Source organism: Amia ocellicauda, chromosome 9 (assembly GCF_036373705.1).
Source record: "Amia ocellicauda isolate fAmiCal2 chromosome 9, fAmiCal2.hap1, whole genome shotgun sequence".
NCBI lineage: Eukaryota > Metazoa > Chordata > Actinopteri > Amiiformes > Amiidae > Amia > Amia ocellicauda.
This window is the reverse complement of record NC_089858.1, coordinates 13,461,469-13,582,621: the sequence shown is the minus strand read 5'-3', so window position 1 is coordinate 13,582,621 and position 121,153 is coordinate 13,461,469. Positions and strand designations below refer to the sequence as shown.

At 45.8% G+C, this 121,153-nt stretch overlaps 5 protein-coding genes across 11 annotated transcripts; all 5 read left to right on the top strand.

Annotated features, from left to right (window-relative positions):
* Positions 1 to 2,138: 2,138 nt before the first annotated feature.
* On the top strand, positions 2,139 to 9,933 carry LOC136758679 (glutamine synthetase). 2 transcript variants are annotated; one of them, XM_066713251.1, is made up of 7 exons: positions 2,139 to 2,252; positions 3,316 to 3,494; positions 5,952 to 6,113; positions 6,626 to 6,772; positions 7,073 to 7,200; positions 7,473 to 7,672; positions 8,009 to 9,933. In XM_066713251.1, exons 1-7 carry the CDS (start codon positions 2,161 to 2,163, stop codon positions 8,334 to 8,336), a joined length of 1,236 nt encoding a protein of 411 aa, XP_066569348.1. In that variant the 5' UTR covers positions 2,139 to 2,160; the 3' UTR covers positions 8,337 to 9,933. The 2 variants fall into 2 exon arrangements, with proteins under 2 accessions (XP_066569348.1, XP_066569349.1); XM_066713252.1 differs by having other exon boundaries at positions 2,183 to 2,255.
* An 8,332-nt stretch (positions 9,934 to 18,265) lies between these two features.
* On the top strand, positions 18,266 to 34,950 carry LOC136758678 (glutamine synthetase). Of its 2 annotated transcripts, none has more exons than XM_066713248.1 (7): positions 18,266 to 18,365; positions 28,618 to 28,793; positions 29,735 to 29,896; positions 30,138 to 30,284; positions 31,531 to 31,658; positions 31,823 to 32,022; positions 34,504 to 34,950. In XM_066713248.1, the coding sequence occupies exons 1-7, from the start codon at positions 18,271 to 18,273 to the stop codon at positions 34,838 to 34,840; spliced, it is 1,245 nt and encodes a 414-aa protein (XP_066569345.1). In that variant the 5' UTR covers positions 18,266 to 18,270; the 3' UTR covers positions 34,841 to 34,950. The 2 variants fall into 2 exon arrangements, with proteins under 2 accessions (XP_066569345.1, XP_066569346.1); XM_066713249.1 differs by having other exon boundaries at positions 18,280 to 18,368.
* Positions 34,951 to 38,875: 3,925 nt separating this feature from the next.
* arrdc1b (arrestin domain containing 1b) lies at positions 38,876 to 66,401 on the top strand. The gene is made up of 8 exons (XM_066713246.1): positions 38,876 to 39,190; positions 55,765 to 55,875; positions 59,614 to 59,664; positions 61,470 to 61,624; positions 61,809 to 61,991; positions 62,131 to 62,307; positions 62,508 to 63,006; positions 63,203 to 66,401. The coding sequence occupies exons 1-8, from the start codon at positions 39,073 to 39,075 to the stop codon at positions 63,277 to 63,279; spliced, it is 1,371 nt and encodes a 456-aa protein (XP_066569343.1). The 5' UTR covers positions 38,876 to 39,072; the 3' UTR covers positions 63,280 to 66,401.
* Positions 66,402 to 66,805: 404 nt separating this feature from the next.
* LOC136758677 (tubulin beta chain-like) lies at positions 66,806 to 67,380 on the top strand. Its single transcript, XM_066713247.1, has one exon. The coding sequence runs from the start codon at positions 66,954 to 66,956 to the stop codon at positions 67,215 to 67,217; it is 264 nt and encodes an 87-aa protein (XP_066569344.1). The 5' UTR covers positions 66,806 to 66,953; the 3' UTR covers positions 67,218 to 67,380.
* A 5,028-nt stretch (positions 67,381 to 72,408) lies between these two features.
* On the top strand, positions 72,409 to 115,046 carry LOC136758674 (histone-lysine N-methyltransferase EHMT1). Of its 5 annotated transcripts, none has more exons than XM_066713241.1 (28): positions 72,409 to 72,473; positions 95,516 to 95,599; positions 97,423 to 97,507; positions 98,080 to 98,714; positions 99,157 to 99,310; positions 99,434 to 99,570; positions 99,811 to 100,020; positions 100,417 to 100,500; positions 101,045 to 101,162; positions 101,391 to 101,498; positions 102,034 to 102,179; positions 102,546 to 102,689; positions 102,819 to 103,048; positions 103,225 to 103,422; positions 103,511 to 103,593; positions 103,753 to 103,859; positions 104,080 to 104,202; positions 104,816 to 104,917; positions 105,691 to 105,795; positions 108,555 to 108,709; positions 108,860 to 109,027; positions 109,314 to 109,458; positions 110,052 to 110,129; positions 110,653 to 110,768; positions 111,164 to 111,250; positions 111,581 to 111,659; positions 112,096 to 112,271; positions 112,721 to 115,046. In XM_066713241.1, the coding sequence occupies exons 3-28, from the start codon at positions 97,465 to 97,467 to the stop codon at positions 112,905 to 112,907; spliced, it is 3,918 nt and encodes a 1,305-aa protein (XP_066569338.1). In that variant the 5' UTR covers positions 72,409 to 72,473; positions 95,516 to 95,599; positions 97,423 to 97,464; the 3' UTR covers positions 112,908 to 115,046. The 5 variants fall into 5 exon arrangements, with proteins under 5 accessions (XP_066569338.1, XP_066569342.1, XP_066569340.1 ...); XM_066713243.1 differs by lacking the exon at positions 72,409 to 72,473 and adding an exon at positions 76,492 to 76,547; XM_066713242.1 differs by lacking the exon at positions 72,409 to 72,473 and adding an exon at positions 85,904 to 86,002.
* The last annotated feature ends 6,107 nt before the right edge of the window (positions 115,047 to 121,153 follow it).

Below are 121,153 nucleotides of genomic sequence, written 5' to 3'. Positions count from 1 at the left end.
ATTCTTCGCTGTGTATGTGTGAATTTATTGTATGTTTTAAATTTTTTACATGTCAGTATCTCCCAGGGCAAGGTTTTGGTACTGGCACCATTGCAGCCCGTGGTTGTCCTTTCATTCTTCTGTCTCCAAATAAACTTCAGCTTGAACTTCCGGTGATTTTCTTTCTTTTTCTTTTCTCTTTTTTAATTCTTAAGCACGTATTATTTCTTTCAACTTTTATAATAAAATTACCTTCTGTGTTGCATGTGTAGAGAGAAGGCCCAGTGGAGGGCAATACAGCCTGCAAGTCCTGGAGAGAGAGAGCTAGGGAGTTTGGGGGGGTGAAGAGGAGAAGGTTTGTTATTCAAAACAAGCCACCCGTGTCTCCCCAGACTTGCTTTTCTCAGTTGGGCAGTTTACCATCACCAGCTGGGGGATGAGTGAGGGGGGGCTTTGAGAGCACAGATCCTCTTTACTGGCACCTCTGTTGTGATTGTGCTGGTGTATCAGGGCAATAAGGGGATGGGAGGGGGTACCATTTTGAAACAGTCCACATTTACTCTACATCACTAGGCCTATGCCAGGCCTGGACAGGCTGCTTTGGGGTTCCAGAGTCCGGCAGGCCTGGCTGTACTCTTCGCCTACAGCCTTGACCACCCCAAAGCAGGGCGGCTGGTGCTCTGAGCTTTGATGAGCAGCTGTTTGGATGAGACTGCAGGAAGTGGCTGAGTGATTATGCATGAGATAAGTATGCGTTCTCAAAAGCCACCCTCACCTCCACCACCCTTTCTACAGAAAACTAAAGATCTCTAAGATAAATTGTTTGTGAACATTGTCGCCACTCCTTCTGCTCTGCCCTCTCATTCTTTTGTTTGTTTGTTTTAAATATGTGGAAGAAGGAAGTTGCAGAAGTGAGTTTTGTCCCATGAGGTGAATTGGATCGGTGTGATGAATCCTGCTGTATAACTGCAGGGTAAACAATACCTGATAATTTTGATGGTATTATTGTTAGGCTGGTTTTGGCGTAGCATTTGTTTTGCCTGCGCTACTCATTGCTCCAGTACACTACTGATTGCCCAGGACTCACCTCACAGCCACAATCACCAACAGACCGAGGGAGAGGGAGAGACCCAGAGAGAGAGAGATTGGGAGTCAGAGAGGAAGTGCAGGTCTCAGGGCAGAAGGTACCACTTCATTTTGTCTCACACATACAGGAAGCTTCAACATGATGGTAAACACACTGTGAGAGTGTGAAGTGTGTGAAGCTGTTTGACATTTTTGTCTAATGCTTTGGCAATACTAATTTTGGTAATGCCAATAAAGCTTTTAAAATTTTACTGAGAAATAGAGAGTCAGAGAGTGAGACCGAAAGAGAGACTGAGAGAGACAGAGACAGAGAGAAAGCTACAATTCCCCATCAGTAGTATCTTTTTAATGTATGTAAATCAAATATTTATTAAATCATGAAATACTTATATTAGTAATGGTACTAATATTATTATTAATAATAATACACATTCTTCTATCTTTGCACACATACGCTGTTCTTTTCCACACTTTAGTCCTTGTGATTTGTTTCTTTTCTCTAGTCTGGTCTCTGTGTTTTCATTTGTTAAAGGTCAAGGTTACAGGTAGACCTGTTTGAAAATTAGTTGCAGGGAGTGACTGTAAATATATATTTGTTTTTTTTTGGGGCTCCAGGTGATGACGTCATGGATTGACAGGGCTGTGGTGTTGTTCCTGGAAGTCTGATCACCCCCAAGGACACAACTGGTAAATCTGGTTCTCTTTCTCTCTCTCTCACACACACACAGTAATGGGGCACTGATTTTGTACCCTTGAGCAAGGTACTGTACCTAGACTGCTCCAGTGAAAACCCAGCTGTATAAATAGGTAATTGTTTGTAGAAATAATGTGATATATTGTGACAATATCACTGATCATTGTGCAGAACAGGCCCAGTAGAGGAGATTATACACACAGGAGGTCCTGCTGCTGCAACTGTCTCACACACTGGCAATTTTGCCTTAGAGCCTGTGGGGGCAATAGTGAGCAATGCAGTAGTCTTGACAGCCCAATCAATAAAAATCAAAAAATAAAAAACAAAGCATGGCTCGCCCTGCCAAGTGTATGATGACGTCACTGCAGGTAAATCCACACCCATCCAGCCCAGCAGTATTTATGGTGCCTCGGCTCCTGCCCAGCACAGAAGCACAGCCATTCAGGCTCAGTCACACACAACAACACGTCTCCAGCTCACCGGATCAGACAAGGTAGTAGTTCTTGTTCTTCTTCATTGGATTTTACATGTCTGTCAACTATGTCTGTCTTTTTTTCTATCTATAGATCTGTCTGTCTGTCTGTCTGTCCCTCCAGCTGTCTATCTTTCAGTCTATCCACCTTTGTCTATCTGCCTGTGTGTGTGTGACAGTGAGTGTGTGTGTTTTCTTTTTGACACCCGTGAATTGTTCTAATTTGAGTTTAGAAGTTACTGGGAGTGGGTCTGCGGATCCGCCCCATGTGAGAGTTCCTGCTGCAGTTGCACTGTAATTTAGCAGGATTTGTATCGCATCATATCACACATTTACTATGCTTTACGTTTGCTATCCATGGGGATGGACCCTATTGCACTGCCCCCTATGCATCCAGATACCGCACCAAGACTTATTTATCTGGAGAAGGCCTATATTGTGGGTACATAATATAGCCGAATACATTAAACAACTTAACATAAGCATAAAATATGAACTTAGAATTACGAGTCCCTAAGGACGTTGGCAACCTTCACCCAGGAACAGATCCCCTGCAGGAAGTATTTTCTGCAGTGGCACTAGGGGGCTGTGCAGTGCTGCACTATCTTTACTGTGCTTCTACCCTGACACAGCATGGCATGGATGTGTAAGGGGAGGGCTGGGTGATCCTGCTCTGGCTGCCGAACAGCCTGAACTGCCCTCTTCACACCACTGCCGTTTCCCCGAGGTGCAGTGACAGGCAGTAGGAAAACCTACAGAGACATTAAAATCCAGTTCCACCTGACACCGGTAAAAATAAACAAGTTTTCTAATAACAGGTGGAAACTGCCTGGTGACCTGCTGTCATTGTTTTTTACAAACACCCTAGTAAAACACATATCTTAAAATTAATTTAGTGTTTTTTATTCTCATTGGACTCACAGTCTCCTGGTGTCCCGTGATGATGCCAACATGCATGGGAACACTGTGGAGTGTGTGGAGGTTCCTCCACACAGTGTCCATGGACAGTCGTTTGTATTGGACCCACATAGTCCCAGGGCCGATGTTGCAGCACCACATAACCCCAAACTCTACCCTGTCTCAGGCCTGCAATGGCATCCACGGTTTCAGACAGCTCCCGGCTCAACAAGAACATGAGGGAATACTACATGAGGCTGCCACAGCACGGCAAGGTGCAGGTCACCTACGTGTGGATCGACGGCACAGGGGAGGGGCTGCGGAACAAGACCCGGACGCTGGACAGCGAGCCCAAGAGCATCGAGGGTGAGGGGGCTAAATGGCTGGGAGGGGTGGGACAGGGACAATTATGGCAGAGGTTCTTGGAACGCCAGTGCTGGAGGGGTCTTGAGTTCCAAGAATGCACAAGGAGAAATGTTTAGGAGGTAGTATGGTAGGACGACTTGTATGTGTGCGTTCAGTAAAACAGCCTAGGTTCCTTAGGGAGAAAAACAAAAGGCTTTGACAACCAGTCAGGGGTTTCCAGAAAAGTATAAAGTGTAAAGAAGAGTATACAAAAGAGTGAACTAATGTATTCACCCTGCTCTTTACAATAGTTTAAAAATGTACAGTACTTAGGCAGTTCAAATGCTTTCAAAAATAGACATGTTAATAGATTATATTTATTAATTAACTAAATGCAAAGTGAGTGAACAGAAGAAAAATAAATCAAATCAATATTTGGTGTGACCACCCTTTGCCTTCAAAACAGCATCAATTCTTCTAGGTACACTTGCACACAGTTTTTGAAGGAACTCGGCAGGTAGGTTGGCCCAAACATTTTCTGTGGATTTAGGCAGCCTCAGTTGCTTGTCTCTCTTCATGTAATCCCAGACAGACTCGATGATGTTGAGATCAGGCCTCTGCAGGGGTCATACCATCATTTCCAGGACTCCTTGTTCTTCTTTATGCTGAAGATGGTTCTTAATGACTGTTGCTGTATGTTTGGGGTCGTTGTCATGCTGCAGAATAAATTTGGGGACAATCAGATGCCTCCCTGATTGTATTGCATGATGGATAATTACATGCCTGTACTTCTCAGCATTGAGGAGACCTTTAATTCTGACCAAATCCCCAACTCCATTTGCAGAAATGCAGCCCCAAACTTGCAAGGAACCTCCACCATGCTTCACTGTTGCCTGCAGACACTCGGCGAACAAACTGCCTTCTGCTACAGCCAAATATTTCCAATTTTGACTCATCAGTCCAGAGCACCTGCTGCCATTTTTCTGCACCCCAGTTCCTGTGTTTTCATGCATAGTTGAGTCGCTTTGCCTTTGTTGCAACGTTGGAGGTTTGGCTTTTTGGGCGCAAGTGTTACATAAAGGCCACTTCTGACCAGACTTCTCCAGACAGTAGATGGGTGTACCAGGGTCCCACTGTTTTCTGCCAATTCTGAGCTGATGGCACTGCTGGAAGTCTTCCGATTGCAAAGGGAAGTAAGCATGATGCGTCTTTCATCTGCTGCAGTAAGTTTCCTCAGCGTTGCCCATTTCTTTGTGCTTCTTCAAAAGAGCTTGGACAGCACATCTGGAAACCCCTGTCTGCCTTGAAATGTCTGCCTGGGAGAGACCTTGCTGCTGCAGTATAACTACCTTGTGTCTTGTTGCTGTGCTCAGTCTTGCCATGGTGTTTGACTTTTGACAGTAAACTGTCTTCAGCAGCCTCACCTTGTTAGCTGAGTTTGGCTGTTCCTCACCCAGTTTTATTCCTCCTACACAGCTGTTTCTGTTTCAGTGAATGATTGTGTTTCAACCGACATATTGAATTGATGATCATTAGCACCTGTTTGGTATAATTGTTAAATCATACACCTGACTATATGCCTACAAAATCCCCGACTTTGTTCAAGTGTACCTAGAAGAATTGATGCTGTTTTGAAGGCAAAGGGTCAAGACACAAAATATTGATTTGATTTTTCTTCTGTTCACTCACTTTGCATTTAGCTAATTGATAAATATAATCTATTAACATGTCTATTTTTGAAAGCATTCTTCCTTTACAGCATTAAATGTTTGTAAAAATATATGTATAACTTTTTTTTTGTGCAAATCTTTTTCTGGTGCTGGTCAACAATCCTCTCATCCTTGCCTCAGCAGCCTGCTGCCAGTCTAATTTATTCCAGGCAGAAATTAAGCTTGGACCCAGAACCGATGGCAGCTTTGACCTGCCTGCAAACAGTGAATTACACACCTGTCCCATCACGGCTTTCACTCAGAAAAGCGGCCTGCGATCTGTAGGATCTGTGCGGCTGGCCGTGGTGTCAGCATCTCTGAATGAGCAACAGATGGTGGAGCACAGGTCTGCGGATCTGATAGGGTTCATTCAACTAAATGGTTCCCCAGCTCCCAAGGTTCATTAAGGTCCCACAGCTCAGAGATGTGTGTGCTCCAATACCTAGTGATTTTAAAACACCTGACTGCTGCACCTTGTTGTTACGCACACCTACCACACCTAAGTGGCACTGGCCTTTGCAGCCGCAGAATGAGAGTGGGCATGCCCTGCACAGAGCGACACACCTGCTGCTGCTCACTGAACAGGTATTGACTGAAAACCGAGATGTAAATTACAGTGCATACCATCATCATTACCATCAGACACTCACCCAAACAGGTGCAGAGCTGGGAGGGAAAGCAAATGGGGGGAGGCAGAAGTGTGTTGGGGAGGTAAGCAAAGCGGATGTGGAAGGATGCTGATTGTAGAACATGACCCCCCCCCCCACAGACATCCCGGAGTGGAACTTTGACGGCTCCAGCACCTACCAGGCTGAGGGCTCCAACAGCGACATGTACCTGGTCCCGGTGCGCATGTTCAGAGACCCCTTCACCCTCGACCCCAACAAGCTGGTGCTGTGTGAGGTCCTGAAGTACAACCGCAAACCTGCAGGCAAGCTGCTCCCCCTGTCTTCACCTCCCTGCCTTTGTTTCTCCTCTCTCTGTCATTCTTTCTTTCATTCCTTTAATTTGTTTCCTTTGTTTCTGTTTTTTTCATAAAAGGAAACCAAATACAAGCTATTCTGGTTTCGCCTGCCTTTACTTTCACATCTCCCTGTATCTTTCTCATCAACCAAGAACAGCCACAAAACCCACAGCTCAGCTCAGCTCTTTCTGTTTCTTTCCTGTTTACTTTCCTTCCTGTTTCTTTTCTCTCACATTCAGTCTTTGTCTTTATATATTTCTTTCTAAGTAACCTTGTTCAGTTACCGGTATAAAAAAAACCTAAAAAAAACAACAACAACAACATCGGGAACAATGATTGCCTGAGCTGTTCCAGAGTCTTTACAGCCTCCCATGTTGACGTCCCTGCCTGAGTCTGCAGTTCTCCCTGAATTTGTTTGAGATGACTACAACCTGTGGTCAGTGTTTCTTATGTGTGTGTGTCCATCTCTAACCCTGCAGAGAACAACCTGCGCTGGTCCTGTAAGGAGGCGATGGACGCTGCGCGAGAGAGCCGCCCCTGGTTCGGGATGGAACAGGAGTACAGCCTGCTGGGGATAGACAAGCACCCCTATGGCTGGCCACCTAATGGCTTCCCCGGGCCACAGGGTGAGTCTACCACTGTGATGCACAGAGTGTCCTGTTTCCTGTTTTCTCCCTCCTCCTCCTCCACTCTTAAAAGTCTTGAACTGATGTCTGTGTCCTCATCAGCCTCACATTCATCAAGCATCTGTAGGGGGTGGGGGGTTGGGCAGAGACTCACAGGGTAGAATATTAGAAGATAAAGAAATCAACATACATTTCACATTCCATTAAGTCAACACTGGAAACTGATATAAGGCAGAGAGCGAGACTGTAAAAATGGGTTTATTGGATCTGAACTGAGGCTCCTGTGTTGTTGACTGACAGGTCCATACTACTGTGGGGTGGGAGCTGACAAAATCTTTGGCCGGGACATTGTGGAGAGCCACTACAAGGCCTGCCTGTATGCCGGGATCCGAATCTGTGGCACCAACGCAGAAGTAATGCCGTCACAGGTACAGTCTGCCCGCAGAGAAGGACCTTCATTCATTCATTCATTCATTCATTCGATCATTCAATTATTTGTCCCTTTTTTATCACTATATTTATATTATTTACCCCTCTTCCCATATTTATTTTCTCCATCTCTCTCTCCCACCCCCTCTCCCTTCTTCCCATCCTCCACCCCACTCTCCTCATCTCTCCCACCCACTCCCTTTCCTCCCTTATTCTCTCTCTGCATCTCTCTCTCCATCTCTCGCTCCCACCCACTCCCCTCCGCCCTCAGTGGGAGTTCCAGGTGGGCCCGTGCGAAGGGATCGACATGGGGGACGAGCTCTGGATGGCGCGCTTCCTGCTGCACCGCGTGTGCGAGGATTTTGGGGTGATCGCCACCCTGGACCCCAAACCTGTCACAGGCAACTGGAACGGAGCCGGCTGCCACACCAACGTCAGCACTGAGGCCATGAGAGGCGAGGGTGGGCTGCAGTGAGTACCAGCCACTCCCCTCACTCTGTGTTTGTATGTACTGTGTGTGTGTGTGTATGAGAGAGAGAGGGTGTGTTTGAACATACATCTTCTCTTCCTACCGTTCCCTCTCTCATTCAAATTGACTGAACCTTCCAGTTTAATACAATGTCATAAACTGTTGCGTCAACTGTTTCCTCCCTCTCAACCTTTTCTGTCTCACTCTCTCACTCTCTCTCACTCCCCCTCTCTCTGTCTTCATTTTGTAATAAAACATCAATCATGTTTTCTTCTTTCTCCTTCCCCTCTTCCTCTCCTGTCCTCCCCACTCTCATCCTCCCTCTCCCCTCCCTCCAGGCACATAGAGAAGGCCATTGAGAAGCTGGGCCGTCGCCACACATACCACATCCGTTGCTACGACCCCCACAGCGGCCTTGACAATCAGCGACGCTTGACGGGCCACCACGAGACCTCCAGCATCCACGACTTCTCTGCGGGCGTGGCCAACCGTGGGGCCAGCATCCGAATCCCACGTCAGGTGGGCCAGGAGGGCCGGGGCTACTTCGAGGATAGGCGGCCCTCAGCCAACTGTGACCCCTACGCCGTCACCTGCGCCATCGTCCGCACCTGCCTGCTGGATGCCACGGACGAGGAGGAAACGGAAAAGGGGCAGAAGAAAGACTGAGACTGCAGGAAGAGGAGGAGAGCTGGTGGAGAAGGGGGACAGGAGACAGGGAGGGACAGTGGGAGGAGGAGGAGGAAGAGGAGAAGGACCAAGAGAGGGAGTGTAGACTCTGTTGTCTCTTTAAAATGTGTGTCCATGTGCGTGACGATTATCTGTACTTGTGTTTACAGTTTCCTGAAGCATCTTTTGCAACCAGTGCACAAGGTACTTTTGCTGTAACAAATGTCTATTTTATTATTTTTTAATCTATTTTAATATGCCTGTTAAGAAAGGGAACAAAGTGCAATCTGAGCATTTAAGTGCTTTTTAGATTTAAGAAAATTGCTTTTGTGGTTGAAAGCTGGTCAACTATCTGTCAGTGGAACTATATATGAAATAATAAAAAATGTAGTACAAAATACATATATCTGTGTGTGGTTAAGGAGAGACTGGGACATGGTATCACAATGTATGTGAGATGTATTATTTATTAATTGTTAATCGTTAAGCTATGCATACCCATATGACCGAGCTCCAGTCTCCCTCATCTACTCTCTAAAGACAGGACTGCCTTGGAAGTAGAGTTCTGCTGGGGAATTTCATCATTCCAGAGAAACAGGAGGGGACGGGCAAGAGGTGGAGAACAAGGAAGAAGGAGAAAAATGCAAATGAACAGCACCTGAGTTTCGCTGTCACTACTTGATTGTGAATTAATTCCTCTCATCTGACAGATCTTGCGGCTTCTCAAGTGAGAGTGAAGAATGAGGAGTGACAGCTGTAATTTGACAGGAATTCCCTGAACTCCGGATGCACTGCTTCTCCCAGGGCTGCTCTAGTTCAGTCATCTCAATGCCTTGAATATTTTGAAAAAACTCCCACGTCCGGACTAAACTAATTCGATTTGTGCAGTTTTGTGCTTGGTTTTCGCCACATTTGCCTTTTCACTTTTTCAAGACGTGCAATGTCGTGGGGCACCATGAGGGAGCAGCACAAGCCTGTGCTAGAACTGCATCTGGCTCTGTTACCTGCCTGTCAGGCAGAGAAAGCCAAGACGTGGTAACGTTTGTGTTCTTTCTCTTTTTCTGTAGCTCTCTTTTGGGTGTGGTGATGTGCTACGGTGGAGGGGGTGTCTTACCTGTCCTCAAAGAAGGACCCATCACCCATACCTTTGTGGTTTAGTGTGTGAAAAAGGACTGTTAAGTTGGTGTTTGGTTTTTATTTGTCTGGCTTTGGTTTTCCCATCAGTATGGAGAAGGGCTAGGCACAAAACCCATGGCTATACACTGCATTACGTAGCGGACTCCTTTGTTATATGCATAAGGGTTAGGTGCGAGTGGGGTCACCCTCTTTCTGTTGCAGGTTAGTTTGTTGAGGGCTCAGTATTGCTGTAGGCAGGGATAGAGGTGTAGGGGAGTCAGGGCCCTTTTATTATTTTTTGTTTTGACAGACTGCTTGCGCCGCCCTTCTCAAACCCTCTGGCTATTAGCCACCACACCTTTTCTTATATTTGCAATCCTGTTCATTGTTATATTTGTAAACCTGTTCACAAGTTAACATTAACATTGTTAACAAGTAATTCTTGTTAAAGGAAATAAAATCCCTCTTTTGGGTAACCTTATTGTGTTGTTTGGTACCTTCATTAGCACACTCGCCATATCATTGTCATTCCGTACTCCAGTCCAGTCATACCAACGGAGTGCGCAGTGTAAAACCACCACATGAACCTGTGCCACCAGGCATGGGCACCTAAGTTAGTTTAACAATGAAAGGGCAGCATCTAAACCTGAGCGGACAGTGGGCTCTATTCATCAAAGTGTCGCTATTTAGAACGGTTTAAGGATTTTTTTTATTTACGCCTGAAATCAGGAGGGATTCATCAAACTTCCTGTTCGAAACAGCGACAGTTCTAAAGCCATTTCTGTCAGAATTGCATGCATAAATTAAAATAGGGACAACCTTCGGACCACCTAAGAGACAGCACAATCATAAGCAAAAGGGAGCGATGCACGAATTGTGGATGAAGTCGAAAAAGACACTCCAAACCAATAGTGAAGCACGCCAATTCTAAGCTACAACAAATAAAGTTATTTTCAACAATCTGCAAGGTTAAATTATGCTTTTAAATGTCTTAGTTAAGTTGGGGTAGATGCCATTTCAGTTCCTGTTTCCTGTTAAATTGTTGCGATATTTCATGAAAAGAAAACATTTGAATAACTAACATTTGTTTTCGTGTATGAAACTCTGGTGTACGTGTATATACAGTAGTAATCTTAACAAGTATGCACTTACAGATTGTATGCTATTACAATATAGGATGTAGGATTTGTATTTAACTATATTTTTCCTATGCCATTTTGTAATGCTCTTGTTGCCATGGAACAGTGCGTCTGCTACTAAATACATAATAGCCTAGTGGCAACATTGTTATTGTTATTTATTTATTGGCAGACGCCCTTATCCAGGATGAGTTGAACCCGGGTCTCCTGCGCCACAGTACAGCGATCTTACTGCATCACTAAAAGACCCAGGCCTCTTAGTGAGGCTCGAGATCGCTACAATATTTAGTAGTCTGGCTTTCCAGATTGGGGGGCCCCTAAAATTGGGGGGACCACACATAAAAATTATGGGTGTAATTTCTACACTGTTCACCCAATTTGGATGTAACTACCCTCAAATAAAATATGAAAGTCTACACTTAAAGCACATCTTGATTGTTCCTTTCAAATCCATTGTGGTGGTGTACAGAGCCAACATGATGACAATTGTGTCCCTGTCCAAATATATGTGGACCTAACTGTAGAGGAGAGGGAAGCAGGATAGCAGTGTTGGGTTCAGAAGAGGGTTGAATGAACACATGCACATGGTGCTGAGGAATGTTCGAGATGTGGTGGAATTAGGGAGATGACAACCTCTGATGCAGATGTGACAGAACACCAGTACCCAGCTAACACACAATATTGCCATAATGTTTTATAACATTGTAGCAACGTAAATTACATTGTTACAACGTTGTGGCAACGTTGTGTGTTAGCAGGGTAGGTGTTTCATCAGCACTTGGTTGGTTTTAAATTGTACGCCCACATGTCACAAGGAGGCAGGGCCAGGGAGGATGTGAGCTTCTTGATTGTAGCAATTGTCTCAAGCCCCATCATTTATGTGTACTGTACTGTCATTGTACTGTGCCCATACTCTTCAGAATTGGGAAAATGTCTCCACCGTGTGGGAGATCTCTCTACTGAAAGAACCTACAGGGGCTATACAGAACAGTGGTGGTGATTTGTAACCCCTGACTACTATTTTGTTTGTGGGTGGTTAGTGTGTCCCTTGTTGATATTTTGTATGGAAGTGTTACATCATTGTGCTGGAAGAAAGATTTGGAGTCGGCAGTTCTAATCAGAATGTATTATGTGCACGGGATAAACAGCAGAACACAGCAACAGAAAGTATTAAACAAGTATAATGTTGTTTTTCCAAACTTTTCAAGGAAGTAATAGCATATATATCCATTTTGGGACATACCCTCAAGCTTAACATGTTACAAACAGTGTCCAATTAACTATAGTATTGATTTAATCGGCATTCTAAAATAAGCCTACCCATCTCATCAATATTATTACCATTATTACTCATAAATAATCATTATTATCCTCTAAATTGTCCGCTACATTGGAAGGTCATTTGCCGATAGCAAAGATAGGTTTGAAACAATTCAACTTTAATAAGAAGCAATTACAGAATGTAAGTTGCTGATAAACTAGAAGGGAGTAACTGAAAAGTCTAAAATAACAAGTTCCCTTAGTTCATTTTGAAAGAATGCAGGCAAATTAATATTACTGTTAGAAAACTCCAGGGTCACAGCACACAAAGCACAGAAGCACAAAATGGTTTCTATTTTCATCCACATTCCCTCCTTTAGTCACAGCGTGACAACTATCCCCTATTTCCCATTTTCCTCACGTGTTAACAGGGCTACTGTTGAGCCCTGGATCCCTGCAACATCGACATCTGGAAATAGGTTAAGAGGAAAATCAACTGCTGATTATCACTACCAGGAGCATGCAAAGTTCCTTTAAAAACACATCTTCAACAGGATCAATGAAAGTATGCATAAATATGGCAGCAGTTGCGATAGTACATTGACATTTCAAACAATGCACAGATAGCATAAAAACACAAATAATAACTAAGCAATTAAAAGAAATTGCACAATCCAAGAACCAAAGAGAGATTTTAGCCATGAGAACAGGTCCCATCTGTTCCAGTCATCAGATACATGTTGTGCATAGTGGTGATTCTGACGGGCCGGGTTGGATCTCAAGCCCCCAGGTTGCTGCTAGAGCGCTAGCAAAGCACATACAAGTGAGGTTCCCTGCACAGGCTTAGGAATTAAGTGCCACAGGGAGTCTGCAAAATGGGAAACAGTAGCACATACATAACATGATTAATTAGTATATTGTCTAGCAGGAAAGTTACATATTGTCCACCATGCATTTCTTGAATGCAGCAAACGGTCATCAGGCTGAAAGTCTTTGTGGATCTTCAAAACTTCTCTTTGTTCTCTCTTCAGGGAGGTGGAGCGGCTGTTATTTGTGTCCCGCCGTTGGACATTGGCTGAGTTGTTCGCATTGAATCGAGCTGGACCGCTTCAGTAGAGAGCCGTCAGGCGATGACCACAAGGATGAGGTCGACCCCGGGCATCATCGGGATGCAGTACTGATCCTTGATGGCATTGTAGGTGTTTCTTCTTGTCAGGAGACATTGTTGTCGCTGTCAAATCATATTTAAATCAGTGTTAGTGTCTGTGGTGTCAATATTCAAAAGGGAGAGGTTACTAGCACATCACCTGGTATTTGTGGACTCGTGTGTCCAGCTGCTCCTTGTGGGCCACTGCTCCGGCCCTGGGCTGGCCTTGTTAGCTGGAGGCTGATGCTGATGTCAGCTGCTTCTGGACTGATTTCCTCAGTCAGCAATGATCCTATTGGCTGGGCACCGAAGACGCCCTCTTCCCAGACTGTTATGGGACAGACGATGGTCCTGCAGGTAGCAAGGAAGAGGATGCAGGCGAAAGGAAAAGCATCCCTCTGGTCTCCACCAGTGTTGTTTTCCTTTGGCACTTTGCGGCTTTGTGGGTGGTCAGGGGCACCTGGTAAGGGTCTGTCCGCCTGGGCTGCAGAGAGGACCTTCTCTTGTGTGCTTTGATGTACACGAGGTCACCTGGTTGAAATAGGTGACAGTCCTGCTGGGCTGGTTCAGTCTGGGCAGCTTTTATCTGTGAATGGACAGATTTGATTGCATACAAAAAGACAGCATAGCATCATCCATCAGGTGGATGTCCATCTCCCTTACAGACAATGGAGGAGTAACGGGGAGTCTCACAAGTCATCCCATAAAAATCTAATTCGGAGAAAGGCCAGTTTTGTTTTCGATTTGCTGACGGCCTCATTGACATTAGGGCTATAGGAAGGGCATCTGGACTGACCTTTCGCAAAGCCCCACCCCCAAACGGTCCTTGTCCAATCCTACCTTAGCAACTGGTCACTACTCGAAGAAGGTCCATTAAGCTTTCGTCGTTAAGGCTCACAATGGTGAAACCCGACAGCAGCTACCCCAGAAGTTTAGAGGGGGGAGTCATTTTTTTCCCCTTTCCAAAGCCCAAAACCCAAGAGGAAAGATGCCGGCAGTGGATAAGACAGTGTGGGAGGCCCCATTCCCAGCTAAATACCGCCAAGATTAACAAACATACATTTGTCTGCTCCAAGGTAAGCTAGGTGGCTAATGATGTTATCATTGTCAAGCTAACGCCAGCGGCAGTTATAGACTTCAGGTTTTAGGGGGCTTTGTGGGGCTGCAGGGGGGGTGCTGGCAGTGTTTTGCTAATTTACTTCTTCATTCTTCGATTCTTTTGTGGTAATATTTTTAAGGGGGATCAGTGAAAATACAAGGGGCGGCTAACGGTGCTTGACTTTAACAGGTGACTTTCTGCTGAAGCTGATAGTATGATGTTGACTGATAGAAGATTTCTATAATAGCTGTATAAACAGAACTGACCCAGCAGTGCAAGAGCATGACTGCTTCACACAGCTGTGCTGGTCGCAATTTAGCATGAGTTTGGGTGGTTTCTCATTCTTTGATTGAGATCTGTATGCTTGTGCTTCAATTATTGTTGTGTCCCCTTCCTTGTTGATTTGAATATTCTGAACATATCCTTCCACTGCATATTGCAATCCCTTTTGCCTCAATCTGGAGGATATCGCAGAGGTATTACTCCAGAAACAATCGCTTACACTGAGTGGTAATATGCTACTTTTCCTCTCCATGCTTGGCTGTTTACAGTAGTTCCCGCTTACAAAGCAGCGATGTTTGACTGGCGTAGCAACAGTAATTAAGTGGGTGGGGCTTTTGTGAAAGGTCAATTTGAGCCCTGTTTCTTTGCATATTTTAACCAGTTCATTCTCTCTTCTGCTCCAGCTGACTGAGAGTGATAGGGGCAATGAAAATGATGTCCCAGTGAAGTGAGGGCCCCTAAAATGTTCAGACATCCCCCCCTTGCCCATGTGGCCAACAACATGCACCAGATGGGCAAGCCAGGGAAGGAGTGCCCATGGGGCAACCATGCCTTAGAAGATTTTTGAGCTCTCTTATGGAAGGTGCAGTGGCTAGTTGCATTTTCCTGGAGCTTTTACAGCGCATCTCAGATTGTATTTATCCTGTCCTGGGTCATAAGGGTCAAATATCAGTTTAATCCGGATATGATTAGAAATGTGCATATCAGATATATTCATAAGATCTTATTAATATTATAGTAGTCATTATAGCAGCTCCTTAGACAATATAGTTAGTAATTATTAGGTTAATAATTGCAGTTATTAATCAATTATTTGTATTTGAGTTGGTTTATAAACTCTCATAACCATACATTTGTAATTATTTTCATAGTATCATTAGGAACAATTACCAATATAATTTGAATAGTTTTTTTCTATGCGGTTTTCATCTAGTAATGGGTTTAAATCTTGTATTTTCCTAATTCGTCTGTATAAACATCAGTGTTATTATTATTAGTAATGCACAAATACTATCTCTCTCTCTCTTAGTCATCTCAGGCTGCTTGTCTGGCAGGCGAGCAGAGGGAGCTGAGGCCGCACACAATGTTACTGCCCTCACCTCCCCCCTCTCCATAGAGGGTGCTCATTTCGTCTGTCTGCTTGACACTGTCTCACCGTGTATAAACCTTTTTTCATAGTCTTTTTCAATTGACTATCCTCAGGCCTTTTCGACTCTCAAACCCTCATCAACTTTCTCAAACTTCTTGAAAAAGCATAGTTTTTAATAGCATTCTGTATAAAGTAACTATAATTATAATATTATTTGTTATTCATGACTCTCTTAGTATGGACTGGCGTCCCATCCTGGGTGTATTCCTGCCTTGTGCCCTATGCCTGCCGGGATTGGCACCGGCTCCCCCGCAACCCTCGCCAGGATAAGCAGTTTAAAAAATGGATGGATGGATGGATGGACTCTCTTAGTCTTATTCTGGACTATACAATAAATTAAAAATACATTCACCTTGCACAAAATCTTAACTTAAAGAAACACATACAAATGTTATATCCGAAGTAAATTCAGATATCAGTTTTGTTTGACATGTTTTGTTGACCTGCAGCGTCTCAAACTACCATTATTTATTAATTTGTATTCCATAATAATAATGTATCACTTTTAATTTCCCACAGTATCTTGAGAACTTTCACTAATACTTAAGACCTATTTTAATTTATCTTTGGGGCATTTGGCTAAGACTAGATTGTATTTTGCCTTTTTTTTCTTTTCTTTTTTCTAACAAATGTTTTAAGCCAGCTAGCTTTGGTTTCTCATTTCTTAATTTGCATTTATCATTCCACATAATAAACACTTTCCAGTTTACTTTTCTTGTTTTTTTTATCTCTATTTTGCAAATTACTCCCCATTTCTTTTCTTTCTTTTTTTCTCTCAAGACAACCTGGCCTTGAAAAGAACACAGAGGGTAGGGAGTAAACGTGGGCCTCAACTTCACCAGGAGACAACCTGACTCCCTACTTATCAGCAGTACTGGTTATCAGCCCAGATGTTACCAATGCTTTGCTTTCGCACCTAAATAAGTTCTAAACTTGCATTTATATATATATATATATATATATATATATATATATATATATATATATATATATATATATATATATATATATAAAACTACCGGTCAAAAGTTTTATAACACCTCAATTTTTCCAGTTTTTATTGAAATTTACTAAGTTTAATGTCTCAATGTACGCTGAACAAATAAACAATTGGAGATAAAAAAAGAAATCATGTAATCGTTTTGTTTACCACAATTTAACCCCTTAAGCTGACAAATCACCTTAAAAGGGCACTAAATAGGTTTGCTTCTCTTGGCTTTTGTGTTGTTTGCCAAGTGTTTGGTATCCCATGAAAGCTGAGACTCTTCTGTAATGGGCAGGTGGGGGGATACTTGGTCTGAGTAGGAAAACAAAATATCACAAAATATTGACAATTATGACATATTCTGGAACCAGACAGTCTACTCATCAAAACAAGACCATCCACATTTTGGTAGAAGCAACACACACCTGTAGAGAGCTCAAAACAGATGGAAAACTGTTTACAGTGTACTAATACACGATTTTACATAATTGGATCTGAGCTTCTCTGTGTTTGATAGATAATATATACTGGATTAATCTGTAGGTTGTTCTGAACAAAACAAGCCTATTGGCAAAGAAATCTGATTGAAACTGAGTGGTCTGTGACCACAGCAGACTGCGTGTTTACCCCCAGGGCTCTGAATGACGGCAGGCGACATGGAAACTGTAAATCAGATGTGTTTATGAATGAAACGCGCTGGTAGCCAAGAGGATAAGCTTTCAAACAATGTGCGCATTTTAGGAATACAGTGTCACTTCTATGCACAGAGCTGCGTGTAACACTGACAAATAATGCTTAAGAGGGAGTATATAACTCTGAAATGTACATTATTTTTCAGTTTTTGGTAACCTAAACTTTTTTTGTAACCTCTGGCAGTTTACCACTTACCGTTGTACCATTTTAGGCTATTCATTGGACTTGGACTGCTTAAATTTCAATTAAAACTGGAGGGTGTTCTATACGGAATAGCATTAGGGCCATTAGTTATTTCTGGAACTGGAAACATACACCCAAAATAGTTTACACTATTTCTCCATTTGATCGATTATTAGCTTATTAGCTTATTAGCTAATACGGCTTATTAACCTTCCGGTTTTACCCAGTCCCATTATAACACCATATCAACGCTGTTGGTGTTTGAACCTGAACTTTCAACTTTTTTTCTCAAAAGTTTATTTTGACTTTTTTTCTCAAAAGTTTATTTTGACTTTAAATCTCAAAACTTTTTACTGACTGTCCTCCTCGGGTCTTCAGGGTTTTATTTGTTCATGCATGTGGTTTTGAATGCTTGTTCCAGGGGGGTGTTTAAGTCTCTCATGCAGTGTGCTCAGAGTTAGTTCTCATTGTAGAGGCCTAGCTGTCCACTCTCTCTGATGCTATGACCTCATTCTTCCGAACAGCTTCTATGTGAAAAGCTTAGCCCCAACACCAAGTATGTCGGGGTTTATAACCCGGGGTATGGCTGACTGAAACACTGGTTGAAGTCCTGATTGGCTGTGGTTACATTTATTTTATTATGATTTTAACAGGTCTTGTCCAGCTGCAGATAGATAGATAGATAGATAGATAGTTAAACATGGGCAAATCCATTGTTCAGTAATTTCGCTGGTCACTATGTAGAACACCCCAACCAAGAAACAAAAAAAGCAAAAACAAAAATCATCCCAGCATCACATGCCCCCAGCTCACTACCCCAGCCATGTGTATGATGACGTCACTGCAGATAAATCCATGCCCATCAAGCCCAGCAGTATTTATGGTGCCTCAGCTCCTGCCCAGCACCGCAGCAGCACAGCCAGTCAGGCTCAGTGAAACACAGCAGCACGTCTCCAGCTCACCGGATCAGACAAGGTAGTAGTCCTTGTTCTTCTTCATTGGGTTTTACATGTCTGCCTCTGTTTCAATCTGTAGATCTGTCCATCTGTGATCTGAGTCAACCCACCCATCTGTGTGTGTGAGTGAGTGAGTGAGTGAGTGAGTGAGTGAGTGAGAGTGAGTGTGTGAGTGAGTTAGAGTGAGTGAGTGAGTGAGTGAGAGAGTGTGTGAGTGAGTGAGTTAGAGTGAGTGAGTTAGAGTGAGTGAGTGAGTGAGTTAGAGTGAGTGAGTGTGTGAGTGAGTGAGTTAGAGTGAGTGAGTTAGATTGAGTGAGTGTGTGAGTGAGTGAGTGAGTGAGTGAGTGAGTGAGAGAGTGTGTGAGTGAGTGAGTTAGAGTGAGTGAGTGAGTGAGTTAGAGTGAGTGAGTGTGTGAGTGAGTGAGTTAGAGTGAGTGAGTTAGATTGAGTGAGTGTGTGAGTGAGTGAGTGAGTGAGTGAGAGTGAGTGAGTGAGTGTGTGAGTGAGTGAGTGTGTGAGTGAGTGAGTGAGTGAGAGTGAGTGAGTGAGTGAGTGTGTGAGTGAGTGAGTGAGTGAGAGAGTGTGTGAGTGAGTGTGTGAGTGAGTGAGTGAGTGAGAGTGAGTGAGTTAGAGTGAGTGAGTGTGTGAGTGAGTGAGTGAGTGAGTGAGTGTGTGAGTGAGTGAGAGTGAGTGTGTGAGTGAGTGAGTTAGAGTGAGTGAGTGAGTGAGTTAGAGTGTGTGAGTGAGTGAGTTAGAGTGAGTGAGTGAGTGAGTTAGAGTGAGTGAGTTAGAGTGAGTGTGTGAGTGAGTGAGAGTGAGTGTGTGAGTGAGTGAGTGAGTAAGTATGTGAGTGAGTGAGAGTGAGTGTGTTAGTGAGTTAGAGTGAGTGAGTGAGAGTGAGTGTGTGAGTGAGTGAGTGAGTGAGTGAGAGTGAGTGAGTTAGAGTGAGTGAGTGAGTGAGTTAGAGTGAGTGAGTGAGTGAGTTAGAGTGAGTGAGTGTGTGAGTGAGTGAGTTAGAGTGAGTGAGTGTGTGAGTGAGTGAGAGTGAGTGTGTGAGTGAGTGAGTTAGAGTGAGTGAGTGAGTGAGTTAGAGTGAGTGAGTTAGAGTGAGTGAGTGTGTGAGTGAGTGAGAGTGAATGTGTGAGTGAGTGAGTGAGTAAGTATGTGAGTGAGTGAGAGTGAGTGTGTGAGTGAGTTAGAGTGAGTGAGTGAGAGTGAGTGTGTGAGTGAGTGAGTGAGTAAGTATGTGAGTGAGTGAGAGTGAGTGTGTGAGTGAGTTAGAGTGAGTGAGTGAGAGTGAGTGTGTGAGTTAGAGTGAGTGAGTGAGTGAGAGTGAGTGAGTTAGAGTGAGTGAGTGAGTGAGTGAGTGAGTGAGTTAGAGTGAGTGAGTGTGTGAGTGAGAGTGAGTGTGTGAGTTAGAGTGAGTGAGTGTGTGAGTGAGTGAGTGAGAGTGAGTGAGTTAGAGTGAGTGAGTGTGTGAGTGAGTGAGTGAGTTAGAGTGAGTGAGTTAGAGTGAGTGAGTGTGTGAGTGAGTGAGTGAGTGAGAGTGAGTGAGTGAGTGAGTGAGTGAGTGAGTGAGTGAGTTAGAGTGAGTGAGTGAGTGAGTGTGCGTTCTAGTTTCTTTGCTATTGTAGTGGTTTAGTAAATTATCAGGATGTAAAGGGTTAGGGTTAGGGTTAGTAACAAGAAGTAGTAACAAGTTTATTACAAAAACATAATTACAGGTTAACCCCAAGTCCTCCTCTCATATGAAGTAAAGAAAAGAACTAACGATGTGAGTTGGAGAAGCCTTTTTCTTCCGATAGACAATTGGTTGCACTTACAGTCGTATCTATCCGAAGTGATCACATCTCATTAAAATCCAGCTGTACAAAAATAATGTACCACATGCATAATTAACACAGACCTAAGTTTGTTACTGTTGTTGCAGTGTTTGATGAGTTGTTTGGTGCTGGTCAGCATTCTTCAGGCAGCAGATGTTATCCAGTAGCCAGTAGCTGATTGAAATAACCAGAAGACAATAGGTGTATACAATCCAAGAAACACTAACCTAAGACAGAGACAGGACAACATGACTTTGGAAATCCCCCCCCCCCGAAAGGAGTACAAATTAGACAAAACTGAATTAAAAACACGAAACCATTAATAATGTAATTTTCCCAATAAGCTACGCCAGAGTGCGAAATATAAAATGACAACCGGGGGGGTCAGCAGAATGTGGGAGCTGGGGGGTGACGGTGAAAAAGTGTGACACGCCGGGGGGGGTATCCGTGACACAGGGGGGCCGCATTTTAGGTTACAATATATTCATGTATCGACCCCCCTTTTATTTTTACCTCTTTCGGGGTTCCAAGACTTAATTAGGGGTGTTAAACCCCCCAGCCCCCACCCCGTATTTCGACCCATACGCTAGGCTATAATACTTCCTCGCTTTACACATTTAAGAAACGATATGCGTGAATCGTTCCTATTTGCTGCCCCCTATGCATCCAGATACTGCATCAATATTTGTGTATTTATTTAAAATTGTGGTTGCTAGGTTGGCCTTCGTGGGATGTATAAGGAAAACAGTGAGTTTTTCTGACATTTTCTGCACATATATTAGGTATTATGTGGAGGACTAAGAAAATAAATTACAGCCTTGTTCATAAAGTGCTCTGTGGCTACCCTGCGCTGAAGCAGAAGTAAGCACCGTGATCAGGATGTCGAAAAATAATTACTTGTCATAGTCCTAATTACTGACTTTTTAATTACCTGGATCAACGTGTTTCAGAATTATAATATGACAGAAAGGGAAAGAGGAGCAACAAACACATGATACATACACAGCCAGCTATTGCTGTTTATTCTGTATTTGCTGGAACGCAGAGTGTGGTTTGGACAGGAAAAGCCAATCGTTTAGTCCAGTAGGTTGTATCAATTAGCTAGATAGATAGATCTTATACATTTTGTATTTCGCTGTTGTGACCGGAAAACATTGCCACAAGGACGCTAATGTTAAGGCATTTTCATTGCAGCTTACAATGCTAAACTGGCAATTGAATGAAAATGTATAAAAAATGAAAAAGAAAAACACATTGGTTGGTCAACTGTAATTGCAAAATATTCCTTTATAAAACAAATAATTTGAAATTGTGAAAATAAAAAGTCGTGCTAATGTCGGGAAACAATAATACAAGGGTCTGACACGACAGGCGTGACAGTTGACAGGTCTGCTGTCATTATGCCATGTCCATACGTCTTCAGTGTATTTTTACATAGATATGTATTTAATAAAGTTTTTGTGTTAGACAAGTATTCATCAGTTGCATCAATTACAACGTATTCATTTATGTGGAAACGATCTGCGATGAGACATACATGTTTGGCTGCGCAGCGGAGATGCTGCTGAAGAGAAGCGTGCGGTTTGTTTGCGTCGCGTCTGCGCTGGCGTGCGGTACTGAGCGATGGAAAGGACGTCACTGTCTGTCATCATTCCTAGAGCTGATATACTTTTACCCAACCACAGACCGTGACAATGAATATCTAGCCAATCCAATGAAATCCTTTTAATGACGTGCAGAAACCCAGAGACGGGAAGAGGAAGAGGAGTATGAAGAGTAATAATGTGTCACAATATAACACCCCTTCTCATGTGTTAGTGTGTTTATACAGATCCCCATTAGCTGCCATGTTATTGCATATGTGATTGATGTAATTGCACACCTGTGTAGACTAGACAGGTGCATATGAGGGAAAAGGATCTGGATAGAAGAAACATGCTCCCACACTGTTTCTGCTTGCAAGTGTTATAATTCAATAGAATGCAGTGTTTTGATCAAAGACCTTATAACACTTGCAAGTCTACACAGGCGTGCAATTAGCTTTTGTTATGGTGATTGTTTAATTACCTGAATAAATGCCACGTTTTAACATGTTCACCCTCATGCATTTTTGGTGATGTTTTCCTATGGCTGCTAAAAATAAGTGTTTTCCTTCTACCAGACACAGTGGCTAGTGGCCAAAAAAGTTAATTTTATCACCTGACTGTAGATTAACTCCATGGGCAGCAATGTGTATTAGTATTAATCAGGTCTTTGGACTCTGGTGTTGGGGGGTTTGTATTCAGTGCGATGAGGGTATTTACCTACATTGCTCCAGGGTAAACCTACCTGTATATATAGGTAATCGTATGTAAAATAATGTTGTCTGTTTTTACAGTTGTACGTCACACTTTATAATTGCATCAGCTAAGAAATATAATAATTCTGAGGGCTTCGGTCATGCTAATTTGCATAATTTGTCACATTGAAAATGCAATCTGTATAAACAAAATCACCCCTTGTAATTATAAATAAATGCATATGTTAATAAATAAATCTCGAATAGTAATCATGTTTTTATTTTTACAATCACACAGGTATTTGATTTTACTTGCGTGACACATCCTAACCCTCCATAAAAGCGAAACAAAATAGCTTAAAAAAATATATATATCGACTCCGAGGCCATACTGCTACCATCATCATAATCATCGTTATTAATAAGCCTAATAAATAATGCATAATAATTTACATTTACGCTGGTCAATCCCGGAGATAATCCTCTGTGATATACCAATTTTCTCTTGCACAGCTTACATTAAGCTTTTGAGTGTGTTTTGTTCATTTAGTAAAACAATCCCAAACAGCATATGGTTTTCGAGACTTGTTTTACGTTTCAATTTATATTGCACTTTGCTGTAAAGATGGCGGGTAAAGAAAACATAACACTGTCCACATCACATGCATGCTGGCAGGTGTGAGTTAGGGCTCTTCAGATGTATTTCATTCATTTAAATACTGTAACACTTGGGGGGTTTTCGGCTCACGGCGAGATGGGGAATTGAGCCACAATGCAGCGATCTCCCCGCGGCACTAACGAGGCTGGAGATCGTTACAATGCAGTTATATATGGTGATAATGTGCACGCAATAAAACGCTAAAAACAAACAAAGGCTCCTGCTTCACAGTTACGTTACGCACGAAGCAGCAGCTGCCCGTCCGAAGCACCGAGACAAGGGTTCAAAGCCTCGCGACACCTTGCCAGAAACCACGTGATCGCTGCAAACGCAGCTTTGTTACGTCACACCAGCACCTGACAGCGTCGAACTGGTTTGGAATAGTGTCGTTGTATCAAACCCACATAATGCTTCAAATAGTTCTGAACCTCCTCAACTCCGACGGTTAGAGAGAGGAGACAGATTTTTAGACGCTGTAGAGTACATTTATTGAGAGAGAGCCAGAGATGGAAACTTAGATAGACGTACATAACGAGTTAGAGAGATTGATTTAGAGATAGTTATAGAGCAGGGCTTCCTAAACTTTTCCATCCCGAGGCCCACTTGATCAACACCATAACGCTTTGAGGCCCACTACCCACACAATCCATTCAAAAACACATTTAATACATTTAAATAAATTGCATAATTTGTTAATGACGTCACATTAACTAGTAATTGGAGAAGGGGTTGTAACATTCTGTAGTCCAAGTGGTTAGAGTCAGAAAACCGGACCACAGAACAGTGGTCCAAGTAGTGGTCCAGACCACTTAGAACTATGGGGCGCCAAATGTAAAACCGCGCACACCTTTTTTTTAGTGTCTTTTTTTCACACATTTAACTTAAACCTTGTGCTTTTTTCCACATTTATAAATATTTCATTTATTTAAATAAATACTTAAATAAATGCTTATTCTCCATTTTTGAAAAATAAATATTTATCGTTTGATTAAATATTTAATTAAATCCTAAATCAAAATAAATATATAGTTTTTTAAATAAATATTTAGTATTTAGTAAATGGAAACACAACAGGTGATTGACCAGAGCCAACAAAAATGTTTCAAACAAATACAGGTCCTACAAAAGGACATCTGAGTGTGCACAGAAGTTACAAACCGTGTGTGCTGACTTTGCCTTTATCAGGACAAAGATGTCCTAATAGCACTGTAATGTCAGGATCAACCAGGTTTGAACCCAGGCTGCTTCATCCAAAGGCTAATTTCCATGACCGACTGTTACGAACTAGTGCTGGACAACCAACAATTTCCTGTTCCCCTGCGCAGGATTTCTTCCGGTACAGAGACAAACAATATCCTGTGAAACTGCAGTTCCCAATGTTTGGTGAACCTAAAGATGATGGTGATCCTCTCCTGTATCTTGAGAAATGTCATGACTTAACAAAAATTAAAAATGAGAGGAGGCCATTCGACCCATCGTGCTTGTTTGGTGTCCATTAATGTCTAAGTGATCCAAGGATCCTATCCAGTCTATTTTTGAATGTTCCCAAATTTTCAGCTTCTACCACATCACTGGGGAGTTTGTTCAGATTGTGACGACTCTCTGTGTGAAGAAGCGTCTCCTGTTTTCCGTCTTGAATGCACAATTTCCATTTGTGTCCCCGGGTGCGTGTGTCCCTGCTGATCTGGAAAAGCTCCTCTGGTTTGATGTGGTCAATGCCTTTCATTATGTTGAAGACTTGGATCAAGTCCCCATGTAGTCTCCTCTGTTCCAGGGTGAAAAGGTTCAGGTCCTCAGTCTCTCAGTAGGACATTCCCTTCAGACCTGGAATAAGTCTGGTTGCTCTCCTCTGAACTGCCTCTAGAGCAGCGATATCTTTCTTGAAGTGTGGAGCCCAGAACTGTACACAGTATCCAGATGAGCTCTAACTAGTGCATTGTACAGTCTGAACATCACTGCCCTTGTTCTCAATTCTACACTTTTGACAATATACCCTAGCATTCTGTTTGCCTTTTTTATTGCTTCCCCACTGTCACAGGCTGGCCGTTGCCTGGGCATAAAAATTACCAGTTGACTCTGAGTTGCAGTGAAAATAGTAAGAAGTGGTGTTTATTTACTTAATATCTTCAAAAAGTAAACAGCTCAGACTGCCTGAAGTCTGGAACCCATAGACATCACCAGATGCTGGGTTTCTTCCCTGGTGATGCTCTGCCAGGCCTGCACTGCAGCTGTCTTTAGTTCCTGCTTGTTCTTGGGGTGTTTTGCCATCAGCAAGTGAAATGCTGCTCAATTGGATTCAGGTCAGGTGATTGACTTGGCCATTGCAGAACATTCCACTTCTTCCATTAAAAAAGTCTTGGGTTGTTTTCGCAGTATGCTTCAGGTCATTGTCCATCTGCCTGTCATATGCCTGTGTTGCCATTTTGCTATGCTTTCATAAAAATATGTAATTATTAAATCGTATTTATTATCATTTTTATTAAAATGCGTATATTCTACTTGCATGTCAAGTATAAGTCTATTAAGGCTGCACACATTTAAAAAATAAAATTATACCTGCATATGTTTGTTTTTTTAGATTTGAAGTTGAGTCCTTTAGAGCAGACCGTACATTGTGCCGTGGTGGACACATTTTGCACTTTCTTTGAAAGTGAACAATTGTCTGTACTTCAATGAGTTAAATCCCTGTTAACACACAATGTTGCCACAACATTGTAGAAACCTAATTTATGATGGCACAATGTGGTGTGTTACTTCCATTCTGCTGCCTGTACGATGGCGCCGAATCAGCTGCTCTTTGGCTAGAGTCACGAAAATAAAAACAATGTTGCAAAAATACTACATGTGGGTCCCTTCAGATTTACACAATTTCCTTACACTTGTACACTTTCATGTAAATGATCTAGAAGTAATCAGTAATCTTGTAATCAAATAATCAAAATTCCGTAATCAAAATTCTGTAATCTGATTATGTAACGCCGCTACTTATATTCCGTTACTCCCCAACACTGTCAAGAATGAACGAATTCCGTGAGTTTGTACCCTTAATCTGCGAAAAGCAAGAGAAAAGATAGACTATGAAAAGCGACGTAGAGATGTACAATAACAACCCATGGAGTGATCTCATGTGTTATCTGAAACATCTGAGCAATTCAGTGCCAAACTCCCCCTTAAGTGGAAAGGACCCTATGAAATAGCCAGAGAAGACACAGGTAAAGATGTTAGGACCGTCCATGTATCACACCTGAAACTGAAACTGTGACTAAGTAAAGACAAATGGTGATGGACATGTTTGCTGAGGGTGATGAAGACGATGAAGAATTTGCTGCTGTACATCTGCCTCCAGGTTCTGTCTTTTCGTCCTGTCACTATTAAAGAAAAAAAAATGTCATAAAAAAAAACGTAAATGTCATAATTATGACTTACTGTAATGGGGATTGAGAATGCTCACATTGCAACCGCCCTGTTGATGCAGTCAATTGGTCCCCATACACTTGAGCATTTGAAACCATGAGTGCATTAACTTATTGTTGAGCCATAGAACAAATACATTACAGTTAGGCTATATAAATAAATACATATATATATATATATATATATATATATATATATATATATATATATATATATATATATATATATATATATATATATACACACACACACACACATCTATATTTTCTCAGGTTATTCGATAAGTAGAAACATATTCTGTGGAATTTTATAAATTTATAAATTTTATGTCCTTGTTTGATGGCCCCATCACCCTATTTTTCAGAAGGAATCATCAGTTTGTAATCATGAAAGAAATGTTTTACCACCCAGAACTGTTGCTAAATTATTTTACATGATTATTTTATTCGGGGGACTGCTGTGTAGGCTACAGCGGAGTGCGAACTGCACACACGCATTCTCCAAAGAGGAAAGGGGCCCAGAAGTGTTGTTTAGTATTCAAACATTGTCAGTTTCAGTTACCGAGAGAAAAAAGCCTCTGAAGTTCTGAAACTGAAAGAACCTTCTAAGACTGCCCTAATAATAATGAACAATGCATTCAGCTCAGGCTCTTATTAAGGCTACCAGAATGATAAAGCATTTCAATGTATTTAATAAAAATAGGGCATCTGGACTTGAAATGTGACGTATCCGCAAAGAATGGCTCTGTGAATAGGTAACTAGACCCAGAATAGTGATCTGTATGGTAATGTGTTGTATCTCGATGTGATAGTCCCTGAGTGGGTAAGATAATACCCTGTGGGTGAACCTGGGACTGCTAACCTGGGATCACATGTAACAGTGTAGGCCCTGTATGAATGAAGGTTTTATATAAAATTGGAGAAACTTGTTGATCTTGAAGACCTTCCTATCCTCTGACATTCAAAGGTTAAAAATTAAACACAAAGAAAGGAGTGGTGAGCAACGTGCACAGCTGCTGTCCCACACACAGATGAAGTGTTTCATGGCTGGTTATAACATGACATTTATTCATAATAATTGAGACGACAGATACAAAATGCTTTTAATTATTCTTCTCCCTTCTCTCTCCTTTTACAAGTAGACTCAAACAATCTATCTTACACAGAAATAGCAATCAATCAAGCTGATACAAAACAGTACAAATATACCAATTAACATTAGAGTATATTTGTATACTATCACCATTCATATAACTAATATTATCATTGTTAAATGTATAATTTCAATTATTACAACTTTTATTGAAGTATTTACTTATTCTCGCTTGTTTTTGAGCGATTTCCAGATTTACATGGGCTAAAAGTAGATTGGCTGTACATTTATTTGAAATGTGTTACCTCTTTCACTCCCTCTCTGCGATGGACAGATTTAGAGACCTTCAAATCCCCAGGGCCAGAGCATTATAAACTAAACTCTTGGTTTACATACTTCGTAATACCAATAAATGTATTCAGCCTCCCACCTAAATCATTTGCCAACAAATCAAAACAAAAATAGTATTTATTACACTTTACTTGCACAGTCACTAAAATTGTCTGTAAGAGCTACTATTTTTGATATTACAAAACACAAGACATCCATGTCCTACCAGCCCTGCCACGCTTCCACCACAGCGTGAACTTCCTTAGGGTTGACACAAATCAAAAGGCACTACTAGCCCCAAATAAGTACAATTCTAGGCCAAAACCAGACAGATTATATTTTTATATATATATATAATATAGATATAGATATAGTGTAAGTGATGTGAGAGTGTGGATTATGTATTCAACACACACACACACACATGAACAACAAACCCACACAGCCTCTTTAGTTAGTGGATCCATAGCAGTAAATACATTTACACAATTAACACAATTTGATATTGTTTTATTCTACCTCCCCCTGATATTTCAGTCTGCACCTGGGGAGTCCAATAACACTAGACTCACAGACTTCTGTGTCTTAATTGGAACCATGTGGCCCCAGTGCCAATGCTGCAGCGCCACATAACCCTAAACTCAGACTCAAACTCTTCTCTCTGACCCTGTCCCAGGCGTGCAATGGCACTGGTGTTGGACAGCTCCTGGCTCAACAAGCACCTGCGGGAATACTACATGAAGCTGCCACAGCACGGCAAAGTGCAGGTCACCTACATATGGATCGATAGTACAGGGGAGGGGCTGCGGAACAAGACCCGGACGCTGGACATTGAGCCCAAGAGCATCGAGGGTGAGGGGGCTGTCTGGCTGGGTGGGCAGCACAGAGACTTTTACGGCTCTGCTCTAGTGCTGGAGGGGTCTTGGGTTCCCAGAATGCATTGGGAGAAATGTTAAGAAGAGTGATTTGCTCAGGTGGAAAAACAAAAGGCTTTGACAACCAACCATGGCAGAAATGTCGAGAAATGTATGAAGTTCAAAGACGAGTATACAAAAGTATGAAAGTAATGTATTCAACTTGCTCTTTAGGACAAATATAATATAGTTAGCTGGCAGAAAGGGAAAAACCAAAACCAGAACCTAGGCTGTTGGGGAGGTCTTCTGCCCTCCTTTGCCACCTCATTCCTGGTCTGCTGGGGCTATGGCTGTCCTGTTCCACCCTCCTTTCCCTCATTTTTAGCCCCATCCCTGCTGTGGTCTGTCTGAGGCTCTGCCATTCCCAAGAGCCCTGCCCACCAAAAATGATGCCCAGTGTCAGAGAGAGCCACACCTCCAGGCTCCTCAGCAGGTAGGGTGGGCGTTTCTCCAAAACCCTGATCTGCTTCTCCATGGGTCTCCTTGTCTATATTGTAGTGGGTTGATCACAAAAAGCAATAATTAACTAATTTGCAGATACACGTGGCCCCAGCTACACAAATGGGAATGACCCACACTCCTGGTACCATAAATGAGGTGGCACCCAAAAGGTAGGAGGTAGAAAAAGTGTTAAGTAAAATAAAAAAATTAAAAAACACAAAAACAAGTGTGTATTAAGGTGTGTATCAGAATCATCATCATCATGAGGTGCTTCACCCAAACAGGTGCAGAGCCGGGAGTGAATGCTGATGTATTGATTAGCACCCTGGGCAGAGCAAGGCAGCACCTAGGGTCAGAGAGAGATATGCCAGTGTTCAGTGGGGGGGCAAAGGGGGCATGGAGGGTGAAGCTGATTCTAGATCATCTCCCCCCCGACAGACATCCCAGAGTGGAACTTCGATGGATTCAGCACCTGCCAGACGGAGATCGCCAACAGAGACTTGTACCTGGTCCCGGTGCGCATGTTCAGAGATCCATTCACCCTCGACCGCAACAAGCTGGTGCTGTGTGAGGTCCTCCAGCACAACGGCAAGCCAGCAGGCAAGCTGCTCCCCCTGTCTTCATCTCCCTGCCTTTCTCTCTCTCTTACTCTCTCTGTCTCTTTGCAACTAAGCACATCTGCAAATGTTCAGCTCAACTCTTTCTTTTTTACTTCATCTGTCTTGACTTTCCTTTCCATTTTCCTTTCTCTCTTTCTGTATCTCTGTTCCAGAGTCTTGACAGCTCCCATGTTGTTCTCTCTGCTTGAGTTTGCAGTTTGACTCTAACCCTAACCCTGCAGAGAGCAACCTGCGCTGGTCCTGTAAGGAGGCGATGGATGCTGCGCGAGAGAGCCAGCCCTGGTTCGGGATGGAACAGGAGTACAGCCTGCTGGGGATAGACAAGCACCCCTATGGCTGGCCGCCTAATGGCTTTCCTGGGCCACAGGGTGAGTCTACCACTGTGATGCACAGAGTGTCCTGTTTCCAATTTCTCCCTCCTCCTCCATGTAGGGACTGCAACATCATTGCCATAGGGCAGGTGACCGAGGTCAAGTCTTCTGTCCAAACACTTACCACTCCCAGCGGTAAGAGTACTGTGAAATCCTAAAGGGAGCCCTCACTGACTGCTTGGTGGCAACCATCATGCCAGACAACCCTAAGGCCATGAGGCATTCCCATTCAAAGGCCAGACCCAGAGCCACAGGAGGTCTGGGTTCGGGTGCCACAACGTGCCCTGTGCTTGAGACAGGAGATTTGTCCACTGGGAAGATCCCAAGAATTCTCACTCAACAGGAGAATGAGGTCTGAGCACCAAGGTCTGTGTGACACCACGGAGCGACCAACAACACTGTCGCCCCAGTACAGCTGGAAGAAAAGGAAACAGGGTCACTGGTGGGCCATATTATGTGTATGCACTGCAAATTACAATGAACTGAGAAGGGAGAGAAAAGGGAGAAAAATAACAAAGAACTGCTTGATAATAGAGGGTATGAGAGAGAATAATAAAAACAGCTACATGTCAAGCATACCTGAGATTATTGCATCCTTTATTACTAATGCAACAGGACACAGACTATATATTGATATTGCAGAAAGATGAGGGCTCAGTACCACACTGTCAGCCCAGGGGAAACTGGAGGGTACCAGGAAAGACATACAAAACATTAGTCAGGGGTAAGCAGGTTTCACCCCAGTGAAAATCTGATGGCTGAGACACATTAGTGTAGCACAGCACAGCAGGCTGACAACACACTTATGTGTCTGCCAAGAAAGAAAGAAATAATAATGTAAACAGAGAATTATAGATTACCATGAAACAAAACATGGCATTTCTGCAGTACCTAACTGCCACACCAGGGGGCAAAGGGAGGTAAAGAGCATTACAGAGCACATCTCACCAAAGAGCAATACAGCACATCTCTGGGGGGAGCTTGCCTCACAACAGGGGAAGCAGGATGCTGAGACATAACATCTGGGCTGCTAGCACACTACATGTAGACATGGAGTTAAAGTGTATAGATATGTAACATTATAACTGTAATTTGTATAGTGAGACTCAAGCCTCAGTACCAAACTGCCACACCAGGGGACACACACTATATGGAATATAGAATTATATTATGAGATAGCGAGACTGACTATAAAGGGGGGTTCGGTGGGCTTAACTGAGGCTCCTGTGTTTTTGATTGACAGGTCCGTACAGCTATGCAGTGGGATCTGACAAAATCTTTGGCCGGGACATTGTGGAGAGCCACTACAAGGCCTGCCTGTATGCTGGGGTCCGGATCTGCGGCACAAACGCAGAAGTGATGCCGTCACAGGTACAGTCTGCCCGCAGAGAAGGACCTTCAATCATTTGATTATTTGTCCCTTTATTTATCACTCTATTTATATTATTTCCCCCTCTGCCCCATTTTCACTCCATCTCTCTCTCTCCCACCCACTCTCCTCTCATCCTTCCCCTCTCTCCCCTCTCCGCCCTCAGTGGGAGTTCCAGGTGGGCCCGTGCGAAGGGATCGACATGGGGGACGAGCTCTGGATGGCGCGCTTCCTGCTGCACCGCGTGTGCGAGGATTTCGGGGTGATCGCCACCCTGGACCCCAAACCTGTCCCAGGCAACTGGAACGGAGCCGGCTGCCACATCAATGTCAGCACCGAGGCCATGAGGGGCGAGGGTGGGCTGCAGTGAGTACCAGCCACTCCCCTCACTCTGTGTTTGTATGTACTGTGTGTGTAATAGAGAGAGAGACAGAGAGAGAGAGAGATAATGTGTGTGTTGATTGTGAACATATGTAACAGGGCTCATCAGGTATATAAGCTCATTACAGGTGACATAACCTCTCTGTAAAATCAGTACAGTAATAAGCTTCTCACATTTGGTATAGTGGGCCTTATCACTGTTCAGGGCAGGCCCGGTTCTAGACTGCTATGATTGAGGGGGCTTTGGGAAATGTTAGGGGGGCAGTATTTTTTTCTACCCATTATATAGCATGTGATGTACAATATAGGGCTATTAGAAGCTTCACCTTTATTCCTTTAAGTCTTGTCTACTGTGTATAACAAATACAACATTTCTCTTAGAAGGACAATATTACTATTATGGCCAATTTTACACTATCTTAAATGCTTTATATATTTGACAAATTAGACATTAAACTGTGTTTTTATAAATGTTAACCTTGTCAATATTTCTACCTGCCACCACCCCACTTAGGAGGACATTGTATAATTTGTATAGTTATACATTAACTTAAAAACTTGTTTTTCCTTTTTTCTTTGTGATTCTCCTTTAGCCATTCCTAAACATACTAAACATTTGCCTTGAAACTTGTTTTTTTAGGGATATTTTTTGTTATTTCACAAAGTTTGGGATCCCTAGCGAAGCTATATTGAAACAGCTTCACGAACAGCCCAGCAGACATATCGCCCTCGCTGTTTGTTCTTGCCTGAGCACTTTCAAAGCTTCCACGAAGGGGAAGTCCGTTGACTGCTAAAAATCTCACAACTTCACCTATGCTTTTGACATAGTACCTAGTATTCTCTAACTGGGTAGGCCCTAAGAGATAGGATATGGATAGTCTCACCACTTTCCTCCCTGTGTTTCATTTCTGCACATGACGCTGCATTTTGCAAATGGTATTGGCTAGACTCATGCCTTTGAAATCCCTTATCCTTATCTAGGGCATTTTTCCAATTTGTAAACCCTCGCTTTGTAAAAATAACATCTCTTTCATGTGTGCTTCCAAATTTGCGTCCAGGTTGACTGAATACTCCAGCCACGGTCTTTCACGATACCATCTCAGATTGAATGCACAAGTGGTTTGAACAAACATACGTTTAGGGAATGATTTAAGAATGGGCTGTGAGGGTGCACTTGTGTTCAGCTAGCTTCCGAGTTGCTTGAACAACTACGTCGGTTCGGTAACACCGGCAAGGGTGAAGACAAGCTAGCGGCCGAACACGATGTGCTGGGGCGAGAAGCAGGTGCACCACTTTTGACGAAACTTCAGCAGAGGTGCTACGTGGCTTTGGGACCAAAAATCTGTACATATTCCTAATGGAATGTCTAGTCTAGCAAACCATTTCCAACCAACTTCATTCAGTCAACACACACAGCAAGCACTCTAGTAGCTAGCTAGACACACGTATGTGGCAGAGTTGCCCAAGTCAAGAACTATCAAAGCCCTCGTCCTGCAACTGTACACAATCAACCATCACCGACCGCCCCACAACAAGAATGCCCCTAAATAAAGTTAAAAAGAAAAATGTAATAAGATATGAAACACCAACAATTAATGTCTAAAGTTAATGTATGTGTTTCAGAATGCAAAACCAGTGACACTGACAACTGATCAGACAGACAGACAGACTGCACGCTGCGTCTCAGAGTTTTATATCGTCGAACCAGCCAATCAGAAATTAGGAAAATATATCACTTTGAAAATTTAATTCTTTTGATTGGTCAGCGAGTGAAAAAAATGTTTTTCTTGTTTTTTATTTGAGGGGGCAAGATGAAAATTTGAGGGGGCAATGCTCCGTACATGGTGGAGCTGCTGCCTGTGGTGCACAGTTCAAATCCCGAGCTGGGAGCTCCGACTGCACAACTACACATACAAAAGAACCTAGTAGCAAAGTCAGCTTCTGTTTCCTTAACTCCCTCTCAACTCTTTCTCTCTTTCTCTTACTTTCTTTTATCGTTTTATTTGTTTTTTGGTTTGTCCGGTGCATTTTCAGTTATTTTCAATGTATTTGACCATATTGTTTATTTGTTTAATGGATTTATTTGGCAGTATTGCCCTAATCACAAGTTTATTTGATTTATTGCACATGTTTATTTGAGTTCATGTATTTTGTTTATCACTGTTAGATTTTAAATTTTTTAAGTGATTTTAAGAATTGATTTAATTTTTTTTAGTATTAAAATTTGTTTTGAATATTTTTATTATTGATTGTAAAATACTTAACCCAATAAAACAGTATTTCTTTTACTTTGTTTTGTAATTAATCATTAATGTTTGCTTGTTTCTCCTTCCTCTCTCCCTCCCATTCTTCCATTTCTCCCTCTTCCTTACTCCCATCTATTCCTCTCACATGCTGCCCTCTATCCCATTCCCTACCCTCCTTCCAATCCTACTCTCTCCCTCTCCTATCCTCCCCTCCCTCCAGGCACATAGAGAAGGCCATTGAGAAGCTGGGCCGACGCCACGCACACCACATTCGTTGCTACGACCCCCATGGTGGCCTTGACAATCAGCGACGCCTGACGGGCCACCACGAGACCTCCAGCATCCACAACTTCTCTGTGGGCGTGGCCAACCGTGGGGCCAGCATCCGAATCCCATTCCTGGTAGCCCAGGAGGGCCGGGGCTACTTCGAGGACAGGCGACCTGCGGCCAACTGCGATCCTTATGCTGTCACCTGTGCCATGGTCCGCACCTGCCTGCTGGACGCCCCGGACGAGGAGGAGGAGATAGAGAAGAAACAGGTGGAGAAGAAAGACTGAGACTGGAGGAAGAGGAGGAGGGCTTGTGGGGCAGAGGGACAGGAGACGGGGAGGGACAGTGGAGAGGAGAAAGAGGAGAAGAAAGAATAAAGGGAACAGAGACTTTATAATCTGTTGTCTCTTCATAATGTGTCTCTGTGTGCATGTGTGCAACACTTCTCTGTACTTGTTTTTACTGCTTCATGCAGAAGCATCTTGACAACCAGTGCACAAGGAACTGTTGAGAGTCATAGTTGTAATTGACTGGGATGCGCAGAACTCTGGATACGATGCTTTTCCCAGGGCTGCTCTACTTCAGTCCTCTCCCCTCAGTGTGAGAGACAGGAAGGTGGGGCATGTGGAAATGGCTTGAATATTTAATAAAAACAAAACAAACAAAAAAACAGATAAATAATAATAATGATAAAGGTCCTTGTCAAAATATTGACAAAGTCATAAAGTCAGTTATGAAGGAGAGGTTTGGGTATCCATTACAGCAGCTGTCCCTCCGGTGTGTGCCCTCCCAGATCCAGGGGCGGACTGGGACCAACAAACGGCCCTGGAATTTGACCCACTCTGAGGAGGGGGGGTGGGGGCGGGTTGGGGAAGTGCAGTCCGGGAATCCACACGGGAGGACTGGCCCACACGGGAATCGAAAGGCCCACTGAACTAACAAATAGTCAGGCCCTTCTGTTGCCAGATGGCCAGTCTGCCTATGCCCACATCCACACTACACTAAATCGGTTTGTGAGGTTTTGTGCTTGAGTTTTGCCACAATTGTTTTTTCACTTTTTCCGTGACTGCAATGTCACGGTGTACCATGAGAGGGCGGCACGAGCCTGTGTTTGAACTGCATGCGAGCATCTCAGTCTGGGCCCTGGAGGAGTCCCAGTGGGGCTGTGGGGCTTTTGTCCCAAATTATCATCTTGTCAGGTCTTCTCGGCTCTTCAACAGGTGCAGCTCGCTCAAGTTAAGCAGCTGACAACAACTGGAGCTGGAGTGGAAACCAGTGGGCAGACGCAGGGAGTCCCGCAGGACCAGGGCTGGGCCCCACTGCTCTCCAGGGAAAATAAAAAAATACATACATACATACACATGTACATACACACATATTTAAAGTATGAGCACAAAGCATGTAAAGTATGTGAAAGTTCAAACTGCTGACACACAGATATGTCCCCCCTTCGCATTTCTTACATAAGTGGAAGAAAAATATGTACAATTCAGTCTCCTTGAGAGAGATTTGTGCTTAAAGTCACTAATTCAATGCTACTGAACGGCTCTGTTCATGTTCATGACTGGATCATGCCCCCCTCCCCATCTCCTTCCACCCCCCTCCTGTTGTTCACCCCAGGAGCAGGCCGGATCCCGCGATGTCACACCAGCCACTTATGAAAGCCACTGGACAGTGCAGGGCGGATTAGTTGGGAGCCTCGTCACTAACGTGGGCAGCTTGGCGCTTGATGAACAGCCCACAGCGGGACTTATCGGTCTGTGTTTGTGACCTACACCAATCAGCCATATCATTATGACCACCTGCCTAATATTGTGTAGGTCCCCCTTTTGCCGCCAAAACAGCCCTGACCCGTCGAGGCATGGACTCCACTAGACCTCTGAAGGTGTGCTGAGGTATCTGCAGCACTGTGGAGTAATGGTTAGGTTGTGCGTTCAAATCCTGGGTGGGACAGGTAGTTCACTTAGATTGCTCCAGTAAAATGCCCAGCTGTATAAATGGGTACAAATATAAGTCACCCTGAATAAGAGTGTCAGCTAAATGACAAAAATAATAATCTGGCACCAAGACATAAATCCTGTAAATTGTGAGGTGGGGCCTCCATGGATTGGACTTGTTTGTCCAGCAAACAAGATGCTTGATTGGATTGAGATCTGGGGACTTTGCACTGACTTTGGAGGCCAAGTCAACACCTTGAACTTGTGATTCATCAGACCAGGCCACCTTCTTCCATTGCTCCGTGGTCCAGTTCTGATGCTCACGTGCCCATTGTAGGTGCTTTCGGCAGTGGACAGGGGTCAGCATGGACCAGCATTCACTTTTTCAGCAATTTGAGCTACAGTAGCTCGTCTGTTGGATCGGACCACACGGGCCAGCCTTCGCTCCCCACGCGCACCTTGGCCGCCCATGACCCTGTCGCCAGTTCACCGCTTTTCCTTCCTTGGACCACTTTCGATAGGTACTGACCACTGCAGACCGGGAACACCCCACAAGAGCTGCAGTTTTGGAGATGCTCTGACCCAGTCGTCTAGCCATCACAATTTGGCCCTTGTCAAAGTCGCTCAGATCCTTACGCTGCCCATTTTTCCTGCTTCAAACACATCAACTTTGAGGACAAAATGTTCACTTGCTGCCTAATATATCCCACCCACTGACAGGTGCCATGATAACCAGATTATCAGTGTTATTCACTTCACCTGTCAGTGGTCATAATGTTATGGCTGATCGGTGTATGTGGTAATAAAATGCATGATATACCAATACATATCTGGATCCAAAAGGTATTCTACAGTATATCTTTTTTAATGAATTGATAAGGTTAATTAAGTTTACATGAGACTCTTAGTTCTTGATGACCCACCAAGAGGTTTCATGTAGTTCTTCAAATGGTTCATCCTGTCTACTCCAGTGTGGCCTGGCTGTCGGCTTCTTTCAACACATCGCACTCTGAGATTAAACTGACCCAAGGAGAGATGTCAAGTCATAAACCAGATGATCAAGCAGTTGTCCTGATGTTTTAACCTTGGTTTGTTTTGTTTTAGTTTTTTAAAACTGTTAATCATAGAACAAATACTAACAAAACAACAAACGGATCCTAAGACAAACCCACAGTGCAAATACACCCCCCTTGCCTCCTCAGGTTTGTTCTCTGGGTCACAGCTCTGAGATTAAACAACAACAAGAGTATGCAGTACAGCGGATTACAGTGTGACCCTGGCGACAGCATGAACGCCACACACGGGTGGGACGAGGCTGGAGGCCTAGCTGCTGAGAAGTGCCTGATATGGATCTGTAAACAATGGCAGCACATGACACTGAAAACACTGGCATTTCTCCACGGTTCCTTTTTCGATGCAGGCTCGTCCAACCTGTTTTTTAATCTTGTCTTCCTGAGAGCGAGAGAGAGGAGGGGGCTGGGCTTCCTGTCTGGAAGGGAACTTTGTGTGAATCTGATACAAGCACAGAGGAGGTGGGGGAATTAAATACAATCTCGCGGTAGTGTAGGCCATGTGACCTGAGGTTTGGGCTCACTCTCACACTCCGGAGCCTCGGGTCCTTGCTGTTGTCTCATTGTCATTGGCCCCGATGGACATATCTTCAGTACTGAGCTTCTGAATATTTAAACACAGACAGTGAGCACCAGTCACATTCCCCCCCAGCCCATCCAGCACTCTGGTCCTGCTGCTATGGCCAGGGAAGCAGGCAGTAGACAGCCGATGCCAGACCGGTCCAGTCAATACAAAACCAGTGCAGCATCAGCATGGTCCATCAATCGTAATGTGAAAGGAAATGGGATCAATTAACTGGCCCAGTGGGCTGCTCCCAGCTTAGGAGCAGACTCTGCAGACTGGACACATGCTGACGGGAGTCTGAATGGAGCTGTGTGGCTCTGCAGCTGTTCCTGTGTTCTTGTGTCCTTAATTGACTTCATAACTGGGTTTAATTGATCTAAATTAGCATGCATTCAAGCACTGTTTGTAGTTGTTGAGAGAGAGAGAGATGCTCCCGTTTTTTAAGTACAGTACCTACAGTTGTAGATGACTTCTTAGGTATAGAAAGTTAGGTATAACTTCAGACATTCACCTGATTCCATTACTGAAGCATAGGATGACAATAAAGGAATATATTTACAATGTGTACAGCAGGCCAACTAGTCTTAAAAACAATCAGGAACACGAGATGTTGCAAAGTTGAAGGTAATCCTTCTCTCTCTCACACACACACACACAGACGGGGGTGGGGCGCTAAGGTAGGTTAATATGTATTTACATGATGATGCAGTTTTAAAAGATCAGTATCGACACGTAACTTACAGCCGCCCTAGAGCGGATAGAATCTGGAGTAGCCAGCCCCGCCGTGACGTCACAGAGAGAGAGAGAGAGAGAGAGAGAGAGAGAGAGAGAGAGAGAGAGAGCTGCAGGTGGGAAGACTGACCGCGCACGGCGCCTTCTCCCCGCATATTGGATTGCTCTAGTGCCGGTATTACAGCCCAGTACAGCCCGGCCGGAGGCGCACAGAGATGGGCAAGCTCCAGGACTTCAACATCGCTCTGGCCAGCAACAAAGTGGTCTACAGCCCCGGCGAGTCCATCTCGGGCACCGTGACGGTCAGCATCGCCAGCCCGCTGCCGTACAAAGGTGAGCGGAGACGCCGGTCCAGCCCTGATGCCGCCGCTCGCACAGGCTGGAGGTGAGGACTTGCTGCTGGCTTTGTGCGGCGCCGGTGGAAGTTCATACAGCGCTGTGCTGTGGATCATCATCATCATCACCATCAGCATGATAATGATGATGGTGCTGCTGCTGTTTGAGAGTGGAGAGAGACCGATGCGATTATTATTTGCGTCCATATATTGTCCGCTGTCTCACGGAGTTGTTATCTAGTTTGAGGAAGCGGATAGTATAGTATAGGCATGTTGTTAATCCAAAGTAAAACGATCTGCTTGTTTCTAAATAATACATATTTTCTTCTACAGATTCTCATTTTGTTTGATTATTTCCTCGTTGACTCCTAGATCAGCCCAGAATTTGGGTCTGGGTTTCTTTTTTAGAGTCTTCCTCTCTTTCTCTGTTCTTTCCAGGCAGGTTGTCAAGTGTTTAGCTCCTCTGTCCAGCACACTTGTCATCATCAGTCATGTCTGCTTGAATATACAGCTCACTTCAGAGACTTGGTTCCCAAAGAAAAGAAAACTAACCCCAGGCAGCAAAAGTAACCATATCCCATTATGTTCAGGGAGTTATTGAGCCTGTTGGAGTCGCTGTGAGTGATTTTGTTTTGTTCTTGTTCAGGAGGTCTAGAATACATTTAGTCCAGCACAATGGAGTTGTGGTTCCCACTACAACTAAAATTAATTACATGTACTAGTTTAATAAATAATAATAATAATAATACAATAATAATAAGATGCAAAGGTGTGCTAATCATGGAGTCTAATCATGGCACTAGCAGGTTATTCAACAGGTTTGGGCTGCAATGGGGAATGTTATGTCTGCATCCTGGCATGTAGGACCTGCCCAGTAAAATGAAAACATAGCATTGTTACACGTCACTGGGTCAGCAGGTGTGTCATTCAGGTGTGCCCAGGTCAGTGGAAACTGGCTCATTATACTACATTAATAAGAGGAAAAATGGACAACATCGAACCTTTTTCTTAGCTTGCCGCAGACCCCAGTTTGGGAACCTCTGATCTAGACTGGCTCTGACTCTCAGTGTGAGGCCTGCAGGTTTGTCACTGCATTGTTGTTTTTCTTGTTTGCTTGCTTGTTTGTTTAGTTAGTCATTGAGTGGACAGACTGGAGAATTGTGAAAAGTGGTGCAAACGTAAGACATTGTAGGTAGGGTGACAAAATATAGGGTGCAAATGAAACGCAGTGGAGCAAAATGCAGTGAACCTACAAGACTCAACAGCTATATCAAAACCAGACGGGAATAAAGTGGCAGCATGTTTAATCACTATGAAACCTTACTCAGTATGACAACCTGCATCTTGTGCAAAGGTATTCTGAATCCTTTGTTATTCACAGTGTGACTTTTTAAATTAAATTAAAGGAGTCATAAAAACACTGGTGTTATCTGTTGATCAAGATTTGATTTGCTTTGAGTTATCTCTGTTTACTGCACTGATCAGGGTGCCTCGCTGACTCTTCGCTGAGAAAAAACTAAATTAAACAAAAGTATCATGTCAAGTCCAGATACTCAGTTCTGAGCTCCACACTGCGACAAGCCAGGGGAGGTGACATCTCCCGGGTTTAAACCCTGCGGAGTAATTTGCCCTTCTGCTGTGGGACCGTGGCTGAAGGAGCTGTGCAGCCGGCTCCTCTGTGCTCCCTGTAGGTTTAGTGTCACAGGTGGAAGCAGTTCCTCTGGTGTCTGTGTGCTCTATGAAAGAGGCTATTGTCCCCGGCCTGATTGGAAGCTACCTGGGCGTGACATGACTTCTCTCACTCTGCAGCAGCACAGCACAGTCAGGAGCATGGAGAGTGAGTTGGGGGTGGAAGGGGGAAGCCTGCGGGCAGAAAGACGCTCCTCTCCCTCCTTGGATCACCTGGTTGCCACCTGTATGCAGCTGCTAGATTGGTGGGGCATCACAATTTTGGAAAAAAGGAAAATCTCGGCAAAGCTCTATTTTCTGCGTGTGTCGGAGTTGGCGGGGGGTGGGGGGATTATCTGGATCGGTGAAATAAAAGGCAGACTGCCTCACTGTCCCTGTGGCTGTGACTTGGAGGAGGGTCGGTAACCCACATGAGAGCGCTGCCGCAACCCTGGCACTCTCAGAGATGGGAAAACGGAGGATAAATACAAATCAAATACAAAATAAAGATCCAACTGAAATTGAAGCTCAGCGGACTACACTCCTCCACTGCTCTGCTTTGAGTGTTCCTGCTAGTAGGGCTGCCCTTCTGAAGAGGATCTGTAGCTGCCAGCTGTAATGCTTCACTGCTGACTGCATGCTGGGCAAATGCTTCTGCCTGATAAGAGGAGAGAGAGAGACAGTGGGGGAGGAAGCTGGAGTGCTATTATTATTATGTTTAATAAAATATTTTCTTCAGGAACGCACAGCCAGAATGGCTTCATTTCCCACTGTATATATAAACGCACAGCCAGGGAGTGACGTCGGCCTTCCTTTATCAGATTTGGGTTTTGGATGCCAAAGAACCAGAATGACTTGAAATGCCTGCAGTTTTGCCGAGTCATGCCCCCCCTTGCAAGTAGTGGAACCTTCTTTTTGTTATAGATAATGTGCTTCAGTATTGAAAAGAAGCTGCAAGGGTGATGTCTTGCACACAGGTATTCAGGCTACTCCACCTCCACCTCCTTTCCAGCCCATGTTGGTTGTATGTGTCAGGGGGCAGGATGGTATTGGGGGACCAGTGCCACCGCGAAAAAGGGCAAATTGGTGGTAATGCGATTGGAGAACTGTTAAGAAGGGACGCAGTGCTTGTGAGTGCTCTTACGCTGCGCTCACATGCACCGGCACTGTCTCGGTGCGAGTAGGAGGTGAAATCCACAGAGGGTTAGTGGTGGAGTAAGCGCAGACTGAGCTGTGGTCTGTGGTCAGATCACAGAAGGCTTTGCCCTGCTCCCAAAATGTAAGCGCTCCCCGCCACACATCTTCTGGTCATAGCGAGCTGACCTGCACTGCTGTCCGCGCGGGGGGAGATGATGGCAGAGGTATCGGAGAGTGTGGCAGTGTTAGTCCTCTATGCAGATAGAGTTGTAGTAGAGATTACTGCCAGTCCCCCCCCCCCATTGAAACAGTGTTACAGGGTGCTTCATGTAGTTTCCAACACCTTGATCGCCGAACTGTGCTTGTTTACCAGTGTCTCTTCAGTGCTTGTACGAAACGCTGACACACGCAGCCCAGGGGCGAGGGAGAAAACTGCCAGGATTATGTTTGTTTAGACTGAAGTAAGAGGGCTTCCTTTTGCTGTTTGAATTAAAAGTCTGGGCAAGAATAATGAAACCTGTGCATTTATTTATTTATTGGCAGACAGACAAACGCACAGCTTCATTGGTCCCACCCAGCCTTTTACTTCAAACAGCGTCAGGACATCTTGTAAACCCTCTTAACTCGGTCTAAACAAGCATAATCTTGGCAGTTTTCTCCAGCATTTACAGCATCTTGCTTCCTGTTTCTAAAAGATGCAGCCAGTCATTGGCTGATTGTATCTCTGAAGTTTAAACTGTCAGGTTAGTGTAAAAGCTCAGCACTGTGAATCATTTGGCCGTGCAGTTAGCTTCGCCGAGATGACTTTGAAATGAAGGGGTAAGCCGTTGTGTCCACTCAATGCGAGCTTCAGTGACCTAACCAAGAGCCTCTTTCTCTCCGGGGATGTTGGAAATTGTAGTTTTTGCATTGCAGTTGTCTGCATATGAATTGTTGACAAGAAAATAATTTAAAATACCACAGCAGCCCTGTAGGGTTAAAAAAGTTGGAGCAGCATGTGGTGATGTATTATGTTTCAGGGCCTGGCTGTTTTTTTGTTTTGTTTTTAGTGTGTGGAGCAATTTTTTGCCAGTAAGAGACGTGTGTCCCGCTCCTGCTGTGCCGGGAAAGCGCAGCCCTCTCCCTGGTGTCGGCGCTCTGTGCCGTCAGTGCTGAGGCCCCAGCCGGGCACCTCCAGCTTATCAGCCCCCCGTGTGGGATTATTGTGAGACATGCCTGGAATTCCTTCTGCTTTCTCTGAGACTTTCTTCAGTATTGCTATCTCTTTCTTTTTCCCCCTCTCTTCCTTTCTTTTTCTCTCATAATCTTTCTTTTTTCTTTCTTTCTTATGCAGTCACACACACATGAACAACTTGTAAAACTGCACTTTGTGTAGCATGGGAATGTAATATAAATTAGTGCTGAGTGGTGCTGGGTCTTGCTCTGATACAAAGTGGCCATTCATCTGTGGCAGAAATATTCACATACCGTGAGGCTGGTGTTGACAGACCTAAGATGTCCGTCTCCTGATATTTAACTTATTTAGCCCCCACTAGCTGTATGCCTGTATACTGTAATGGGCTGCACATGCAGTGCCGTCCAGTGTCCATCAGAAAAGGTGTGTCGGTCTCTGGTAGGACCACTTGTTGACGAAGAAGCTCTCTCCCCAACTCTCTTGTGAGACACCTTTGCCTCAAATGTCCAGTTAAACCCCAAACCATAAAAAGAAGTTCCAAACCACTTTTTCTATAGGGCAGAAAGTCCCAGGACTGGTGTCTTGCTTTACAGAGCAGATATTCACCCCAAGAATCCCGTGACTCAGCGTATTCAGCCCAGTCAGAAATGCCCACACTTGTCTCGCCAAGTCATTCACTCACAGACCATCTATTGTCATCCACACCGAGGCGTGCGTGTGTGTTGGAAGTTTCAATTCCACCAAATAACAAAAAATTCTCAAACAGTAAGAGTTCTCAAGTTTAGGACATTAATCAAAGGAATTTCACTTCAGCTGACCTGTTGATTAAGAAGCCAACAGGCCCGATCACTGAGCACACATGGAGGAGGCAGCAGAACTCGACACTCGATGTTTAATAAATAAAGGAGATTAAAAAGTAAAAAAAACTCTCCCTCTCTCATATTCTGTGGTGATGTGGTGACAGATGGCCTGTGGGAAGATCAGGCTGCTCTGTGGCCTCAGTTTCCTCCTCTGTCTGTCATCCTCCCCATGGAAACGGGAGACGGCTCGCGGAGTCACTCAGGGTTACTGTGGCTCTTTAGTGAGGGAGCGAGAGACCAGGAAATAAAGAGAGAGATGGGGGGGACAGTGTGGGAGAGACTGGGCATGAGGGACAGAGGTAGAGAGCAATAGTGGGAGAGTGAGATGGTGTGAAAGAGAGAGGGCGAGATGATGCATGCTGACAGGGTAGCTGTTACGCTGGATTTCCATGCGGAGTGTTGCCTCTCCTCGGGGGCCTGGGTGTGGCTGTATCTACACTCAATACTCCCAGGTACTTTGTTTTACCCCCCCAGCCGCCACCCCCCCTGGAAGCTGATGCAATGCTCCCTTCAGGTGGCATTCTCAATGGTCTTGGCATTGTGGATTAGGCCCATCCTGTGCCAGGCTGTCATATTGAACTACTCCGCAGCACCTGCCTTGCCTGAACATGTAGCAAAACTGCCAGCTGTGCCTTGTGGTTATGCCCAGAATGCGACGCCAGCCAGCGGTAGATACAGTTGCAGAGCAGCAGAGAATGTGTCCAGACTTGATTTCAGAAAGTCTAGTTCCAGGTTTCCTTTTATTTCCCATTTCGTTTTCCTCAAATCGTAGTCGTGCATCTTACATGGGGTTGCTCTCTTTCACAGATTTCTAGTGTTTTGATGTTACTGTGTTAAATATTTGCCCAGTAATTACATGAAAAGTTGTACATTTATATTTATAAATATAATTTTGTATACTGGTAAGTTAGCCTTGATTAGTCTTTGTTCACGTCTTTTTATTTTTAAGTTGTCAAAAGCAAAATATTCGATGTCTCGGTTAGGATAGCGTACCGTTGCTAATAATAATACATACAATACATAATAATAATACAAACCAGCAAACGGGTGTTGTGCTCACAAATGATACTCTACTCACACTGCCCTTGTAAGAAAAGCATTGCATGCAAATCAAACAGAAAACCTTTCCTTTGTCTTCAATATTTCTTTACGAATCGAGCTTGAATCCAGTTTAGTTTTCCCAGTGGCTGTAAGCCCGCAGTTGTGCGCAGATACTGTCCTACTCGTGGTGTGATCTCTTGCGTGATTTGCCTTCATAATGTAACGCTACAAGCGCAGGCTGGTCAGTTTGAACCATGTAATTTGAATTACTCAGTGCTCCTGAATACACTGAATACTTGTTCGTGACTTTTCCTAAATATATGTATAAAATATGAAATACTTCCAGATTCATGCATACTCCTGATTCAATGTAACAAAAATAGTTTTAGCAAAGAAAAGTATACAATGTTGTTTTTTGTTTTCGTTTGGTATAAATACATGCACACATGAAACAATGTAAGACTATCAGTGTTAGATGTACTTTCATATTTTTGTGATAAGTTTTGAAAAACTATGCAAATATATTTCTGCAAAGTACAATACTGAAACTGGTATTGCTTTCATTAATTTCTAAAACAGTGTGTACAGTGTACATTTGCATAGACTTCAGTGAAGCCGTTTTGTTTTTGCCACAGTGTACAGCATGGCTGAAGCTGCCATAACTAAATATGGCTGTACAAACAGTATTTACACTGTGGACCTGCTTTCTTGCTTTTCTCTTGCCAGACGCCTGTACAGCGTGCGATTGCGTCACGATTTCCTCTGATGTCACCTGATGAAATCGTGCGATTCACGCTTTCGGATTTCAGGAAATCGGATTTCATGGAAATTTCAGTGTACCGTGGCCTTAAGCCAAGAGCAGAGTGTGAAAGACAACACTGGATTTCCGAAGACATAGTGGCGAATGATGCGTTTGAATGCCGATGACGGCCTGAATGTGAATTTGGAAAACCCAAACTGAACACAAATGCAAATCTGAAATGGATGCATGTCTTTGAAGAGGGGATCCACAAAATTGCGTCCAATACTAATGGCACTGAAATGCTTTTTGCGAAATGTTTTTGAACTTTTCCACAACTTCTTTTATATTACTTTTTATTTTTAATTTTCAAATCACAAGTCTCGTGCAATTAGGTCAAAGTTTTGCATTTAAGTTCATTTTAGCCCTTGACCCACGGTCTGGCCAGGTTTCCGTAGCTGGTTCCAGTCTTTCATGTCTGAGCCAAGCTGCGCCCTTTCTGCCCTTGCTTTTTCACAGCTTATGTCCGTGCTAATGTAGGTTGGTGTCCTTCACTTGTTTATGTGTATTAGTTCTATTTCAGTCCCGAGCTCATTTAAATAAGTGTAACTTGTACTGCCAGTGTCTACAGTGCAGAAGCTCGCAGCTCCAGGCACTGCCTGAGCAGAGATTGTCTTCCCTGCCAGAATCTGTTACACAAAGAGAGACGCAGGGAAGGGGGAGGGAGAGCAACGCTGGAGATAAGAAAGCTCAAGAAGAAAGTAATCTACCCCACAGGCCCATTATGGTGAGACCATGCCACAGGTGGAGTGATGTTATTTTTAATTCATACAGGCAGTTGGGAAATGTCTGTGTTTCATGTTAGGTACTAATTCCTCTGTGTAACTCTTAGTGTTTGTCATTGTGTGTGTGGTACTACTTCACAATATGTAGGCTAATATTATCAGACTTTTATTATCGTAAAACATTTTTTTACAGTTCCTGATATTTCAATCTGCTACATTGTTAGAAGAATTGTAACAAATTAGGCTAAATTTTACAAGTGTTTAAGCCCTTCCAGTCCTGATCTCACCATCCCACCCTATTCCTATGGTCTAGTCCTCACAGACTGAAATTTTGTCTTGTGAACCCTGCAGTCCAGCCTGGATTTGTTCCCATTCAGATTAAGTTCTGCAGCAGTTTCCCACCACTGTCCCAGGAAGGGAGGGGTACCAACCTCCCAGCTTTCCTCTTGGAGAAAAAGTACTGTAGTGTAGAAGATAAAACCATTCAAATGTGAAGAACTGGCACTGAGACCCTTAGGAGGACAGACCCCCCTGCAGTGCCAGTTTCTGAATATGACCACTGACCTCCATGCTGTGTCACAGAGTAACTCCATTGCACCTCCAGCAGGTGCGTTGACTCCCAACCAACTAAAGCAATGAATGAATCCCCATAAAAATCTCTCGTTCGTTTTCCTATTTGAATTATGCCGGAGGTTCCAATCACACTTGTAACCAGGTGGTCATTGTGGTTACTGTTCTCCTCTCTTTGGTGGCTTCTCCCAGGCTGCTATAGGGGGTTGTTTCACCCAGGCAGGGCTGTTGGGAGCTGGCTATCAGGCACAGGCATGTTTCCTCTTTTTCATTGTTCTCTGGTCGCCCTGCTTCCTGGTACAGGGTTGTTCTGGGGGTAGTCACTCTGTAGGGCCAGAGACGCTTTAATCTGCAAGCGTGGCTTAATGTTAACTCTGTCCTGCTGAACTCATGGCAAATTATTCTTATTTTATTTTATATTGTAGTGTGTTTCTCTAGAATTGTCTGTATATCTAATATGCTGTACATATCCTTTCATATCGACTTGTTTTTTTTTTTGGGAGGGGGGATTAACACCCCCCCCCCAACTCTGATGTACATAGTCGTTAATTTACTCTCCGCGATGTGTGTGTGTGTGTGAGTGCATGAAATAGCACTGTAACACGTCACGCAAGGCTGCTCTTCCGAAGAGCTTTGAGCATGCAGAGGTTTTTTTGAGGATATGTTGCACCAAAAAGAGAGAGAGAGAGACACCAAGAAAGAGAGCGACAGAAATAACAGTAGTTGCCTGTTGCTTCTGAGGCTCATTAACGTCAACAGAAGAAGAGCTGCTGCTACCATGAGTAATTGGGCCTACTGTTGATTTGTATAATTTATTTTTTGTTAGCTTTATTTAGTTCCTGTGCTGTGTGGATCCTCTGCTGTCACTCGTGTTTTTGATCAGCCGCACAATATCCGAAGGGTTCATCTCAATTCATTCAGTGACTTCTTAAGATGAATGTCAGAATGACCCTTATTTTACAGACTGCATAAATCAATTTAGTGGATTGATCAGTAAACTTAATTTGCTTCCCAGGATCTGTCATTAATGGGATAATAATAATGTATCATTGAAGGGTAATGTGATCCAAGAGGACTTGCATTCAGCAGGCCTCTAGTATTACAGATGCACAGGAAGACTGAGAAAGTCACGTGGAGTGGGGAAACGCAGACATGAATGTGGAACACAGAGATAAAAAAACGCTTGGTGCCTGATACAGTAAAGATGTGTTTACAATAGAGAACGTGTGTAGTGCAAAAGGTCAGAGCACCCCCAACAAACCAACATCAAACCCTGCTCATAAACCCAACACTGTAGATTATGGTTGTGGTGAGCTTGTATAAATGGACAAGCTGCCTTAGGTACAGGCCTCTGCTACACAACTTAATAACAATCTTCAGAGCCACCTTGATTATTTATTTATTTTAAATTAAAAGCATTGCAGGGAAGTTGCAGTCAACCTATTGTGCTGGACTCTGAGAAGCTCTGTACTTCAGGCATAGTGGACAGTGATGAGGGAAAAGTGCTGGAACAGCAAACCAGCAGGTATAGTGAAGTGTCAGTCAGCGTGATGAGATCGGGTTTCATTCAGGTATTTGTTTGCTTGCTTGTTTGTTTGTCATCTGTACCCCGTTTTAAAATTTGAATGAAGGTAGCGAGAGTGACAGCCAGGTTAGCTAACTGTCCCTGTTTCAACATCGCAGGGCTTTTACATCACGGCTGACAGCTGATCAGCCCGGGAACAGAGTCATTACTTATTTACAGAGCAGACATTCGTTCAAGTGTCTTTAAAAAAAACAACAACCTAAAAACACACACACGTTATAAAGTTACACAGCGCAGAGTGGGGGTTTCGCATAAGAATGAAAAAAAACAACTGCAACTGGAACACAACCGGTGAAGCGAAAAAAGGTGTAGGTGTGCTTGCAGCTGTCAGTGTCGCTAACCCCCTTCGACATGCCCTCCCCGCGCAGTTCAGTTCTGCTTTGCTGTCCATGTGCAGCAGCAGCCTGTAGGTTTGACCACGGAAGTGACCGGTCCTGGACTGCTGGCTTCCTGTTTCTGTGGCGTAGTCCCGACACTGGACAGCCACCCTGGGTTTTCCCCCCAGAGGTGGTGTTCCTCTCCTCCATCTGGCCTTCAAGGTTCAGCTCTACTGTGTGTTATCTGGAGGCTGCCCTGTGCTGGATGAACACATTCCTCTTGAGAATGGCACAAAACTAAATACAGATCGACTGGGTGAATTGCTGGCGGCTCTGCCATGCTGCGTGTGACCCAGCGGACTCGAGTCTAGGACTGCATGCTTAAGTGCACGTCTGGGAGCCTCTCCCCTCCCCAAGGACGCTCGTCTGGACTGTCCTTTCGTTATTACGCCTTCGTATTTTCTGAAGACATTGTTTAATAAATATGTACACACACGGCACCAACAATTTCTTAGTGTTCTGTGCACAAAACATATCGGCATAATTTTACCAACAAAGAGCAAGGTATCAAAGCCATCCATTTCAGACTTGATTTGATTCATGAGAGACAATTTGCTGACGACAGCAATGAGTCTCTGTGTACCTTTACTGGGGATGTCTCTCTCGTGGAACGCCCTGAGTGGACAGAACCGCTGTGCAATGTGGAGGGTGGTTTCCATCTCTGATATAGAGAGGAGCTGTGGTGAGGTCTGTAGTCTAGAAGTGAGGAACAGTGGTGATGCACGTGGACATAGTGAGACACAGGGAGGCACACTGGAGGTGAAAGAAGGGAATGAGACCATCGCAAAACCCCACCGACCAGGAAAGATGACTGACTGACTGTCCGACCGACTGATTTTAATCTGACGCTGAATGGAAAATCATAGATGTGCGCTGGTGGGATGGTGTCCCTCTGTTTGTCCACCAGCCCAGATGCGAGAGCCCAGTATTAAGCTCTGTGTGACTGAATGCTGCTGACCTGGATGAAGTAAAACCGGGGCTCCTGTGGCAATGCACTCAACCTGTGGGCTAGGCAGTGCAGCTCATGTCTTGTTTCGTATGATGCAATCACTTTTTCTTCATTCCTTCCTTCTCTTTCTGTGTCCTTTGAAGCAGCCACTCAGCCAAACAGCCTTTTTGTGTGGGGAACTGGAATACGTTGGTTTCCCAGCAGTGTATTAGGAAATAGAATTTCATAAACAGAAACTTTTTGTCTCTCCCCCAGCTGGCCCTGCTGACTCACAGCTCCATTCTATAGTAATGACGTCACTGGGGTCAGGTTATGCCTGAGCAATCAGCCTGGCTTCTGATTGGCTGGGAGGCTCCACTAGGGCACCCATGGTGTTACCAAGGAGATTTCCCAACTTAGCAGATTTGCTTGGGTGTGCCGTTTGACACAAGCACACCAACTGAACTCTAATCTGGATTGCTTTTCTTGTTGTCGCTACCTTCTGCTTGAGAATAAAACACCTGTCTCTCTAATTTATTCAAAAGTTAGGACAACAGCCATGTCTGAAAATCCCTCCCTTGTTTACACGGCCGCTTTCCACAATCGGACACCACTCGCTCAGAAGAGCATGTGGAGTTTTCTTATTCTTGTACACCCTTGCTAAGCCACTGTTATCTTGTGGTGTGCTATGAAACGTTTTGTTGTGACCAGAGGAAAAATGGTTTGTTCTGTGGAAATGTCCCCACGGTTACTTATCCCTGTGTGGACCAGTGTGGCAGACCGTGGGAGAGAAAAATGAAACTTTTTTTTATTGTTTGGCTTTTGCTTTGCTGTTCTGTTTTGGCAGCTGTTACAGTCGAACAGTAGCGACCCTGCCTTCCCCGGTGTGTACACCTGGCAGAGGCTGTGCTAGCGATTTAGGCATGAAGCAATCTAACTGATTTTAATAATTTCCAGTTGCAGTCACCCACTTAAATCTTTATCACTAACACCTTATGGTCCATAAAACATGTCCTTGGCCACCCTTGGTCCCAGTAGGCCACTCTGACTGTTGCGACACAGGGGTGGGAATTAGATAGGTGGGGGATGTCACTGGGGTTAGCTTGGCGCTGGCTAATCAGCCTGGGTCCTGATTGGCAGAGAGGCCAATAAGTTAATTGTGCTCTCATTGTGACCTTGTGTGTCTGTTCCTCTCTGACTGAGGGGATGGGGGTCAGGGCCTGTGTTGGGTCAAGATGCTGCTTTATAGGTTGAAGAGTGCTGTGGTTTATAATCCGACCCTGAAGTGTTTGGTTTCGCACATGGATAGGATTCAGTAAAAAAAAAAAAACAACCACAACAACTTTGAACTCAACCGATCCACCGAGCCCCAAACTCCCAACAGGGATCCTCAGCTGAACTACAGCTCTGGGTCTGTCAGTGGCCACCATGTGCACCTGCTGGAAAGGCAACGTACCAGGTTCAGGGGCTTTCAACATGTGGATGAAGTTGATTCCGACCCAGTTTGGGGCCTGAAACTGGGGATTGAGAAGCAAGAAAATGGATGAAGAAAAACAGTCGGACAACCTTGAATTGAATCGATTTTTGATTATTATTTTTTAAGTACGTTGATGGATTGTCCCTTCCAATCCTGGGAGGAGGAGGTGGAGGAATGGGGGGCGTCAAAAAAGTAAGAACACAAATAAATACTGTTTTATTGTGTATAGTATTTTACATTACATAAAAGAAAAACAATTCAAATTTTTAATACTTGTGATTAAAAACTTTTTAAAATACAATTCTTAAAATCACTTAAAATTTTTAAAATCTTTGTGATTTAACGAAAAACAAAATAATTAACTTTAAATAAACATGTGCACAAAACAACAAAACAAACGTGATTAAAGCAAAACTGCTCACCAACATAAAAGTCAAATACATTGAAAATAACTGAAAATGCATTGGACAAAATAAAGAAACAATTAAAAAGGTAAAAATAAAAAACAAACAAAAAAGGTCCAATGCATTTAAAATTAAATCCAAAACGGACAATGTATTTGACAAAAAAATATAACAAAACTAAACCAAAAAACCCCTAAACAATTAGTGATTTAAAAACAACTAAATCTTTAAAAACAGTTAAGATTAATTTTAAAAATCATTTTAAAAACAATCATCCATAAAATGGTTAAAAGATCTTGGACTCGGGCTCCAGCAGGGGGAACTGACCGTCCCCGGAGGTGGGTCCCATCATGGGATCCTGAGCTCCCCCAGATCTTGTATGTGCCAGTTCTTATAGGCTTCCTCCTTGCCCCTCTGATGGACCTCCAGATTGACGTAGTCCCTCACGAGCACCATGCCCCTCCGCGCGATGACAATCGGGTCCAGCTCCTGCTTATTGAATAGACAGATGTTCCGTCCCTCCCACTGGGCCTGCTTCACTGCGCAGACGACACGCCACCAGCACCTCAGGGTAGAAGATGTTAGTCCCCTGGCAGGACCGTACAAGATCTGCTGGGCGGTTGCCCGCGCAGGAACGGCAAATAAATAACCAAAACCTGAGAACACTGTTTTGTCCATTGTGTTTTTAGTTTCCTGCCACTCCAGTGCCAGTTTCCAAAGGCACTTGTTGAAACGCCTCCATCTGCTGTGGTCTGAGCCTGTCAGCTGATGCCTGCTCCACCTCCTGTGTTCGACTGAGCGATGGGATTTCCCTGCCAGTCTGCACCCCCCCCAGGCCTGCCAGTGCATGGCTGTGTCCTCTGACATTGCTGTATGTGCGTTGGTCAGGGTTCTGTGCTCTTCCTGTTTCTCGAGGGTTATTCAGCTGCCGGGGCAGATGGGAGCTGTGAATAATGAGCAGGAGTGGGGAGTGGGGAGTGGGGATTGGGGGGGAGCAGAAAAGTAATTTGTCTGCAGAAATCCTGAAGCTTTGCTCTTTTGCTTTGTCATCTGTCGCTGGGTACAATGCCAGATCATGCCAGCCTCCTGCCAGTAGACTGGGCCATCTGGTGCCATTTTCGTGCGTGTGCTGTTTGGGTTTATTGCCAAAAGCTAAGCATTTCAGTAGATTTACATACACGGACTATAATAATAAATAAATAATTGAACCTCTGTCTTACCTTGTATTTATAATACATGCTTTTATATTTGGCAACCACCCCTCCTCCCCAGTTGCCTCTGTGCAGTGTTGGTCTCAACCTTCATGCTGCTAATAATAAACCCTTTGTTAAATGTGCCGTGTTTGTGCGCACTTGGCCTTCCACTCTCGCGGTGGGAATGGAAATGGCAGATAGTCACTCTGAGTCTGACTCATGGCACAGTCATTACAAGGACATGGTAATCTCCCGTGTTTCATCACATTTAATTAACACATTCACAATAATATGAGCATAATTACTCGGGCTGTCGGGATCTCCCACACTCTGGTGTCAACCGAGCAAGCGGTATGTGGCAATTAGGAGAGACCCAGAGAGAGTTGATGTGGTGATTTGGACTGTAAAGTTTTTTTTATTTGTATTGTGTATATATAGCAAGAGAGGATTTATTTATACTGTATTTATTGATTGTTTGTTTGCCCTTTACCTTGCTTCCTGCCCCCAGCTCCACCTCTTGACGCTGCTCTGCGGATTGATTTAAATGCATTAGCCGGCTCTGTGGAGATTGCCTTCACATTTCTTATTAGATTTATGGGTCTCTTCTCTAGTGTCTCTATTTGCAATGTAATTGTAGACACACACTTGAACATGCACACAGCACACAGGAAAGTGGGAGAGTGGAGGCAGTTGGGCAATTGATTTATGGAGTCTCTTCCGGCCTGCCAATCCCATTCCCAGTCCCAATTTCCAGTCTCCCTCTGCTTCCTGGTGCTGCTCGTTTGCCCATCTGTCAAAGCCTCATAGAGCGGGGAGAGCCAGGATAGTTTGGGATTTGTAAAGCAGTGAAATAGAGCAACTGTCATGCAGCAGAAGGCCGATGTTGTGTTTTGTTTACTTGTTTTTGGTTAAACCTAAGATGTGGCCCATGTAAGCTATACACGGCTGAAGATTTATTCATGCCTTAAAAATAAAATATAATTCAACAGTACAGAAATATGTTTCCCGAAACTATACAAGATTAGAAGCAGTGGTGTTTTCATCAACAAATCTCCGGACCCAGGGCTTAATCCGAGACGACAACAACAGAAAACTTTAATCCCAACGCAAACCGTGCAGTCTGTGTCGGGCTTCCTGCTGCACACTCCCTGCCTCAGCCACGTCTGCCCGGCCTCAGGTGGGTGTCCGAGCACAGCGGCATTCACCGCGCCCCGCTCCGTTTCCTTGGCGACGCCGCGGTGCAAGCATTCCAGAGTCCTGTGTGGGGGTGCTGCTCCCCTGACAACCAAACAGGACCCAGCCTCTGATTGGCCGGGTGAGAAAGCGGCGCAGACAAAGAGGGGGGGCAACCTGAGGAGACCCCTTCTTAGTACGAGTGCTACAGAAGCGAGTGGCTGAAAGTTCATTTATAACTTATAAACCATGGCAATTACACGAAACCTGAGTGTCTACTTATGATTAGGAAAATAAAGAGCTTTTCACAGTAGTAATTCTATTGACACACACCAAAACCAGAGAGGAATGGGAGTGATCAGAAAAAAAGTGACATTTGTTGTGACGGACTGGATGATCAGAACAAGGAATGTTGTTTGATAATCCTTCATAATCGCCCAAATGGATCCCCCACCCTGTAGTCAAAGAAAGAGAACAACAACTACACTAAATCTAAAAGGGATAAATATGTGATTTAGAGGCCATCGCTTACACAGGCACACAGTAACGAATCACTTGTGTCAGTGTTGTGTGTGTCAAGCAGTAGTCCAGAGCATTGAATTGTTTATGGTCTACATAACTTCCCACCCAAAATTCCAGGGAAAGGGGATTTTAATCATATTTCATTATATAATTATATTTTTAAATAACAGCATCTGCTCCAACAGGCCTCTTGACAAACATCCAATTTTTTTCGAAGTTTAATCAAACGAACTGACAAAGCAACACGTTTAAACTGCCTGAAAACACTGTTGAGCCGAGCTCCTTAAATATTAATGTGATGCTTCTGGCAACGTGGCTGCACTGTTCTCATTAGGAGGGAACAGGTGTAATCTGAGAGCGCTGATTCATTGTGTTTATGAACGTGGCCCCCTTGTGTTGGGTAGGATTCCAGTCCCAGTATGCCGAAGTAGTAAATGTATTCATAGCCTGAATTCAATTGGAAACTGCCACGGAGTTTCTGTGTTCATCGCTTATCCCCCACGAACACCCCTCATGCACAGTGCTGGCCAAATATGGCCTCTCGTGGTGAATATTAAATGTGTGGAATTAGATTTAAAAATTAGAATTCAAATCTTCTGGTTTATTCAGCATCCGTTCCAGTAAATACGCAGCCTCGTTTTAAAAAGGCAATTAATACTTCTCTGTCTAGATCTTGATCTCTGTTTCTATCTGTATCTCTCTTTATGTATTTTTATGTATTCAGGTTTATAGGATCTATTTAAGGCTTTTCCTGCTAAGCTTCCTGTGACTTAATTGGTCTGATTATCTGATTAATTACTTCTCTGCGGGCTGCAAATTAGGATACAGTAGAGTAACTTGATTTAAAAATATACATAAATAATAATAGTAGAAGTCTTGAGCTGTCACACTGAGAAGTACTGGTTGACGGTGCACCTCTCCTCTCTCTGTCTCTGGCAGCCATCAAGGTGAACTGCTCGGGGCTTTGTGGCGTTTCCAACAGGATGAACGACACGTCTTGGGCTTCGGAGGAGCAATACTTCAGCAGCACCCTGTCTGTGGCAGATAAAGGTCAGTCTGCGGAGGTGGGGTGTGTGTGTGAGGGTGACTGTGAAGTTACTCAAGTTACTCAAGCTCATTTATACATACACATATACACCGATCAGCCATAGTGCATTGCAGTTTGTTGCGTATGGGGCGGCATAGACACAGACCAGTCAGGGTGCCCATGCTGAGTCCTGTCCACTGCCAAAAGTGCCTACAATGGGCACGTGAGCATCAGAACTGGACCACGGAGCAATGGAAGAAGGTGGCCTGGTCTGATGAATCACGGGTTCAAGGTGTTGACTTGGCCTCCAAATTCCCCAGATCTCAATCCAATCGAGCATCTGTGGGATATGCTGGACAAACAAGTCCAATCCATGGAGGCCCCACCTCACAACTTACAGGACTTAAAGGATCTGCTGCTAACGTCTTGGTGCCAGATACCACAGCACACCTGTGCTAGGTCTAGAGGCTCGACGGGTCAGGGCTGCTTTGGGACCTACACAATATTAGACAGGTGGTCATAATGTTATGGCTGATCGGCGTATATATGTATACATATTCATCAATCAATTTGTTCTTCAGTCAACAGCTGGTTCCAGCTGTATCTCGCTGTGAATATGAGAGAGAGAGAGTTTGTGTGTGTCTTTTTTGAGTCTGTGAAGGTATGTGCTGTGTGAATCTGCATCTGTTCCTCCCTGCCTGCCGGCTGCCAGTCGTTGCGCAGTGCTGCTGTAGTGAGTGTCTGTGTGCAATTCTAATGAACCCCCGTGCCCCAGGATGCCGGCCGCGCTGCTCATTGGTTATTCTGTTGGCAGTGTTTTGTCAGTCCCTGTTTGCTTAGTCTGGGTTTCGATAATCCTGTCAGGATAACTATACTGCGCTATACTGCCCTGTCACTCTTTTTTCCTCCCCTTTCCCTCTCTCCTTCTCTCCGTCCGTCTCTCCTTCTCTCTGTGTGTGTGTGTGTTACACATTGATTCTCAGTGGTCCTTTATAAAACTATGGCATGGAACAACGGTGTTCATTTAATTTCTCTTGGCCACCTGTTGTCGTGCTACTGAGTCGAATGCAGTGCTTTGCTGCCGGTCGCACAGAGATCTTCACGACCGCTAACATTGTCCTGTAGGCTGCGTAGATTCAGAGCTGAAGATGTCCACGTTACTCTGCCGGGTCCTGAGTTCCTTGCATGTCTTCAGCGCAGTGGAATGCGTGCCTTACAGGACGGGTTTTTCCTGATTTGCCGAGAGGAGAGAGGAACAGTATGTGACTGAAGACAAAGCAATTTAAGCCCTTGTTTACTGTGACGAAACTTGTCTTGTGATCTCGTCAAATGGTAACTGTTCCTGATGGCTTGTAGCACACCTGCAATTTCTCTGTTCTTGTTTGTTTGTTTATTGATTGCACATTTAGAGCAGTCATCAATAATTGGTGCCTTTCGTCCCAATAGGGATTCTAGGTTGTACGAATGTTCTCAGTCCTTACACCCCCCCAATCCTCCCGACCCGCAGGAGTCAGACCAGATGGAGACTGCACTTGTATTCAGGATATCAGTGCTCCCCTCCCAGTGCATCCCAGCCACTCAATGGATGAATATTTTAAGCTTGTCAACATTGGTCTCTGTCTGATGACGATGCATCTTGTCATTTTGCTGGCAGTGGGCCGTGTTCTTAATGCACGTTAAAAGGAAAGGCGGCAGGTCTATAAACCCTGTGATCGATCCAACCTTCAAGAGGGTATCTGTGTCTTTGTTCTTCACGAGGCAATCTTCATTATGGGCAAACGTGAAACTACAGCAATAACACTCGGCGAGCAGCCCCTGACATATTTGAATGGATCTGAACACAGATGCTTTACAGTTCGGTCTGCAGGTCACTGGTGCAGACTCTGCAGCTTCTCTTTCCATTAGCCTGTAGTTTCACTCAGGGCAGCTGTGTGTTGTCGACAACAAAACCAAACTGCACACTGAGCCCTAACAACACATCCGTCTATTAAAATTTTTCATGCATTTAATAACTTTTATTTGTAATGGTCGATCGTTAATTGGTCGTTCGGTTTTTGTTCTGATGCCCCCCCTGTCTGAGGTCGCCCACAGTGGGCAGATGGAAAGCCCTGGGAAAGAATAGCTGCATTAAAGCTTTTAAAGTGTGGAGTGGCTGCAGTATTGAGTACAGCAGCCCTCCCCTCACACAGCTCTCCCAGGAACACCACTTTCATCTTAAAGAGAAAGCTATGGGAGAACCTGAACCACTCTGGTCACGGTCAGTGTGCGACGCCAGTTCCCCGGTCCCTCTGTGCCCCAGAGCACTGCTTGTCCATTGAATCAGTGCATCTGTTAGTCTGTGAGTGTGTGTGTTATTGTTGGTTTGTGAGAGTGTGTGTCTGAGAATGTGTGTCGGTTTGTGTGTGTGTGTGTCTCTGCCATCAAGACCCAGAGCACACAGGCGGCTCCTTCAGCAGCTGTGAACAAAGCCAGGCATTGAGCTGGAACCTGTGCCTTGCCCCACCTCCCGCCCTTTGTGGACAGGGGGAGTGGGAGTGGGAGAGTTGATTAGTGCCCTGAGTTTGTACTGTGAAGGTCAGCACACAAAAAAAACAATACCCAGGTATTGTACCTATCACGGGTGAGGAGTATTTATTTTCTAGGAAAATCTGTGCTGGCCATCTCTTTTCAGCCGGGGCTACATTTCAAATTCATGTTTAATATGAATATTTTGAAGTGTAGATTTTTCTGTATGGGGGCTATATATAGCAAAGTCTTTCAGAAATCTTCCAAACTGTTGCTGCTGTTTTAAATTCCTTTGAACAGTTTTTTTTAAATGCTTCCTTTTGAAGTTTCATTTCACGTCGGTCAATTCCCAAAAATATTTTTGTCTCTGCTGAGGAAGGGAAGATGTCTGTTGCTTGACTCCTAAAAGGAACTGAAATAAAATTACAGAGCCAAAAAGAAAATAATGTTTTTTAGGAGGGGGGGAATGAAAACTAGATGAACACAAGAGCTTTGTCCTGCATTGTTTTATTGTGTTGTGAGTTTGTTTTATGTAAATTAATGTGCTTTACTTATTGTGCCTTGCATTTGCTACCCTCAACGTCACAGCCTCTATGTGGGAGTCGGAAGCAGTCAAGGATGAAGGAAGTAGGCATTGTCCATTCGTTACTTTTCAGTCAGAACGTCAATTTGGAACATTAAATACTCAGAATGACTGTGCTGGAGCTGGCTGCGTTTGTTGATGCCAAACGAACGTGTTGCATTAGCTAAGCAAATATATCAAAAACAACTGCCAGAGTGGATAAAACATAAGAAAGATAAAACCTAAGATAAAAGTCACACCTGCTGGTAGTTAATGAACTGATCATTCATTAACTTCGCAGTGAGAATCGTTACAACCAAAAAGCTGTGTGTGTCATTGCTCAGGCTTGCGTCGGTTTTCCTCACAAACATGACACCAGAAACTTTTTTTAAACATGTGCCTCAGGTCACAGATGTTGATTTGTTTTAGTGTTTTTTTTTGGTTTTAAATCATTTTCTAGGAAGGGTAGACATTCTTTCCATCTCAGTCATGATTTCGTTAAAACAGGTTTCATTAAGAATGCAGTACTATAATGAGTGTGTACGTGTGTGTGTGTGTGTGTATGGATGGATAGATATAGACCAGCACCTAGATTCACTGACGTCCAAAACAAGCCAAGTCCTCCCCACTAACGGTAAGAGACGGCCCCTGTGGGTGGATCACTGCTCTCACTTGTCCCATTTGTGTTTCGCAGGCACTCTGGCAGTTGGAGAGCACAGTTTCCCCTTCCAGTTTCTCATCCCAGGTAAGATGGCAGCATTTGGGGTTCTTCTCTCTGTCCAGGTGCCCCATTCCGACCCTGTCATCACGTCAGCCCTCAACCCTAGGACTGGGCCAGGGGCTCCCCTTGCTGGCTGCCTCTGGGGGGAGCCCACACTGACCCAACACTCACCCCGCACTCTGCTGAAGAAGGGTTACTAGTCATTTATTTATATAAATCTTGTTGCCTGGAGTGACTGGACCAGTGAGATGAGCCGCCCTTATCAAACATCACGGCTGGGCTGTGACCCTGGTGTATTTTTGTAGCCGTTTCTGTTTGCCAACAGCGGTGTCTGTGCCGTCTATTTATAGATGTGTCCTCTGCTGCTGTCATGGGTGCTGAATAGCTGTCGAGATCCTTGTCTCCTGCCAGGACGCACTGCCACCCACCCTCTTTCTGCCCCTCCATTTAAATAATCGTCTGTATTTTGTTTTAGTCTCTTACTTCCCACCGCACTGTGGCATTAGAGAAGGTGATTACATTACTGCTTTCAAGGTGCTACTCAAGAGAATATAGTTCATTGGGTCAGTCCTGATCCTCGCCCGGGTTATGACCCTCAGTGTTCTGGATCGCTCTGGAGGCCAGCTGGCACTCAGAGGCCTCCAGCGTTCTGCACCGATGCCTAGGGCTGGAGATGCCAGTGATGGCTTGTCAGATATCATTAACCTGAGTGCTGATGGCTTGATGCCGCAGCAGCTATTCTTATGATCTAGGTTTCTGAAACTGTACCCTTTGAAGTAGGCTGAACTTGAATGAAATGAAATTAAACTTACAATGTTCTGTTTTATTTTATTTTTGTGGTTGTTCAAAATGTAATAAATTTAAAACAAAACTGAATGTGATGTGGGGGAAAAATCTACATGCATTGGGTTTAAGTCATTTTGGACACAATCGTGGCGGCACTGCACTCAGCTCAGACTGGGCAGCGTTTCCTCTGTGCTTTCCTCAAGTGAAATCGCTTCCGTTTCCAATCCCAGAAAAGGATGTCCTGTCAGGTTTACAGCTTAATTCCTCCTACATTAGACTGCAAGCCCCCCCCCACCCCCCCAACAAGCAGCTCGTCCCTGGAGCCATGGCTGAACTGACAGGCTGTATGCAGCTGCAGTGGCCTGGGCATCGAATCATTACAGGGCTGTATGTGAGGAGGAAGAGGGCTCGGACTGAGCTCCTTGGGTGGGTGAGAGCAGGAGGGAGTTTGTTGAACTGCGCTGTACCTTGACCATCAGTACGTCCTGCGAGTGGCCTGGCCGAACACCACCGGATCATTTCCTCGGACGATGGAGCAGTTGTTTTTACAGAACCACATGACAGAAGCAGCTCCAGCTCACTGTCTAATCCAAGCTTAAGTGCTTTTGCTTTTTTGTGCCCCCCACCACCCACCCATGCCCTCCCGAATCGCACAGATCAGTGAAAACCACGTAGTCCAGTTGTAAGCCTTTGATACATCTCTCTCTTGTATTATTTGCAGTGTGTGTTACAGCTGTTTTCCCTGTTTCAGCTACACTTTTCATTCCAGCAGGAAAAGCATTTGAGGGCCAGCAGAGTCCACACAGCTGATACAGTGGGCTTTATTCACTATTGGCTATATTTAGCCATTATAGAATAGCTCCTCAAGGCAAACCTCCAGAGTTTCAAGTTCATTCTCTGGCGTTTCTGTTCTTCCTGGTCACATTTCCGTACTGCTCCTACAAGAGCAGCCCATCAGTCTCGGCCATTGTTATTTTATTATTTCAGTTCTATCGGAAGCTTTAGTAACACTGTGCCCCCTCTCCCACCTCCTTCCCTCGCAGTGTCTGCCCCCACCTCATTCGAGGGGCCCTTCGGGAAGATCGTGTACCGAGTGAAGGCCGTGATTGACACGCCACGCTTTGCCAAGGACTACAAGGTGGAGAAGCCCTTCTACCTACTGAACCTCCTCAACCTCAACGACGTCCCCGACATCGAGGTGAGCGGTCAGCGGGGCACTGGGAGGGGCACACTACCCTATGGGGACCACACACGAGTACAAACCTGCACCATATTCTCTGTCTCTCTCTTCCTGTCTGCTTCCATTGTCTCACTGTGTGCCTGTCTGTCCGTCCCTCCCTCTGTGTCTGTCTGGCCTAATATTTTCCGCCTTGTTGAATCAGCAACCCAGCTCGGCAGTGATTACCAAGAAGTTCTCGTACCTGCTGGTGAAGACAGGCACGCTGATGCTGCGGGCGCGGAGCGACCAGCGGGGCTACGCACCTGGACAGGTCATCCAGCTGGCCACCGAGATCCACAACAAGTCGGGCAAGGACACCGGTTATGTGATGGCCAGCCTCATCCAGGTACAGTCCACCCAGCGGCCACCTGCTCAGCTGCCCCACACTTACATTGGAATTCCCTTACGCAATTTTTACACGTGTAAATTTGCCATCGATTTTTGTAACTTGGGATTTACAGTGTCTCTGTGTGTGTCCTCTGTAGAAAGTGACGTATAGGACAAAGAGGGTGACCTATGACCTGCGCACAATTGCAGAGGTGGAGGGCGCTGGCGTGAAGGCGGGGAAGCATGCCGAGTGGAAGGAGCAGATCATCGTGCCGCCGCTGCCGCAGTCTATCCTCTCCGGTTGCACCCTTATTGACATCGACTACTTCATCCAGGTGAAGGAGGGAGAACCCAGGAGAGCTTGGTGCACTTGGACCGGGACAGGCAGGGAGATGGGACAGAGACTGGAATAAGGAGGGAGAGGGACGGACGGAGACGGGAGACAGGGGGAGAGAAAGAGGGGGATGGAAGTGGGAACAGGGAGAGAGAGAGGGACAGAAAACCCAATGTTTCTAACGTCAATATTTCTCCGCAGGTGTCTTTGAAGTGGCCCGAGGTGTTGGTGACATTGCCCATCTACATCGGGAACATCGCCATCAACACCTCCCCCAGGACTCCGGCCCGGGCTGCCCCCCCTACCCCGGTGCCCCGCTTGCCCCCCCGCCCTGCACCGCGCTCTGTCCCTCCCAGAGCCAGCCTCGGGGTGACCCCCAGTGCCCCTCCAGTGGAGGAGGGGGAGGAAGACATGGAGGCCGGGGGACTGGAGAGTGAGGCGATCCCCACCAAGAGCCACTCCCAGCAGGACTCCTCTGGCCAGCAGCTGGCCTTCTCTCCCAGCGCCTTCAGCTACGCGCCCGGCCTCACCTTCTCTGAGGACCAGCGGTGCGCCAACCCCACCAGCTCCTCGGCACCCCTGTTCTGTGTGTCCACTGGTGCCACCATACCCTTCTTCTCTGAGGGGGGCGCCACTCCCGTACCCACCACCTGCCCGCTCATTCTGCCCCCGGAGTACAGCACCTGGGGGTACCCGCATGGTAAGGGCAGACCTGGGGGGGTAGGAGTGGGGGGTATAAATGAGGGGGGTAGGGGTAGGGGTAGGGGTAGGGATGAAAGGTGAAAAGAGAGAGAGGGAGACGGATTAATTTATACTATTAAGAGGCCACTGGATTATAGGCTCGTGTGGGTGTGCTCTGTGTGACTCCATGTCTGACATCTGCTTTGTCTTGGCAGAACCCCCCCCAACCTATGAGGAGAGCTGCAGCAGCCCCAACACCAGCGGCAACAGCAGCGGCAACAGCAGGAGGTAAAGCAGGGGAGGAAGACTGACACTGGACTGCACACAGCACTGCTGCCCCCCACAGGAAAGGGTGGGAACTGCAGCCTGGCAGCATCTGATTCTATTTACATTGGAGAAAAGGGATGGCGTTTGTTTTGTTTTTTCCTCCCCTGTCTGATGCCTCTGTAATAATGTCATGTAAATCAAAGAGGAGGAGGAAGAACAGAAGGAAAAAAAAAAAGGAGTGCTTGATCTTTACTTTGGATTTAGTGTTTCCTGTGTACCTGGATGGATACGATGGGAACTAGCTACAAAAACTGGATTTGGGATTTTAGATTGGTCACTTTCCATTTAAATGCTTTTTTTTAAACAAACATTTGCATGCGTGATGCCTTAAATTTAAGACACTCCTAATCTGGGTTGTTTTTGTTTTCTCCTTTTCAATTTTATTACAACCAAAGCTGGCCTTCGACATCAGGTGTCAAAAAGAAATGTGTGCTAAAAAACAAGAAATGAGAGCGAGAATGGAGAAAAAAAACAAACAAAAAAAACAGATGTTCATCTCAACCAAAACGACACTTGACTTGTTTTCAAGACCTCCGCTGCAGCCGCCCCAGTGTGGAGATGGACGGTGATCTGCCGGCTCTGATGGCTGGTGGGGGACTCTGGGGCACAACATTTATTTGGGAGGTAGCTGCTGGTTAAGATTGTCAAGTTTCAACATCGGCAGCCTTCAGGAGACCGGTCCAGAGTGAGGGAAGGAAGCTCCACAGAAGAGACAATTCTCTGAGGCTGTTGGAGCGACTCCGGCCGGCTGGCCCGCTGCACAGGGGGTGGGTCGGCCGTCTCGGTGTCTCTCTGTCCCTCCGCTGGGCTCTAAGGCCTGCTCTACTGTACCCACGGCACGCCTGCAGGAGGCCAGTGACCCACTCATCCTCTCGATGCCTTACGTTCCTCTTCGCTTTCTGTTCATCTCTATTTACTGAGTCACTCTTCCTCTGTACAGCTGCGCCCGTCCAGGGAGAAGGGTCAAAACAAAGCACACACAGGCCGAAGTTTTGGACGCATTTGGCGCAGAAGGCTGGCGTGTTTAAATGGCGGGTGCTCAGGGGCTGCAGTCTGTCTGGGTCTAGACTGGTGCTGTGTATTTGATATGCACGAAACCCAAGGAATCCTTTCTGTCTACCTTTGTTGCTGACGTTTTTTCCCCAACTCGGCCAGCGACGCGCGGCTCGGGTCTCTGTACCTGGCAAACGGCCCCCTCTGCTCTCGCCAACTGTTCATTGTAACCTGGCTGGGAACTTGACCTTACGCGAGTTTTGGGCAATTTAAAAAACTGATGTGACAGTTCGTCTCATACTTCTGCTCATTTTCCACCGCCACCTTCTCAAAGTTCCTGGTCTCGTGATTGCCTTCGGCCCGGTTTGCACCACAGATGTATTTTGCACACACGTTTAAAAATAAAAATTCCCCATACAGGCCTATCCCTTCTTAACCTATTAGAAAAGAGTGTGAGATTGAGCCAGAAACATCGACATTTACTGTTACACCTTGAGAGTGATTCCAGACGGTGACTCAGAGCTTGGCTATGCAGCGCGCCATCCTCTCCCTCCTCACTGTGTTCGCACTTCACAGCGACTGCAGCTGCACGTCTTCATTAATGCCCTGTAGAATAATGCCATGCCCCACCACCACAATAACACCTCTGCAATGAATACTCCCATCGGCATGCAAATTCATTTCTGTACATAAAAAAACATATTGATAAAGATGACATAACAGAAAATCTACTCGGGCGTTAACAAACAAAAACGCCTTTACTGACGGATGTTTTACAAGCCTGTCTGACAGAACTCATGTATCTGGTTTGGACTGGGCTGTTGAATAAGTTGACCAGTGCGTTTCTGGAGGGACTTCAGTGTGTAGTGCGTTTTTTGATTTGTTTTCCAGATGGAACCCCCTTCTTCTTTTTTCATATGTCCAATCTACCTTTCTCATGTGCTGTGACTACTGCTTTTATACCTCCCACTTATAAAAGGGTGATGCTTTCCTCGTGTATTCGGCTCAGCGTTTTGTCCTCAGCTGAGCTGCCCTGAATGAAGACTCTCCTAAGAGCGCGTTGAGCACCTGCTTCCAGGCGCTGTGGAGATTTATATTTATTGATTTTATGATAATGATGATTATGATTTTATTCGTGTAGGGGATGCTTCAGAAGCCAGTGCACAGGGATTAGTCCCGTGTCTTGTCTGCCTTAATCCATAAGTAAAGTAGTCACTGGGCCGCACTGGTTATTTTGGGATCCCAGCCTGGCTGACTGGAGTGTAGTGTGAGGCACTGCTGTTCAGTAGGGATCTTGCCCATGTGGATCATGTGCATATATAGGACAGAAACGAGTTGCCTATATTGTACATATGCCACAATTGCCATCCTTAATGTGTGCCTAAAACCTATGGGGAGTATTTTAAAGTTTTGTATATTTATTGTATAGGTTGAAAATCTGTTCCTGCGAGATTAACCATGCCACCTATCTTCAGCCTATCAAATGAATATGGATTGCAGACTGATATACATTTGGCTTCCTGTTCCTACTCATCTGCTGCTATTTTTGTCCTCCACCCTGTCTGCTCCCATTTTTAGGGCAATAGCTCCTCCTGGTGGTTTGTGGGGAGGGAGCGCAAGTGCCTCTGCCTGTCTATCTCCAGTTTACAGTTCTGTCAGTGCCCTGTGCACTGCGCTGGTTTTCTAATCCGACTAAGATGCGACCGGTCCTGTGAAGGGGTGTGTGTGGGGTGGGCTCTCTCTTTCTGGAGGGTTCCTTTATTGGCCCCACATTTATTTCTTTGTTTTTGTTTTTAAAGCTTCTTGCACAAACGGCGCACTCTATAGCTTTATTAACCACATTATTATCCTGTTCTGTGTTTGTTCAGTTTACTTTTTTTTTTTTTGGTTGGTTATTGTTTTGTTCTCTTCTTTCTGTGGGTGGTTTGTGTGTCTTTTGTATTTTTATACTGGTGTACAGCTTCCTGTAACCTTAGACTTGATTTTCGGTCTCCAACCCCTGATTTCAGCAGAGCACCTTAGTGAATCAATGTTACATCTTTTTAAAAACATGTTGCAATCATTGTTCTAGGTACTAATAAAAATTATCATAAAGCTGTTGGTACTTTCATTTTTTGATTGTATTTGTTTCATACAAGTTGAGTTTTGGAAGGTGAAGCGACTCCCGAGGTGACCGGAGCCGTCATACCGGCCCCTCAAGACGCATCATTGCTGAGCTTTTCACGAGCAGAGCAAAACAGCGCCTTCTGCTGACTCTGCGTGGGAACTTGTCCGCATTCATTTAAGCACAATAGCAGTTATCGGGCAACCATTAAATGTTTGCTAATCCCCTGGCTCCTAATAACACCATTTACAATAATCCCTAGGAGCTGGAGGCCGATCAAAGGGGAGATGATATCAGATCCATTCTTTATGTTTTTAAATCTGCTATGTGCACCTAGTCATTCTTTCCATCATCTTTCAGTTGAAAATGAGAATAGACACAGATTCCCCTAATGTTGATGAGTGGGGGAGAAAAGAAAAGAGAAAATGGTCAACAGCAAGAGAAGGCCCTTCTTGTACATTACATTTAAACCGACCAATAGCATTCTTTAGTCACGTCTTTAGTCAACTCTGAGCTGAAGCAGAAATGGCAGTAAATAAAGAATGAAATGCATCCTCACGGTGCCTGAGCTCACCCGGCAGATGTTCGACGCCAAGAACATGATGGCCGCCTACCCGACGGTGGCAGCGGTGTTCCGTGGGCGCATGTCCATGAAGGAGGTGGACGAGCAGATGCTGAACGTGCAGAACAAGAACAGCAGCTACTTTGTGGAATGGATCCCCAACAACGTGAAGACCGCCGTGTGCGACATCCCTCCACGTGGCCTGAAGACGGCCGAGGAGGAGGAGGGATGGGAATTGGCCTAAGCTTTCTGTAAATTGTTCCAAGCTGTACAAACTGACTGACGTGCAACATTTATTTTCAATGTTCAGAATTTGTTCTTTGTTTTGCTGTCACTTCTGCTATTCCCTTTTTCACTCGTCATTCTGTACAGAAGGCACCTGCAAATAAAACCACCTTCTTGGTTAAGTCTCTCTCTCATTCCAGGTCTCTCCCATAGTGACATTGTATTTAGTCATTCATAGATCTTCAATATTGTTGAATGAGACTGCAATTCCAGTGCATTATTGAGTAATGGTAAGTGTAGGTTAAATATACAAGCCTGTTAGGCTACATTACCAAAGTAGTGGACTTTTAAATGTTTATTTTAACGGCATTTAAGTAAATATGAGATTGACATTTATTACCCTGTGGCTTAATCCCACCTGGAGTATAAATCCCATATTTTCCCATTACACCATAGTTAATGGACAGGGTTGTCAACAATTTTGTTTTGCAGACTTGAGATTCCAGTACATCTGTTTGTAGATTTAGTCTAAAAATGTTATACTTTGGGAAAACTCTTTATCCTTGGCAAAGCACTGTTTTTCCTGATAATCTCTATGTGAGACATTGCAGATACTGCTCTGCTTTAGAAGGACAATGTTCATCTATAGTGGTGTGGTGAGCAACCTACATTGATCATAGGGCTGCAAGTCCAGCTGTCAAATAACTGCAGGGCTGCAAGAACCCTTTTACCTTAATTAGAGCCACAAATGCTACATTTTAATTTAAAAAGCAATATAATGCAGTAAAGGCATAACAAATGTATTAAGTGAATAATCCTAATACAAAATAAACAGTGGTCATAAATATATATATTTTTTGGGGGCAGTTGTGGGTGGTAAGAGGATGCACGGGTGGTGGGCTATGGGTTGCCCACCACTGACTGCACTGGACCCTGAGAGTTTTAAACTGGTGCACTTAAGGATTCAGATTGCTTGTCCTGGGTGACTTTCCACACAAGTCCAATCTATAGAAATTAAGAAATAACATGTATTTTGAGTTAACTGACCTTTGTAGCATTAAGTGTCATTACCAGCTTTAGCTATCCTGAAGGTGATTTTTCTACATGGACCATTAAAAGCCATTGGATTTTATAGTAATGTTGATATAGATGTTAATGCACTCCGTGGCCTGGGTCTCATGGCACACTCCCAAACCTGGCTGCCCAGCAGCCATCTGCTGCACATGCCACCCAGCCTGGAGCAATGGCAGGGAGAGGGGCGCCAGGAGAGGGACGAGGGCTGGGCATGGCTCAGGCCTGTTGTCTGTGTGTTGCGGGCAGTGTAGCCTCAGATACCCTGGCTGGTGAGAGGGCCCGGTGACTCGTCTGTCCCTTTTTCCAGTGTTGGATTTACTGTGCTGCGTGCGCTCGACCCCAAACACCCCGCACCCTGGGAATTTGATGAGAAGACTTGCACAACCTGTCACTGTAGTCAGTGGGGTTTTGCAGTTGCTGCTGTTCAAATTGGTCAGTGTTTGGATTGACTGTAGACCAGAGGAGAGATGCAATCCCTCCCCCCTTTGGAATCTGTAATCTGATCTCACCAGTGCAGTGTGGTGCAGTAGAGTTACAGTGCAGTACATTGTGGCACTGCTTCTCACCGTTCTCTAGGGGAGGCCAGATCACAAGAACCTGTTGTCTGATTCTTAGTCCTGCTGCATGCTAGAGCTTCAAGCAGACCGTTCGTATCAGTTCCCCTGTGTGCTGTGGTTGATTTATAACCTGTGCCGTATGACTGCTGTTGGTGCTGCACAGTGTGGATCATCTATCTGTTGTCAAAACACCCCCCCACATCGCCTGACACGCTCTTTGTAAGTTTGTTATGTAATGATGCTATTGAATGTGTGTTGGTTTGGTTAGAATATATACAAATATTTTTTAGTAAATACCTACACACACACACGGTGTCAGCCCTTCCTTTGTAACCACTCTGCCGTGCCTGTTCGTCCTGAGTAATAGCCACAGCTCCCTGGCACTGTGGGTGGGGAACCAGCTTGAGGTGACGTTTGAAGAACCAGACCGTTTCCCACGAAAAAAACAAACACACACACACACACACTCATTCGCACACTCTCTCACACACTCACTCTGCACACACATTCTGCACACGCACACACTCACACACACTCTACACACAGCACACGTTCTAACCCCTGAAGAGAATGACACAGTTTAGAGGTAGTTTGCTCTTCGATTCAACGAGTCTTTCCTGTCCATGAAATTGTATATACTGTATTTTTTTTTCCCCCATTTCCGGCCAACCAACACTGAGCGCTTGAGTCTGGAGATTTACATAACCAGGGGGAGGAGGGGCTGGCAATGGAGACGGGGAGACTGAGGACTTTTAATATGAAGGGAGCATCTGTGGGCTCCTCCCCACAGTTGGCCATGTGGGGGCAGCAGCTGCAGACAACGCTCCCTGCCACAGAAGCCCTGACCATGGAGCCCAATGCTAGGCTAGCTTGGTGTTGCTCAGAGACCCAGGGGCCTACCTACCTAATTAACCATCCACTTGCCTACCTTCCTGCCCACCTACTCACTGTGCTGTAACTCAGGGGAGCATTTCTCCTGCATGAAAGACAGCAAAGCCTTAGAGAGGGGAGGCCCAGCAAAACAGTTGCAAACCCTGGTCTTGCAGAAAAATAAATATACATATATTTATATCCTGGCAGTCGAGTTAAAGATGAGGGAACTCAAAACAGGACCTCTGTCAACTCCTGGGCCCCCTGTTTGTGGCGGCTTTTATTTAATTCCACGATGGCTGGAGTTTTTGGTCCCTTAGCTCTTACCTAAGCAAGGCATAAAGTCTTGGTGTGGTCCGAGGGTTGCCCCCCAGTACGGAGGCTGGCAGGCTTATTCATGTCTGGCTGGGGCAGTGCAGGAGAGGAGAGGGGGTGACGGATGTGCGGACGCAGTGGGGGGCGGGGGGGGAGCTCCAGCCACCTGGCTGTGTGGTGTGTGCTCTTGTAATGCTCACCCGCTGTCGCCTACAGACACGCCACTGATTGCCTGACACTTGCCTTCCCTGCTCACGTACATACAGGCCCAAGAAGACGGATTGTCTTTTGTGGTGGCAGCTGGGTCTGCTTCTGCTGCTGTTGTTGTTATTGTTTCCAAAAAAAGAGACGTCTCTTCTTCAGTCTGCACCCTGGGAGCTGCGTTCCCAGAGCAGGATACACGTGCGCCGTGTGATAATTGCTTTTGCTCCCCCTCCCCCCTCAGGACCTCAGTGCCACAGTCACTCATATTTTTTGGGGGGGCTCTAAAACAAACACAGTGCTCAGTTACTAAATTAAGCAAAGTGGGTAGCGAGGAGAGGAGTCAGTCTGCGGAATAGGTCCTAAGGGACCGTGCAGGAGAGGGGTGGTGAGTGTGCCGGTCCCGATGGGTTCTGTGTCACACAAACACCACTAGACACAATTACTCTATGCCTCTGAAGTGTTGCTTGGTGCGTGAGGGTGAGGCACGGCTGGTAGGTAGGTTGGGGACTCCAACGTCTGCTTTTATTTCTTTGCTGGTAGGGTAGCCAAGCACGTTCTGCCATCGGCGTCAGCAATCTGGGTGAAACGCTTTGCATAGAAAGTGAACCGCGGGCCTGATGTCCTTGCTTTGACTATGTGTCTGAGGAGTCTCTGTTGAGTCTGCAAGGCGCCATCTTCCCAGGCTGCTCCTTCTGGGCACTATAAAACGGCAAGCCGAACCATGTGCTTGTTTGTTGAGAAGGCTACGCTTATTTGCAGCCTGGAATCACCCTGTCGTTTGCCATAGCATTTGCAGACGCCATAAAGAGGAAAATAAATTGATAACATAAACAACTGCAATACCAAAAGAGACAGAAATGTTATTAAAATACGCAGACTCAATAATTGTACAGATCTTGCCCATTAATACAAGGACAGTTACAGAAGATGCACAGATTTCTGTAGCGGAGGTCTGGGGACCTGGCTGTGTAACATGTCCGTCATCCTGGAGTAGGCTGTGCTGTACTGTGCTGTGATCGCTGCGGTGTCTTTGTCCTCCTCCAGCAATACTCTGAGCCTGGCCCGTGTACTGGGGCACTCCCTCTCTCTCTCCCCCCGTGCTCTGGAACGGCAGAGTAGAGAGGCCACTGAGCCTCTGAGGCAGGCAGTGTCGGTGTATTTCTCACTCAAGGTGGAATAGCACTGCGTTATTTTACAGAAAAGAGTAAACAACAACCACCACAAAAAAGAAAACATGTTTTGTTGGCTGTTGTAGGGCGGGGCACCACCTGGGGGACTGGGCAAGAGGCAGACTGTGACACCAGCTCAGTGCCCGACTATAACCGACCGCTCTCTCTCTCTCTCTCTAAGTCTAAACCGAGTCCCTCATCGCCTGACTGAAGCAGCTCGAACAGCAGCACTGACATTTCCAATGCAGTTAACTCTCTCTCTCTCTCTCTCTCTCTCTCTCTCTCTCTCTCTCTCTCTCTCCTGCGCATTCTCAGTTTTTCCACTCTGTCTCCTTCTTATTGCCATGGAAACAGAGACCAACTTCCACAGTCTCCCCGTGTCATTCAAGGACACTGACATACAGTGCCAATGTCTCATCGCCCGTGTACCTCAGCACAGCCAGAGGGAGGGAGAGGGATTGTATTTACTATGTGCGTTTGGGAGAGAGATTGTATTTTCTGTACGTATTGTTCCCCATCGCCCTGTCCCTGGGCACTGGACCTGTATCTCAGTGCTCTGACAATACTGGTATGACTTACTCATGCCAATAAAGTAATTTAATTTAATTGAGAGAGAGAGAGAGAGAGAGTTGCAGACGGGGTCTACAGTGTAAAGGGCTCATTTGAGTGAGAGTGTCTGTCTCTCTGCCTTTCACCGTTGCTGACACAGACTAGGGAATGTCCCAGACATGTCCCAGGCCGGGCGGTCTAGAATGCTGGAATGCTGGAATGCAGTCTAGAACTCAATTCAGTTCACCCACAAGTCTCCCGATCATCATCATTTCTCATCCTGTTCTGAATGGAAGGAAAAATCATCCCCTGATTGCTACAGTGTGTCCCATGTATTTTTTGTTATACCACTCAATAACATAAACTGAGGAGTTTGTATTTGGATTATTATTAGTGTTACGATGATGATGATGATGATTAGAAGTTTCACACACCAGCATTCGAACGCTTCACTCCTCTCCGTGTTCGGTGACGTCATGCGATAAGTAGGCGGGGCCTGGTCCAGGCTGTGGAGTCATGGCTTCGGTGGGAGCGGAGGTAAGGCTGGGCAGCCCTTAAACGGTGCAACTTTCTGTCGCTTTTATCTCGCTGTTTTGTTGTCGCTTCGCGGGACGGAACCGGGGTGTCGGGCCCGGACGGTCGCGGTGGGCAGTTGCTGGGGTGGGCGGGACCGTGGGCAGCGCGACCTTCGAGCACAGTAACCCAGTTCAAACAGCCCGCCGAGCCGCTTGCTTTTATCCGGGGGGTGCGGGGTGCGGGGTGCGGGGTGCGGGCGGCGGGCCTGGCTGCTCACGGACGCGGGGCTGGCCTCTGAACAGGGAAGATGCGGGCGTGTGGTGTCGGTGGCGAGGAGGAGGCAGAGCCCGGGAATCTGTATGTTGGCGTGGCGGCTGTGCTGTGCGGATGGGCGCAGCTGTCAGGATGCTGGTTCCCGGGCGGCCCGGTGATTGCGGGTCGGGCGCATTGCGAACACAAAGGAGCCCTGATGCAGAGATCGGCCGTCAGACTGGAACCCAGATTAGTATTCCGGAGTGAAGATGCTAAATAAACCATAGAAATCTGCAGCGGTCGGGAGGTGTTGCTGAGGGCCTGTAACCGACCGGAGCAGCGACTTTGCGCGCCCTGTGTTTGCGTGTGGCCGGCCAGGTGTGCGGGCAGCTCCGAGTGAGCCGGCCCGGAGATACTGAAGGAGGGCTCTGCCTTCCAGTAGCGATTCCCACATGTTAAGATCCCCAACTTCAGCAACAACATGAGTATTTTCCGGGAGTAGAGCCATTGGACTCCCTAAGTTGTGGGTGGTGGGTTGTTGCAGCAGCCGGCAAAACAAATACAAAATCAAACCATAAATGAGGTCGCCCCAGGGCTGAAATGACCTGTTTTTCCACTTGTTCCTCCACTTGCCCACTCAGACCCCGTCCCCATCCTCCTATAGGCCTCCCGACACGTTCAAGGCTGAGATGTGAATTGGCTGTGCAGCACAGTGTTGCACACAATCCCACAGAAAAGTGGGAATACAGTTCAGTCCCATAACAAACCACTCACACCCTCCCAGTTAGCTTGGTGCCTTGGACTGCAGTCATTTAAATATCATCTGCCCCAATACAGTACAAATGCACTGCAGTTTTATTGTCTCCAAAGGACAGCTGAGTGTGTTGGGAGTAGCGATGACTGCGTTTAAAACCAACATACACAATGTTGACCCCAAATAGACAAGTGAGCAACTACCCTCTGCTTTACTGTCTGACATGCTCATGAGCTGGTGGTTGTGTGCCAAGGAAATCTCATGTTTTGGTGTATGGAGTTGTTGCGAGGATGCTGTCATTATCCTGCTTGATTGTGTTGCACCCATTATGGGAACAGATGCTTTATAAAGATACTTCTGATACACAATCAAGATGAACACAAGCACAATAAGTAACACACCAGGCTCTGGAGGTGGGATGCAGACGGGCAATCGGTTTCGCTGTCTGCAGTGCTCCTTGGAATCACTGGCTAGGGTTGGGAGTGTGTCTTGTTAATGGATTTTGGTCTACCAGGATGAGGGCAAAAAAGTCATGTGGCCCACTGTGAGTGCTGTACAACAGCCACAAGTCTTCGCTCAGCCTTTCCCATTTCAAATTGTGTATATTCTCATGCAATATTCTGTGGCTGACTTTTGTTTTATTATTATTATGTAAATAATATTATTATTATTATGTTTTGCGTGCAGTAGCTGTGGCCTTTCCCCTGCCGCAGTGGCTCTGGTCCATGACCCAATGTGTTACTTTTCTCTGGTATGGTGGACTGACTACAGCATGGGCCTTAGCTGCAGTGTGCAGCTTTGCCCAACAGAGGGAATCAAAGGGTTGTCTCGGACTCTTGTTTCCTTTCTTTCTGCTGCATTTCTACCCACAGTTCCATTGCCATTTCCTGTAACGCCACAGTGGAACCTGAAACGGGTTCTCATGTCTCCATTAAGGAGGAATGGAGAGTGAACCATAGAAAAATCTATATCTTGTGTTATATATCATTTTAAATAAAGATGGTATTACATTATGCATTGTTTTAAAGCATCACCTGCATATGTAGAACCATTTTTAAGTTTTGACTTCTGAATGGAGAGGAAAAAAATAAAGTAATGAGTCAGTTTTGGGATAGTTGTTTTATTTGAGAGCTTGTAATCAGGTTCCCTCTGTGATGGGAGATCCAACTCTCATTCTTCCTCAGTTCTCTCAAAGCAGCTTTGAAAGCCACAAGTGTACAAGGCCTGTCCTTTATATTTCAACAGGGACACCTGTTTGTCAGCGATGTCCACTGTCTTTACACGTGTCAAAAATCTCCATTAGTTACAAACAAGTTTGTGGACAGGAAGCCCCCTTTCTGAATAGCTTTTCTTATTTACATGGGCCTACCTCTTATGGGCACAATGGAAACGCCTGATCTTGAGTAATGAGAGGGTAAAGGAAGAGTAGCCGATTGAATACTTCACAGGTCGCATTGATTTTGAAACTTGGGAACGGACTGATCTCGATTAGTCATTCACCAGCCAGAGGGAAGGGTTGAGTTGCCTGATGGCATATTGAGCACTGAAAGGCTGGTATTTCAGTTCAGCCCTGTCAGCCTAGCATAACCCCTCTCATGTGGTCTGTATCTCAGCTCAACAGATGGGCCAGCCCAGGCAGCATATTTCTTGAGGTCTTAGTCAGGTGATGGGGTTCACGGCAGTCTCACTAAGCAAAGCAATGTTTTCATGCTTGAAGGAAAGCACCCTGGGTAATTCAGGCGAGAGATATGTCTTACAACTTATTGGTCTAGACCTGTTATTCCAGAATGGTCATGTATCAGCCTTTTTCTTGTTGTTCTTGGGAGGTGTTCGTTTTGTAAGGTGCACTTTGCCACCTGTCCTGAGGTGGCTTGGCTTGTTTTTATGGGTTTTGGATAATACTTTTTGGAGACCTGCAGGCTAAGGTAAGCAACTGTGCTGCTGTAAGTCTGACCGATGGGTGACTTTGCATAGTGAGAAGGCTTTGTTACAGAGATGTGTCAAGGCTGGTACAGCCTTGCTGGCACCTCTGAGGGGACTCATCCAGAGTCATGTCCTCCCCAGAGCTCCCTTTGCAGAAAAAATGTAATGTTGCTTAATATCTTACAGTAACAGGGATAATGTTGCCTTGCCCAGAAAGCTGTTATATATCTATTTAGTCTCCACTGTAACAGAGATGCTAATTCAAAACAAAATAAGTAAACACTATCAATTTTATGCATTATGTCAGTCTTTAAAAGCGGGAAGGGGGATCCCATAACTTCCATCCCTCAGTAGAAAGCAGCTGAGAGTTAACGCTGGGTTTCCAGTTGTGAAAAAGGGAGTTTCTGAACCTGTTGTGTTTGTCAAAGCTGAGGTGTTTTACTCAATTTGCATGCGTTACAAATCTTCTCTGAAGAGGTTCCTGTGACTGTGGAGAGTGCGCTGTTGATTTGTACAGCCATGCCGGTGATTTCCACGCTGCTATACCGCTGTTTGCTGTCTGTCTGTCTGTCTGGGGTAGCTCCATTCTGTCTGCTCTGGTTGAGACCCAGACGAAAAGTCTACCTTCTAAAGCTGATTAATTACTGCAGCAAATTTATTACAGTGAGTCGCAGCAGCTGCAACAAAGGGTTTGGGGCGGGTGAGGTGACAGGAGTGGCTCCTTTATTTGTTTTTGCTTTTTAGAAAAGGAAACCTTCACTTAACAAATTAAGAAACAGTTGTGTGTGTGTGTGTGGGGGGGGAGGGGACCACAAAAATATAAAAATATAAAAATTAAATGGGGTCATATTCATCCTTTATTGCCAAAGGGATGAGCCCCGGATCAACAGCCTCTGGAGAAGCCCAGGTCTGTGGCTGTGTGCAGTGGGTGTGTGAAGGTAGGCCCTGGGGTTTGGTTCACTTCCTCTTGACTAAGCTCGAGCTCCACGGGAGCCATGAAAATGTGCTCTCCCTGCAGCCTTTCAGAGCCAGGTCTGCACTGAGCATGCTCAGCACTGTCTGGGCTGCACCTTCCAGGGGCTGGTTTCGTGGGCAGAGCAGTGGAGTAGGCCTCAAGCCTTGAGGAACATTTTGTGAGGCTCAGAGACAGGCCTCTGAACTGAGAGGTATGGATTAGTGGGGGATGGGGGTCCTCACATGCATGACAATACAGATTGCTAGCTTGACAAGGGGATTGTTGCAGTTTGGCTCTTGCTATTGGTTTGTACATGTTTTTGTTTTGTTTTGTTTCTGTCCTGTGGCACAGCACAGTAACAGCAGTCTACTGTGCCTTGGGATCCTTTTGCTTCTGCATTTGAAGGACCCAAGTTGTTGTTTTGTGTGGCTGATGATTTATATATTTTTTAAGTTTTTTTTTAAATTTGCAAACATAATCTGTGTTTCTACACTGTGGCCTCAGTAGTCCACGTGGCAGCCAGATGGATCTCTTTGCATTTATTTTTCTTTATGGTTTAGTGCTGAGTTGTAGAGGAGTCTGTGTGGCCTGGTCTGGGTTCGATGCAGCTGAAGGAAGAAATGCACTGTTCTTGTGACAGATCAGGAAGTGTAGTGACTGACAAACGCTGATGGATACATGGCCTATTCTAGTATCTTGGGCTTTTCTGTTTTGCTCTTGTTGTTGGAGACAGAGATGTTCAGCTATTTGAAAACCAGGCACCAGGTTGTTATGGTTGTCTTATTTCACAGGAGTGCTGAGGAGTGGGTGCTGTTAGGACAGACCTGTCCTCGGCACTGAATCGTACTCTTCTGGGCAAAGTGTGTGGTTCTGGTTCTGCACTGAACTGGGAGTCTTCAGCCGAATTCCTTTAGGTGTGCTTTGAGTAAAAAGTCAACCTGCCAATACAAGTGTTTAGATGAAATACGGGCTGTGTTTATGTTTATTTTACTCAGAATGTACGTAAATGTGTGTTTACTTGCAGTGTGGGGAGGTGGTGTTTTATCATTGTGGGCCTTTATCCCCAGCCTACCTGCATGCCTCCCTCCTGTGCTTATGTAATATTAATCAATCAATCAATCAATAAATCTATATTTTAAGTGTTATAGCACCATTCCCCATGGAACTGCTTGGATCGCTTTACAAGATCAGTGTGACAAGTCAAGGTACACGTGTAGTACAGCACACAGACCATAATATGCAAGGGATAGTCTGCTAGGTACAGCCTGTTATTATTTTAAAAGGTACCATGATGACCAGCTTGTGTTACGGTATGTGGACAATACCATATAGTCTTCCCAGCTCTGGCGTGGAGGGCCCGCCAGACTGCTTTGGCCAGCGGCTCTAATTGATCAGAGTACTGCATCGTATTGTTCATGTCATAGTCTGTGGAATATCAAGTTTTGAGGTGAATTATTAAGGTGAATCATAATAATGAAGGTGGTGCAAGTGAGCACATGCTGTGTGGCCAGTCTTTCCGGGGTGAGGCTGGCGGATGTGCCGTGGCCTGTTTCTCCCAGGTGAGGTGTCCTGTATCTCTGGGTCTGCTTTATTTTATTCTGTCTCGTTTTTCCTCTCCAGGCCACTATTGGAGAGGTAGGTTTTGACATTTCTGCCAGTATAGTACAAATAGATTTTTATTTACACTTTCTATTTTTATTTTTCACTGGCGAGAAGAGTTTGCCGACACTGGCTGTGCCGCATGTTTGGAATATTAGCTTCTGGGCTGTGGTACATTTTCCTTCGTTGTGCTGAATGTTTTATTTTTTTATTTTTTGCCTTTTTACAATCTGCTTCCGATGAAGGGTGAATGCCAGGCATCGCTGCTCAGTCCACTGGTCTGTGTATCTAATGGCAGAGACGGGGGAGAATAGCACTGTCTTGCACTACTGCAGGTCAGTCCCTACAGAGCCAGACTTTTTTTTGGCTGGCCCTCCAGGCAGGGGCCGATGTGCTGCTGTAGGTTCAAAAATGCCCTTTTGTGTATGAAGGCTGACTGTCGTGGGTGCAACGGTGTGGAGACGCTCTGTCCTCACTAGCATCCTGTGATGGTGAATTTAAACCATGAGAGATCCAGCACATTGATGGATTGACACCTGGTTATGGTAAGATTGTGAAATGGGATTTACAGTGTGGGCAGCAAAGTTTATTGATTTAATAGTATTGACTTGCTTTTTTTTAGATAGATCAAATGAGTGTAAGTCTAGCAGGGCAGCATTCTCAGCTGAAAAACAACAAGTGTGTGTGTGTGTGTGTGTGTATATATATATATATATATATATATATATATATATATATATATATATATATATATATATATATATATGAGTGAGGTAATGTGATGGAGTGCTGCCCAGGGATCTCTCACACACCAGCGGAGGGGGAAGTGAGGCCTCCCCAGGGACAGTCCTTCTTGCGGGCCCCTGTGCAGCTGTGGCCCATTAGCGCGTTTAAACTGGACGGCCGCTCTGACGGAGCTGGCCATCCATCACAGCCCTGAGGTGGAGGTGGGCAGAGTGTGCTGGAGGGGTGCTCTGCTCAGCTGGAACAGTGCAGACAGTGTACAAATGCAACTTTTTTCCATTTTGGCAGGAAATGTCTTGAGCATAGTTTTTTTTTTGGGGGGGGGAGTGTTATTCTGTAATGTGGCCTGCTGTTTGATAATTTGTCATATAAATTATATAAATTCCTATTTTTTTTGTTATTAATTTAATATCCATTTATTTAGATCTGATTTTATGTTTAGTAACAGGTTGCAGACATGAGAGATGCTCTGGCTGTCTTGCTTGTTTTAGCATCAAGCTATTTCATGTGTAATAGTGTGCTATTCACATCAGGCATTTCACCCAGTCGGCCTACCTTCGGGTTTATTACCTTGCATAGCAGAGGAGCATGCACTATTGCAAATGCAGCACTGATGTTGCCCCAGTTGCTGAGCAGGCTGCACCTCCCAGTCAAAATACTAAATCCACAGATTATTTTTAGCTGGAGATGTGAAAGACATTTATTTTTATTTTTTTATACCAGTCCCTGTGATGAGAGCTTTTTTCTTCTCTTTTTTCTTAGAGAGAGAGGGAGGGAGGGAGAGAGAGAGATGGGGAATTTTCACAGTTAGAGAGTCTACCCAGCTCTGCAGAAGAAGGCTCTTGTTTAGTGATACTGTTGGCTTTGCAGTTACTGCACGGCGTGACCTCAATCTGTGTGTGTGTGCGCGCAAGGCTGGGGGGGCTCAGATTGTCTGTACCGTGCAGTTTATGCATGGCGCACAGTTAAGGAAAGCATCTTAATAGACCTATCGAAATGCATGTTTCTCAGCTGTGAGTTTGTTTCATGGCTATGTGTGTTAAGAAACCGCAGTCAGCCCCCACATGGCTCTCCTGCAGTGCAGCCTTCCACCAGACCTGAGGATTCACAGCTGAAAAACAACAATAACAAACACACAGTTCATTCTGTAGCTGTTTTCTACACATCTCCTTCCCTGTCCATACCTGCAGCTGCTGGGGTTGCAGTTAGCACTCGGGGCCTGTCATTTCTCTGGCATTTCCCCGGGTGAAGACTGTATCGTTGTGCAGGAGTTGCTGGTGTGTGTCAGTGTTGTCTTCTAGTTCTAGAGAACGCTACAGCAATGACCCTCTGGTTGTACTCTTGTATAATTGGACTGTTTTGGGAAGTGGAGCAAAAGGCTTTTGGTAAATCCACCATTAAACTGATTTTAATGTTGTCTGTATTGTCTACGGCATAGATTCAAAATGTATTCTTGGCCGATATCCTCTCTAGTGATGTTTCAACTGTTTGCAGACCTGCTCACTGGGGAACTCGTTTCTTTGTTTTTGTTTGATTTCCCCCCCCCCATACAGCTTCTGACGAGCACATGGCGAGAGAGGAGGGTCAGATTGCAAGTTACATTAGCTCTTGAGTGAGAGCAACGCAGTGAATGTCTGTCAGACACTCAGGGGGGCGAAAGAGGAAAACAAGACCATAAGACCAGTTAGCTTACACGTGTAATTACCATCAGGTGTAGAGGATGAATAAGTGAAAAGTACAATAATGATATTTAATATGGCGAAGGCAGACCAGAAACCATGAGTGTAATTTGAATAGTGGAGACAAGTCTGTTGCCAGGTTGAGCCTGTAGATAAAATTAATGCGGTTATTCAAATGAGTGAGTGACTTTATTTTACAGCCTGTATTTGCACTTCCTTTAGCAAAAGTGCTCTGCAAATTTGTGAGGGGCAGTGTATTAAAAAAACAACTGATTTGAATCTGATTGAGGAGCCCTCTGCAATATGCGATCTGAGTAGCAAATTACTTTTTAATTTGTTTACAATATTGTAAAGGGTTTCTTTAACCGTGGAGAGTGCCCCAGTTCTGTGAGGTGGACTGACTGACTTAGTTTTTGCCTTTGAAAAGATGAAAAAAGTTTTCAGCAAATTGAAGATAGACACAAAACCCACCCGTTTGAAGTGTCCTGGGTTTTAGATCTTCCTTACGAGTCTGTTTTGCTTTCAAAAAGAAGAGCTGGGAAGACCAAATGCATCCCAAACCCCATCTTTATTTTCTTCTGGAGAGAGGGAGGGAGAGTGAGAGAGATGGGGAGACCCACCCCACCAACACATACACTTTGGTTTCCTATTTTCTTTTGCTTTCCTCCCAGAACATCCTTAATTATTGTCGTATCCAGAACTAAACAAAGACGGGCCCTTCTCTGTCAGGAACGCAGGCCAGCCCGGGGGTCATGAGCACATTCGCGTATTGGAGGGCAGCCGTAGAAAAGGCCAGGAGTCCTAACCGAAACGAACGATGCGCGAGTCTTGATTGTCCATTGGCTCAGATCGGAGCAGCTTCCCTTTGACTGGAACAGTCCCTTCATCAGACTGATTGATGAATTGACTTAACTGGCTGCTATTGTCTTGGGTGATGCAAAGACAAGGCTGAATTAGAAAGAATAAAAAAAAAAAAAAAAAATGCTAGCTGAGAAGCACACGTGTAACTCTGTCTCCAGGTGGAGATGCAGACACTGGCCCTGTGGATCGCTGGCTGTGATGACGGTCTCCATTGTTCATGCAAGAATCCCTTCTATGAAATGGCTGCACTTCTTATTTTTTTCTCTCCACCCCCCACCCCCCCCTCTCCCAAGTACAGCAGAGCTTGTACTGAGCATGCCCAGTGCTGTGTCAGATTCCACAGAGAGATCAGTCATGTGACCAGAGCAGGGACTGTGCATGTGTGGGAAGCTGGAAGGAAGAAGTGTGGAGCTCCTCTCTCCCTCCCCTCCCTCTCTCTCTCTTTCTCTCTGTCCATCCATCTGTCCATCTATGGAAATCTACAGTTTATAGCAGGTACTGCCAAGTTGCTGGATGGAAACTTAATTAAGAGGAAGGGTTGGATTTGTTTATTTTTTGTCTTCCTTGTTTGTGTTGTCTTTATAGAGGTTTACTCCACAAATTGGACCTTTGTGTCTGCGTTTGAAGCCCGGCCTTGTCTTGACTTTCTTTTTTATTTTCATCTTTGATGGTTTTCACCGCTTTCCATTGTAACCTCTTTTCCGGTACAACACGAGGAACCGGCACGGAGCCCCGTACTACCTTCTTTTTACTACTTCTTCTTCAAGAATTGCTCTCCAGGGGTGAAGTACATCTGCCTTCTTCCAACTCTTTAATGAGAACAGTGACCTGCAGGCCGGGGTCACAGGGCTGGTCGGGCTGGCCTGTACTCGAGCTCTCCAGAGCGTTGTCCTGTTTTTCCCACCAAGCAGGTCTCTTTGATGATCCAAGCAGTGTGAAGGTCTGGACTCTCCTCCTCCGACACCCTGGCTGTGCTGTCCACTCTCTCTGTTCGCTGCCATTGAGCAGCTGACAGCGCTGATGTTTATTGTTGCTGATCCACTTGACATCCTTTCTTTATTTATTTGAATCGTGATTATTTGAACTTTTAAATAATCTTTGACTTGGTCTGTTTTGTTTGGATGCTGTAGGGTCATTTGGAAAGGTGCATCTTAGCAGCCTGTCTCTTATCTTTAAAGCTATCCATTATTGCTTTTTATTTATAGATTTATGTATAGATTGATTTGTTTATTCTAAATACTACTACTTTTAACTAGGTGCAGTTTGTCAACACAGGCTATGTGATGTTGGCTTGTTTTGCAATTGGACGACTGTGAGTTTGAGCTGTACTTTCTGGTCATTGATTCCTCAAATGTAGTTCAGGTAACCATATCTTAAGAAGGGGTCCGGAAAGGTCAATGTGCCTTCTAATAAGCCACTGAACACCTGAGTATTGGGGACTTGCCCCTTTTAAGATCCCTCCTTTAAAAAAATTATTCCCTTTTTCTCAAGGGAAGAGGCTTTTTAAAAGGACCTTCTGGGTTGTTTAGACACCAGGTCTGTAATACAAGTCAGTGGGACTTGGTCCAGTGGTCATTGCACTGGCCTCTGTTGGCATGACAGTTGAAGCAGATATCAGGTTGGATGGTAAACTATCCTACAGTTTGAAAATCTTCATGTTAGAAGATATTTAATGGGGGCTCCGGGAGGTTTTTGCAGGGGACTTTTCCTTCTAGGAGAGGTATTGGATCTGGAATGACTCCTCTGATGGGGTTCTCTGAAGGTGGGCTTTTTTACGAATCGCAAGTGGTTTGACTTCGGCATTGCTTGGTGAGAACCCTGTCCTGCAACTGTAGGATCCTTGAGAGGAGGCCAAAACGCGTGCCTTAGAACGCGTGGCGTTTTCAAACTTGTATTAAACAAAATGAAACTAACCGGCAGTAACTGGGAGAAGACGAGGAAGAGCCATAGTAGCAACTGTCCTCGTGTGTTTGAGTTGTGAGTTACGGCTGTGAATGAGAGTCACTGTTTGTTCCTGAAGGGTGTGGGTTCAATTTCTGGGAAAACGTTATTTTCTCTTTCTCTCTTACACTCCCTCTCTGACCCCCTCCTCTCCTCTTTCACTCTCCTGCTATCTACCCCCCCTGTCTCTTTCACTCTCCCATCCCCCTCTCTCTTTCACTCTCTGCCTCCCCCCTCTATGCGTAGTGGAAATTAACTTGATTCCTGTCCAGATGACATAATAGTGGATCCTTCTCTCTGCATGTGTATATATATTTATTTTTTAGAAATAAATAAATGTAAAGCTCTTTAAAGCATCATGCTCTCTAGATTGGCAGTCGAGAGCAGTGAAGGTGTGTGTTGGGGGGGCAGTAGGAGAGCCTGGTGTTTATCTGAGTCAGTCGTCTGCCGGTGGTACAAAGCTCTTTCTTCCTCCTTACTACTTCTGCCTGCCAATTACTGGTGCTACAAAATGGCTGAAAGACTCTACTGAGCATGCTCCAAACTGCTGCTAGTACTGTACTGGGCTCTACCTTGTTGAGCATGATTTTTTTGTTTGTTAGCTAGTCAGTGAATGACTGTGTGCGAGAGCCAAGTATCTTGTGTCACGGTCCTTTTGTAGATTCAATCGACAGCACTAGCAAATGCAGGTCGGCTGTCATGAGATTTTAGGTATAGAGGAGGATTTTTTTGCATTCCTGTTTCGGGTGTCTTTAATGTATTCTTCCTTTAGTTTTTATTTTATCTTGTAGAGGGTAAAGTTTCGAGTCAAACGCCATGTGCTGAGAATGAACTGAAAAGTACCTTGTCTAGCTACAGGAACATCATTATTTAATTAATTTTTCCTGCCGTGTAAAGAGGACCTGAGCCCGTGCAGGTACGCTGTTACAGTTACCCAACAGAGAGACTATTTTAGTCATCCAGAGGTCAGGTCTAAGCTTAATTACCATATCGGTCCCAAGCTTTAAACTCTCATGGTGGGCCCCGATGCCCCCGGCTGTGTGTCTCATCTCATGCCTCAGAGTTGGGTCAGAGAGGATTTGTGTGTGATAAAGGGCTACTTCTCCATTCCTGCCAATACCCTGGAGTCTGTAATGGTTTCTTCTGTATTCAGAATGTCTGTATATCTGTTTGATCCCCACCCCCCCCCAGAACAAGAAAAAGTACCACTGGGCTGTTGCACAATTAGATTTGGTTAACAACCCAAGCTGCGCTATTTCTTGCGACTCAGTGTATAACAGGTGCAGAGAGCAAGGCAAGAAAGGTAGAGCTCGTTAAAGTCTCCAATTATCTGAGGTATTTTTTATTTTTTTTATTCCCCCTGAACCGTTCCCGTTTCTTGACAGTACACACGCTTCCCCATGCAGATTTTTAATAGAAGCCTTGGCCTGTGGTGAAAAATTATTTGGAAAATAGGCTATACAAGGTCAGAGTACAGCTGGTGGACCTTTAGTGGTCTTAAATTGGGGACAGAGAAATAGTTTAATATAGTAAAAATATAGTTTAGAGAACATTACAAGTACAAGGCAATTTATTCTGTGATGTTATATGAAGACGGTCCTTGTTTATTGCTCCATTGTGCGCATTTCAGCTTCGCTTCTACAAGCCAGCCATGCGGGGCCTGATGTTTTATAACCGTGAAGCAAGTGCAAGACATTTTGCTAATTCAAGATGGGATTATGTTTGGCTTTATATTTTAAGAAATGCAGAAATAAGCTAAAAGGTTTTTGTGCATGTTCCCCTCCCCCCTCCATCCTTTAAACACACATACTTTTTCCTCCTCATACAATGGCAAAACCTGTGCTGTTGTAACTAGAATAATACCCTCACGAATGAAAATCAGTGGATGGCCAGGTCATATGCAAGCAGATGCAAGCAATACAATGCTCAGTGACCCAACTGTAAAGGTGTGCTTCACAGTTGGACTGTACTTTGTCCTTAACAACCACAGATAAAAGATAAATAGATGCTGTCTGTGTTTAATGGGCAGGGGGAGGGGATAACAAGTATATTTAGGAGCCTTCATAACTCGTACTGTAACTTGCGTGATGAAGATTTTTTGCCTCTGTGAGATTGAGGAAGCTGGAGTTGGTTTTCCCCTGTATGAGAAGCAGGTGGCCGTCAGAGAGCTACAGCCACTGGACAGAACTGTAGTGTGGTAGAGAAGAGGATGGACAGGGCATGTCCAGGGCAAGTTGCAGCCCTGGCGCAGCCCGGGACTGGGATCGCAAACTCAATCCTGCAGGGTGCGTAGTATGTGGCATCTCCTGGCCTTCGCCCCGATGAACCCAGCCATGTCCCAGTGACTATACTGGCCCGATTAATCCGCTTTAAGTAGATGAACTAACTACTTCTCTTTAAAAAACTAAACCAAAAATATAGCTGTAAAATTATGTTCTAGGCAGTGCCACCTCGAACCTAATATATATTAAAAAAAAAAAAAAGTATATAATAATATCTATATATAGGCATTCTCCTTGAGTCCTTTCATTGATTTGACAAGGCAGGGTTGAGCAGCTCTGGACCTGGGGTCTGATCCCTTATGGTTCCCCTCATGTCCAGTGCCTCCTGAAATGGCTGCACATGTTCAACACAGCTCTTGAAAAAAGGCTCTGAAGCTGCGAACCTCACTGAGCATGCTCGCTCTGACTGTGCAAAGGAACCAACAGAGGGAGCAGCTGGGTCACATGACCGGAGTTGAGCGTGCATGTGGGGAGGAGGAAGGGAAGAGGAACAATCTGCTCAAGCCTCGCTCTCTCCCTCCCTCGCTCTCTCTTCAATGGAAGCCATCGTAAGGAAGCAGGTACGACGCAGCCTGGCAGAGTGAATCAGTCAGGAAGACAGGACCTGATCTGCCTTGTGTGGTTTTGTGTTTTGCTTTTGGGTGCTACCAGGCCTTTCTGAGGTTGTTTCTTTTGAGGCGCCTGACTTTTTATTTTTTATATTTTTTATATAGGGTTGTTGTTGATTGCCAAATCCTGTTTTATTTGATATATTTCAGATTAAGTTAATCCATCAAAGGTTGTTTTTCTATATATATTTAAAAAAAAAAAAAAAAAAAAAAAAAAAAAAAAAGATGATGATGATGCTCCTTTTTGGTATCATGACTAACTTCAGGCAGCCATGAGAGTCAGGGGACTCTTTGGGCATCAACAGAGTACCTAACAGCAAGATGTATTAATAATAGTATATTATTATTATTATTATTATTATTATTTGCAGTAGAATCATCATTATTATGAATAAATACAAAACGAAGGATTGGACAACTTGAAATTCCACACTTATTTTAGGCACTTGTTCCTGCAGAAATGCCTTGGCTTTGGCTCAGGAGCTCTGGGCCCATCTGAGAGGTTAGTACGAAGCCCTGGCTGTGGAATTGCTCTTTTAGGATGTGTTGCAAAAAAGGAAGAGTGAAATAGGACCGTGGTCATTTCTTTTTACATCACAAGCGCATTGCAGCCGCAGCGCAGGATAAAATCTCTTGCTGTCGTTTCACATGCTACCACAAAAGACTGGGAAGAACAAGCCCTGGATTTGGTGTCAACTGGGTAGATGTCTTCAGGCAGCTGAGTTTAACTTCCTGTCTGTTGGTATGACCTTCAACGTGGCACCTCGACTGCTTCCTGGCAATTTGCGACTATTGTGGGCCTGTTGGTATCAAAAAAATAAAAAACACGGACAACAAAAAAGTATTTACACTTTATATTCTTTTTTTTTTTTTAATGTTGATTGTGAGGACTCCAGCCTGTGCAGTTTCTGTCCTTTGGGCCTTTCTCCAACACCAGAATGGGCTCTTCACTGTGTGTGAATTCCACAGAGGGTGGTGCATCTGGACTTAGCAGGGAGACCCCAGAGACGCACTTCAACAGGAGACCGTGAACAGGGGTGCTCAGTGCTAGCTGTTGCAAGTTTTAGTTCGTGTTTTTTTTTGGAGTGGCACAAGGGGGAGCTTTCCTTTCACTAAGGAGATCAACTTGGAGAGACGTGAATGACATGCAGAGGTTTGGTGCTGGTGGGGGGGCAGGATGCATGACAGAAGACTTTGTGACAAGATCTAGGAGGTGGGAAAAGGATACAAACATAAGGTAGTCTTGGGGTCCTTGTGCAGTCCGTCCGCGTGGGTGGGGCTCTGAATGAGCACGAGGCTGACCCGAGATATTGAAGCACCCTGCAAGAGCCAGGCTTGGTTACAATTCACAAAGGTCATGAGATCTGCAGAGATTTTTCAGAAATCGGGATGGGGGGGACTAGTCTTTAATCTGCAGTTTCTTTGCTTATCTGTGGCCAGGGACATCCCCTTCAAGACTGCTGTTTCCTTGTTTTTTTTTAAAGTTTAAGAATTTCGGGGCTTTTATTAAATGGACTTGAAATCTCCAAACTGTTTACAATTGTGATTAATCAGCAGAGGGCCCCAGGACCAGGGCTAGGAGCCCCTGGTGTAGCAAACAAGAGACCAGTGCCACAGCCGCTGGCTCCTGTGCTGGGTGTGAGTCCTGTGACCTGCGAGTGTCTGTGTGGCTTGTCCATTGACAGCATGAACAGCTTTGAGCTTTGAAGATGAATACAGCCGCTCTCAGCAAGGTGAGATGAGCTGAGTGTGCACACTTGGAGGAGCAATTGCCTAGTTTTTTGGCATGTCTTATTTTATTTTAAATGATATTTTCCCTGGTTCTCCTCTCTGCTGAAGGGAGATTGTCGGTTTCCCATCTCTGGAGGTGATGGTAGTGGGGAGGGTAATCCCATTGTTCTGCAGCTCACCTTCTGAGCGGTCATCGGCATTCCCGTTGTGGAAAGCGTGCTGTTCTGCAGCTGATTGATGCTCCTGTCAGGAAGCCGGTCGTTTTAAGAAGCCTTCCTGACAGGATTGTGAAAGATGAGAGGTAAAGGTGTGCACACAGAGAGAGACGTTCACACACACACACACACACACACACACACACACACACACACAGAGGAAAATATGCTTCTGCTGTAAGACGATAAACAGGAACCTAATGCATCCCTAATCTGTGGTCAGTGAGCCCAGGAGCCTTCAGTAGGGACTGGTATTTGATCAGCAGCATTCAATTATATAAGAAGGCATCTCTCTTTCTCGTCTTTTTTTCACCCACAGAATAATGTAAAGCAGTTATTGGATTAATGGATTAGCTGAATGTGGATGGTTTTCTGATAATCTACAAAAACATTTTTGATTATTGATATATATGTATGTATTGATTTTTCAAATGTATTTTGTTTGTTGGTTATTTGCTGTCATTTCCACTGGGCTTTTCAGTTCTGAGGAGGGAGGAGAGGCTGTGGCCTAGTCCTCATGTTTCCTGGTTGTGTGGCTGTAGGGGAGCAGTACAGCATGGTGCAACGCCCGTTAAGTCCCTGCCATTCACTGTTCAGGCCATAATGCGTAAGAGAGGTATGATGGCAAGGGGTTTGACTTCATAAGCAGTAAAGGACCCTGTTTAGTTTTAGTGGGCCTTTGCAGTTGCATTAGGCCTCTGTGAAGCCTTTGGAAATATACTATCGTCTTTTTCGAGGGGGGTTTTGGTAGTCTTCCATCAGGTATAAACTGAAGGTGCACTGGTTCTCTACATGAGAGGGAATTGTGTTTGGAACAGCTGGGCATAGTGTGATTAGGCAAAGCTCTTCCCCTTGGCATGAGCCTAGAGCCCAGGACTGCCTTGGATGGACCGAGCTTGGTCTGCAGTGCCGCAGTCTTCCCCTTTGCTTGAGCGAGATGGTGTCTTACAGTTGAGGTGGTCGGGGATGGGAATGGTGCACTTCCTTGTAGCAAAGGTCTCGTGTCTCTTTGGGGGTACCTCATTGCAGTGCAGAACACGCCCCTTACTCCATGGCTGTTTTTCTCAGCCACTTGCACAAGTCCCTACTTCTGAAATTTCAAGTGTTTGCAAGACCAAGGGCTTTCTAAGCTTGGCAGTCGATGATGAAATCTAGTCTGCAGCCAGAGGACTATAGGAACTTGAAGTCTTAACAGGCAAAATCTTTCAGGGGGAGTCGCCTACTCTGGTAATAATTAGTTGCAACGGATACCTTGTCTTTAGGGTGAATGCAAAACGTCCCTCCTGTTCTAATGCACCAGGCTGTGTGTGCTGACAGGATGCAGTATGAGCTGGGGGCCTGGCAACTCCTTGCTGAAATGTGTGATTGTGAGTCTTAATATAAGATGGAAGTAAATGAATACATGAAATGCATAACACTGGTTTAAGAGAAAAAACAGGATGCTATTTGGCAATGAAACATTTCACTCCCAAGGTGAGTTGGCTTGGCTCTAATATTCGTGTGCGTTGGTTTGTGTGTTTGTATGTCTGTGTGGAGTCGAAGGTTGCAGCCCCGCGGGGCATTAAGGCAGGCAGTGGGAAAACCCCCTGCCAGTCCTGCGAGGTGCCAGCCTTGGCCACTTGCTAACGAGGACAGTCCGGGGTGTGTGTCTCCAAGCCTCCCAACAGGTGTGTGATTATAGAGCGCTGTGTTTCGTTCCAAAAGCGCATGCTCTCTTTCTCTCTCAGGGGAAAAATAAAAGTCCAAAGATTTTTATCTGGGTGGGGGGGAAACCTGGAGTGTGCTACTACACCCCCACCGTGGGATCAGACATTGTCCTCATTGTATCGCACCATTATTTACTCACCAGCCAGCCTAGTCAGTGGCCATGTGCCCAGGTACTCCACAGAGCAGAGGGTCACATCTTAATAATTAGAAATGGGTCAGATCTGTCATGGGGCTGCAACACTACTGCTGCCCCTCATCACAACCAGGCCTCCCCGACCACTGCTTTGAATAATGTATTATGTTTTAGCTGCTTTCGGGAAGAGCTCCTCCTTCACAGACTGTGTGTACTGAACGATCACAACTTCTTCAAACTACTACAGTAGATACTGTGGTCAGATCAGACCCTGGTGTTCAAGTCAGTAGCGGCTTCCTTTATAAGCCATAAAGCAGCAGTTTTTCCTACACAGAGATTGTGTTGTCATTGTCTGCCAGTCACACCTAGTTTGGCACCTCAAACTTTTTTTTTTTTTTTTTTTTTTTTTTTTTTTACACGTGGCAGCCGGCATTTTGGATCTGATCAAGTCCTGCATCTTGAACTGGTTTCACTAGAGTTGCCAGCTGAAGTACTTGTTTATGGGGCTTATGTAACAGGTTCCACTTGTCAGTGGTTTTTGGCACTGTGAAGAGTGAGGGATGGCAGTAGCTTTAGTTTTGTTTTGTGTTTAGGAGCACTAAGGTACAGAGGTCATGAAGATGCAACATATTTCCCAATCTGATCACCATAAGAAGACTGGTGATCAGCATTGCAAATATCCATGACCTCTCAAAATAGCTCTTGCAGTGACTGTTCTGGCAGTCGGAAATAGCCCCTTTAATTATAAAGAGCTGAAACAGACCCAGTCTGAGAGATCCTGAATCTCCAGGGAGAAGGTTGTTCAGACAGGATAACAGCTCCACTGCCCTTTTCTTATAGACAAACTTGTTGTAGGTTGAACGGTGCAGCAGTGTTACAGCAGACCTGCTGGCCAGTCATGATACCAAGAACGGATTGAAATTAATGAAAAATATGTATATAGATATTGTTAGATGTAAAGACGAATTTGCTTCCGGTAGCCCATCAGCATGCATTGCAGTTGTTGTTGTTGCTGTTGTTGTTTTTGTTGATGACAGTCTTGCAACAGGAAATTGTGGTTCACTAAGGTGATTACTCTCTACAACACTCTGGTGTCAATTACCTCTCCTATTCTAATCTGACCTGGAAATTTGCAATGGGTCAAAACTGGAGTTGTGGCGTCTCTGTTTTAACCCCCCGATTCAATGTCCCAGCCCTCCCTTCCCCCACTCCGGTAAAATAAGCCGCCTGCCTGTTGTGTCTGTAAACAATCTGGTTACGAAATGGCTGTCCTGCAGAGAGACAGCCCTTGCTGCACTGAGCATGCTCCGCAGCCTGCAGGAGGAGGGGCAGGGCTGCTCAGGAGCTGGCCTGTGCAGAGCAGTTTGTGGTTAAGGGAGCCATGTTCTTGTCTCATTGTTGCTGTCCACAGATCTTGAGTTCGCTTCCAAAGCTGTCTGCCATGTAGCCCCACACCCCCCCCCAACACTGCTGAGAGAGGAGGCTGCTGTCCGACTGAACCCCAAGTTTAAAACTGCAATTGGTACCAAAAAGCCTCCAGTGTTTGAGGTGCCTCTACTTGCCTTGTGTTGTCTTGGAGGTTTTCTGCTGTGTGCTTTCTCCCCGCTCTTGCTATGACAGTGCTCAGTTGTTGGTTTCTGCTTGCAGGGCCGTTAAGGCTCCTGCTACTTCAGTGGCCTGCTGTCTGGTATTCGCTCTCATGGTTTCACAGGGTGGGGGACTACAACGGGTTTGATACCTTCAGGTCACTGTTGTTACTGATCTGCTTCCTAGGAAGGTGAAGAACAGGCAAAGGAAATGCGACCAAAACCAACAACAGATGGGTCCGACTCATACTCGGCTCATCAGGAATAGTCAAGATGATTTATGTGAACGTCATGTGCTGTCATTACGCCTTAGCTGACATGGGGGTGAAAGGGAGGTCAACTTGTTAGCTGCCCGCGGTTTCAGTTAGTGGCTGGACCTGTAGTAGCTTGTAGTCTTTACACTACAGGCGGTTGTTGCACACGAGTTGCTGAAGACCCCACTGTAACGATGGATACCGTGCTTGCCGGTGGCAATGTGCTTAAAGGCTTGTCTCTCCTCCCTGGTGACAACCAAGTGTTTAAGAAAATAAATGTGTGGCTTGATGCTCTTGGCTCAGTATTTTGGGCATTAGTCTGTAGTGTATATAACCTGGGACCGGTGAATTCCTCCCCTAATGGACCGGATTGTTTTTTAAATGTTTGAAGTGCACTTCCCAGACTGCGGTCAAACGGGACTGCCTGTCCTCTTCAAATTGTCGTCTTCTAAGAGTCCAAATAAGCCAAGGGCCCGGGACATGCAGGTAAACCCCTTACGGTGCTCTTCAGATGGGCCTCCAGTGCTGTAGTTGTTGGCTTTGTAGCTACAAAATATTTTTTCTTTTCCCTTTTCTTTTTTATGTCTCAAAGGCATGCTTGTGCTTGCCAGAGGAATTCATTGCAAAGACTTAAGATGGGCCTACTCTCATAACCCTCCCAGACTTGACTCCCACTGGCTAAAAGACATCACCATGTGAGTCTTGCATGCTCCTGTGGAGAGGAGGGGGGGAGGGAGGAAGACACGGACTGTACACAGCAGACCTGATGTGTTAGGTCTTGGAATTAGTCAGAATTGGTCTTTGTGCAGAGAGCGGGAAGGAGGGAGGTAGGTAGGAAGGGGGATTATGTTGCAGTGAGGGACAGCAGGGTTCAAGTCACCAAAGCCTTCTGAATCTGCATCGATATTCCTGTTCGTTTCTGCTAGCTTGTCTTGAGATCAGGCCAGTTAGGGTTGAGCAGGTTGACTCTCTTCTTGTACATCTTACCCTTTAATTACTCCTTGAGTTCAAGGGCTGTTGCACAAAATAATCCAAACACTTTAAAGCCAGTGCACTACTGAATGGACGAGGGAGGGCTAGGCTTATCACTTAGTTTAAACACTTTTTTTGGTACTTTTACAAGTTGTCCTCGGTGCTGGAACTATACTAGTGATCTTTCCTTGTCCTTGACTATGAAGTGAATGGCCGATTGACTCACTGACAGACAGACGGACACACAGCACAGTTGTTTTAGCAGATGGACACACAGCATGAGACAAAGCTCTGACGTTGCAGCCCCTACCCCCCCAATATTAATTTCAGTGCCGTTCAGTTGTCCCTGTGTGGGGAGCTAGTGTCTTGGGCACTGGAGCATCAGGTACTTCCAGAGGTGTGCTTGTGGGCAGTAAGAAGGGGAAAACGTAAATCAAAATACAAGGATAATGGGGGTAAGAAACTGTTCCCTCAGATCTCAGAGACGGTCTTTGTGTGGCATCTGTCACCCAAGACCGACTTTGTCAGCCCCTGCATTCGAAAGATGCTGCGGTGGTGATGACGGTCTGCTCATAAATAATCCCACTTGACACAAGGATTGGGCCAGTTTTATTCTGGATTTGATAACATTTATTTATTATCTGGACATTTTCTCTCCTTGATTCAGCCTTCCTACTCCTTGTTTATTTTACCATCTCCTGGCCTTTTAGATAAATGTTGCTTATGCAACCTTTCCAAAGAACACATCCGTTCAAAAATAGAATGCCAATGAGTACAATTAAAATATATATAAAAAGCACCATGCATAATGAATGTCTTTATTTTTACACTAAAGCACAGAAAGGAGAGAACCCAGGCACGACAGTTATAAAATAAATCTTGAGAGCTGTAGTATTAAAATGATTAATACCTTTAATGCCGACCTGAAAAGACCCCTGAAATCAAGGTGGGAAGAACGCTGAGTGACATAACAATGTTGCGTTGCTTTCTGGGGGAGCACTAGTGAGATTCTCCCCCCCACCCCGCCGATCATGTTCAAGTAATGCTGGGGAAATAGAAACCCTCTCTGGTTACAGTTTCAACAATTTAGTTTTTTTTTTTTACCATCGTCATTATGATTACTAATTCTGCACCACGTATTTGCTCAGCCTAACGGTGGGGTGGGGGGAGGTGTGAGGTGATTGCAGAGACCCCCACACAGTAGCCTTGACTTAAAGGAGATCCATGTGAAGCAGCCGAATCACAAGGCTGTGGAGCGTCGAAGGCTGATCAGAGCCGCCAATTGAAAGAGCCCGTGAAAGAGGCTGCTGTGCTGGACAGGGAAAAAAAGTGTCACTATCCCAGACTGGGAATCGATATGGATTATTACATGGGGTGGTGGCAGCAGCAGCAGTAGTAGTGGTAGCAACGGTAGGAGCAGGAGCTACAGCAGCCACAGTGCTCGGCAGCAGCAGCAGAAGCAACAGAAGCAAGTGGGGGTGGGAGGGGACTCTTATTCTGAAGCGGCTCCATCACTGGCAAAACGGCTTTTGTTGGGGGATCCGCTTGCTAGCAGACATTTTCTTGCTAGGAGGGAGTCGGGTTTGACTGCCAATCAGGAGGCAAGGAAGTGGACGATTGGGGGGTCATGATGTAAGGGGACAACAGGGTGACTCTGGCTGTGGGGGAGGGAGAGCTGTGGGGGGTGGTGAGGGGGGGTTGGGGAGGGCAGAATTGGCCCCCAAACCCTCCCACCACCACCACCACCACCACCACCTTCCCTTCATACGCACACACTCACATGCACACACTTTGAACTCTTTAACAGTGGACTGGGGGCTGTAGATCCTGAGAGTGGGCTGGGCACGAGTGTGGCTGCTACTCAGATCCATCAAGTGTAAATGTAGTATTTAATTGTGCCTGTTTTTTGGGGGCTTGGGTGGGCGGGCGTTGGTAGCTGTTTGTTAGTGTCAGTGTTTGTTGTTTGGAGGTTCAGCCAGGGTTTTGCGATTGCCATGGGCAATTTTTTTATTTTGCCTGTGTTGACTTTATTTACAAGTTGACACAGCCTGCTCAGGTGTTTGCAGCACGCCCGTGCTATGGAGCTGAGTCAGGTCTGCACAGCTGTTGGGTTTGTGAGGATTGTCATCTGTTTTTTATAATTGTTTTTGGCATTTAAAAAAAAATCTATCTGACAGAAGGGGTGTGAGTGATGGGGTGGGGAGAGGTGTTTAGTTAAAGAAGAGTATCCTTTTTTTTTTTAAATGTCTTTTAATTTTTTTTATTTCACCCTTGATGTTGAATCAAAATGTTCCAAAGGGAAATCTTGTTTGGGATCCAGGAACAACAAGACTTCAGGAGGGGGACAGAGATTAAATGGCCCCAGGCTACAGCAGGGAGCAGTGTCATTGGGCCAGGAGTATGCTGGGACAGATTTCCATTGGCATCATGGCAAAAAGAGACCTGGTACAGGGCCTTTCTATCTTATCTGAAAGGACAGAGCTGCTGGTGTATTGAACGCACCTGCCATCATGATGGGTTTGCTAAAGCTCTTGAAATGACTGGTAGAGCCCAGTGAAGCAGCCAGGGGTCTGCAGAGGGAGGCACTTATTTTTCACCAGAGGATTCTCTTCCCGGTCTGCAGACCTCGGGGTGATCCAGTCAAGTGTAATGTAATTAAACCTGTGCTAGGCTGGCTGTGGCATGTTTTACAGTTTTGGGTTTCGGTGCAACAAAGATTAAAAAAAAGAAAGAAAAGAAATGTTTAGTCAGTAGGCCTAGAAGTCTTGCTGTCATTCTCTTGTGCTCTGATTGGTTGAGTGTTTTGTTGTACTTATGTGTCCCCCCCTTCTCTGTCCTTTTTCTTTTTTCTCCAACTGTGTTCAAAGGAGCCCTTCACACAGTAGACCCAAGTCTGCAGACCCGTAGGAAAAGTGGGGAGTCTTTGTTGCTTGAACGAACGCACTTTGCAGGTTGGTAAAATTATGATAATTTAATGCATAAAGGAGAATGTTTTTTTTTTTTTTTTTTTTTTTTAAATCACATTCCTGCTTTTATTTTCCTCTGTTCTCCAGCTGTCCTACTTGAGAAGTGGGAAATATATTTCGAGCGAAGCAACAGTCCAAAAAGTCAGGTCCTGCATGGTTGTGTGGGGATCAATTCATGGAAAAATACATTACTTGGGGGTTGGGGTACTGAAATAATCTGGATGCAGAAAAGGTGTCTTTCTATTCCTCACAGGATGAGAAGCCTTTTGTGTCCCTTAACCTGCTAACTCGCCTGAAGGCAGGGAGGGGGCTTTTCAAGGCTGGGACTTTGTGGCCTATTCAGCTGTAAAGTTTTTTTTATTTTTTTTTATAAATATAAAAACAATTGGAGAAGAAATCCAGCCCATTATTCCAGCCTTTTGGATAAAAAGTGGTTAATACCTGTGGTTGCCCGGAGTGGATAATGCACTGCTCTCTCTCACTGATGAAACAGGGTTAACAACATTCATAGGTTTTGCTTTGTTTTTGTTTTCTACTGGAGGATCACTCCCTTAGGAGGAAAACACCTGTGGATATCCTTGCCTTTTTTCTTGGGCATCTGCATCAGTGCAGCGATGATTGGCATTGAATTCTGGGTAATTCTGAAGAAGGGAGACAGCTTTGTCTTCTGTAGCAAATCGTAATCGGGACCCGTATTAACATTGTTGTCGTTATAGTTTGGAAATTGGGAAATCTCATCGCTGGAAACAGGAAATGTTTTTCTTTCAAGATGTTTTTCAGTCTGATTGTTTTGTTTTCTATCACTTTTTGTCTGCTCTGACCCCTGGAGTGGTCACCGCACTAGTGCTGTATTAGACCTGCTGTGGTGCCAGGTGTTGCTACATTGGAGAAGGACAGGATGGCCCACCAGCTGATGGATTTACAACATAATCTTCCCCAATCTCCTTCGGTGGATTTTCTTTTTCAGTGGAAAAATCACATTGAGTGTTTTCTGTGGAATGCGCATGTGCAAGACCAGAGTTGGAAAGACAGCAAAGTTGGGTCACAGAAGACACGGATCTCAGAGGTTTCACATTGCAACATGGCTTCCTGGGCACTGCGGCGATTTGGGATGCTTTTGTCCTCAAAGCCTCAGAAGAATGAGTGAGATGAAGGCAGAGAGGAGCAGGAAGAGCCTTCGCACAACAGTACCCCATGTGACGCTGGAAAAACCAACACTGTGTTCCTGTGTGGTACATTCTTGAAGGGGGCAACAAGAGTATAGGTCCCCCCCAGATCTTCCTCTTGGGGGGTTAGTCATGGCAGCTGCTCATATTTAATCTCTGATGCTCAGATAAGATATACTGCCCTGATAGTGCAGAGTGTGCTGCTCATTCCTGTGTGAATGTGTTAGTGGGTCTGTTGATCTGGAATTGATCTGGTCCATTCCTTCCCTCCCCCTCCCCCTCTCCCTCTCCGTTTCTCCCTCCCATTTGGTCTGGCAGTTGCGTTCAGCTCTTGAATGGAGAGGACACCATCTTACCCTTGTTGTGAAAACTGGAGAATCCTGACACCTTGTGAAAACCTGATTTAAAAAAAGCTAACTCTTGTGTAATTACTGCTCCACTTATTTTGGGGCGGAGGGTAAACATCTTCTACACTCATATTTACATATCTGGCATACATTTGCATATACTCAGGTTGTAGTGCAAGAAGAACTGATAGGGAAGTTAAGGAGATAAAGTAAGATTTCACCTGATCTACATTATTCACCTGTTGAAAGTTGAGCATTGCCCCCCTCAGGTGATTGATGGGACTGTCTATCTCAGCCCACAGGTGTGGCCAAAGGGGGCGTTGGGAAGAGAGAGCTGATGAAGACAGAGGTGATGAAGGAGCCGGCTGGCAGAGATGGGGGTAAGAGGGACCTAAGAGGAGCCCGAGTGCCACCTACAGAGTGGGGGGTGTAGTGAAGCAGTGAGGAGCCCCTGTGTCTGCAGTTTTTGTTTTTAATCCAGCTCTTAACTGAACCCCTTAATCGAACTAATGATGATCATCTTATTTCACAGCCTTGTCAGTCAGTGATCAGCTCTTCTAACAGGTGCAGGTCAGTCAGGTTAAGGGACACAGGCTGGAGTTGGGGGAAAAATAATAAAAGACGGCAGCCACAGGGAGTCCTCCAGGGTGCTCTTCAGATCCAGCCCTCTGGGGCTATAGCAGTTTCTGTTTTTTTTTCCATTGCACCAGCTGGGCTGCAGCTGAACCAGTTTAACTGCCGTTTTAGTTTCCCAGATCCCGAATGCAATAAACCTGCTGTATTGTGGTTCTCCACAGCTGGGTGTGAAGAGCACTGTAACTACGGGAACTATTCCACTGTCCATAGACAGTAGAGGACTTGTCTAGGACTGTCCCTAGACTCCTGCACTTGGCCACTTTTTTCTTTCGTCCTCAGTATCTCACTCCCTCTTACCCTCTGTCCGCTCCGGCAGGTCGCGACCGTGAGGAGATGGGTTCGAAGGTGGCGACGGCATCGGTGGGCGAGGGTGAGCTGAATGGAACCGGCGAGCAGACCGAGGACCCAACCACCCTGAAGAGCTACCAGGGCCCGGGCTCAGCACCGGCCCGCATCTCTCAGGATGGCTTGGCCAAGAACTCGGCTGCCACGGCACCCCGCCAGCTGGACCCCCACCCCAGACTGGGCCGGGTCAGCGAGAATGGAGTGTTGGAGCGCGGTGGGGGGGACTCCAGCAGGCAGAACCATGGCAAGCCTGGGGACCCCCCTCAGGCCTCGGTTACTGGGAGCAACGGGTTCATCCTGGGAAACAAGCAGCAGGTGCAGCAGGAGGCCACCACGCACAGGACTAGCGGGTCGGGCTCTGGCTCGGTCACTGCTTTGGTTGGCCATGCTGCTAAAACGCTGCCCTCTTCCTCCTCCTCTGCCGCTGCCTCCAGCCGGTTGCGGGGGGGCCTGAGTGCGGCGGGCAGAGTGGACCTCCGTTCCGGCGAAGACAAGGCTGACACAGAGACTAAAAACGGCACGAACCAGGGTCCCCCGGCGCCCCTGGTCATACACAGGGCCAGGAAAACCATGGCCAGGCCGGCTGCCAACCAGACCGCACTAAAGGTTAGCCCCCCCACGACTGAAGCGCTCCCACAGGCCACTATTGGCGTAAACAATGCATAACCCCCAAGCTTCCTGTCACCCCCATTATGTGTCCCTGGAGTTTCCATGTTTACTGATGGAGATTATTTTACTAGTCAGTTGGTTCATTGGGTATTTGGATGATGTTTGCCAGGTGTCCAGTGTGTTTATAAGGGCAGTGCCTAGCAAGGAGTCTTCTGTATGTTTTTGTGGGGCTGGTCCTTTTTTCTTTTTTTGGGGGTGGTTTTGCTCTCATCAACTGACTACAGTTTTGAGGTGGGGGAAAGCCCTGTCTCAAATGCATAAGTCAAAGACTAAGGAATACATCAAAACTGTGTTTCTTTGAAGAACAGGTGAAAATCAGGTCTACTTGTTAAGTTTTGTATTTTGCTATATTTATATGTCTATCTTTCTATTTTGTAAGCTTCTAAACAGGGAACCAAAAGAACCAAACGACTCTAAAGACGAGAGCCGAAACACACCAGAGGCCGGGAAGACGCAGCCCACGCCTCTCTCCTTGCAAAACCAGCTACCTCAGAGCCTGAACGACAGCGCGGCTGCGGTCAAACCCACCACAGGTATGGCTGGGCCTTCCCGTTCTGCTCGCCTGGGTGTGCTGTCCTGTGCCCCCTCTTGACCCCTCTCTCTCCGTTACTCTCTGTCTCCCTCTCTTTCACCAATCCCTGTTCCCTGCTCCCCAGCTGCAGCCGCGTCTCGGAAGAAGAAGAGGAGGATGGGGACTTACAGTCTCGTCCCCAAGAAGAAGCCCCGTGTCCTGAAGCAGCGCTCGGTGCTGGAGATGTTCAAGAGCCTGGCAAGTGCCGCCTCAGGGGCTCAGGTGAGAGGGAGAGGAGGGGAGGAGATATCACAATATGTCATTATATCCCTTCAGAGTCACAGGGGTCAATAAGTGGTCACAGGGGTTGAGGGTCTCTGTTTCTCTCTGTGTGAAATTGTAATGGCAAGCTTTCACAGGGCATTCAAGTAGTCACAATTAGGCCACACTGGGTAGAATAGATTAAATCAGTTTTGCCCTGACTGAGTCTCTCTGTACCCCCTCCCCCCCACCTCTTTGCAGAAAGACAGCATGCACGTGAATGGAGAGAGTGTCGAGAATGAGTCGGAGGAGGAGGAGTCTGAGGAAGGGGACGAGTCTGAGGAGGAGGAGGAGCAGCAGCCGCCACAGGCAGGGGAGCGCTCTGGGACGGGGTGGGTGGCGGTGGCAGGTGAGGCCGCCGACAACGCCGTGACCCTGGAGGACAACCGGATTGCAGACAGCACCCATACGGTGAGCCCTGTTGCCACAGCACCCTGACCCCGTACAGCTGTGCAGTGAGACGCGGCACTGTGTGCAGCTGCCAAACCCTGCTCTCTCTCGCTACCCTGTTGACAACCAGTGGCTGCCTCTCAGTCAAATACAATATGGCGGCTTGTTGACAACATGAGGGGATTTTTTTTAATCTGAGCATCTGGATACTATCAAAAGGTATCTGGTGACATACCTGTGTGGATGGATGTATGGATGCATTTGTGTTTTGACAGTGCTTTCAGGAGTGGGTTCCACTGATCATTTATAGTGGGGTAACCTCTTTGAGTTATAAGGACAGAAGTGGTTTGTGTTTTGACCCTTCATTGGAAGGAATAGCCCACTGACCCCGTCGCTCGTGTTTCTCTGCCTGCACAGGGGGAGGCAGGGGAGGAAGACCAGGATTCGGAGGAATCGGCTGAGGAAGAAGAAGGAGAGGAAGAAGGAAACGAGTCAGATTTGGTAATACATTCAGACTCTTTGTGTTTGAGTAATCTCCAACATGATCAATTAGGCAATTAAGGCCCAATAAAGCAATTAGTCTGTTTCTGTTACACCACCATTTTGGATGTGATCAAATCAAGCCGAGACATTGACTCTGTACTCACCTGGGTACAGTGCCAAGCAGTGCAGGGATCAGTACTGTAGCATGACTCCTTGCCAGTCGTGCTGATACAATCTTAGTTTGCAGCCCAAAACAAAAACGGGCAAAGTGTGGCCATCTGTGTAAATGACACTGTGCGGTGCAGCCCTGGTCCCAGACAGCCACGGCCCTGCAGGCTTTTTGAGAGAGTGGAAGCTGATGCGTCTTAATTAAGCAAATAATGGCTCCGGTTGAATCATTCACCTCTTAGCTGGAGCAACAGCCAGAAGACACTGTCAGGAGGCTTCCCTGTCAAGGCCCAAAGGTACTTGGTGTGGTGCAGATGGTGCTCCATGCCTCTGGACCCTTTGGGATCAGGTGCCCAGTTGTAACCCTCCCCTCCCCCCCACACTCTCCCTCCAGAGCTCAGAGTCCAGCATGAAGAAACGATTGAAAAAGAAGGTCAAGAACGACAACCCCTGGCTGCGGCCGTGCAGGAAGCGCAAGAGGAGGAACAGGGCAAAAGCAGATGGGGCTTCAGGTACGTGTACAGTGACAAAACACCTGTGTGTGTGGGGGCTCTGGCGGTGTGGATTACAGCCATGCCGGCTACAGTGGGGTTTCCCGTGGTTAGGGGCTCTTGGGCGATGTGGCGAATGTAGTTCTGTATGCTGGTGATTTTATACTGCGTTCTTGAAAACCCCAGGTAGACAATGATAACATACGAACTCCTCTGATGTCCCATTCATTTTGAATGGTCTGTCAACAGGTAACGAGGCCGAGTCTCGGGCTGAAAGCAATAAGGAATACACAGAAGTGCCCCTGGAGTCTCTGGACCTGCAGACACAGGAGGAGCTGCTTTCCTCACAGCACACAGGTGAGAGGGCCGTGGGGGGCGGCTACTGGACCCTTCCTCCCTCCATTGTCAAGATGGCTCCGTAACAGCCGGCTGAGCACAGGCAGACCGCCGCCCCCTGGTGGTAGTTGTAAGGTATTACAGCAGCTGTTTGAACAGCGCAGTCGGCCCCCAGGGCACACTGCCATGTGTGCAAATCCCCCATAATGCTTTGCCTTGGTCCCACCTTATTACTTTATTATGAGTTTGGTTATTTGTTTGTGTGGCTGGTTGCTAATTGAAATTGATCTAGTTATGAAAACTCAGGACTTGGTGTGATTGTTGATGGCCCCTGCCCTGCTGTAATGATTGCTTGCTGCTCCGTTCTAGTATTGCGTTCCCTTGTTCATCAATTCCTGTTCAAACGCAGCAGGGTCTCCAGCCCTGGTCCTAGAGAGACACTGTAGACATTCTGGTTTTCATTCCGAGCCAATCTCTGCAAATTGGCCAGTAAACCAATTAGTCAGCGAGGTTTCTGGGCTCTAATGAGAACCAGAACTCGTCTCTGTTTGTGCAGGTGTGACTGGGAGCTCCGACACCATGGAAACAGACGCGGTGCAGGAGCTGCCCCTCTGCAGCTGCCGCATGGAGACGCCCAAGAGCCGCGAGATCCTTACGCTGGCCAACAAGAAGTGCATGGCCACCGAGAGCGTGGACGGGCAGGTACGGTGACACCTGGCTGATACATCTAGCCCAGGGGAAACGCACGGAGCGATGGCAGGCCAACCCTGCTGCCAGAGAGCCTTGTTGTTTTTTTAATCTCCAAGCACTTAATGGATTGATTGATTTAATTACTGTGGGTGTGATGAGTGAATAACCCATGTGCTTTCGAAGGCTATTCATGGTGGCTGATGGTTTAGAGAGGCTGTGGGGGGCTGGGGTCCTCCCTGGTGGCAGTGCTGGTCCAAAGGAACCGGTCTCCCTCTGCTAAGGGTACCACATGTACTCGTGTTTTTTCAGTTTTTATTTTTTTATGCTCTTATCTTTGATTTAGAAGCTCTCTCTCTCTCTCTGCCCACCCCTCTGCAGCTGAGTCGGTGTCAGAGTGGGGTGCTGAAGCACGAGATGATGCGTCCGTCCAACACCGTGCCACTGCTGGTGCTATGTGAGGATCACCGCGCTGGTATGGTGAAGCACCAGTGCTGCCCGGGCTGCGGTTTCTTTTGCAGGGCGGTGAGTGCTGTCGGCCCCACTGAGAGTATTTAATTTTTTTTTTACAGCTGATTGTAATTTTTATGAAAAAGGTTAACTGTGAGTGCGGTCTAATGATGCTGTGGTCTCCCTCGCCCTGGTGCTCTGCAGGGCACATTCATGGAGTGCCAGCCCGACAGCAACATCTCCCACCGCTTCCATAAGAGCTGCGCCTCGGTGGTCAGCGGCCTGAGCTACTGCCCTCACTGCGGGGAGGAGGTCAACAAGGCCAAAGAGGTCACCATCGCCAAGGCAGACACCACCTCCATGGTGCCCTTCACCCTGGGGCAGGAGCCGCCCACTGCCACAACCGAGGGCAAGGCGGACACCACCACGGGCGGGTGAGGGATCTCATTCTATACAATCTGTTTTGGTAGTGGACGTTCTTCCATAGTCAATTATTTTAAATGCCTTTCACTGTGGTGTTTGTTTATTATAAAAAAAAATATATATATACTTTCTCTCTCTGCTCATCTACCTCCCCCTCTCTCTGGTTCTCTTCCTCCCTCTCTCCCAGCTCTGCCCGGATGAGACTGAGCAGTGAGGAGAAGGTGGACAGCTCGGCGCCCAAGCCCTCTGAGGTGTCGGAGCCGCCGGGGTCGCCCAGTGGCTCCAGGCCAGGGGGGTTGACCCCGGTCATTTTGGGGGTGGGGGGGGTGCTGGGACCAGCCAAAGAGACCCTGGAGAGCATCCTGTTGGCGCTGGACGCAGAGAAGTAAGACCTGCGATTCTGCTGATGTGATACTGCTGCCGTTGGTTGTTGATTTCATTGTAATTATTACTATTGTTGATGTTTTTAACAGGCCTAAGAAACTCAGATTTCATCCAAAACAGCTCTACATCTCCGCAAAGCAAGGGGAGCTCCAGAAAGTTCTGCTCATGCTTGGTACGATGTTCCTTCGCCGGTATTGTTTTATGGAGCTTTATATGTTGTTAAGGATCTGACGATGCCCCATTGAAACCTGGGCTCTGGGATGATACAACTCAGAGTGGCTAATGAAATAACTGATTCTCCCCCTTGCCCCTCTCCCCTCCTCACCCACAGTGGATGGAATTGACCCAAACTTCAAAATGGAGAACCAGAGCAAGCGCACTCCACTGCACGTGGCTGCAGAGGCGGGGCACAAGGAGATCTGTCACATGCTGGTGCAGGTCAGTGTGATCGAGGGACAGCCCAGTCTGTACACCCCTGCATGAGCTCGCTTGTGCATGTCTTTCTGTCAACTTAGACTTGTTGTAGGATGTTTTATCAGGTTGTTTAACAGAGAGGAGGTTTCAAGTCCAAACTGGGTCTGGGGAAGCGGCCATTAAGAGCGGATAATCAAGACAAAAGAAGCTGACTTGTCTCTCTTGTGCCCCGCCCCCCTTCCAGGCCGGTGCTAATTTAGATATGTGCGACGAAGACCAGAGGACTCCGCTCATGGACGCCGCAGAGAACAACCACCTGGACACTGTGAAATACCTGCTGAGGGCCGGGGCCATTGTCAACCACAAGGTGAGGAAAGTTTAAATAAATGGAATAACCCTATACAATTTCATTAGATCTCTAATGTAGAAACACCAGGCAAAAGCTGTACAACAGGGTTTAAGTAGAGATGCAGTTGAGGGGAGAGGGGGTTTCTGGGAAAAGAGAATTAGGAGTCGTTGTTGTTATTACTATTGTGAACCTAAGGGGCTATGATCGGCAGGGGGGTCGAGGTGCTGTTGTAACAGCTTTTGCTCTCACTGCGTCACCATCTGTATACGGGCTCGTTGTGGCCACGGAGTCAAAGCAAACTGACCTTGACCGCAGTTGCCACCTTTTCCGAGTTATGAAAGCAGGGGGCGGTATTGGCAAACCGCGACATGGCGGAGTACAACAGGAGGCTTTGTCAAGGCACACGAGCATAACCCCCCCCCACCCAGCATGTTGGCGCTGGCTGATACCCCACCCATGATTGCGTACAGACCCTTAGGAGTAGCCTGGGATGTCTGAACGCTGTGCAGTGGGGGGAGGGATGTTTCCGCACCCCTTGGTCCAGAGATTCGAAGCTGCAGGCAGTCCGGTGCAGCACCCAGGGGACCCTCTGTGGTCAGTCTACCGTGTGCTGAAGATTCTCTCGTTGCAGGATGTAGAGGGATCCACGTGTCTGCACCTCGCTGCTAAGAAAGGGCATTACGATGTAGTCCAACACCTGCTGGGCACCGGATTGATAGATATAAACTGTCAGGTAAAAGAAATATACATGAGCAAATAAATAGTCTACACATGCTCCCCTCACCATCTCTTCTGTCCATTCAGGATCATGTTTGAGTTGAGCTGTTTTATGTCGTTGTCGTCGTCCCCCCCACACGACTCAGAATAGCTCCCCCTAGTGATTTGCAGAAGATGCTCTTCACTCATACTATATGTGCTCCAGCATGTAATATATTATTATTATTTTTAACGAAGAGAACATTTTAGTTTTATTTTGGCTTTGACCTGACTTGTGTTGCATGGCAGTGATGCCGCGGTGGCTGGGCCCCGGCTGTTGTTCCTGCTCTGCGCTTCAAGGGATCCTGTTTAGGGGCTTCCCTGGTGTGCAGACATTTCCCTCTCTGTGTCGTCAGTGGAGAGTGTTTGTCTGTGTCTCTGTGCCTGTCTGTGTGTTTTTTGTTTTTTGTTTTTGTTTGTTGTTTTAAAATCTCTGAAACCAAAAATCTCATTCATGCATGCGCTGGCTATGCACATTCTTCCTTTATTTCTTTGTCCCCGACTTTTAAGTGGGGAAATTTGACATCCTGGTCAGAGGCTGTGGCTGATTGGGCAAACCCGTTACTATTTCTATGGCTCATCCCCACACCAGCTTGTAAGCACGGGGTGTCAGTCCGGCTCGGCTCGGCTCGACTCCCCGCAGCCTGCAGCCCAGACATTTGCCTTTCACACACAAAGCCCTGTGCAGGGATGAGGTTGTGGTGGGCGAGCAGGCACTGACCTCTGCCTGCACTCTCGGTCCGTTCACAGGATGACGGGGGCTGGACGCCAATGATCTGGGCGACAGAGTACAAGCACATCGATGAAGTGAAGCTGCTCCTGTCTCGAGGAGCTGACATCAACATCAGAGACAAGGTCAGTGCCCAGAGAACGACCCTGACCCCTGCCCTTCCCGAAGATGAGGGAGATGCAGCGGATTTGAGGCTGATTTCACTTCTCTTCCCATTAACGACTCCGATCAATTATGTAATTAGGACCCAAAATCAATTTAGCCCTCGAGTTGCCTTGGATTAAAACAAACCTACAAATTGTATTGCCTTTATAATTATTGTTATTATAGTTTTAGATTTTATTTTTATTAGGGGTGTCTCCCTTTATCGGTGCCGATCCAATAACCAACTGATGTATCGGTGCACCCAGTAGTAGTACTAATAATAGTAGTAGCAATGTTTGCCTGCTTTTTCCTGCTACACCCCCATTCACACTGGCTTTGAATGCCGGCAAATTGCAAGATGTGTCCATTCACACAGAAAACAGAGTGCAGGCATAAGCTCTGTAGCCTTGGAAATGAGATGCTACAGAAGCATGTGGATTTGGTAGAGGAGACACGGACCAATAAAAGTTTGATCATTTCATTTTTTAAAGTTTGACATCTCGAAACAAACTACCCTCATTGTCACTGTATTGCAGTCTAACATGTTTGCCTGTATAGAGATACATTATATTTTGCATGATGTATTGTTATAACTTCTGACGTGTGTGACAATAGTTAGCATTAAATAGTGAGGGAAAAAAGTATTTGATCCCCTGCTGATTTTGTACGTTTGCCCACTGACAAAGAAATGATCAGTCTATAATTTTAATGGTAGGTGTATTTTAACAGTGAGAGACAGAATAACAACAAAAAAATAAAAAAAAAAGCATTTCAAAAAAGTTATAAATTGATTTGCATGTTAATGAGTGAAATAAGTATTTGACCCCTTCGACTTAGTACTTGGTGGCAAAACCCTTGTTGGCAATCACAGAGGTCAGATGTTTCTTGTAGTTGGCCACCAGGTTTGCACACATCTCAGGAGGGATTTTGTCCCACTCCTCTTTGCAGATCCTCTCCAAGTCATTAAGGTTTCGAGGCTGATGTTTGGCAACTCGAACCTTCAGCTCCCTCCACAGATTTTCTATGGGATTAAGGTCTGGAGACTGGCTAGGCCACTCCAGGACCTTAATGTGCTTCTTCTTGAGCCACTCCTTTGTTGCCTTGGCTGTGTGTTTTTGGTCATTGTCATGCTGGAATACCCATCCACGACCCATTTTCAATGCCCTGGCTGAGGGAAGGAGGTTCTCACCCAAGATTTGACAGTACATGGCCCCGTCCATCGTCCCTTTGATGCGGTGCAGTTGTCCTGTCCCCTTAGCAGAAAAACACCCCCAAAGCATAATGTTTCCACCTCCATGTTTGACGGTGGGGATGGTGTTCTTGGGGTCATTCCTCCTCCTCCAAACACGGTGAGTTGAGATGATGCCAAAGAGCTTGATTTTGGTCTCATCTGACCACAACACTTTCACCCAGTTCTCCTCTGAATCATTCAGATGTTGGCAAACTTCAGACGGGTCTGTACATGTGCTTTCTTGAGCAGGGGAACCTTGCGGGCGCTGCAGGATTTCAGTCCTTCACGGCGTATTGTGTTACCAATTGTTTTCTTGGTGACTATGGTCCCAGCTGCCTTGAGATCATTAGCAAGATCCTCCCGTGTAGTTCTGGGCTGATTCCTCACCGTTCTCATGATCATTGAAACTCCACGAGGTGAGATCTTGCATGGAGCCCCAGACCGAGGGAGACTGACAGTTATTTTGTGTTTCTTCCATTTGCGAATAATCGCACCAACTGTTGTCACCTTCTCACCAAGCTGCTTGGCGATGGTCTTGTAGCCCATTCCAGCCTTGTGTAGGTCTACAATCTTGTCCCTGACATCCTTGGACAGCTCTTTGGTCTTGGCCATGGTGGAGAGTTTGGAATCTGATTGATTGATTGCTTCTGTGGACAGGTGTCTTTTATACAGGTAACGAGCTGAGATTAGGAGAGTCCCTTTAAGAGAGTTCTCCTAATCTCAGCTCGTTACCTGTATAAAAGACACCTGGGAGCCAGAAATCTTGCTGATTGATAGGGGATCAAATACTTATTTCCCTCATTAACATGCAAATCAATTTATAACTTTTTTGAAATGCGTTTTTCTGGATTTTTTTGTTGTTATTCTGTCTACCATTAAAATTATAGACTGATCATTTCTTTGTCAGTGGGCAAACGTACAAAATCAGCAGGGGATCAAATAGTTTTTTCCCTCACTGTACATCACCAAATTATTGGTTCATCAATAACACTAGATTAATTTCAACCTCCGGCATTTCTAACGACCTGGTCCATTTTTCATTACGGTCACAAGTTCTTGGTCAATGGTGGCTCAACCTTGTGGTGTTGTGGTCAAAATGCGAAAATGTTCTGATTGGCTACGTCAGTTAGCTGATGCAGTGTGTTGACGACGCAAGGACGTGATGCGTCATTTGCCAGCATTTAATTTCCTGCTACATTCACACAGATCCATTGCTGGAAAATTGTTGGCATTTAGACTAGGTCCTGAGGTGGAAAATTGCTGGTGTTGAAATGCCATCATAAACCCATTCATACAGATCTTAACGGCAACAAAATGCCACTAAAAAGCCAGCATTCGTTCCAGTGTGAAAGTTGTGGTTGTAGTGTGGAAGAACCGGTTATTGAAAATATATAGATGAATGTTGTTACTGTTGGTGATATTTATTCCAGGCCTGTCAAGATTATGAAGTCATTATTGCTATTGGTTGATTAGTATTGTACTGCTTTACTCTGTCTCATCCGTCGGTAGGAGGAGAACATCTGCCTGCACTGGGCGGCGTTCTCGGGCTGCGTGGACATCGCCGACATCCTGCTGCAAGCCCGCTGCGACCTCCACGCCGTCAACATCCACGGGGACTCGCCGCTGCACATCGCCGCCCGCGAGAACCGGCACGACTGCGTGGTGTGAGTGTCCCCCCCCGTCCCCCTAACAGCAGCAGCAGTGATGGTAGCAGCAGAAGTGGCAGAATCTCCAGCCTCCCTGAGAGTCTTATTGGTTTCCTGTCTCTCTCTATGCCCCTCCCCTCTCTCCTCCGGGCCTCTGCTGACCCGCAGGCTGTTCCTGTCCCGCGGAGCCGACGTCAACCTGAAGAACCGGGAGGGCGAGACGCCGCTGGAGTGTAGCAGCCTAAACTCCAAGGTGTGGACGGCGCTGCAGATGAACAAGAAGCTGAAGGAGGCGAGCTCTCACAAGGGCGAGCAGGAGGAGCGCGTGGTCAACAGGTGGGCCAGACTTCTTTTCCCACCGCAAATCTTCATAGCTTAGTTAAGTAATTATTTAGGATCATTCCATCACCTGTCAGTACCTGCAGGAACCTAGCCCTGCCTGGACCGGAGTTGCCCCATCACTTAGATGTGAGATGTAGGGGCTCTCTAGGATCAGGGATTGTGACCATGTACAGGTCTTGTTTTTGTTGTTTAGTTAAGTTAAGATTGGAAAATCGAAACCAGATGGATTTATATACTTTAATCATTTAAATATGCGGAAATGGATCTCTGTGGTTTACAGGGATATCGCCAGGGGCTATGAGAAGGTCCCAGTGCCCTGCGTGAACGGCGTAGACAGTGAGCCCTGTCCCGACAACTACAAATACGTCCCCGACAACTGCGTCACCTCGCCTATGAACATCGACAAGAACATCACGCACCTACAGGTAGGTAGGCACTTCACACGCGACCCTGGGCACGGAGTCCTTGCCTGCACGGACCGCAGTGTGCGCCGAGGCAATTCTCTGAAGGTTTTTGAACCCCACAGCTGGGATTCCTGGCTAGGAAACTAATAATAATACAGATCAATGTAATCAACATTAACCAGATATTTTGATAGGTTAATTCCATACAACAATTATAGGAACAGGTTTGGAGGCATGTCCCTCTGCCAGCGCACTACCCAGCACCCTGAGGGGTGAGAGGATTGTGTACACCCCCACAAGAGCTGACAAAAGCGCAGCCTACTAGCCCTCAGTGTGTTTGTGCTCGGGGGCAATGGCTAAAGCTCAGTACAAGCAGTGAACCTTTTTTTGGTTGAGTTATGCTGAATAAAATACTGAAGGTCCCTCCTTCTTCAAGGGTAGGGGGTAGCAAAGCAAATGGGTAGATCTGTCATATGACTTGGGAATATGTGTAAATGGAAAAACTATTACATTAAGTATGCTTTCTCTGTTATTCATCATTGATTATTCTCTCTCTCTCTCTCTCTCTCTCTCTCTCTCTCTCTCTCTCTTTCTCTCTCTCCCCTCTTCCCCAGTACTGTGTCTGTAAGGATGACTGCTCGTCCACCAACTGCATGTGTGGTCAGCTCAGTCTGCGCTGCTGGTACGACAGGGTAAGAATCTCAGAGAATCCTGATAGCTTCCAAAAGACACGCTTTTCGAGAACGGCCGAGTGGGGGGGGGGTGAGGAGTAGCAAGTTATCCACGCCTCTCTGAGGGCAGAATCTTCCCCTTGAGTGAGCTGAGGAGGAACTCTGCGATTTCATCTTTGCCTGATTTAAGCGCAGAGAAAGAAGAGAAGAAAAATAAAAAAGCAATTTGGTTTTATTGTCCGTAAATAAACAGACTTCTGGGAATATCTGCATTGTTCTTCACTTGCTGGAGGTTTATTAAAGTCTTTCACTTCTTTAGCTGAAAAACATGGTCTTTGATGAACAAATTAAACCTATAAAAAATTAGATCCAGTTCTACACTGTGCTTTTTAAATAATTTAATAAATGATTAACCTAATTGATTACATTGCTGAATTATCGTAATTGGTCTAAAGTGTGCGAGAGTGTGAGTGCCCGCTACGTGTGTGTGTGTCTGCTGTGCGCTCACACTGGCTGACCCGCTGGCGTGTCTCTCTCGGTACAGGAGGGTCGGTTGTTGCCGGAGTTCTGTCGGGATGAGCCGCCACTGATCTTCGAGTGTAACCATGCCTGCTCCTGCTGGAGGTCCTGCAAGAACCGCGTGGTGCAGAACGGACTGCGGTAACCAGCCCCGACACCCTCTCTCACACCGGGCCAGTTTTCCCACAACTGCCTGTGCAGCAGTGCTCTGGTCCTGGAATCCCTATTTTCACTTTTAACTGGACTATTAGTGTTTTAGTTTGTTTCTTAATTTACTTAACATTGGTGCGGCTGCTAATTGTGAAGACACCATAATAGACAAACTTGATCAGAAATTATAGGATTATAAACCAGGATCAACTGGTGAAAGTGTTACAAAAACTGGCACCAGTGTTTTTTTGTTTTGTTTTTTTTACTTGGAAAGTTTAAAGACCAATTAAAACATCATTCAAACTGAAAAGGCAACCAATTCTTAATAAAATAATTAAGTAGAAAGATGAATGTAAAGCACTGACAGGCCAGTGTTGCTCTTGCAGGATCAGACTGCAGCTTTTTCGGACCAGGAAGATGGGCTGGGGTGTGCGGACCCTACAGGACATTCCACAGGGGACGTTCGTGTGCGAGTGAGTCCTCCGCATCACGCTTCAGAAGACCTAACTATCCTCTCTCACCCTCTCCTTCCCTCTCTCCCTTTTTAACAATTCAATTATTTTTTCCGCCACTTTAATTCTCTCCCATTCCACCCCCACCCAACTCCCCTCCCTCCCCATTCCCTGTCCCCACCTTCTGTATAATGGCTAGAGTCCTTCACATGTTTGCCAAATTAAACTGCAAGAATCGCCTAATGCTCTAGAAACATATCCAACACATTCCTGGGTTAGGGGTGGTGTCGATTAGCTGTCGGGAGGATGATGGATTGATTGATTTTAGATTTGCCTTTTCCCTCTGCTCAGGTATGTCGGCGAGATTATATCCGACACGGAGGCTGACGTCAGAGAGGACGACTCCTACTTGTTCGACCTGGACAATAAGGTAACCAGGCAGTGTGGAACCACTGCGCTTTTGTGGGACAGTTTGCATGTCTGTTTATAGGCAGACACCCCCCCCCAATTGTTGCGAACTCTGGGGTCCCCCTCCGCCCAGCTGCGGCAGCTCCCAATGTAACTGCAGCTCCTCGAGGAGTGCCACCCGGTCTTTGGTCTTGCATACCCAGCCCAGGGCCATGATCTCTTCCTTGACCAGAGAGGGAGGGATGGCACAGGGAATGTCTTAGTCCTGCCGGTGGTGATGTCCCGTGCTGTGGCCCTCCCCTTGTGGGGGTGATGTTAATGTGGAGAGAAGGCAGCTCTCCTTTCAGGTTTTATCTGGTGAGGCTGGGGGATGCCATGCAAGCGGCCTGTTCCGATTTTTCTCCCCGTGTCTGTCTCTGTCCTTTGACACTTGTGTGTGTATCTCTGTATGTGTCCAGGTGGGGGATGTGTACTGCATTGACGCCAGGTTCTACGGGAATATCAGCCGCTTCATAAACCACATGTGCGAGCCCAACCTGTTCCCCGTGCGTGCGTTCACCTCGCACCAGGACCTGCGCTTCCCCCGCATCGCCTTCTTCAGCACCAAGGACATCGCCGCAGGAGAAGAGCTGGGGTATGAGCCCTCGCACACACGCATGCAGACAAACAGATGTGCACACACAGACATAGACACACATGGATGCATACAAACATACAGACGTGCAGACAGACAGACACACACATTTATAAAAAAAAACTGAAGTGGAAAAATGTAATAAAGCATAGACATTAACATTCAGTATTGCATACACATCACATCAGACACACACATTCGTACAGACATGTATACATACACAAGCTCGCCCACATACATTCATACACACACATGCAAAATAGTCATATAGTAATATAACCAGTGCAATTAAATAGCACAGTGCAGTCAACCCTCCACATCTCTATAAGAGCCACGTTGCCATTCAGTGGAAAAATGGGACCCAAGCATTATCTCCTTCCTTCTTTTCCTTCTTCCTCCCTGCCTTCCTCTTTTTGATTTGTTTGTCTGCCTTGCCTTCCTGCACTCAGGTTCGACTACGGAGACCGTTTCTGGGAGATCAAGAGCAAGTACTTCAGCTGCCAGTGCTGCTCGGCCAAGTGCAAGCACTCGGCGGCAGCCATCGCCCAGAGGCAGGCGGACAGCTCTCCCGAGGAGCCGCAGCGCAGCGCCCTGCCCGACACCAGCTCCTCCACCACCCCCTCCAGCCCTTCCTGAGGCCAGCCGGGCCACACTCAGCCAGCAAAGCCAGCCAGCCAGACAAAGACGGACAGCCAGCCAGCCAGCCAGCCAGCCCCCAACTTAGCCCCTGGATGTCAGAACATCTCTATAAAGACTCGAACCCCTCACATACTCCTTACTGTCCCCCAGCTGATGAAGACGCCCACACTCTCTTGCTCTGTGCATCAATTCCTCGTGGTGCTGGAGAAAACCATAAGGTCCTGACAAAATAAAGACATGAAGGATGGTGATACTGCTAAGGCAGAGGTCTCCATCCCTGGTCCCAGAGAGTGACCGTGTCTTCTGGTGTTGGTTTTCAGCCAGGTCAAGGGCATGCGATCTACAGTCAGTCCTATCAATACCTAAAGGAGCCGGGTTCGACTCCACTGGTATGGGGGTGGGGGGCTCAGGATGGTCCCTGTTGGTGTCCTAATATTACTTCCCTGGATGCAGGTGCTCTCAGTAACAAGGTTCATGAAGTGTGAGGGTTAAAGAAAGAAAAGGGCTGGAAATTAAACGCAAGCTTTTGGAAAAGACCAGCCAGGGTGTGGGTGTGAAAGGGGCTGGAGTCAGAGTCCTTGCTGGGGTGGTGTGTCTGGATGGTGTGAATGACGTTTTAAGCTCTTATTTTATTTACCACACGTTAAAGTTAACGGGGGTGGGGGTGGGGGTGGGGGTGGGGGTTCTGTCCCAGCATGATTCTGTAGCACGGGAAGTTCTCACTTGTTTGCCCATGAACTTTGCCAATGTTTCTTTAGAGAAAAAAGAAAAATAAATCTTAGTTATTTTTATCACATCCTACATTAGGTACATTTAAAAAAAAAAAAACTCAAAGCCAGTGCTTGGGATGAATAGTTTGGGGATTTTTATTTTATTTTTTGTTTTAGCAACGCATAGATGAATCTTTAAGAGTCGTAATAACTTCCCCAAATTAAATCATTTCTGTTTTTATTTTGAACCACAAAACCGCTGCATCCAGGGTTTGTTTCTGTAGCCAGGAGATGCCAGCTTAGGGATGCGGAATGACCTTATGACCTTTGCAACCTCCTGTAGAATTGTGTTGGGTGCGAGAACAGTGACATCACCCCACCACTGCCGCTGAAGAGAATATGCAGACGCAACGTAAGCTAGCACTGGCAAGCTAGCACGCTCATCAAACCATGGCCAATGGTGCCAGTGACACCAAGATGGCAACTGATGCTTTGTTCCTGAGATACCAGCTACCACCTTCTCCTAAGTCTCTCTTACTTTATCATTCAACTTTGTAGACTTCATAAAATGAGGAGAAACAAACTAAACGAGCATGGTAAGGAGACGGGCCTACTGACGGACGGCTGCCCAGCCTGGGGAGTTTCCTATGGTCTTCTCCAGCGCGAGGCAGGCACTAGACTGTGTGACGTTAGCAGGCCCCTACTGGACCCTAGGCTATTCTTAGTCTACTATGTTGCGGGGTGCCTGGCTCCTGGGGGGTTGTCTTTATATGTACTTTTGTTATCCTTTATCACTGCTGGAGAAGACGCGTCCAAATGTTCGGCAGAGATGAGGGTAGAGATGAGGGTGGGGGGTTAACTCAGCATGCTCCCAGAGACGCACCTTTTTTTTTTTAAAGATTCATCCAAGCAGGTAAAACAAAGTGGAGCCGCCCCGTGTCGCAACATGGCACATGAATTTCTGGACACTTTTGAATAAAACCCATGGATCTGAATGTGCTGGGGACGAACAGTACAAATGGTGCTGATAATGCTGTTTTTTTGTTTTCGTTTTCGTTTCGTTTTTATTACTCACCAAGTGAATACGAGTTGTAAAATAAAGCTTTTTTTTTTTTTTTTACATTTAAAATTTACGGTCAATTTTTCTAACTGTAGTACTGTAGTTAGCCTGTAAGATTATTTTTTTTTGTCATCATTTTATGTTGATGGTAAAAATACACATTATTCCCAGACATATTTTTTTTAAGTATGTGGTTAGTACAGTATAGTATTCTGTTCAAATTCTCTAATATAAATACAAAAAAAACACAAAAAAAGTAATAAGATTTCTTTACTTTCTGTTACGGATTTCGAGAGTAAAAATATGATGCTCAATCTTATTGGTTGTATCTTTTTTTTCCCAATAAATTTACTACTAATAAAAAAATATTCTGTGCATTATTATTCATTGAATTCCCCGCTTTGAATCACGGTATCGATGAATGGGCTTAACGGCTCAACTTGGCGGATGACTGAGAGGCAGAAATGGGCTCTTGTGTTCACCGCAGTTATTTTAAGCCTCTTATAGCAGGGGGAGCAGATGAAAAGCCATCGCTACAAGACCCTGCAGACAATGGGCAGTTCCTGGGCTGGTGATGGATCTTACCACAGACCATTAGCTGTTAAGAGGTGGGTGGGTTTTTTGGGAGGGGGGTTGCCCTCTGACATCCTAATGTATATTGTATTGTTATTCTAGGCGATGCTGTACTTGCCCAGCATGACTAGAATCTCACGGCAAGCCAAGCACTAATGCCGGGAGCGGATCTCGCTCTCGTAGGAGTTTCCTGGGATGAACTGGAACGCCATAAGCGAGAGGGGACCACCGAGCCCAACCTCTCCCATCAGCTGCTCCGGAAACGGTGCTGCAGACAGGAGGTCGGGGGTCCGAGTGGTACAATGTTTCCTGTTGGGCTACGTTTTTCCAGGCAAAACCAGCAACTGGGGTGGGAGGGTGTCACATTTATTTTTCAGAGTGCAAAACTGAAGCTAATGAAGGAACATTAAAGGGTTACAGGGTGTGTGAACGGAACTCTGCATTTTGAAATTTGTGTTGTGGTTTGTCGTGTCCATGTATAAAAAGGCCCTGCGATCCAGAAGTGTGTAGCTCAGTGCTACAACTTGTGAAAAACACGAGAATCTGCCCTAGTCTAATGTTTTTTCTGTGTAGTGATCATCTCTGTGCTCCTCTATTTCACTTTAGACCTTGTCCCAGACATCAAAATATGTTTTAAAAAAATTATAAATTCTGAAATTCACCAGTGTTTTAACAGCGGGAGGGCTCCACTTGCCTGTACTGCTTTTTTGCTTTGCCATGCAGTTTGATTTTCAAATATGTAGAAAATATTTAGTTTTCCTTTTCGAGGCTCTAGTCTTATCTGCAATACCATAATTGTGCTGTGCTGCAAAATTAAATGCTTCAGAGGGAGAGACTAGAGAAAAACTTTACAGATTAACAAAAAACCTTAAATTAAACTTCATCTTTTAACTTCTACATTGTATCAGTCCTGATTTTGCAAAATGTAACATAACCTATATTTGCACTGTGGCAATCAAAAACAAGATTACGATTATCATTAAGAATCCAGTTTTCCTCCTGTTTGTCCAGCTTAGCAGAGCAGTGAGTGACCCTGTTGAGGCTGAGCTTTGTACCCATGCCTCTGTACTCTACATTCCCTATATTCGCGATCAACAACTGAAGAGAAGCAGGGAGGTGCAGTTGTATGTCAACAGGCTTTTAGTCTGATGAACTTTGTGAAGATTGCTCCCTTCCTGACCACCCCCCCTCCACCCAAAAGGGTTTTTTTTAATCGGAGATTGCTGGTTGTCTGGAATGAGGACTGTTCCACTGCTGCCGGACTGATTCCTACTGATTCCTACCCTGCCAGGAAACGGCCCGTCCGCCTCCTGTGACTGAGCCGCGATGGGGAGCGCTTTCGCTCGCCAGCTCCTCAGAAGGGCAGCACTTTTTGTGTGTGGAGTTGCAGGGTCCAAGAGCAGCAGCGCCCTGAGACCCCCTACGCATCAGCTTAGAAAACCTGTAGGCCTTCTGTCCCCCCCAACCCCACACCACTCCACCCCCACCGCCTAGGCCCCCCAGGAGCCTCTGGCACAGCTCAGACGGACCCAAGATGATCCGGAGGAAGTCGGAAGGATATTCAAAATGGGACGAAAGGCGCTCGACACTGGTATATGGTAGGACACTGGCTGATTTGTATTGTTTTCTTATATTGTTTCCAACCTCATTCTCCTAGGATTATTACTAAATACTATCTATGTTGTTTAATGACATGAACTCATTACTTTTTATTCCTATGGTTCTCTTAAATGATCTCCTCCCCCCCTTCCTTTCTCTGTCCTCTCCATGTGTCTGCCTCCCCATCCTCTTCCACTTTATCACTGCATCTGTTTATGTCAGTCTTCACGCCTGTGTAAGTCATTAGTTCGGTCAATCCCAGCCCTGGACTCATGACACCATGTGGGGTCACAGCATAAAGAAATGGGGTCATGAAGTCAGGGTGATCTTAGTGTTTTCCCTATTATTTAAACATCTTAAATGTAAAGTATAAACCACAGTAGCATACATAGTATTGCAACATTTATGATGAAAAAAACTAATTTAACAACGTTTATGGGGTCTCCTCGACTAGTATAAACATCGCGCGATACAAAAACGAATGGGTTCCACTGCCTCCTGCTGCAACCTGCAGAAGATGTTGATCAACAATGTAGCCTATTTACACAAAGACTACAACCACTATAATTATAAATACACATACTGTACCTTCCATGTCATTGCATAGCCCTCCGGTCTGCTACTTTCTCCACCTGGAGGAGTTTGACGCTGGGATCAGAGTATGCATCGTGGTCCCGGGCGCCGTCTCTTTCCACCAAAGACCGAGAGGAGCGGCCGGGACTCTTCGAGGACCCCGAGCTAGAGAGTGGGTCCCGGCCAGGGTGCACCCCGCTGTCCGGGGAGGTGCCGGGTCAGCCGACACACCACTACCGCTGCTTCGTCGACCTAGTGAGGCCTGCGGCATTGGCCTTGCATGCGGAGGAAGCCCGGGGCTGGGGCTCTGCAGGCGGGGGCCAAGAGGGAGCGGTGGACATGGATCCGGGCCAAACACGGGGGATCATCGCGCTTCACGAAGCATTCAATGAGTGCAGGTGAACCCGCCGGACGCAGGCCACTCCAATTAGACAGTTTGTTTTTAATGATGAAAAGGGATTTTATTATTTCTCTAATAAACATCCAAACTCCCAGTTTTTCCAGTGGGAATTAAACCCAATTCGTAAGTGAGTGTGGACAGGAGTCATGTATCTGCCCATGTCATGCATTTATTAAATAAGAAACAAATCCCCGTTTCCAGCTGTTTTCAGCAGTTTGTCTGCATGCAGTTTCGTGTAAAGGACATTAAAAGGGGGGTGGGGGGGGGCTATTGCATTATTGCATCACTGTTTGAAAGTAGGATACATATTAATACAATATGTATAATAAGAACCTAATTACAGAAAATACAACATTACCCAATTTCACCCCCCTCCCATTTGGAAAATATCTTAATTCCAGGAAACCTCTCCCCCTATTTCGCCCCCCCATTCTGGCTGCAATAACCACACGCTGCCGGCAGGGGGAGGAAAACTACACTAAGCAGAGTGGAGCGCTGTTTTTCATGAAGCACGTCAGTTGCATAACCCGCGTACTGTCTGTCAGTCTCCCAATTTCACATTTCAAGTAGAGGATCGTGGGTCCGGGAGAAGAGTTATGATTGCTAAGGATAATTTTATAAACACTTTTCATGCACAAAGTTCTTTGGAAAGACATTTTTGTGCAACTGTGTCTTGGTGGTGGGTTGGACCTAGTCTTGGATGGGTAATGGCTTTGTCATCACCTCCCCCACGCTGTCTCAGTTTGTGTGCCCTGAAGGAGTCACAGTTCTGTCCTGACCTTCAGATGAGGTGCAGCAGCACAGTCCAGTCAGTTTAGGTTCTTTGTTTTTGTGCATGTTTTTTGTCAAATTAATTCTCAGGTCTTTCGTACAGTTGCAGGGAGCTGGGGTGGTCTTGGGTGTTGGGGTGGGTGTGTGTGTGAGCCCTCCGGCTGCTGTCAGGAGAGCGCGAAAATAACACCCAGAATGACAGGATTGCTTTCTATGAAGTGCAGGACAGGATGGCAGTGCCCTCCACCCTCACACACACACACCGCTCCTCTGTCTCTCTCCCCTCCCTCCTTCCTCTCTCTCTCTCGCTGTCTCTCTCTAGTTTTAAAACGGCAGCATCAGAAGCACTTAAACAAAGTAATAAGTAAAGGGAAAAAATATTTGTGTAGAAACTGTTCTCATAGGGTTAAGGTTAGGGAATCCTATGTCTCCAAAAAAAAAAAATCAAAAATCCATTTGAGTTTCTCTGATGAAAGAATTATGAGTCTGTTCCTTTTCCTGTGATTGTCCCACAAGGCCACACCCGCTTCTGCAGGCAGCTGCCTTTCCTGGGTCTTTCTGGGAAGCGCAATTAGCCTGAGTTGCGCGCACAGAGATGCTTTGCTCTCGGGCTGCTGTACTTGTGCAGTGTAGGTGTGCAGGGTAACAGTCTCCCCCCCGCCCCTCTGCTGTACAGTTTGGGTATTGGCTCCAGCTCGACTGAAGTTTGTGGGAAAGAACACACTCACACACGTGTGGAAAAAGCAAACGAAACAAAACAACAAACATTATACTGATGTCAATAATAGCAGACCAGCTGGGTTCTGTTTGAAATGTAATTGGTAATGGATTCCAGTAAGTCTTGTACCAACCCCCCCATTGTGGGTGCCCTCCTCCTAACACAGAACAGATTTGAAACCTGTTGTTCTCCGGGTTGCAGACAGGGGGACGTCTCAGATACCGCTGTCGCCATGGGATATAGCCTGCTTCAGAGACAGGAAATGAAGGATCAGGAAAAAAGAAAAGGGGGAAAAAAAACAAAAACCTCTAAACAACAACAAAGTGCAACATTCACTTCCTGTCTGGAACAGAAATGCATGCACTGATGCCCTCACACACTCACGCTCTCACACATTCACTTACAGGGATATATACCATTTGGAAATCTATAAGAACCAATAATAATAAACACATACTATTTTTAATAGTAAACCAATCAAAATGACAATGCGTTTTATTAATTCCTCCCCCCTTCCTGTCATAGCAGCACCTTGAGTCTGACACCACAGTTTAACATAAGATCCCTGTCAACCAAGCATCCTTTGCTGATGAGCGTGTTGGGGGGGTGAGAAATAGGCGCTCCGCGGGCACCTGTCAGAAAACTGTGCAAGCTGCTGCTTTAATTGTGTTTGTAGGCGTGCATGGGCCATTGTTTTCCCAATTGCAAGCCTCTGGAGACCCTTAACTTTTTGCGCTGTATTTTCCCCTCCGTGATCGAGCTGAGGCTGCTGAGTGACTTCAGATGCCCGTGGCTGGCAGGTGTTGTGCATTTGGAAGCAGGCATGGGTGCTGCCTGAAGTGCACGGTCAGGGTTCCCTCAACTGGGTGTGAGACTGAGGCTGTGGTGCCATCATGCGTTGGTGGTTTATTTTTGCCCTGTGCTGGAGTTGCATTGGCTTTCTTTAAAAGGACAGGTTGAAATTGTTGAAGGTACTCATGCAACAAGAACGGCATACATCTTTCTTTGCTGTTTGACTACACAGATAAAAGCAACAGCAGATCTGAATAAATCAGCTGTTCATTTCACTAATTTACCCCAGCCGTCTCTTCTCCCACAAGGCCTTTATGACTGAATTTCCAATAACACCAGCCTGTTTTGTTTGTATACCACCACGTACACTCAGATGAATGTCTCCAGCCCAATCGCAACACCTCCTGTCCACCCCCAGCTGAGGGCCCTGCCAAATTGCAGGCGGCTGCAGGAAACACGGACCATGCATCCATCCCCAACACCTGCGGCCGGGAATGTCCGAGTCACAGACCCAGGCATGGACTCTTCCCTGCCTTGAAACCAAAATGTAAAATGAGTTTAAAACAATAATAATGATGATAATAAAACTATGGTACATTATTCAGTGCACCCTTGGGTAAGTGTACGAACCCAGGATGGTCCTGGAAACCCAACCACAGTCTCAGATGTGAGTATGGAAAACCATTTCCTACAGACTGAACCGTCTACGTGTACAACTAAAGATCTGTTGCACCACCAGCACCCACCAGCTTCTCAAATACACACGAGCCCCGCAGGTGCACCCTTATCGCGGTGCTTTATCTTCACAGTCAACAGTTGCTTTCTTGTTTTGTTTCCTGGCGAGAGGAATAATCAGAATAATGACAATTAAAATAATGTAATTCCCTATAGGCTACACACGTACTCCCCCACCTTCCAGTCATGAACATCTGCGAAGAACAGCGTGCGAGCATGTCGCTGCTGCTAACATACATACATACATGCATGCATACATACATACATACATGCATACATACTGCATACACATCAACCCCTGCACAGATGCGC

Bases quoted from the DNA above. Each gene is read 5' to 3' on its own strand.
- LOC136758678 (XM_066713248.1), top strand. From the start codon at position 18,271: ATGGTGCCTCAGCTCCTGCCCAGCACCGCAGCAGCACAGCCAGTCAGG. The intron at 29,897-30,137 runs GCAAGCTGCTCC...CTAACCCTGCAG, and splicing joins GCACAACGGCAAGCCAGCAG to AGAGCAACCTGCGCTGGTCC. The intron at 32,023-34,503 runs GTGAGTACCAGC...CCCTCCCTCCAG, and splicing joins AGGGGCGAGGGTGGGCTGCA to GCACATAGAGAAGGCCATTG.
- arrdc1b (XM_066713246.1), top strand. From the start codon at position 39,073: ATGGGCAAGCTCCAGGACTTCAACATCGCTCTGGCCAGCAACAAAGTG. The intron at 59,665-61,469 runs GTAAGATGGCAG...CTTCCCTCGCAG, and splicing joins CTTCCAGTTTCTCATCCCAG to TGTCTGCCCCCACCTCATTC. The intron at 63,007-63,202 runs GTAAGGGCAGAC...TTGTCTTGGCAG, and splicing joins CACCTGGGGGTACCCGCATG to AACCCCCCCCAACCTATGAG.
- LOC136758679 (XM_066713251.1), top strand. From the start codon at position 2,161: ATGGTGCCTCGGCTCCTGCCCAGCACAGAAGCACAGCCATTCAGGCTC. The intron at 3,495-5,951 runs GTGAGGGGGCTA...CCCCCCCCACAG, and splicing joins CGAGCCCAAGAGCATCGAGG to ACATCCCGGAGTGGAACTTT. The intron at 6,114-6,625 runs GCAAGCTGCTCC...CTAACCCTGCAG, and splicing joins GTACAACCGCAAACCTGCAG to AGAACAACCTGCGCTGGTCC.
- LOC136758674 (XM_066713241.1), top strand. From the start codon at position 97,465: ATGAAGACAGAGGTGATGAAGGAGCCGGCTGGCAGAGATGGGG. The intron at 97,508-98,079 runs GTAAGAGGGACC...CCGCTCCGGCAG, and splicing joins GCCGGCTGGCAGAGATGGGG to GTCGCGACCGTGAGGAGATG. The intron at 103,594-103,752 runs GTACGATGTTCC...CCTCACCCACAG, and splicing joins GAAAGTTCTGCTCATGCTTG to TGGATGGAATTGACCCAAAC.
- LOC136758677 (XM_066713247.1), top strand. From the start codon at position 66,954: ATGAAATGCATCCTCACGGTGCCTGAGCTCACCCGGCAGATGTTCGAC.